The sequence below is a fragment of the Athene noctua genome, chromosome 2 (assembly GCF_965140245.1).
Source record: "Athene noctua chromosome 2, bAthNoc1.hap1.1, whole genome shotgun sequence".
Taxonomy (NCBI): domain Eukaryota; kingdom Metazoa; phylum Chordata; class Aves; order Strigiformes; family Strigidae; genus Athene; species Athene noctua.
In genome coordinates, this window is record NC_134038.1 from 112,867,309 (window position 1) to 112,979,448 (window position 112,140).

Sequence of the window (112,140 nt, forward strand, 5' to 3'; positions counted from 1 at the left end):
TAAGGACGGTGGCGTGCGCGGAGGCGGGGGCCGCGCCGCGCCGCTCCCCGGGGCTGCCTGACGAGGACGGCGGCCGGTCCCCGAGGCGCGAGGCGCCGCCCCCGCGGCAGGGCCGCCAGCCGCCGGCAGGGGGCAGGCTCCGCCCGCGCGGCTGGCGGGCGCGCGGCGGGCGGGGGGGCAGCACACGCCGTTCGAGAAACTTCCGGAAACAGCGGCGCGGAAGTGACGTCGGGCGCTGACGGCGCTTCCTGCTTGCGGCGGAGGTGAGCAGCCGCCGTTGCCGTTGTCCCGGGCTGCCGGCGGGGAGGGGAGGGGAGCGGAGCGGCCGCGCTGCGGAGGCACCGGGGCGGGTGAGTGCGGGGGGCGAGGCTGCCCCGAGACGGGCCTCGCTTCCTTCCGCCGTGTGAGGGGAAGGGGGGAGCGAGCGGGAGGGGGCGCCGGTTTCTGGGCCGGGCCGCGGATCTTAGCAACGGTGTTGCTGGTAACGGGGCCTGCCGGCGCGGCTTGGCGGAGGCCTGGGTCCGCGCCGCCATGCTGCGCGCTGGGGGGCCGGCGGTGGGGCGTCCCCGCAGGCAGCCGGCCTGCCGCTCTCCTCGGGGTTTTCTCCCCGGCCGTTGGGGAGGCGCGTGGCGGCGGCCCCGGGGCGGCCGGAGCGGGGTTTGCGTGGGGCGCGCAGGGAAGCGGAGCGGGCGGCGGGGATCTCCAGCACTCGGGGGGGGGGGTAGGGGGGGCGGGCGGGCGGTGAGGAGCCGCCCCGGGTGCAGTGGCTACTTCGGGCTTGTCCCGTAACTCGGGGCGGAGGAGATGCTTGGGATCCCCGGGCCGTGCCATCCCAGATGGGATTTGTCTTGTTTGCCGCAAGCAGAGAAGGCCTAGGTAGGAAGAAATCCGCATCTTCAATTTTGCTTGCCGTTACGGAAAGGTGAGGAGGAGCCTCAGTTCACCCCTCGCTCTTGAATGCGTTGAACAGATCTTTTAATTCAGTCCTTTTCTTCACAGCGTACTTTTTTGGCATGCTTGTAAACTAAAAGTGCTTTTTTTTTTTCCCCTGATAGAAGTGGTTTAGTTGAAATCTCTGTATTTATTAACTCAGAGTAGGGTCAGTAGTAAAAGTTTATTGTGGGTGAAGGTGGTAGCAGCCAGGTGTTTTAAAGTTGCTGTTGCCAAGTTCCAAGCTGAGTTGAAAATCGTCTCTGGTAGGTAAGGAACATAGTTTGTTGACAGTTTTTGCTGGATTTGGGAGAGGGCTGCAAGTTGGGAAGACATTTATGACCAGCCTTACTGTTTGTAGCAACACTTTATACTGTGTTACAGTTTTACTGTCAGCTCTCCTTGGCTGCTGAAAACCTGTGCTGCGGGATTAAGCCATTCTCATGAAGACATTAGAAAATATTCAAAATAATGAGCAAATTTGTTTTGAATTCTGATGATAATAATAAACTATTTGTTCAGTTCTTGTTTGGGCACAGTAACACCACAAAAGCTAAATTTATAACAATGCTAAGGAGCAAATGGTCAGGCTTGTGACATTGCATAGTCAATAAGTGATCAAGCCATGAGTTTTTAGGATATAAAGTGTCAAAACCTGATAAGAACAAGGTGTTGACATGGAGGGAACAGCTGGAATGAAACTGGGCTCTGCCTCTCTGGTCCTCTGAGGTGACAGTTACTGCTGCTGCCTGCTGACCTTAATTTTGTTTACTCTTTGGAGATCCTTGTACTCTAGTTAGGAGGGATTTTATGTTCAGCAGATGATCAAGAGCCTGGTGGTTAAAGTACCTTTTAGTTTGCTGGATTATGTTGTCAAAGAAGATTTGTTTGGACCAGTGAGTAAATGTATTTACAGATCTTGTCTCTGTGATTTACTTTTTTGTGGTTCTTTATTTTAAGCAACCAGAATGCTAACTAGCGCAGAATATTGGTCTAACTTTGTTTCCTCCTCTTGGCTCTTATGCTCCTTTTCAGTGGAGAACAAGAGGACGTTTGAAATGGATGATAATTTAGGATTAAATTTTCTTAAATAATCTCAGACATTGGAGGCGAAATTTAAATTGCTACTCTTACTGGCAGTACTGTTTAAACTGCAGTGTTACTAATAATTTCTTTTTCTGTAAACTGCAGTTCCCCCCCTCTTCCATCAGATTTGTCTTTTTATCATTTGTGCTTTTGAACTACAGCATGTTCTCACCAAAACAGCTTTTCTTTCTGGTATTTTCTTCTGTCTTTCCTTGATTGATACAGTTTGCTAATTTTTCTTGGCTGGACTTTGGGAGAAAGCATGCAAGGCTTCACTTTTGCGTAACTAAATTTTTAGTTGGAGAGATAATGTGTTTTTGCTATTTATTTTTTTTTTAGTAGATATATAAATTACCTACTGTATTCTTTCTTTCGTCTGCTAGTAGTTTTGAAATGTACATGGAGAGAGGAAACAACTTACGTTAAGTTCCTAATAGTATCTGGACTGTACTGAGAAAAGAAATACCCGCGTTTTGTTTTTTTTTAGCTGCGAAACTTTCAGGACCACTGCATTTGTACATCTGTGCTTAACACATTGGTGCAGTTAGGTCTTTGAGCTGAGGTCGTGTGGGATGAGAGTGGTGATTGTGATTGCAGTAAGTCCAGAGGCACTGAAGTTCTAGCCTGGAATTGACTGAAATGTCACACCAGGCTGAACAGTGAGTGCAGCCACCCGTGTTAGCCATCTTCTGCTCTTGTGCTGCTGTCTGTAGAGCACAATGCATCTCGATCATGTCAATACTTTGGACTTCCAGACTTAAGCAGACCATCTGTTTCTTACCAAATAAACTGATGTTTTCAAGGGAATGTATTGCCTTAATTTTCAGCTGGGTTGTGGGAGGTTTAATATTTTAGCATTTTGCTCCTTAAGTAGGAAGTGCTCCATTTCTCTGATAGCATTTATAAAGAACCTCCTCAGTTGTGTCCCAAAAACATTTCTGTCAACAGCTTTCCATTTGTCTTGATTTATTCAAGGAAGGGAAGGATTAGTGAGAAATTACTTAGCTTTGTCAAAACTTGTTGAATCTTATATATGATGATAGTGTATTTCAAGGTAACTTTAAATTAAAACTGTAGTTGATTATATTAGCAGGTTTAAATTATATTTTCTTTGGGTTTGGATGAAATACTACATTTGAATGGATGTTATAAGTTTAGACTTAATGAAAGCATTATTCTGCTCCTGTTTATTTGACTGCTAGGGAAGAAATAATTGATGCATATGAATTTCACTTCTGCAGTTCCTAGTTGTAGGTTTCATTTATGTTTTCTATTTGTTCTGAGTAGGTATTGAAATCCCCCTGTTATTAGCAAGGGCTTAGCACTTAACAAGGATGTTAAAGCTCATATAATAAGTCTGAAGCCATTCATAGCTACATTGCAGCCAGTTTTTGTTAAAACTTTGTTAATTCTTTTGATTAGAAGAAATTATTTTCTCTTAAAATGTCTGAATCTGACAGCTTGTCATCATTGTTCTGAAAAAGAAATTGGCATTTGTTTTAATGTAACTTTTTTTCTGGTTGGCTGAAGTAAAATTATCATGACTCAAAAACTACTTCAGAGGAAGTGCATAGAAACTTTAAACTATTTTCTTTTCCCCGAAGGATCATCTGGTTGCATGTGATTATTTGGCTGAAACTTTCTGGATATGATCTTCGCCAGTTGAGGCTTTCACTGTTTTTAATCGCTTAATCAAACACAGATCATACATTTTTTAAAATGAGTTAGGAATATTTTTACTTTGTGTAAAATAGCCTTTTATGGGTAGTTTTAGGAGGGTGCCAGTGTTCCAGATATTTGTATGACACAATTCCAAATTTGGACACCTGAGTTGTTGTGTTTTGGAAAAATGCCCCTTTTACTTTAAGGAGAGATGGTGAATAAGTGCCCTTTGATTTAAGGCATGCTCATAGATCAGATAAGTAAGTGGCAGAGTATCAGCTAAGGGTGCAGGGATAGCCTGTTCACTGATCTACTTCCTTCTCCAGTTTTTGTCAGGTAGTTTATGTTTCTTTCACATATGAAGTTTTTTTGATTTCTTCTGTTTCCATTTGTGATAGGTTAATTGTTTTTTAAAGGTTTCTTACTTTTTGTCCCCTACAGGCTCTCCATGTGCCAGGCAGAAATACAGACCAGAAAGTCCTGTAGTTCTTGCCACAGTTGCATCTTGCTCCCCTTGGGGAGGAGAGGAATGGACAGGGTTCTTTTTAACTTCTTACCTTGAGGGGTGAGGGAGCCTTGTACAGGTGGCTCTTTTTTGGTTGTGGTGGGTTTTTGTTATTCTTTTTTTTTTTTTTTTAATAGAACTTGAACTGCAAGGTAAAGTAGTCAGCCTAGCTACCTTTCTCCCTGTATGAACTGCATCTTCTCTTAATAATCACTGTATTCAAATCCATTCTGTTTTCTAACATAGAATCAGGATGTTTGGTGAAAACATGAGATTAAACTAAGCTTTTTGGCATGTTCATTTTATTAGATTCATCTCATGGGGATGCTGTGGTAGTATTAATGTAATGAGTATAAACATTGTTGTTTAAGTACATTTTATTAACTTTAATTATATGGTAAATTTACATTTTTCCATGAAGCAGTACATTTCAGGAACCTGTGAAGTTAAACTGTAACAGCTTTTCTAAGCTTAGGTAAGTAGAAGTTAAGAGTGCAGAGGTTTTTAATATACCTTAATCTATAACACACTGTGCATGTATCAGTGGGAAGAAAAATTTAATGTTGGTGCATTGTTTAAATGTATTTGTCAGGTTAATCACAAACTTCATACAGGTTTTATTGCTCTGCAGTATTGCACTCATCAAAATTGAAGTAACTTCCTTTTGGTTCCTTAGCATTCTTAAACTTCCTATTAGATTTTCTGATATACAGTGTGGGTGTTTGTACTAGCGCTGTACAAGTGCTCACAGCCAAGAGACTTGGTCAGGGTCTCAGCTCAGGTACGTATGGTGCATCCCAGATATTGTTGCTAGAACTGACAAAGATCTCCTATTTGGGAATTGGCCAGGGTTTTTTGAGCCTGGTGTGTCTTCCTGTGTTGCTGAGTTGTACTAGGTAAAATGCACCTGATTGTTGCCTGAGTGGTGTTCTATTCTGAAGAGTTGTGGTGTGAGGTTTGTCTTTTTTTGTTTCTATAACCAATATCTGTGAAAGCAGTGACGTCTTCAAGCCAGTGAGAACTCCTTGAGCCACTGGTACAAATGTGTCTTGGATGCCTTGGCAAATAGTGCTTTATGGTTGATCCTTATTTACCCTTCTTTTAGATGGCTAACTTGGAAAGGTATAGGCAAGTAATTCCAGTTCATGAATTGCGTTTGAAATCTGTAGCTTGTGAGCAAATGAAGTGACAACTTCATCTGAAGTATGTTACTTTAAGACTGGAAATATTTATATATGTCTCTGAATTTACTGTACTGTAAGTAATAAAAAGTTCAGTAAAGGTGTCTTAGCTATGTAAACATCAAATGAATAAATACTAGAAAACTCTGAAAGTGTGTGTGTGTTGCTTGGTGTTCTTTGTATGGCCCTGGACCCATACCAGTATTAATGCTACTGTAGTCTGTTCATACTTTGAAGCAATGTAAAATTTTATCAGGTCCAGCTGACGTACTGCTTTCTAATAAAGCTCCTGGAATGCGAAAAAGTGTATTTTCTTAGTCATAGGTTGCAATTTCCAAAGATCCTTGAAGTGTGTGTGCATCATCTATTAACATACCAGAGACATCTCTGAATTGCGCAGTTGCTGTTGAGTAGGTCGGGCGCAAGCTCAAGCTGAACTGGTATTTGTAAGAGGATATTCCTTCTTCCTGTGTTAGCAGCTGGACGCACTCCTTCAGGTACGTTCATAGAAAGCAGGCAGGTACTAGGAATTGGATGGCTGTGTGACTTGCACAGGATAGTGATGACTGGCTGCTTCTGTGAATTGTATGAATCAGGAATTTGGAACTCCCATGTCCTACCCAGGTGACTCCGCTAATCACTAAGCTTGAGCTATTCTGGCATCTTCCAGGACTCTCCATGCTGCCCCACTGCTTTATGGCCAGAAATAGAGAACTTTTTCTGACCAGGCTGACTGCAAAGGTTGCGTGCCCCTCACTGTCTGGTACAAGAATTTTTTGTTTGGATACCTTCCTCCCTTCTGTATTTAGTTGAGTGCTGCTTTGTCATCCCTGCAGGTTGTGCATCTCATTCCTTTTTTTTCTTTATCATCTGATCTTATAAAAGTTTGTAGCTCTTTACATATCTATCGTCTGTAATTCTTCTCATGACTTTTATGTAGCCGAGGACTTTGCTGTAAAGAGAGTTTATGAGCTGGGTTTCAAGATAACTCTTAGACTGGTCTAGCTTTGGGCTATGGTGTAGAGGGAGATCTCAAGCCTAGTGATGTACTTGTATCAGTTGCCTTGAGTGAGTATGAGCATTCCGGGCTCCTGCTCCATAAAACAGAGCAAAGCTGACTACTTCTGTGATGACTGAGAAATCTATAAGCTATGGAACCTTCTGGTTCATATAAGCATTTGGATGTTTGATTTATTCATGCTTCAAAGAAGGAATTAAGAGTAACTGATAACATCCTGTAAACACAGTGCAATTATGAATACTAGTAACTGTAGATTTTTGCAAGCAGACACAAAGGCCATCAAACAATTTACTTCATCTGGGGGTTTTTTTGCTTGTTTTTTCTTCTGAGACTTTGAAGATTTTTCAGTGGTTGGAGGCGGTAAATTAGCTCATGTGAGCTGGCTTCCTTGTGGCTTTGGAAAAAGCTCTTGAGTGCCTGGTTAATGAGCCTTGCTTGTGTATTTGGAGACAAATTGTTTGACAGATTTGGGGTTGTAAGAAGATTTTTGTCAGTGTCCTTTTGGTTAGGACAGTTGAGTATTGTTTTTCATTTTGCAGGAAGGTATATGGCATGCTTATTTGAGGCATGTAAGGCATTTTCACTATGCAGATTCCTACTAGCCTTAAAACTACTGATTTTTTTTTTTAGCTGTTTTCTCTTTTGTTGCAAGTTGGTGGTCATTGTTTTTTTAAGCGAATATTTTGATTACTTTTTTTCCTGGAAAGATTGGAGACAGGTCTTTTCTAGTTTGAGTGTTGGGGTGGGGCTGTTTTGGGTTTTTTTTGTGTGTGTGTTGTGTTGTTTTTTTGGGGTGGTTTTGAATTTTTTTCTTGTAAATATTGCTAAAACCTTTGTGCACACAAGAAAAAAGTTCCTATGATATCTAAAATTGTAGCAATGCAGTTTATCTTTTATGGTGACTAGCAGATAGAAATAGTGATTAATTAGAGATGAACCCTTACTGTCACCTGAATGTTTAAGGATAATATAAACAGTTTGTTTTCTTTAGAGATCTACTGGTTTGTCTTAATTCAGACTTTATATGGCAGGTAAAAACTGAGCAATAACACACTTGGAAAAGATATAGTATGAAAGCCGCAGACATTTCTTTGAAACAAATAATTCCTCTGTTCATGGAGTTGCTTCTTAGGGTCAGAGTAATCTATTAAGAGCTGGTCACGTTGCCTCAGCAGTCATTTTTGGTCCCAAATTCAGGCATTTGTTATTTAGGCTATATTGGTGTATGTATTGAGTCAGAACTTACAAGACTGCTTGCACTGCTTTTAAACAGCTAAAGTGTTTAAAGAAATACTTGTTGAAATCAATACCAGTGTGCGCAGAGTTCTCTAGGAAAAGTTGTGATTTTTTTTTTTTTACATTTAAGTTGCTTTTCCTACCTGCTTATTCTAGCTAGAAGCTAGAGTTTTGAATTTTCCCCTTAAGATATCTGCCTAAATTGAGGAGTGCTAAGGAGACTCTTGTGTTTAAGAAGGAAGAATATGGAAAAAAACACTTAGTATGTCTGTATGCTCTTACATGTTGTGGCTTCCTGCTGTTAGCTCACTGGTTTTAGGCTCTTGTTAGGAGGGGCTCTGACCTCTAGCTTTAAGCTTGACTCATACTAGATTTCCATCACACCCCCCCCCCCCCCCCCCAGTTTCTTTCGGTAAACTATATGTTCCGTATATGTTATTACTCATAAGGACTGGCTACAGGATTTGATGATATTCTTAACCCATCTTAATTTTGCTCCTCACTTGTGTATTCATAGAGCTGCTTGTTCTAACCATTGTTTGGGAAACAGCAAAATTAGTAAGGCCTAGTTGATAGCAAATATTCTGGGATATTTTTGGTAACCTCTACGTTTACATATTGAACTCTGCCATTGCTGTATTAGTATTGGCAGTTTTAATGTAAATTTTAATGCATGTCTTCTGGCTTCCCTCAGTGTTGGTCACAGTATTAACTATACCCTTAGTATTTTTTGCAGTGTGGAGGTTTCCTCAAAGGGCAAAGTCAATTAGAGGTCTGTTTACCTGCTACACTTTAATTTTGTAAGTGTTTGTGGGACTGTATGGTTAACTAGATTGCTGAAACCACCCAAGTTTTAAAAGCATGTAGCTCCTCCAATGCATTTGCTTCTGTAAGTAGTTTGGAGGGGGAGGTAGTGTGGCGGGGTATCTCTTAAACTGGTTTTGCCATTTGAGGAAATGTGTGTGTAACCATGTCCCTAATTAAAGTTAATTAAGCTTTAACCTAAACAGCAGTGTATTTTGAAGATGTATCAATTTATTTTAAAAGGCAGCTCTTTAATGTTTATATCCCAGGATGTTGAAAGAAACATGTAATACTAGCACCATAAATGAATTTCATAATATTTCACCAGGCTATATTATGCTTCATTCTTTCATTTATGTGAAAGAACATGAAAATGAGACTTTTCCTGGGCTGAAATGAAAAACACTGAATGATTTGAGGGGAGAAAAAAAAAGTGATTTCAATGAATTTTTGTTCTTGATACATGGGATAAGAAAATGTGACTAACAAATTGCTGTGTTGTTATGTTCTAAGTACATTTGGGTGACTTTGCCTGCAAGAGTTGATAACTCATTAGGAAGGTCAGTGTTGCCTTGTTCATAAAATGAAACGAACCAGCAGCAGCAGTAGGATGGAAAGGTGGTTGGAACTTTTGCCAAGAACTGACACTTCTTGGTGGGCAGAAGAAGCCTTTGCATGAAGAGATGAAATGTTCAGGAAATTTTTAGAAGGATTCTTTAATCTTAGTGGTCATTTAGTTGAACTAATGGTTAGTATAGCTGTTCCTTGTTAGTATTACTAATACTGACAAGAAACTGTCGGTATTTGAATTGAGTAGGGCAGGTGCTTTTCTTCTAACTTGTAGGTTTTTTAGGACTCTTGTGAAAACTTTATTATCTTATACTAAGAAACACGAGGTTCCTCTGTACTTGAGCTGGTTGGTTAACCTTGCAGTTTGAGCAGTCTTGCCTGGCTATGTACTTTTATGTTGATAAACATAAAGGAAGTAGATGGAATTCAGTAGCTTTGGAAATATGTGAATTTTCCGTCAAAGTTTGAGTACAAGAAAGGCTTATTGGACGCTATAGCTGTAATTTTACATTTCTAAGACCTGCATACATATTGCTTCTTTGAAGGGAGCATCTCAGTGGAAGTAATGTTCTAAACAGTAGATGTGAAAGATGTGGCCCTTTTGTTTAGGCTCATATGTGCTTAAGACATGATATAGGTGTCAGAGGTGAACGTGATACATGGTTTCTTTTTCATTCAGTTATTCATGTATATATCAAAATGGTCACATACTGTACATACTCTTCTTAATGAACTGATTAAATCTACCTTTTCAGTCTTTTGTTTCAGGAACCTGCTGTTTACCTATGTCTCTGCACTGTGTTTCAGTGGGATTAAAGAACACAAACAAAAATCAGAATCTTAAGTAATTGATCTGTCAACCTAAAATAAAGCATTTTTATTTGGAACATGCGAATTTCTAAAACCAAGCAGCTTTCTCTGATCGGGTTTCATACTGGAAGATACTAGGCTTCTGCCTGACTTTTATGAAGTAGCATTACTGGACAAGCTTCATTTACAACTTCTTCTTCTTACAGGACTTGAAAGACTCAGCTGTTGTTAACAAGACAACTACTGAAACATGGTGGATTACTATGAAGTTCTGGGAGTGCAAAAGCATGCCTCAGCAGAAGATATTAAAAAAGCGTAAGTTTCACTGGTGTATATATATATATATAAAAAAATATATATTTTAAGGAACAAATATAATCGCATGGTTTCTGATTTTTCACTTTGTTTTCAATGCTAGAATGAGTAGTAGCCATCTGAGGGGGTACCTTTGTTAACAGATAAATATTCTGAAGAATAGAATTTGCTCATTTTCATGAAATTCGGAAAAGAATCCTGAGTACTGCTGAAGTGAAAATGTCATTGGCCACTCTTTTTTGATCACTGTTAAATACATTTCTGTACAAGTGTGCCTCCAAACTTGATATGGTACAGGCAGTGATAGACCCTTCTTCTGTGGCTGAATTGCAGTACTTAGTCTTCCCCTCCTCTTGCAGAGGTGCTTTTTTGGATACTAGCTCTTTCTTAACATGAGGTCTGGTTTCTGTGCTCAGATTTTGATGGACTGAACATCTGTTACTATTAAAAAGACTCCCACTGTTTAAATTAGGAGTGTTCAAAGAAATTACATACAGTTCTTAGTTTAGATTTACTGTTTATTTACTAAGATGGTTGTTTGTAACATTTTCAGAAGATACAGTGTACTTTTTAACAAACAATTGGGAAGAAACATTTCTGTTAACGCAATCCTAGTATACCAAAACTGTTTGACAATAAATTGCAGTTTCAAGTGATCTGGAAATGCTGTGTTTCTCTCTTGCCTTCTCCTGGTGCCTGAGCTTAATTAATCAAATTGCACCGGTGATAGAAGTTTGATTTATGTTTTTTTCCTCCTTTGTTCTTTTGCAAATTCATGCACGTACTACTTTATCAACTCAAAAGTTTGAACAGTGATCTTGGATGACTGTAAAGTACTCTGAATCAAGCTAAGCACAATCTTAGCTTTGCCCCTCTAAGTAGTTATGAGCACCTTGCCTAAAGTATTTCATTTGAGGTTAGGAATTGTGTGCAGCTGTGGCAAAGAAGCCACTGATGTTAGGATGCTGCCAGTTTGGTATCAGGATACTCTTGAAGCTCTACTGTCTTTGCACCAGAATACTCTTGATGCTTCCCGTGGTTGGTTATAGTATTGAATAATTATGGAGCTCTAAGGAGAAGCCCATAGCAGAAGTGTATGGAATGTTTTGCTTAGACCTGCCAGATACTGATCATCAGAAATGAACAGGAATAACCTCAAAATAACTGAAGAACCCGAAACCTACTTTTTTAAAGCAAATCTGAGTAGATGGTTCTTTGTGTATGTGCAGAATCTGTTGATATTGGTCTAGATGCAAGATAAAAAGCACTTGGGAATTTCTAAATATTTTAATCCCTGACAACTTGTTTGAAACTTTTAGCATATTCCTTCCTTTCAGAGTAAAATATCCTTTGTTTTCCTTCCATTTAGGTACCGTAAATTGGCATTAAAATGGCATCCTGATAAAAATCCAGACAATAAAGAAGAAGCAGAACAGCAATTTAAACAAGTAGCTGAGGCTTATGAAGTTTTGTCAGACGGTAAGTGTATTTTAAAACAGCTTCTGAAATGCAGGGCTCTAGTCTGGGTATCAGACTGGAAATGCTGATGTGTATGCTTTAAAAGGATATTGTAACTTTGCTTTACCATCCAACTCAACTACTTCCCATTTTCAGAAGAAAGGAGAGAAAAAGAAGCTGCAGATAAGACAGAATGAGCAGAAATTTTGAAACAAAGTTCAGGATTTCTCTATATGAGTAATCAAACCAGTTTCCTTCTAAAAATTGAAATCCTGTGTTTGCCAGGCCCATTTCTCAAGATCTGTGAATACCAAGATTAATTTTATTTTAGGAGGTAAAGCCAATGTTACCTTCGGTATAGGGGAATTAGTATGTTTCTCCAATAAAAGTCAGGATAGACAAACTATGAACTATCTACTGCTGGGTCTGCTGCTTCTAGTTGTAACAGTAAGCTAGTCTTGATAAAGCCCAATCATACTGTAAACCTTCCTGAAAATTTGGATTGTGTTTGTGTGAATTCCATAAACTCAGTCAACTGTGATACTGAGGAGAGTGTTTATTTTGAATTGTTCTGAAACAGTTGCTTAGCCTGACATGTGGTGCAGGAATTCTGCTTATAGTTCTGCTTATAGGTATCTTTTTTGCTTGAAAATTATCATTAACTTGCTAGTGTTCTGGCAAAAGCAGTCTGAATCATAACAAAGTTTGATTATTTTCCCCTGTAATTGACTGCAGCTGTCTCTGCTATTTCTGAAGTGTCCTTGATTTCACCTGAGGCTAGTGAGCATGGGAAGGCTATATTTAAAGCACTAGCGGCATCTAGATTACCTTTCAGAATTTGGCCTGGTTTATGAAGCTGCAGTCTTGCACACCCTGTTTCATTGTTCGGTTTTGATACTTAATTGACATGGCAGAAGCAGAACATAATTTATGGGCAGTTCATTGTATACTTGTCTTTGAGAGTAAATTAACCTTCTTGGGCAAATTTTTTGAGCAAGATAAAAATAGGATACTAGTTTGGTTGTTATACAGATCTTTTAAATTCTTCAGAAACAGTATGCTGCTAGAATTTTAGAACATCTAAAAATGCTGCCTGGTTTTGGATCTAGACCAAATCCGAAGTTACTGGTGTCTTAACTCTGATGCACAAATGATTGTTATCTGAATCCTGAGCCTGTGGTTGAGAGGCAATCAGCTGTTCTGCAGACTTAATGAAATTTTCTGACACCATTACAGGCTTGAATGAAGATAGATTTTTGGCAGAAGAATAGTTTTGTAAGGGTTACATAAGCAAGGAATACTGAAATTGGGTGATCATAGAACACACTTCCCTTGTGGTTTCAAGAACGTTATATTTTTCAAGATGAACTTCAGGCTTTGTGAACCCTCAGGTCTTTCTCGCTGTTTCCTGCTCCTTCTGACAGTTTGTCTGCCTTACTGCTTCAATCTTTTTACATTGGTGGGTAGGTTAACCTCCTTTCTTTAAAAATTGCTTTCTAGAAAGGCAGCATGGGTAATGTTCCAAGCTTTGTGGGAATGTGTGTGTGGGAACCTATTGCAAGTTTCCATTATTTGGAGATGATGACCGGTATATAAAATTTTAATTCCTGTCAAAATTATTTTACTTGTCAGCAGCTGTTTGAGGTAACTGCATGTTCTTTCAGTGATCTATTTAAATTTCAAAAACATCATTCTCTGAAGAGATTCCACTGGGAATAGCATGTTAATATTAAAAGTCTAAAATGAGATGCCCTGGCTGGGTTTTGGCTTGATGCTTTCACACCAGTGCAAGCAAAATAAGCTATCTGCCTCTAGGTTCCCTTCCAGTAGCAAAAGTTCAGTCTGATCTTCTGTAGTAATGTAGAGTTTATTTCTTTTTTTCCCTTTCTCACAGATACTGGAAGGCTGGTCTGCAATGAAATTAAGAAATAGCCATTCCATGCCTTCTAAAATAATAGAGAGCAAGCAGTTTGAGTAAAATCCTTCCACAGCATTTTTTTAACATCACTTCATTCCCCTTTATTACACTAGAAGTGGCTGTAATTAAATTGAGAGGTTTTGCAGTCACTCATACAAACATTGTCCTTCCATTCTCATAACTGTCACAATGGGCTTGGTCTTGTGCAAGAAAAGGAAAAGAGGCAACGGTTGAGGTTTGCAACAAGGGAAATTCCAGATGGTTAGTAGGAAGAGAATGCTTACAATGAGAATGCTTGAGCACTGGGACTGTGTTCCGGAGAGACTGTGGAATCTTCTTTCCTTGGAGATTGATGAGGTCAGGGGTTTTCTTAACCAACTTTGAGGTTAGACTTGTTTGGAGGAGAAGGTTGAATTCTAGAGGACCTTTACAAGCTAAAGCTTTCCATGGTACCTGTGTAAAGATAAAGACTGCAGTGTTCTTCTCAAAGCCAAGCTTCCTTGTGAAGAATTTTTTTTCTGATGCAGCAGGGTCTGAGCTTCTACAACTAAATAATGAACTGAACTGTAAAAAGTCTGCAGTTCAGTACCTGTTCTTTCTGAACCTGAATTGCTTCGTCAATACTCAGCAAAAATTTTCATCAGTTACATGCCAGAACTTCCTTAAATAAACTAGCTTTGAGAAGATGTTAGGCTGGGAATACCAGTTAGTCTTTTTGGGTTTTTTTGTCAAATGCAATGTGCCTATTTACTGACATGATGTGCAACTTCTCCTTGTAGCTAAAAAACGTGACATCTATGACAGATATGGAAAAGAAGGTTTAATAAATGGAGGTGGAGGTATGTTGATAACTTAAAATTTCTTTGCTTTCTCTATTCTGGAATCTATTTTCTTAAGCTTTCTTTTTAAGATGGGAATCTGAAAATGCCTATACTAAGGCCTAAAATGTAATCTGAAAATTGAAATTACAATTGTTTTGACATTTTTTTCAGTTGTTGCAAAAGGTACTACTGATATCTGGAAACAGAGAAAAGAGAATTAATTATAAAAAGTATGATGTGTACTTAACGAGTCATAACTGAAAGAGAAATTGTAGAAATATTTTTATATTTTTAAATGACTCAAATACCACACAAGCGTGAACATTCTTGTGAGAAGGAATGTGTGACAGTAATGGAAATGTAACTTCTTTTTTCAGGTGGAAATCATCATGATAATCCGTTTGGATTTGGATTTACATTCCGTAACCCAGAAGATGTCTTTAGGGAGTTTTTTGATGGAAGGGACCCCTTTTCTTTTGACTTCTTTGGTAAGTAATCCACTGGTTTTAGTTATGTGTATCTAAAGTATGGCTAAAACTTTACACTTACAAAAGAAACATAGCTAATGCATCTTTGTTAGAAGTAGCTCTGAAGACTGGAAATAAACCTTGGTATTTTGTATTATATTTAAAATGCTTGTTTCCTACCTGTTTCTTCTTGGTTGATTTGATAGTACAGAACAGATACAGCTTGCCAGTTCATGTTTTGTTGGAAGACCCGGTTTAAAAAAAACCAACCCACTATTAAATCAAGGTTGCAGTGTCTCTGTAGTTTGGAAAGAACTAACATTCAACAGAAAAACTATACACTGGAATTCCCTCTTGAGAATCTGTCTAGGCAGACTTAGTCTTTTGAATTTGATCTCTTTTTGATCTGTAAATATTTAATGTAGCTTTGAGAGCTTCTGAATTGCACGGGTTAACTGTTACAACATAGCTCTCAGTGTGAACTGGTATCATAGCAGGAATAACTTTCTTGTATCAAAATAAGAACAGCTGCATACATAATCTAGACACTCTTCCAAATTCATGTCATGTTTGCTTGGGGGATAGAGCCCCTAAAGGCTCAGACAAATAGTTCTTGAAGCCTGGATGCTTCATTTAGTTAAAGGAATCAATTACGTGATGAAGTTGTCTGATCTTTTTACTGGAGTGCTGATAGTCTTTAGGCTTGTGATGTTGCTCTAGTGGATTGAAGGTCTTTTCAGAGGTGCTGGATTTCTTACTCTACTTCTCTGTTTATGTTGTACTGCATAAAATGGTGACCTATAAAGTGGAACACATCCTGTGACAGTATTTAGAGTCCCATAATGAAAACTGCAAGAGATGTACTTGAAAAACAAAGCTCTCTTCCTATTCAGTACCTTGATATTGATTAATCTCTACAATAATGTATGTAGATGTTTTAATATTTTTAGATATATTTTTTTATCTTTGACAGCATTAAGGGGCTAGTTCAGCTTGGATTTTAATTACATCTTTAGTTTGCTCTTCAGGGATCATCAGTTGTTGGATGACTGTAATAAAGGATTAGAAAGGGGGTTGAAGGGCTAGAGGTTGAATTCAGTAGAAAGTTAGTTGATGCATTAGATGAGTAGCTAGAGGAAGAATCTGGTAGAGGATAAGCAGCAGAACTTGAGCAATTACATCCAGTGGGAAATCAGCAGAAGTAGTGAAGGGCAGATTGGAGGGCGCATCTAGCAGAGTACTGATGAGTGAAGTGAGGACTGAACTGCCGGCAGTAGAAGAAGAAGAAGAATCTTAAGGAATACTAGTCGAGGATTTCAGTTTAGTGGAGATAAGTGATCTCAGCACTGGTTAGGCCACATTTGGAGTACTATGTCCCGTTCTAGGCTCCCCAGTACAAGAAACAGCTACTGGATAGAGTCCAGTGAAGGACCACTGAGACAAGGGACTGGAGCTTCTCTTACATGAGGAAAAGGCTGAGAGAATTGCTGGAATTTTTCGGTATAGAGAAAGCTCACGGTGAGGGTCTCATCAACATCCATGTGAAGGGAGGGTGTAAAAAAAGGTGGAGCTAGGCTGTTGTCAGTGGTGCCCAGTGGCCGGGCAAGAGACAGTGGGCACAAATGGAATCGCAGCAGGTTCTGCCTGAAGTTAGGGTAACACTTTTTCACTGTGAGCGTGACTGAGTATTGGAGCAGGTTGCCTGGAGAGATTCTGGAATCTCCATGTTTGGAGATACTCAGAAGCCATCTGGATGTGATCCTGGACAACCAGCTGTAGGTGGCCTTGCCTGAGCAGGGGATTGGACCAGATGACCTTCAGAGGTCTCTGCCAACCTCAACCATTTTGTGACTGAGTGGTAGAAAAACTAGGAAAATCTGAGCAAGACGTCGAGTAGGAAGCTAGTGAGGTGGAACTGGGAGAGAGTGTTTAGCGCTCTTCTTATTTTTAAAAAAATCTAAGATACTTGAAAATAGTTGGTTCTTAATCAAATATCTGTATAGTAAATTGTATAGGTAAGGCATGTTCTAGCTACTGGGAGACTGACATAAGGTCTGTTTGATTTTGATTGTATTTCATCAGCACTAGCAAAAGATTAACTTTTGCTGTCTATGAAAATGTCACTGTTCATGACTAACCTTAAAGCCATGAAGTTGTTCTGCATGTTAAATAGTCATGGGCTTAAAAAGGACCCGAGGACTTACCTTTTGGATTCCTTAAAGGGAAGGCTGTACAACATAATGCATAGAGCTATCTAGCTTATCAAATGGAGATGCCACTGCTGCCAAGTTTTCCTTGGGTATTGCCGCTACTTTAGCCCCTCCTGTAGAGGAATAGTGATACATCTTACCCTGTCGAAACAGTGGACTTATCTCTGCACCAGGGACATCGAGACATGCTTCCAAAAAACATTCTGCCCCTGTTTAATACCTGAATTTATTTATTCAAAATCAGGTTATCTACTTCATGTATTGATCACTGTCATTGTCAGCTTTAAGATAAGAGTAATGTTACACAGGCTTCACTTCTTGCAGAGTGAGGTTCTGGCACTGTCAGCAGTGTTACGTATATTCCAGTTGATGAAAACTAATTGTTTAAAGCTGCTTCCACTTTATATGGATAGTTGCAGTGTCAGTGACCAGAGTTCTAAAACCTGTGTTGAGCTTTGGATTTCGAGTAAAAGCCCTTGTAATATTTTTCTGTCAAAAGGCTTCGAAGTGAGCACTTTTTTGTTTTGTTTTTGCTTTAAAATGCCCAAGACATTCTCTGTTATGGGGAAGTGCAACTCAAAACCAATTTTTCCACAGCTTTCTATAAAAAGTGTATCCAACAATCTTTGCATTTATGTGAATGTTTAGGATAATACAACTTGAAAATATGGGTGCTTTCAGCTGAATATGGTGCATTTAATAATGCCAAAAGCAAGGAGTAGAATTGTGTATGTAACGTGAATATTTGTATTGGTGAACTAGGGCCTTTGTAGAATCCGCTGTGTTGAAACACTGGTGGGACAGCTTGTGTCCTGAAGAATAAGGGAATTTGTCTTCTAAAAATGAGGAATTTTCAACTTGTTGATGAATTTTCTGTGGAACTAGTGACTTTTTAAGGACCTATTCAGGTTATAATTGGTTTTATAAGCAACTGAATAAGGACTGAGGTCATGCTTTCTAAAAATGTACACTGGTGGAATCAAATATGAAAATTTAATAAATAGTTTGAAATGTTTGTACCTTTCATACAGTTTGAAGTGACATGTAGTGTAGCCCACAGAATGCAGGTGGGACTCCATATCCTGATTGCCACTGAATATGTAAAGCTCAGCATTCAGATGCATAGTCCTTGTAAATTTATGGATGTGAAGAATATCTAAAATTGTGCTATGAGTTCTGTTAAACTCCACTGAGCTATGTTGCACTGCTATTGCAGTTACAGAAGGTTTTCTTTATAAACAGAGGCATCTTTATTAATCTGTAGAAATGAGAATGTATGAAGACTTCTGTGGTGATTTTTAACTAAGTCACTTCAAACATTTAAAATGTAAATTTATAATACTGTTGAAGACAGCTCTGAAGCAAAGCTAGTGTTGTGTGTTGCACCTATTTCTCTTCGCTGAATTTCAGGCAAACACTTTGTAAAAATAAGAGTGCATGAAGGCTAGTTTTAAAACTCGATCTGATAACATGACAGGTGGTTAACTCTTTACTTTTGAGCCATGTGGGCTCATTTTCTGTGACGTCAGAAAAGCAGAATCAGCTTTTCCCTCGTGAGTTCTTTCAGTGAGTTTTCAGTCTCTTGGACATACAGGTAGATGGTAATCCATATAACAGCAAGAAAAGAAAAGGTAATGCTTCCTATGCAGTACTACTTTTTGTATTGCAGAGTACTGTCCTGGAATATCAGTGTCTAAGTGGTATTCAGCACTCTGTACCATATGTTTCTTCTAGTCTTTGACTGTCCTTTGACATTAGAACTGTTTATTGTTAAGATAGAGATTGATTTCTCTTTTCATTAAGTTTGTTTTATACTTGAAGTATATCCTACTCAATTTATATATGGTGCTTGCCTTGAGTTGATTTGTGTTCCATGCAGTGTTTTGTTCATATTTTACTTGTAAACTTTTCAAGGATGTTGTTCTGCTGTATTTTAACAGTCCATAGTGATGGAAGGATCACAGTGTTACCACTGGTAATGGAGATGTATTGATTAATTTAAGGACTGATGCTTGAAGCATTGCAAGGAACAAACTGATGTGTTTTGGTGTAGGCAAAAGTGCTTGATTGATTCTGGGTTGTTAAAGAATTGACTTAGTTTTAGGCTTTTCAGATTCTCACTTCACGCACGGGCTATATGTTGGAAGGAATTATCAGTGAGGAATTATATTGAAAGAGGGGGTAGATATTACAAGAGCGTAACGTTATCCAGCAGACAGTCTAGTAGTTCAAACAACTCCTTAAGTAGTTGTCATCTTTTATATACACTGAGTTTCATAAACACATCTGGTGAAACTTGAGATGGTTTAGTGTGTTTGAGATGCCTAATTTCTGTATGGGCTAGAAAAGACAACTCAGGGCCTACAGCAGACCACTGTCTGCTAGCAGCAGCATCTAGAAGCTTGATAGGATGTTTCAGGGCATTTCAAGCAACTTTAGATGCCTGTATGTCTATTTAACTGAATCCCAGAAAGAACCATGCTTTTCTCTGTGCTAGAATGAGTTAATAATGCAACATGATAAATTACTCCAGATGGATGCCCTCTCTAGACTTAGATGTCTGAGAGAAGTCTCGTTGTGTAGTCTCTTTCAATATAGATTATAATCTTGACAGTTTTGCTATAGTTCCTTAACACTTAATGTTCTCAGTGGGCCTTCTGAGATGGTATTTTATAAATCTCTTAAATGTTTTTGAGAAGTAGAATTCATGATGTATTTTAACCTAAATTTAATGCCAGATGGTACATACAAACCCATATCCATTCTGTGGAGTTTTCAGTTGAGAATTCTGGTTACCTGGTGTATGTGGTATTTAAAAATCTATGCTGTTGGAAACCGAAGGTAAAATTAAATTTAACACCTTTATATGTCTAGCTAGATATAAATATTTGTCACAGAGAATGTCAACTAGGCAGTTGTTTGGTTCCGTCAAACAACGGTATTAATGTAGATAGGCTACTGTGATACTGATTACATAAAATGAAGCATGAGCATTCTGGAAAAATATAGTGAGTTACTTGAGCATCCAGACTAAAAGAGTCTTCAGCTGACAAAGAGGAAAATCTATGTGCAATAATCATTGCAATCTCTATTTTACATGATCTGTGTTTAAGTATGTTGTTCAGGAATGGGATAGCTTTATCAACCTTTTTTGTCTCAAGGACAGAAAGTTGTCTTGCTTGGGCAAAAAATTTGCATAAGAGTCAGCTCATAGTTTTAATTCACATGTAATCCCATTTCTGATAATTATGATGTTTAAGTCTTCTAATGCAAAATTACGCAAACGCATTCTTAAAACTGAAAATGGAGGTGGCTTTAAATTAAAGCTGTCTTGTACAACATTGTCCTCTTTAATCTTTTTGCTGACATAAACTTGCAGCTTTTGGTGCAGTTTGTGAAAAGTGCTCAGAGGTTTCCGTGTACGTTCATTGTTTTGGTATGAATGTGTACAGTTGTATTTAGTAAGTACCAGTCTTACGTCATAATTATCCACTGTCCAAATGTCACTACTGTGAATTTTTCAGAAATACCTTGATAAGTTCAGAGGAGGTTTTTGAAAGAAACAAGAGTTGTCTCATCCAGACAGCAGTATCAAACACAAACAGGTAATGCTGTGGTTCCATGGGTAGCTAAGCTAATATATAGCTTCTGTTGCTGAAGGGGAGGAGGCCTTGCTGCAAATTCCCCTGTCTGTCTTAAAACTTCAGTCCTTGAGTGATGTCCGATTAGATACATTGAGAAGCTGTTTGATAGCACACTGGCCAAAGAGGAAGTTTGTCTGTGGCATTCCAAGGCAGTTCAGGTTGTTAGTTCCCAAGAATATGGTTTGGTTTGGTTTTCTTGGATGGCTAGTTGGTTAAATTGGTCAGAGGACAAACGCTGAACATAGCACAAGGAGAGCAGGTCATACTGGGTAATGTTACACTCTTGTGATATCCACTTCGTCTTTCAATGCGTTTCCTCACTGATAATCCCTTCTACTTCCATAGTGGATGATTCTCCATTTTTAAGGTGTGCCTGAACACTTGGGTGTTAATTTGATAAACATGACATACTGATTAGAGTTGGACTTAATGTACTCTAGGATCTTTGTAATTATGGTATAGATGTCTTTCAAAGGTAATGTTTTAAGTCTTTTTCTAGAAAGTTACTAATACCAGGGTCTCTGCTGTATATCATTAGAAAGGCTTTCAAATGCTTCTGATGGTAAACAGTGGGGCAAATGTGTTTGATGTCTGATTTGTGGAAGTGAGCAATTACAAAGGACTGTGCTGAAACACTAGGCAGGTGAATCAACAGTGCTTGCAACAGCATCTTAGTGTCTCTTCTGAGTAAGTGGTATCAACAGTATGCTTACTTTGCAGTTAAGGAAGAAAATAATTCCCATGCAGAAGTCCTTACAGGTTACTGTGGCCTGTTGAGTTCTGATGATACTTTTTGTGCCTGGGTACACTCCAGAGCTGTGGTTCTCTGTATTTACTGCAAAAGTGCATCTTTGAAACTTCTTTCAAGTAGGAGATAGTATAGAAACACCTACTCCAAGAATTGTATTTTATTTTATGTATCATATATTACTCTTTGTGTAAACACATTATTCGGACCCATGTTTCAGACTCTCTTGTAGCATGATCTATGAAGTCACTGACAGTACGCTTTTGATAAAAAAAAAAAAAAAATGGCAGGCAGCCTTTGCGTACAGAAACACTGCAGACTGCAGTACTCAATGCTGTTGAGTTTGACTGCCTCCTATGTGGATGTAAACATGGACCCACCATCAGTGAAGGGTTGGTATGTGAACTGTTACAGGAGCTTGACCCCTACAAATCAATGCACCCCGACATTATCCACATGAGGGTGTTAAGAGAGATGGCTGATGTTGTTGCAAGGCTGCTCTCCATAATCTTTGGGAAACTGTGGAGATTGCAGGACATCCCAGAAGACTGAAAGAAGTCTTAATGTCACTCCCATCTACAAGAAGGGCTTCAGTCCCTGGGGAAGTTCTGGAACAAATGCTTCTGGGTCTGTCACAAGTCAAATGAAGCACATGATTGGGGAAAGCCACACAGATTCACCAAGGGCAAATTGTGCTTGACAAACCTGCTTGTCAGGCCACACCTGGAATACTGTGTCTGGTTTTGGTCCCTGCTTTACAAAATTATGTGGAGAGGCTGGAGAAGGTCCACAGGAGGGACAGAAAGATGATCAAAGGACTGGGAAGCCTGGCATGTGAGGAAAGGCTGAGAGAACTGGGTTTGTTCAGCTCTGAGAAGAGAAGGCTTAGGGGAGACCTCATCACCGTGTTCCAGTATTTAAAGGGTGGCTACAAAGAAGATGGAGACTTCGTTTTTACAAGGAGCCACATGGAAAAGATGATTGGTATTGGGAACAAGTTACTCCTGGGGAGATTCTGATTGGACGCAGTTGAAAATTTTTCACAGTGAGAACAATCAGCCATTGGAATAATCTTCCAGGGATGTGGTGGATTCCCCAACACAGGACACATTTTAAGATTTTTCACATTTCACATTTTTCAGCTGATCAGTTCCTAATCTGGTTTCCCCAACAGCTGCCAGGGTACAATTGTCATGGTAGAAGTGACTGCGATAGAAGGTGTGGCACTTTTCGTTTAGAGTGTATTGTGATTTCAGCTAATGCCTTAGACTGATTTAATGAATTTCATTAAGTTTAACTGAACTTGAGAGGTGGGCCTGTGCGGACCTCATGAAGTTCAACAAGACCAAGTGCAAGGTCTGCACATGGGTTAGGGTAATCCCAAGAACAAATACAGGCTGGGTGATGAGTGGATTGAGAGCAGCCCTGTGGAGAAGGACTTGAGGGTATTAGTGGATGGAAAACTGACTATGGGCCAGCAATGTGTGCTCGCAGCCCAGAAAGCCAGCTGTGTCCTGGGCTGCATCAAGAGAAGTGTGGCCCGCAGGTCGAGGGAGGTGATTCTCCCCCTCTGCTCCACTCTTGTGAGACCCCACCTGGAGGACTGCATCTAGCTCTGGGGCCCCCAAGATACTAAGGACATGGACCTGCTCGAGTGAGTCCAGAGGAGGCCACAAAGATGATCAGGGGGCTGGAGCACCTCCCCTATGAAGAAAAACTGAGAGAGTTGGGGTTTTTCAGTCTGATAAAGAGAAGGCTCCAGGGAGACCTTTTAGTGGCCTTCCAGTACTTAAAGGGGCCCTAGAGGAAAGATGGGGAGAGACTTTTCATCAGGAAGTGTAGGGATAGGACGAGGGATGATGGGTTTAAACTAAAATAGGGTAGATTTAGATTAGATATAAGGAAGAAATTCTTTACTATGAGGATGGTGAGACACTGGCACAGGTTGCCCAGAGAGGCTGTGGCTGCCACTCCCTGGCAGTGTTCAAGGCCAGGTTGGACGGGGCTTTGAGCAACCTGGGCTAGTGGAAGGTGTCCTGGCCCATGGCAGGGGGTGTGGGACTAGATGGTCTTTAAGGTCCCTTCCAACCCAAACCAGTCTGTGATTCTATGAATCATGGACTGCTTCAAATGTAGATATTCTGGGTTTTGACTCCTTTCCTCCCTTCCCCTATCATATGGTGCTTTCCTGTCCAGTTTCTTTCAGACATGCCAGTCTTTGCTAATACGTCTTGAGTCAGATTAGCTCGCAGATACAACAGAAAGCTCACAGTACTAACATTCAGTGTTGTCTTTTGGATCAGTGAATTAAGGCAACTTGTCATTTGGTTCCATGATCACAAGGTAGGAAAGGGGAGCAATCACATCTTCTAAGTAGTATCCTGCAATTGGCTTATACTGCTGAAGGGAGAAAATCCTGTTTCTGTGTTACAGCTGAGGACTCCTGAAAGTGGGAGGGATCATGACCTACCTTATTTTGAACTGCAGTGAGATAACTATAATAAATATGACTTGTTTAGAGGTAATATTTTTTTGCTGTGACCATAGAAAAGCAAGGTAGGATTCTGTGGTTTGCAGTGAGCAGGTTTAATGTTTTACCCAGAGGAGCAAGACAGTTGCTGCATTTGAATTATCAAAGATTTTTCTAAATAAAGTTCTTTTGGAAACATTGCCTCTAATGTAATTATTTTCAGATGGGTTTGTTAGAGTACAGTCTTTAGTGTTGCTGGGCATTTTGTGTTCCAACTTTAACTTTTTGCTTTGTTAACTGCGGTCTTCCTACCAAGTAACAGCTAGTGTTCTGAAGTCCTTCATTTTGTCTCTCTTTGGTAACAGGCTACTATGAGTTCTTTCCTCACGCATTTTCTTTTTCCCCAAAAAACTTCATGTCCTTTGCTCTTGTTGATAGATTAGAAGTCTGTCTCCCTGACTTTGGTCTCTCTTCTCTTTGCTGTTTTGATAGCACCACAGGTTTTGTGTTAGACTTATACACCAACATTTTTATTGAAAGTGAATCTGATACTCCCATAATCTTCTGGTAATACCCAGATTAGAATAAACTGTAAATTTATCTCCAAGTAGTATTTAGTAATACTCTGAGGTGACAGTAATCTTGCATTTTAGTTTTCTGAAGCCTTTAAGTTGTATAGTATTTATAGAGTATTTTCCCTTTCTTAAAAAGGCCTTCACTTGTGGGGTGTTATACTGCTTAGTTTTGTTTATCTGATATGCCTCTTAACATTCAATAAGAAAATTACATGGATTGTAAGCACCAAAATAACTATCATAAAAATAAAAAACCCAATATGATCATATTGTGATATTCACTGCATTTGAACTGTTTGGAAAAAGCCATCTCTGTTAAAAAGTTATCGTTCATGGAAAGGTTCTACTAAATCACAAAAATAGACCTACCAGCCTGAAATGTTATTATTTTGCTGAGCAGTACTATTAATCATCCTGATTTAGGGACTAACAGCATAAACAGGATCTAAGTAGTTGTGAGGTTGCTATATTAATGTGTATTTGGTGGTAGAAACAACAAATGATAGTGCAGAAGCCTCCTGATGCCTTCCCTCCTCTGTGTTGTTGGTATTTGTTTTACCTGCGTGCTGTACCTTGATGACTGTCAGCATAGTAAGAAATACTCCCCCAGAGAAGTTCTACCCATTTTCCTGTCTCTGCATAATCCATCTTGCTGAGATTCCACAGTCTGAATGTCTTACTGGTTCGGGTGTCTTACTGGTTCGGGTGTCTTACTGGTTCGGGTGTCTTACTGGTTCGAATTACTGGAAGGGCTCTGGAGGATTATTAGCAGGGCTGCTAACAGAAATCACCTGAAGCTAGAACATTTGCTAATACGGAGTGCTGACCTCTTTCTTTGGTGTGTAGGGTTGCCAAAGGCTAATAAGTCAAGGCTTGGTTAGGCTTCTGTGTGGTTAGGAGTAGGCAATAATCCATTTAGAAGCTGGGTCGATAGCAGGAATCTATCTCTGGGAGACTTTGTGATCCTCCCGTAAAAACCTTTGCGTTTCTGCTTCTGTTGTGCTGAGGATGAGAGATTCATTTGAAGAACAGCCTGATATATTGTGGGGGCTTAAAAACTTAAAGCTTACATGTTAGGTTGCTTTGTTTTTATTTGAACTCCAGGTAACAAGAAAAATTGAACTATAAATAGAAAGCTTAACAGTGGGAGTAATATAATATAGATCGTTTGTACACGTGAGTGAATGACCTTCATAACTAACTTATGAGTCACTCTAGCGAGAATAAATTGGACTACAAAACAACTAATTGCAGTGGGGTTTTTTTGCTTTCTTTTACTTGCTATCTGATACACTAGTCTGACCAAAAAAATCGCCTTTTTTCAAAATGGACATAGGGCTTGTTTTGGAAATAGTAACTTTGGTAGTAGGTTCCCGTATTTCCATGCCTAAATGTTGGTTTAATTTCTGTTGTTTTAAAGGTAATAACAGGTCATCTTTATGTTAAAGAAAAACTTGTTCTACGTTAAAAAAAAGAGCACAAAACAAAAAAGCATCTGAGGTAGAAAAAAAAAATCTTAGCACTTGATTGTCTAGCGTATGTAAGATAAAAGTTTGGCACTGACTTGTTTTATTCAATAACTGTGGAAAGATAGGGTTATCTTTTTGTTCTTGGCATTTTATGTCTTTGCTTATGGGAGTATGTGCCTGAACCTCAGTGGCTGCCTTTGAGCATAAATACATTGTGACGTTTCACTTTTGTTAAGTAATTGCACATAAACCAGATGGTAATGAATTTTTTTTTCCAAGTACCATATTGATTGCTTTAATACTGTCACTATTATATTAACTTGGTGACTTATCATAAATCAGCTTGGATTTTTGTGGGGGTACAAAGGTGGAGTAAATACTGTGTTTCTGACCTTCTCTTTGTCAATTTGTAGTTCTGAACAGTCATGCAATTATAAGAGTCTTTCCTTGCTTTCATACTTCTACTGCTGCTATCACCAGCTTCTGCAATTCTCAGTAAGAGCTTATTCTGAGCAGTGTTTCAGACTTATCTTTCAATATTGAGTCCCCACTTGTAAAACTTGGTAAAGTAGTTGGTACTGTACAGCTCTCATTCTGGGAGAGTTGTGATTGATGAGTAGTTGAAGTTTCTAAACTTTTCTGATTTTAATGTGTATTGAGTATCCATTACAATGTTACATGATTGCAATCATATGTTGTTCTTTGCTGTAAGAGCACTAGTAAAAAGCAGTTTTCAGATAATGCTAGTAATAACTGTTTTTTAGGAAAATGTGATAAAGTAAATAAGGATTGTTTCTATGTGTGTCCAGTTCACATCCCCCCTGCCCCCCCCCCCCTTTTTTTTTTTTTTCTTTGAAAGAGACTATTGCCTTCCTGATGGGGATGGAACAATTGCTGTTCTGAGTGACATAACAGTTGGACTTGAATTTGAAATGTCTTTATCCATGACACTTTTTCTCTATCCCTCCCTCCTGCTTGGTAGGGACCAAGTGTCTCTTTGGGACACCATGTAAACTTTGCTGCCTAAATGTGCATCAGAATACATGTTTGAAGTACCTAATGTGGCAAGTGCTAAAATAAACACTTTGAGAACTTTAAGATTATGAGTCATCAATCCCTGGCTGCTGTTTTTCTATTTCAATAATTGATATAACATATCTGGAAGTTACTTTCCAGAGACCTTCTCACAGTGATCAACAATAAATCTTGAATAGAAATAAGCTAGAAAGTTCAGGTACCTGTGTGCAGTATTTTAAGATTTGTTGAATTCAAATTCTAAGAGTTTGTCTTTAGTGCTATTCTATTCTACACTTTGGAAGACCTTAGTCTGACAAAAAGGGAGTTCTGTAGAACTGAAGGGTTTGCCTTATGGTGACTTGGTGTATAGAGATCATGATTATGCATCTGAAGAGCATTAAATCTATCGAATGCTAACTGACTGGACACAGCTTCTAATAAATATTCTTTGCATTCTTTGTCATACCTCCAGTATCTTGTGCTGTATGAGCACATGGTGGAAATAACTATTTCTGTAGCTCTTGCCACTTCTGTTATATTGAAAAATGTAAGAGTGTTTACTTTTTATGAAGTAATCTTTATAATTATTTTTAGGCTCAAAAGTGAGACAGACTTTAGTCCAGAAGGATCATAGGAATTGCCTTTTTGGTGGACTATTCAGTTTAGGAGCATCAAATATTTCAAAGGAAGAATCTAACATGTAACAGGATTTATTTTTTTTTCCATGAAGAACTGCTAATGATTACATACAGAATCACTCGGTAATACTGACCTTTTAAATGTTGTGTTCTGTTTTGCAGAAGACCCTTTTGAGGACTTCTTCGGGGGCAGGCGGGGTCCAAGGGGAAGCAGAAGCAGAGGTGGTGGATCATTTTTCTCTGCCTTTGGTGGATTTCCTGCTTTTGGAAGTGGTTTTTCTTCATTTGACACAGGTAAATATCACAACATTTAACAAAGAATGTAGTTCTGGTTCACAAAAAATCTCAGTAAAAGAAGCAGATAAATATAAAAGTTGCCTTCTTTCAGGAAATTGAGATTGTTTTTTTAAAGTCAAGCTGCTCTCTGTAAAGTCTGAAAGTATGTTTGGTGTACCTAAAAGTTCATGAAAAGTAAATAGACCTCCAAGAGGTTGAACTTTTTATTTATTTATTTATTTTATTTATTTTATTAATTTTGGTTTCTTTATAGCTTTAGAATTGGTTTTGTTCTGTTTGATTTTAGGTGTTGGGGGAGTCTGATGGCTTTTATTTAAGGTCCTGAAAACACAGTGGAAAAGTGTGTGTCTAAAACCCATGGTACTGCTTAATGTCAGCTCTGGGGCAGTCAGTTTGAATGCTGATCTCTGTATCTCAGAGGTTGCTGAGGATTGCTGATACTCTGCATCCTTTCAAGTGTTAAGATTCTGCATATTAGTTGGGATGTTAGTGATACAAAACTTGATCTGTCTGTTAACTCAGGATATCCCAACATCTACATTAAAGCAAAAAATCAGATTCATTGCAGTTACTAGCTTTACCTTGAGTGGAAAGAATGATACAAGGTTGAGTTCAGCAGACAGGCTTGAATGCCTTTTCTTTGGGGGAGGAGGTGACAAATGGTTTCTGGGCAGTGCTGTGCATTTGGAATTTGAACTATGGGGGTGTCTACATGGGAGAAATTGATGGGGCTGGAGCCATGTTTTTATTCTCACACTGGTGTTTAATGCCATCTGATCACTGATGCTGTGTTGATGCAACCAACTAAGGGCATCCTGAAGCCAGGATGTAGATCGAGTGGATGATAAATTTGGATCCCACAGTCATGCAAAAAGAAATTTTCGGTCAAATACCTTCTTTCTCAATAGGCTTTACTTCATTTGGTTCTTTGGGACATGGAGGCCTTACTTCATTCTCCTCTACGTCATTTGGTGGCAGTGGGATGGGTAACTTCAAATCGGTATCAACCTCAACTAAAATAGTTAATGGCAGAAAAATTACTACAAAGAGGTAAGTGATATAAATATACTTTTATGAAACTATGCAGAGACATACATAGCTATAAATACATGCATATATATATACACACATAAATACAGTGATACATGTGCGTATATGTATTTTTTACTTTTGGTGTTGTGGTCATCACATTACTTGGATTTCTCTGCTTTAAAAAAAAATTGAAAAGATGAAAATCTGACACTTTTTGGCATTACTGAGTTACCTAAATCTGTAGCATGTGAAGGTGGTGTTTTTATCTAAATTCCTGATAGTTGAGGAGGGTTCAGTTGTTGTAAGATGCTTTCAGAACTGCCCTGATAAAAAATGAAGGTTGGAACTTGTTTGCTGCTTGGAAGGGACCTGGCAATGGAGCTCTTCCAGGCCTTCAGAACCTCCGGTGTAGTGAGATACATCTTGTATTACGGTCCTTGACTACTGTCTGACAAGTCAGCTTGAGCTTCTGGAAGGGAAAAGTTTGCTTGGTTCCTATTGATTGTGAAGCTTTTAACTTTGGGGATTGGGAGGACTTTTAATTTTGCAGACATTATGAAACATGAAACACTTTTCCCAAACATCTGCTCTCATTTGCTTTCCTAGGCAGTGTTTGAGTGAAGTTTTTATGTAAAAAGTAATTTTCTTGTATCTGTTAAGTGAAATAAGCAACTGAAACCTGCTTTGGAGAAAATTTCCTGTCTGTTGGAAAGTGAATTTTTAAGTACTATATGCAGTGTAACTTTTCACTGTTTCATTCTTGTGATGGGGAAATCACTGCATTTGGGAAACCCAAATATTAGTTAGCTATAGAGTACTCTCTAACATGGAACATTGTGATCAGTAGTAGTACCAAATAAGTACTTAAATCTAATTTCGGTACTTAATAAAAATCTATGGAAGAGCAAGGGAGAACAATTTTTTGTCTGGTAACTTGTGTTCCATATTACAAAATGCAAGGTTCTTCTGTGTCCTGTTGTGCTGGACAGATCCTGTCATCTTGACCACTTAAATGCAGCTTTTGTCATCACACTCTGGTGTGGTCATGATATTTTTCTGGGGGTGTATTCCAGAAAAAACTGAAAACTGCCCACTTTTGCGGGAATTGTACCAGGTGAGAGAGGTCAAAGGTGGTGTTTATGCAAAAGAAGATAAGGCACTATGTTTGTTGTAATACTTAAAAATAGACTAAATCAGGTATGCTGCTGTCATATCTTCCTAGAAAGAGGAGGGGAGAAGCAAGAAATGTGCTTAGCCACATCCTAGAGATAGCAAACTAGTTTTCCTAGAAGTTCTGCTACTTTGTAGAATGCTTGTTCACAGAGTAGCTAAGTCTAAAGAAGATTCATATCCCAGCATACCCAATGAAAATCTTCTCTGAGTAATATTTTGCTTCAGGCAGGAAGCTGTGCCCTCTGTTTTTAATATGGATATGTTCTCTTCAATAAGTCTGATCTCCAGAAAAATCTCTGTTCATCCACGTGGTTTCCTCATTTGAATCATGAGGGGAGAATTCCCAGACAGTTAAAATTTAGACATAAATTAAATGTTCTAAAAACAATTTAAACATTCCTTATCTTCCCATTTCGAAAACAAACAAAAAAGCCCAAACCCACAAAGCTTTTCAGTCTCCTTCCAGTCAGGGGTACTTAAATTTTGCAATGTATGTGGTGGTCATAAACTTGATATACAGTAGGTCTCCAAATGAATTGCTCTGATCAAATTAAAAGTGGATTAAAGACTGTCTTGCGTGCCTTACATCATGCAAAATTGTGATTGGGTCTAGAATGTTACGTGTTTAACAAATGGGTAGGTACTAAATGCAGTGTCAAGATTGTACAGTTGATCTGTCAAAAGACATTTAGTTCTAGATAATAGTGTGTTAGCGTCAGTACAGTGTATGAGGTGACAGCTGTAACTGTGAACTCTACAAACTGGGGGATTCAAAATCTGAAAGCAATTTTCCTGCTATAAATAAGCAATATCAGTGGGGGAATGCAGATGGTTACTAGTTACAGCTTCTGCGCTGTTAAATGCAAAAGCTTGCCAACTACAGTTGCATTAAACAGACAGTGCTCTGTTACGGTTCATTATCTAAAAGCCTGGGTCTGGTGTGTGTTTTCAAACTGCTTACAGAGCTTTAAAATGGCTGTGTTTTTGTCCTACAGAATTGTTGAGAATGGACAAGAGAGAGTAGAAGTTGAAGAAGATGGCCAGTTAAGGTCGCTAACAATAAATGGTAAGGAGCAGCTGCTACGCTTGGATAACAAGTAATTCAACGCACGCATTTAACAGAAATTTTAAGCTATAACAGCCACCATTTGAGGATTGACAGGAACATTTTTTGAAGATTTCAGATGAACTCAACTTTCTGTATATCCGTACTTAAGTAGTATAAATAGCTCACCGAAGCTCGTATTTGTCATAGACTTTTGAGTTAATTGTTGGGACCACATCAATTGGACCATTTTTTTGTCCTTAAAATTGTTGTAAATTTCTGTATGCACTTTTCTTTTTATTATATATGATCAAGGTGAACCATGATCCTTCAGTAGTGCTAGGGCAAGATGTACACTAACACTAGCATGAATCTTGCTTTTTCCAATTTGAAATGTGAGCCAATTAGTAGTTTAAGTCTGCTGTGAAGTTAACATTTCCAGGATAACCTTTTTAATAATTTCAACTTTTTTTAAATGTTTAGTAGTGAACAATGTTATTACATTTCTGGTAATGCATTTCTGGTTTAAATAAATTAAGGATGTTTTCTAGTTGTGCATGAATGCAGACAACTTAGTAAGTTTTGACAAATGTTTCAATGTGTAATGTAAGCAAAAGGTAAACAGAAGTGAAGCCAGTGAGCTGAGTCTTTTGTCATTTGCTAAAAAAAAAAAAAAAAATTCAAAATGAATAAATGCTGATGTTTGTGGTGCATTCTTTCATGAATGGCATTTGTAACCTTCTTGTGTCTGTGTGTGATTTGGGCAACTTGGGAAAACAGTGCTTTTTTTTTTCCTACCACCTCTTTCTTCAATCTTAAGGATGAGGGCCTTTTTTCTTTGCAGATGTTTTCTTCAGTGTGATTGAAAACATGATATTTAATTGCTTTTCTAAAGCTGTATTTGAAGCACCTATTTTTTAAGAAGCATTCAGAGGCTGACTCTTAACTCCATCTTTGCCTTAGTACATAATTTTTTTTGGTCTAGGCCTAAAGTAACACTCTAAAAATAAAAAAAAAAGTTTTCTAAAGTTTTAAGTTCTGAGATTGCTTTAAAAAATAACCTGTAGTGAACATAAATATACAGAAAAACATTTAATAATTTTAAAAATGCATTCTGAACAAGATTTTTTGCTTATTTTGAGAACAAATATAATTGCTTTCAAGATTTGAATAATTGGTGTTAAAATCTCTCAATTTTAGTCATCAACCAAAAACTGAAAGATGGATTAATGCCTTCTGTTAAATTGAGTGAAGTAAAGTTAATTTGTAGCTAAGACTGGATTTTCAAAGTTTAGTGAAAGATGACTTCATTTTTGTATGTCATGGCAAGAGCATGCAAGTAATGATTGGCATATGTTAACACCTGTCAGGCTCTGGGTAATTTCATGCGTAAGTCATGGATGTGCGTTTTTTTATCTGCACCAGTTTTGAACATCTGGCCTTCACAAAAGTCTTTAGGGTGGCTTAGTGTTTAAAAAAAAAAAAAAAGCATGGTGTTTTCAAATGATCACTTAATGCCTTCTTGCTGAACACCATCTGCTTTGTACTAACAAATGCATTGATTATTAAATAAATTGAGAACATTTGCTCTTGTTCAGCATGCAGGAAGACCGATTCAACTTAACCCAAGCCAACAATCTAACAAACTGCTACAACAGAATTCATATTTGCAGCAAAGTTAGTGTATCTTACATTTGTCCCTCTACCATTAATGATAATTTCATAGAACCAAACAAAATAACAGGTAGAAGAAGAAATAAATATGTACTTTGGTTTTGGGACTACAGAAATTATGTACCTTTTCAAGTTCTTTGCAGAGTTCTTGTTACTTCAGTGTTGTGTTTTTGGTGTAGAAGCACAAACTCAGTTTAGAACTAAACAGTGTTTTCTTGTTAATGCTGTTTCTTCCTTCCCCATGTATGTTCCTTCTTGATCCAGATAACTAAACAGACAATTTATTTTGAAGTCTGGCTTTGTTGTGATGTCTTGAGTTATTAAAAAATGTTGATTTATATTTATAGGACACAGTGTTCTCCTTTAAATTATGTAAACTGTAAAAAAGTGCTTCAAAATTGGTTAACCAAGTCAAATAAAATTAGGACAATCTGGAGTTGAGTTTGAATTCCTTCCTGTGGATACCCATAGGTTTTATGTTGATCTGCCAAACTTCACCTTCTATTTTAATCCCTGTTAATCTTCTTTAACATTTAAATTACCTAGCTCAAGTTAAGAATGCAGTTATGGTAGCATAGCTGCTAGTGGCAAATCTGTACCCACATGCTTGCCTTAGATGATCTTACTCAGAAAAGTGCGGTCCTTCTCATGGTGTTATACACAGACAAGTTCACTCCAGGGTTCTGTAATGAAGTATTTTACCACTGTAAATTTGCTGAAGATCCAGTGTTTTGGATAGTCTCTCTTCTGCCTTCACATCCTTGCAGCTGGATCTTGTCAGAGCTAGACAAAATGCAGCATTGAAGGGCAGCGCTGCACTTTCTTTGTAGAAAGAGAAACTCAGAACACAAAAACACACAAGATGAGTCAGCAGAAGGCAGAATTCATCAGTAAAGTTTTCTGTAGTTGTAAGCAGATAGCCAGACACCAGTGTTTGAATAGGCTGATGGCTGAACTGTATAGGTTCATGATCTTAGTCCAAGTATACAGCTGGATTGGCATTTCCAGTTCCAGATGTAAAAAATTGTCACCTCCTTACACTTGACCTAAGCCTGATAGTTTTTACCTGTTTCAATATGTAGAACATGGGGGGTTTTTTTGAAATAACACTACATCCAGCTTCTTTTTAAATGCAATTTCATGCATCCAACTTCATTTTTAATACACAAAATGGATCATTCTCTTTACTGTGGATCCAATTTAAGTTCTTCCTATTATGTATTGTATATTCAGAATTTCCTCTTATTTGTGCTGCTAAAGTGAGTTTCTTTTCTCTTGAAAACCCGCTTATTAGGTAGCTCTGAAAAATTTTACATCATTCTTTACTATGTAATTTGTATCGATGTACAAAACCTACTCACTAGAAGTAATGGATCATCGAGGGCAGCAAATTTCTTTAAACTTCCAATTTTGGCCAAAATAGCACAAACCACCTAACAACAGGAACGGTTATTAATTCTAGCAAATACTAGGCATCAAATGGGCAATGGAATGAGATGGCTTTCAAAAACAGGTGCTGTTTGATTAAAAGTACAATTTCTTCATACAGAAGGGATTAATTTTGACTGTTTAGGAACACCATCCAGTTTAAGTTTCCTCCAGTGGTTTGGAAAAACTAAGATGGAGTTCTTGAACCTTCTAAGTCACTTATTCTTTCATGCACTGCTTCAAAGTTAATTGGTAGAATACAATAACTTTGTAATGCTTTTTCTTGGTGCAGCCTCTTTGTGGTCTCTTGTGCATGGCAGCAATTTCAGTGCAGTATGCTGTAACACAAGTTTCTCCTTAGATTGCATGGCACCTACCCTTTTCACTTGGCTTTACTGAAGAAGTTTGGGATTTTGCCTTGGAATGCTTCACATTTCAAAATGGTTGCAGCTATTCCTTTCAGTTCTCTCAATACTTTCTCTGTTGAGAATCACAGGCATTGCTGCTCTGCAGAGTAAGTGTATGTAACAGTTGTGAGATGTATACGGTATCAGCTTGTGATTAATTGATGGACTGAGTCTTAGAATGCTGAAAACAAGATTGTGAAAGATTTAAACCCATCATCTCTGAGCTCAAGGGTTTTATGTCTCTATGTTAGTGTTTATGTTTGGCTGTCCTGTTCACTTGCTTCCTGTGGTGTATTGGTGTTAGGTGTAAGTGGAGGTTTGTCTTTTGCATTTAGCAGTGCTGTGTTTCAGACCATCCCTGGGATGGTCCAGTGGTAATGTTAGATTTTATTTTTTGGTTTTGGAAGCATGAGTTCTGTTCTTGAATCTGCTTTTATTCTGAAGTCAGCTCGTTTCCTGTTTTGTCTTAGTTCAATCTGTGTTTGTAACAGGATAGTACGTACTTGTAAAGATGGTTGCATTGTAAAATGAATGCTACAGCTGTATGATGCTTATGGGCACAGACCTTTTGAAAAGTGCTCGGTATTTGTGCAGTGCTTTAACTTAATATTAGAATATCATTAACCTGTTCGTGGAAGCATTTCTTAGTACTTTCGGAAAACCTGTCTCTTTGGTTGTGTTTTTTGGATGCCTTAGTATTTAGGCTTATGTTTAAGTCATGGTGTTGTCACAGGGTGCTTGCATTACAGACATCAGTAATCTGCCAGTCAGCGGTAACCTGAACTTCGAAATTTTAGGATTTTTAACATAAGAAAAGGAAGCTCGTTTGCACTGTCTGCTCCCTCTGGTCTAGTTTACTTTGGGACTGAATTGTGACCACAGATTTGCTTTATGTAGTACTCAAGGTAGACACTTTGGGTTTTCTTGTTATTGCTTGTCCTCAAGTGGTAAGTAAAAAGCTTTTTATTTTCCACCTGAAGTGGTCCCTTTTTTGCAATAGTGTTGGAGTGAAGCATATTAACTTTTGTTAGTCTTACAAACTATACCTTTTGAACTTGTAATTTTAGTGGGTTTACTGCTTATTCTGCTTTGGTTTTTGGAAAAAGTACCTTGACTAGAGTTGGTTTTGAAGTGCACTACTGAAAAGTTAGAGCAGAAGATGGCTGGTTTATACTCTGCTACGTAGGTCATGAATTGACAAAACAGTAAGCCTCACTTTTGAGATGCTGCTGTCAGATTTTTAAAAAATAATTAAAAAAAATGCTGTGACCACCTGAGCCTTAATCCTGAACCTGTGCAAGCTGACCGCTGATTCACTCATTGAAACTTCTCTAAAAACTATGTTCTGGCAGACTTAGCACTGGGTTAGGTGTTATCTTGCTTACAGCAGCTGGTAGAAAGTTAATTGAAAACCCATGTGAGTACTACATCCCCTGTCATGCTTACCATGTCTAAAATACATGCAGTAGTTTGGATGTGATAGTACCCAAATCTGAAAGCTATGAAGTCCTGGTGTGAGGTAGATTGCACTGGTGGCCTCAGTGCTAATTATCTTCCAGATAAAGGAAGCTGAAGACTTCTGCCTGAGAAGATGTCAGCTCTGAAATGTAATGGTGGGGATTAAAAGTATATTTAATTTGGAAGATAAGTAAAAAGTTTTATTAAAAAGATACTATTAAGTACAATTGTCTTTTTAGTTCTCTGACTTTTAAAATAATGCTAGCTTTTGCAGCATAGTGGGTTCAGTTTAAAATCACTAAAAATAGATAATTTTTGAGCTTGATTTAAAATTTACAATTAAGGAAATGGATTTTTAGAGGCTTATGATAATAACTCTTAAAATTCTGCTTTGTCCTCTAGCTTATCCATTATACTGAATCACAAATGAGAGCTCTTCTACCTATTCTTTTCAATGCAGCCAATTTCAAAGGAGCTTCATAAAAGCAGAGGAAAACCCCTGTAGCTTCTAGTTTACCAGCAGTCAAAATAAAACTGAATCATTTCATACAACTGAATGTTAATTCTGAGAGAGATTAAATATTAACACCTAGTTTGTAAAGACTACATTAAAGATGCTGGTCTTTTACGTGGTATAACAAACAACACGGTACGTTGAGAAGGCTTCACTTCCTCCTTTTTGACTCTTAAAAATAAAATACGAAACCTCCTGCATTGTTTCTTATTTGTTAGTTTATTTGAATGAGTTACTGGTATGGGAGAGGAATCCAGCCTGGGTGACTGGTCATAGAATTCAGATTGCAGAGAACACATTCCTGATGGCCGTAAGGGGGATTAGTTTGGTTATGTCTGTGATGGAGTAGATTGAAGCAGCTAAAGATGCAAAGCAGCACCTCTGGAGTAGGATTCTTCTATATCTGTTGCAGTCATGAGCTGGACTGAATTATGGTCCAGGAGGGGAGTCTACCTGCAAAACAAAACCATAAGCCTGCAGAGGCTTTGACACATCTGGTAGGGGAGCTGGGCAGATCCAGCAGTCTTTCAGTTTCTCTCCAGAAATACCATGAAACTGCAGAAAGTGCCATGTCTGTGTTAATCTTTGTAACTGATACACAGAGTAAGATTTACTTGCCTTTTTATCACACATTTGCATAACTGTCACCATAGCCACCTCTGGCAAACTTTTTCTAGGCATATAGTTGAAGGCTACTTTTTACTTCTTACAGAAACTAAATCTGAATTTGTGATTCTGTTGCAATATTTGTTTTAATTCAGCGACAGTGTCTTACTTTTGTGGAAGGGCATATTCTGTAGTATCAGTCTCTGTCATTTTTCTTCCAAAGGGAGCTAGACTATGGATGTTTTTAAATTGGTTCAGACTTCTCTATGAAAGTATTTCTGGAGGAAAACGGAGAAAACTCACAGGGCCAGGGCTCAGCCTTTCCAGTCTCTCTTAGCCAGAGTTGGAGGACTAAGACTTTTGTCTTCAGAGGACTTTGACCAGACTTGCTGTAATAATACTGTCTCTCATCAGAAGGCACTTTGGTACTTTGATTTATTTGGACATGCCCTATTAAGTAGTCACTCAGACACCTCCCAAAATTAGTCTGCTAATCTGGACGTATACATTTCTTACTACTGGGTCCTTACGGGAAATACGGTCAAGTCCTTATCAGCAAGTGTACTGCGCTTCAAAAACGAAAGGGCGTTATTCAGCTCCTCCATACAAACTGGGAGCTGGATGTTCAAGAGAGCAGTAGAGAGCTGGAAGTTCACTTAAAGCTGTTTTGGATGCTTTCGGTATTGCCTGCAAGCATGAGTAACGTTCATGAACCCTCTGCCCTCGGTCTTTGAGCTCCTGAATGACTGCAAAGAGATGGAAGATTTCTCTGTTGGGGAGATTCACTTTCCAAGTTAGGACGACCACCAAAGTGTTTCTTTCATTAAATACCTCTAGTGCTACTTCCATCTTTTCTGAGCTTGGATGCTTTAGCCCCAAGAAGAGAGACAAATCTTAACATCCCTCATAAGCATGATGCTGCTTCTCAGTGTAGCTTGCAAGGCATGAAGCCTGTAAGGGAGAAGCAGGAAACCAACGCAGCCTGGCTTTGTGCTGTTGGCATAAATTTCAAGGACTTTTTTCCTCATTTGGCCTTGCTTTTCTCATCAGGGAAACCTTTTCACCAGTTATTGCTGCAGCAAATGCAGAAGTGGTGGGGATTTGCCTCTGTCTCCTCTTTCACCATGCCCATTTTCTGCTGGTCCAAGATCTGTGCTGCTGTGGAGGCTTGTTTCCCTGCCAAGGGAGGTGCTTCTACAGCCCGAGGATGGTGTGCCAAATTCCAGTTTGATTCTAAAAAAATGTGTACACCGCTAAGATAAAACTGTTCATATTAAAGGTCACCTTGTTTGGAAGAAGGGTATAAACATTTGTATAAGGCTAGACAAATTCAAATGAGAATATAAACATACATTTTTAACACATGGGTGACTTAACTGCTGGAAGAACTTGCCAAGAGAAGTAGTTTCTCCAGCTGTCAGTGTCTTAAAGGAATAGCTTTCTGAAAAATAGTTTCAGTGAGAAGTGAGTGTTTGGGCTCTACAGAGAAGTAGCAGAATCTCAGGAGCCTTGGGGCACAGATTGAGATGCAACATAGGGTGAAGTGTTCCTTCCTTCAGAGTCTTCCCTCCCTCTCCCGATGTGTTAACATTAACACACATGACATATTCTCTTACTGTGGTTTTGAGGCTGGGGAGTGCTTTTGTGATGAAGGAATTGGAGGTGTGGCTGGGGCTGTGTGCAGGGGCTGCCTTGCTTCTCAGGAGATGCTGGGGAAGGAGGGTGGCTGGGAAGAGAGAAGACAACACGTGCATCTAGGGCACAGATAGTACTGCCCAATGACTATTGCCCTAAAGCATCCAGTTTGGGATGTGTAGGTGCTGAGAGTGGACTTCATGTGGGAGAACACATTCTGGATCTATTAAGGTAAGTAGTTGCCTTATTGTAGTGGATAAATCAGGTGTTTAGTGATGAGGAGGAACCAGGGCGAGGGCTGCGACAACTGTTCCAGGGAATTTGATTTGGAATTTGCATTACAGAGCACCCTTGTACATCTCCTGTCTTCTCACCAACAACAGACTGCAGAGTTTGAGAGCACCTAATTTCAGCTCCTGAGATGAAGATTAGGAGGTCTCTTGTTAAATGAATGTTATGACAAAGATTCATTTGGCAGAATGAACTATTCCTTTTCTTTGATGTGGGCAACAATTTAATGATATAAAGTTGTTATTTTTAGTGTGTGTCAAAACACACATATTGCTATCAATGTAAGAGTTAAATTTTGAGTGACTGCGATGAAAAAAACTGTCCTTTTGTTAATTGGCTCATCTTTGGTAGTGTGCTAATTGCCTGAGACTGCAATATGTCAGAAAAATATTTTTACAGGGAGCAGTCATAGAAGTGTCTTCTACAGGGCTTATGTGCTTAAAACCACTCTGTGGATGCTTATTTGGGTTTTGTATATACCTAGAGCTGCATTTGTTAATCAAGTTTGTTTGTAAGAGAAGCTGAAGGAAAGGCAAATTCCTACAATTATAACTCAGCAGCATTTGGGTCATATAACCATCAAACACAGTTTGGAACAAAACTAAGATGTGAACTCTTGTATGCCAAAGTCCTGGTGTCTCTCAGGTCCTTCCTAATTTTCTGGGGAAGGTATCCTGCTTGGAGAGTACTGGAACTCCAGAACTATGTCTTAGTTCCTCTATGCTCAAATTAACCTGATTCTGAGATCGCAATAGCTTAAAATAGCTTTTCTGCAGTCTCTTTTCTGTACAGATAATAAAAACTGTAAGGTATTCACCTTACAGCAGAGTCAAGGAGTACAGCTTCACCAGCACAGACGCAGCCAGCTGTAGCGACAAGGAAACTTGCTAATGGAAAAGCAAACAAGTGTATGTGCTGTACTGCTCTGCCCTTTCCTGGCTTAAAAGATGTCTTATACAGAAGTCTGTCAGTAGTTGGCGAAGTATATAGCCAGTGTACACCTTGTCTGTGTTGACTGTTCACTAACAGCAAACCACGCCAAAACTAGTTTTATATGTGTCAGAACTGTAACTTGTGAGAGCAAAAGAATTACATCCTTTTGTCCATATTTTCCAAGTAGCTTCAAAGTTTTTGAGTCACATCCTGCATGGAACCTATTTTAGAGTTAGGAAATGCAATTCTGTTCGCTTTACAACTCAAGCCCTCTGTTACATTGCTGGAAGAGACATTATCAGGTGTTCTTAGGCAAAACACAGCAATTTCTCTAGAGGATCAAGTAGAAAATGACAAAGCAGATGATTGTTTTACCACTATTAAGTAAAAATTATGTGTACTTTACTGTGCATATTCATCTTTTTGAGGTGTTCTATCAATGCCAGCTACTACTATACAGTATATAAATTGCAGTATCTATTGCAAGGGGGGATGTCTAAATAATTTCCAAAGTATTTCTGAAACACTGATATTGACTTACTTTTGATCCATCTTGAAAGCACGAGCCCAAAAGAACTGAAAGATAGTCCTGTTGGAAAGGTTAAAAGAAAATTGAGTAATTTGCTCTGAATCCTATCCATAGCAGTTCTGTAGGCATTATTTATTTATTAACAAATACACCTCTGTCTTGAAAAGTGTCTTAGAACAGAAGGTGAATTTTAAGTGTTTTCTAATGCAGTGAATAATCTTGTAATCACTCCTTAAAACAAGAAGCTCAACTCAGGGAAGTAAAACATTTTTCTGAGAAGATACAGGTGTTTAAGCCTCCCTGCTCTTCTTGATGAACAGAATCAAGAACAAAAGTTTAACTGATTACTCTCATGTGGTTTCCACTCTTCCCTCTCCTCTAGCACTTGCTCTGTGATCACGTGTGTGCTTTGCTCCCAAAATGTTTATAGAAGGAGATGACTACATCCCTGGTAACCCTTTTCATAGAATAAATCATGAAGCCGACTGCATGCCCGTGCTGTGTGCTCTGTTGCAGGGGAGGTGCTTGTTGCCCTGGACAGAATAGTTTCCAGCAGTGGAAAGCTGCCTTTTACGAGACCTGTTTGACGGGGAGATTTTGCCTTACGCCTCCCAGCTCCTCAGGAAACAAAAAGCCAACCCTTCGTTCATGCTGGGCTCCAAATTCAGCTAACTTGTGTTTTCTGGGTGTGGTGGCAAAATTTCCTAAATTATTGGTGTCTCTGGTGTTGAGTATGGACCTGTAAGTGGCCCAGAGCCAAGCTAGCAACTTGAAGTGCAGCGTTAATGCAAGTTAGATGATACATTGATAATAGAGGTCAAAGTCCAGTTTTCTGTTTTTGTGATAGATCTGTCTAGTCTTCCCTGAAAATATAGGCCCTCCCAAATTTTCAGTTGAAATGGACACTCTGAGGTTCTAGCTGAACTGTCATCAATGTCCAGTATATTAGTGTTACAATAGTTTTATTTATCAGTTTATCTTCTCAATAGAAATTCAGTGCTTTGAAGGCTTTTGCAAACAGATTCCACCTCCTGGTAGGTGAAATTACTGCCTTCCCTGCTGTAATTTTGTTTTCAGTCCACTATTCAGTCTTGAGTAAGCAACTTTTTCTTTAGAAAAACAACTGTTCTTTTATTTAGCGCTTTAAAAAAATACTGTAAAAGGAGATTGTTTCTGCAGAGATATCAGGCTGTATCCAATACCGGGAGTTCAGGCAAGGTCAGAATTTTAATTAGAAAGTGATGAAATGTTCTCAGAAGTACAAAGTCTGGGCCTTTTTATGTCAGTTGCTGACTTGCATGATAACAAATGTAGGTGAACATCGTTCTTATCTGTTGTGCATCTGTTGTAGATTTCCTTTCGATATCACAGTGCTGACTGCAAGACATTTTCAGCCCTGCAAAGGGAGCAATAATGGTATTACAAGGCTGAGGAGAAATGCTGTAGTGTAAATGAAGTTTGACACTTTCAGATTTAGTAAAACTTGTGGCAAGTGCTTCTGAGGAAATTTTGAGTTTGCTGGTGTTCAAGGGGGAGGTGAAGTAGCTTTGCTGGATCCTGCACTTTGAGCTGCTAGTAGTACAAAATTGTCTTTGTAGTTAAACAGTTCAAACCTCTGCAGTTTTGATGATTTGTTTTTAAAGTTTTTCAAATATTTATACCATGATATTATGAATCCACTGACAAATAGTCACTTAAATATTTGGAAAAGCTTTCACTGCCATTACAGAATTACAAGACATGTGGGTATGTGTGTACCTTGGGTGATTTTGAGCCGGAGCTTGTTACGGTGCCTCTAGGTGTTGAGTTGTCGGGTCACACGGTTTCAGTGGGTGCATCCTTTCCATGGGCACGTCCACCTCTCCACCAGGAGCCGGTGGGCATTCAGGTGCTCTTTGCTCCTTTATGGAATGTGTTGATCTCCAGTTCCTCTGCCTGTGTGGTAGTTTGTAAATACTGGTGTGCTCTGTTTTTGCTTTGGCCCAAGAGACTGTGGTTGGAAACAGTCCAACCTTGTCCTTGGTGCTTCATCCCATGGATCTCAGAGGTGTGTTAAAAGAGAAGGTGGGATGGTGCCGCTGCAGCAGCACAGGATGGGAACAGCCATCACATCTGCATGGGCAGCTCTGGGTTGGCCTTCCCAGGAGATGCGTGGCCATATTGCGTACACTGAGCAGGTACGAATGTTGCTGTTCAAACTCTTCTGTTTCTAAAACTGACAAAGCTCTCTTGATAAAACGTTCCCTGTTCCCACTGGATCTCTGCAGAAGGAGTGTATAAACTGACTGACGATACTGTTCTCATGCACAAAAGATAATTGTAAGTATTGTTATCGTTGGATGGTAGTCTTTTTTTTGGTTTGGTGTTTGGGTTTTTTAATTGAGAAAATCTTAATTTCTGTGCTCTCCATTTATTGGTTATTTTGGTCAGAACTTCAGTTTGAGCAGTATACATGAAGCAATTTCTTTTTGTGTGCATAAATATATGTATGTGTGTATATGTTTGTGTGTATGCATTTGCATGTATAAACAGTTATTGGTAGGTCTTGGATTTAGAAAATTTCTTGTTGTATTCCTAAACTATGGTGGGTTTTAAAGCATAGGCTGAAGAAGGATTGTTTAGAAACTCTGAGAGTTCCCTGATCGATTGGAGATGCCAAACAACAAAAAGTGGTGTAGCTTGGGTGTTATGGCCCCTATATGGTCACTCTACGGTGTTCCTAATTAAATACAGTTTTTAGTCAAAATTAGTATTGAATGTCATCTTGAAACACTATTTTTTAAAAAAATCAGACTTCTCATTAGTGTGTTAGTATTATCAAACTGAATACCAACTAATAGCTTAGTGCTCTTGTCAGGAAGATGTCAAAAATAGGATAGGGTTTCATGGTGAAGGTTCATAAACCACATTGAAACCTATTGAGTTGTCAGAAGAGACATCCTGTTACTATGAGCACGTGTTGTTTTCAGGGTCAATTAACAGATGATGGTCTTTGTATGTCAATTAAAAGATGATGGTCCTTGGAGCTGTGTAAATCAGGGATGTGTGCAGGCACTGGGAGCTGGCATTTACTCGTCCTAGTCCTAGTAGTACAGGGACAGATAAGGAATGAATTACATGTTGAGGGGTATAATCGGAGAGGGCGGGTATCTCTTCCTTTTTTTAATAATTAATATGTGAAACCCTTAGTGTCATATTTAAGGCTGAGGGTAGAAGGGAGAATATTTTTCAAATGATTAACCGAAAAAGATCAGAGCTTACAAACTGTCGTGTGTCTGTGAGATTTCAGCAGTGCTAATAGCCATTTGATGAAATATAAACTTGGTGATTTTGTGCTTTTGCCAAATTACTATGGAAGTGTTGACAAAACAGCTGGGGAAATAATTCGTTACATTTTTCTGAAGTCACTCATGAGATTCTTTTCTTTTTAAATTTAACTGCGTGGCTTTTGGCTTTATATATATATATTTTTTTTAATTTTTTTTTCTTTTATGGTAGTCTGGGTTTGCTGTATGTTAAGGTTTTGAAGACTGGTTTAAAGCTGATAATCAATGGGAAAATGTGTAACAAAACTATATAATTTTCAAGTTAGGGCTTGCTCAGAACTGCTCTGGAGATGTTCCTTGTAGTGAGGGGCACTAAATGGAAATATAAGACAACATCTTGATACTTAACTTGTTGGGTTTTAAGAGTTATAAAGAGCTGTTCATTGTGAGAGTAGAAAGGCATTTTTCCTCTGCTTGCTGTAGAGGCCAATTTTGCTTGACCTGGGGGTGGTAACTTAAGAGGGTTGAAGGCAACAAGCAGAGTTTTGTCTGGGGCAGCGAAGGGGCTGTTTTGTCTGGCACTGGGAGGTTCTGGAGCACGAGTGTGAGAGGCGCGAAGGTCTGTGGGTCTCTGCTCAGGCACAAGGAGAGAGGAAACACCAGTGGAAGGCACCTTGTGTCTGGGTACACTGCGGAGGACCTAGGTGGGCTGCATGTAGTTGCACTGTGGATTTTCTGTTTATTTGTTTTCCTCTTGTACTATTAGGTTGCATTGCAAGGGCCAGTTCTTTTCTGTTCTTTTTTTTTTTTTTTTTTTCTCAGTAGGATTTTTGTTTGCACTTCAAATCTAACTTCAAAGTGAAATGTGAGATGCAAGGCTGCTTCTTGGTAGAGATGAAACCTGCAGGGATTCTTGCCTGTGGCTGAAATGAAAAAAAACTCTGAATGTTGAACCCTATCAAGTATTTTATCAATGTTAGTGATACCAGTTCTGGAGGAAGAGGGGCTATGTAAGAGGGGGAGACAGTTACAGTGATCTGAGCCCCATCTCACCTGTGTGTTGTGTAGGGAGTGTGTTGGGGAGAAAAGCTCCAAGAGTAGAAGGCCCTGGTGCAACTTTTTAAGGGGGTCTGGCAGGCAGCACTGCAGCGTAGTGACATACAATGTGACTTGCAGAAGACTGTGGTAGAGATCTGCCATGACCCTGAAAAGTGTAGAAAGCATCATCTTTTAAGTAATCTCAATTGCTGTTAAAAAATCAGGTCCATTTGTTCAAACTCTAAGCTTGAAATCTTGCTAATTTGTATTTATGTATGTCAAGCTGTGAAGCTTATTCTTTGTTCTTTGCTTTCTTTCAAAATTCATGCAGAAATGAATAAAAGACCCCTGTGTGATAAAGTCTTTTAATGAAATTCATTTTGAGCAGCAGCATGCAAATGGGGTCACCTCTCTGCTTGCTGGAAACGTGGGGATTTGTGTTACCTCCTGCCATTTACATTTCCCACATCCCAAATCTTTAAAATGAGAGCAGCTGGCATAATCTGGTGTGCTTCAACAAAAGCAGAATAACTGCAAAAGCCTGGATGGGCTCAGCCTGCACTTCCCTCTGGCCTCAAATTTAATGTAGGAGGACCATTCACTGGGCTTTAAAAAATCTTCTGATGAATAAGTTCTGGCAGCAAGGAGGTAAATCCAGGCTCTCTCAGCAACCCCCCTATCTGTATGTCAGGCTTCAGAGCTCTGTACCACCCGATACGGTCAAAGAGGAGTGGCTTTAGCCATTGATCCCTATTAGCCACTCTGGGGCACAGCATCATGACATTTCCTTTCGAAGTACCCATTTGCAGCGCCACTATAGTTAGCGTATGGTGTATACTCATTTAATTTTCCCAGTTCATTGAAGATTGGGGTATCTTTGTGGTGAAACTGTCATCTTGAGTGTCTTGATGTTCTGGGAATGCAGGATTCGTGTCGGTACACGCTGGGCTGAATACAGGATATAATGGGGTTATGGGGCATGTACAGGGGTGGTAGGTAAAATCCAGATGGCTAAAAAAAAGAAAATCAAAAGGCTGAGCTTTCTAAGAGAGCTGTTGCGGGGGTGGGGGGAGGGTGAGTGGACATGGTGTAGGGCTTCTCCTGCCCCTGCCCTGTGCCAAAGGGGTACGGGCTGAGTAGGAACAGCGTGAGCTGGCACTGGAGCAGCTGGATAAGAGGGCAAAAATAAAAGGAGTATGTCCATTGCCAGCTTTTAAAGCCAGAAGGGCAGAGGATTGCTATGTGTGTTGAGCAAAAAGTATTGAGCCCTGCCCTTTCCCAGATACTGGACGTGCTGCAGCCATGGCTCTCTCGGGACAGAAATAGCACTGTGAGAGTCGCTCCATCAGTCTCTGTCCTTTTTCCCAAATCTCACCCCCGCTTTTTTTCCATCACTTCCCAGGTCTTTACCACCACCTCCCTTGCTGTCTCCTGCCACTTGTGGAGTTTTTTTCCTCCCTTGCAGGAAATGCCTGGCTCCCATGGCAGAGGAAAAAGTAGTGATGGTCCTGGCCTGGGAAAGCCTGACCTAAATTCTCCAAGTTATAAACTTAATATGAGGTTTTGAGTTGGAGCAGGGAGACCTAACGCATGTCTGAGCATGGTGACACTGGAGACGGCAGAGCTGTGCTGTCGGAACCAGCACAGGGTGTGAGATGGGGAGAGGATGGAGTGGGACATGGCAGCAGGTTTTTGCAGAGAGCATGGATTGAGAGCTGACAACATCTTTAGTTTCTAACCAGCTGAGCACTCCGGGCACCACTTAAGCTAAATATTTTCTAGCATTTTGCAGGAGGGATGTCTCAGACAGACATCAGTTTGCTGCACCAGAGGAAACTCTCAATTTCCTCGTGCTCTCAGTAGCACTGAGGAGTGTGCAATTGCTCTGGATGAAAAATGATTGTCGTTAATTGGTGAAAGCCACTGATTTGTGTGAGATGGTTCAAAATGTCATCCTTCATCCTGTGCTTTAGCTGATAAACTTCAGTGTTGAAATAAACTCCCTTTATGGCTTACAAAAGCTCTGCCCCTAGAAGCTATGGCGCAGTTGGGGCAGCTGCTCTGGCATTCCCCGGATAGTTTCTGAGTGATTTCAGGCTCTTTCGGCTTTCGAGACTACTTGTGGGTTTTTTGTCAGTAGATTTTAAAATGGCTGCTTTGTCTCATAAGCATCACATCAAATAGCAAGAGGGAGATTTTTAAAGGCTGTCACTGTCAAACTCAGCAATATTTTCCGAAGAGGACTTGATGCAAATTTTAGTTTCTGTCGAGTCTGACAAACCCGAGAGAGCACAGGCTGAAAGTGGGTTTTATAACTCCTGCTGTTAAGTGTCGCAGTATTAGTGTTTCCTGGCATTTAGAAACAAGTTTAAGAACAATTAATCAGAAGAACTTGCTCAACATAGCCTCCAGTGATGGTGAGGGAGTATTTTCTTGACTGAGCGTGTTGCCTACAATTTCAGGAGGGGTGGGTGGGGGTGTGTGTGCACATGTGGTTTTGGAAAATACCCTGGGCTTGGTATCTTACAATGATCATCCCTCACTCCCAACAGAGATTAAAAGAAACTGCAATGATTTGGCAGCTTTCTGAAAACAACTTTCAAGTTTGGTCCCCCAAATTAGACCACTTCTATGTTTTAGTAGAGTTACTTGGTCTCCTGATGTTTTCTCTGTTCTATAATGGATAGTATAATATATATCTATAAGGTATTCTTCTCTTTTAGAGAAGAAACAAAAGAACCAGTTAATCTCCAGGAATTTTTCAGACCAGGGTAATCCAGGTCTGTAGACAGGTCATTTCCATTAAGTTTTTGGCTCCAATGGACTCCTCCAAAGTATTAGATTTCACAGCAAATGTCGGACTTGAGTCTCAGAAGAACCCCGGTATCTTCTGCTAAGGTAAGTATTAATACTGGAGCTGCTGTAACAGCAGAAAAGTTTATCAGTACAAAAATCTTATGAACAGATTACAAAGATCATAGTGCTATTGACTTCAGATAAATGTATGTAAATAGAGATTTTTTTTCTTTGGGTTGTTCCTTCAGTTGCAGCTCAGCTCACCCCAGCAGCAGCGGATGTAGCCGAGTCATCAGAGACTGCAGGGCCCTCCGTAGGCACAGGGTAAATTCCAAGCCCTTGTAATAGGAAGGGAAAAAAATCAAGCAAAGCTTTTTGCTTTGCTCTCTTGTTTTGTTGTCAGTCAGCGTTGGTAGCAGCTCAGACTAACATGAGACTTCCAGCTGTGTCTTCTCTGGAAGCCGAAATACAGTGTCCTGCTTTGAGCTGCAGAAAATACACCACCTCTTAAAGTCTTAAAAGTATTAGACAGACACTTTGCTGGCCCTCGTTCAAGGAAGATTTGAATGGAGTAAGTTTCCTGCAAGCCATCCTTGCACAACAGCTCACTGGAGCTTTAGCTTTGAGCTGTCTTGTGTCATTAGATAAAGCCAGATGTCCCTCACCAGTTGCATCTTCTGATGCTGGTTACAGGAAGGGCTGTGTGGTGTTCACAGCCTTGGGGAAGTCTTCCTTTGGACTGAGCAAACTGGTGCACCTACTTCTTGTTTCTTAATGCAGGGGAAGATCCTGATTTTATATATATATATATATATATATTTTTTTTTTTTTTTCTTGGTTAGATGTGTAAGAAAATAACATGCAAGCAGTAGGGCTGCCATGCGGGAACCACGAAGGCTCCCCTTCCTGTTGCGAGGGAAGTGGCATGGTAAATGTAAATGAGTAGTTTGATATCCTCAGGATGTTTACCCCGGTTTGTTTGGCATGTTTCTGTTAATTACTATCTTGCCGCTAATTACTGCTGATTCCTGGTAGGATTTCAGTTCAATTCCAGGATGTACATGGATGCTACTTAAACATAACACAAAATAATAATGCTAGGTCGTGTAGGGCTGCTTTTGTGTGAAGTGCTCTTCGACTTACCTGTCCCACCTCACCTGGAATATTCCTGTGCTTTATCTCAATTTTCCAGGAGCACATGTGGACCCCTTGGTGTAGCTGGTGGCTCCCTAGATGTGCCCACCTAGTCCAAGAACTGTACTCAAAATTGATGCATAACCGAAAAAATACGAGTTGTCAGTGACTTTTCTGATGTTGCCCCTCACGATAGGCAATATTGCCCTCTACTGGTTAATTACAGCTTAAAGGATCCATATTTTCCCCTTTTGTACAGCAGCACTTTGCTATGAGAAATTATTTTTCAGCCCAAGGATCTTATAATATTGCTTGGAGCAGGAGGCAGGTTTTGGTCCTAATGCAGCTTTTTAGGATGCTACAGCTCGTGTTTGATTTATTTTTCTGCCGAAGCTGCTTTTCATTTGGGAGAACCTGGTGCACCAGGAAACAAAATTTAATTATTGTTTTTAAATGTTGCTAGTAATACTGAATCGTCATTTTAAGAATTAGCCCTTAGAAATGTAACTTCTCCAAACTGGTTTTGCAAGTGAAATAACTGCAAGGTTTTTAATTATTATTTGCATTAGTAGAATAAGACCTTTTGCTTAACACTGTAATCTGGATGCAGATTCCAGCAGCCCCCAGTAATTGCCCCCTTCCCTGTCCCAGCTAGGGCAGCTGCACGGTGAGCTGAATCTAGGCACTGAGCTGGGTTAAAAATAAGCTCGCAGGAAGTGTTATTTTTAACCTGGATCAGTCCTCTGCTTGGGTTCATGGCGTGGCTGCCCAGGCTCTCACGTGGGTGTGCTGGCTTGGAGGCGTGGGAGACAGCGAGAAGGAGCCATGGGGGGAACCAAGGGCTGTTTAAAGCCAGAGCACCCCTGAAAGTTACTTCTCAAGTGGATATTCCAGCACTGAACTTGCCTATGGACTTCCCCTCCATACAACTAATCTTCCTAAAAGCCTTTTCCAGGACAAACATCATCACTGACAAAGCTCCAGCAATGTTTAAGCACTTTTTTTTAGTGATGCCCTGTGTGTCTGACCTTTCTCAGAATAAATTTTTTTCAAGTCTGGTATTTGCAATTGGTACAGCTAGCTTTATTGAGTCTGGCTGGAATGTTTCAAATACATTTAAATATGTAGAACAAGAGAAAATAGTTGATGCAAATGACCCTTTAGTTTTGTTTTGCAAGGTGTATTAAAGATAGATGATCAGAAATTTAGAGGAGCATACCATGCATAACACCATAGATAACTCAATATTTGAATCACAGTCAATGTGATGTTATGGCATTATCTAATTTGTGGTGCCATCGTGCTCTCCTGCAACTCATAAAGGGGAAAAAGTTTAGACAATTATTTGCGGTCTACTTTTTGAACTAGAACTTGTCTTTACTTTGGGGGAGATGGAAAACTGAATGACTCTGTTGGGTGATCGAGATGGATTTAATCCTTTCAGTACTTAATAGGGGCTTATAAGAAAGATGGAGACAAACTTTTTAGTAGGGCCTGTAGCGATAGGACAAGGGGTAGTGATTTTAAACTAAAAGAGGGTAGATTCAGATTAGATATAAGGAGGAAATTTTTTAGGATGAGGGTGGTGAAACATGGGAACGGATTGCCCAGAGAGGTGGTAGATGCCCCTTCCCTGGAAACATTCAAGGTCAGGTTGGATGGGGCTCTGCGCAACCTGATCTCGTTGAAGATGTCCCTGCTCATTGCAGGGGAGTTGGACTAGATGACCTTGAGAGGTGCTTTCCAACTCAAACCATTCTATGATTTTATGATTTAGCTGCAAAATGTGCTGCCTGTGTAGTGGTGGGGGGCAGCTCTGCATCCCCCCAGGGCTCTGCCATGAGGTAAAGGACAGATGGGGAGCCCAGAAATAGGAAATACATTTATTTTCCTGGAGGAAAACCAGGTAATTTTGTAGTCTAATCAGAGTAAATAAAATATTTTACTTCAGTTGCCACTGTGTTATGTTTTGTGGCATGCAGATGCAGCCACTCTGGTGTGCTGATCCTTTCACCCCAAACAGCAGAGTAATGGTGATGGCGGCTTAAGAATTTTCTTGCAGTGTAACACAGGTCAGGTCAGCTTAGCAAAAATGCTAATTACAGATCCTTGATGACACGAAGTTAAGCAGCTTACAAGGAAAGACTGAAGACAAATTCCGAAGGGATGTGGGTTCCTTGAGTCCAATACCAAGGAATTGTGCTCTAGGTTTTAGCATAGATTGCCACTTCTTTTGGGGCAAGCAGTGGGTTTGAACAAGCTTGCAAAAGCCCTTTCACCATTTGTATCTCAGTGGACAGTCTCTAAGCGTTTCATACTGATTCCCACCCTCAGCCACATGCCCCTTCCTTGCGCTTCAGCCACTGCTGCGTTGCACGGGTAAATTCCAAGCAGGAGCAGCTTAGTCCTGCATCTCAGACTGGTGCTGTCAGAGCAGGCAGCAGGCAGGCAGTGTGCTGGCAGCACCAAGCAGAGACAGGGCTCTCTTGGGTTCATTGGCTGGTGCAGCAGCTTCAGCTTTGTGATGGTGCAGTGCAAGGTCCAGCTTTGGGGGTTAGTTTTGAAGGAAAGAGATATATGCATTACAGGAATTGTCTGTTTGTGTGGTGGGGTTTTTTTGTTGGGGTTTGTTTTTTTTTTTTGTGTTTTTCTTTGCAACTGAACAGTTCAACTATGAACCCTGCTAGATGAGGGGACAGTCCTTGCTCTGGGCCATTTGCAAAGAGCTGCAGGTGGAGGACAAACCAGGCAAAGCCTTGGAGAAGGTGTATTGCGACTTTTCACAGACAAAAAGTGGCATAGTTGTAAGGACTTGTCCCAAAACTCACAGGAGATGTGTAGCAGGCAGGTACAGTCGTCTTCCAGAGTCAGAGCCATGCTCATACTGTCAAAAGCTGAAAGCTAAAACCTGCTCTGGCGAGCAGCTCTCACAAGATATGACAAAGCAGGACAAGCTCTCCTGCCTCTTCTCTAGATTGCAGTTGGTTTAACTGGAAAGTTTGGAGTATGGAATGTCTTTCACATTTTTATATTTTAAGTTGGACGCAAGCAGCGAGTGCTTGCTGGAAGATCTTTCTGTGACTCCATTAGGTGCTCAGTGTTGTGGGGCTTGTGGTACATCTCAGCTCCCAGAGCAAGGGAGCTTTGCAGGAGTGTTCAGTGCAAGCAGCAGATCAAGGAAGCATCAGGGTGCAAGAGGGCCAGCATGCAATGATGCTGCAGGTACATCACCAGGGAGGAGCAGGATTATTTTGAATTCTTCCAGTGTTAAACTGTTCCTTTCACACCTGCTGAATTGGACTGAAGGTGTTGAGATTGATCTCTAGCGTAGTTAGAGTTATTTATTGAGGTGTATGTAGAGCAGCCGGTTGGTCTAATATTTAACTGCATTGTTAGTGTAGCTGGTCAGGGTGTCTCTGCAATGCACACACACACACACATCCCCACAGATCTTCGAGAATGGCCTCAGCACATTTCTAATTCCTGCATCTGCTTGCCAAAATAAAATATAAACATGCATCAAGTGAGACTTTGCACATCAAAAAGCCATGTAGTTAGTGTTACCATGAGAGGGATCTCCTATTTCTGGTGCACTATAATTTGTTAGGAAGCGAACTATCTTGACTGGTTTTTGTATGTGCAACTGGTGTTCGTGGGTTTCCCTATGTTTTTTTTTAACTGCTGGCATTTTATAGGCTACATCTTCATAGACCTGGTACCATCAGACAGATACATGCTTCAGTGCTGTTTGTACGGTGTGTAAAATCCTGTAGCATCTTATGGGAAATGCCAGCAATTCTGCCTCTGGCATTTTCTGAGCTTTTCCTTGCCCACAGCCTCTTGTAGCTGAAGCGCTGTGCCCCATATGAGGGGAAAAAAGCCATCCTGCCAGCCCTCTCCTACCGTAAGGAGAACGGCACATCCAGAGTTTTACATTGGTATGATGCAGACAAGCAGTGTCTAAATGCAGAAATCCATGGTGTTATCATCACTTGTGTTTTTGTCTTGTTTGCTTATGCCTTTGGAAGAGCTGGAGACTCAAGGGTAAAAAAGCGTGAGTGTTGAGGGGCGGGGAATGGGCATTTAATCGCCTGGGAAAAAGGGTCCTCTGCATAATTTCCATGCACATCAGGTGCTCAAATGCATGGTGAGGTGATGTGAGGCACGTCTTGGGGAGTTCCCTTCTCCTGTGAGACCTTGGGTGCTGCACTGTACTGTGAGATGACTTTTTAAACATACTTTGCCTCCTTTTCCTCATGCCCTCAGAAGCATCTCCCAATGTATGATTACAAGGTAAAGACGATGCGACCTGTTTTGTTTGAAAGTGTCGGTGGTTTGGTGCACACAATGAAGTGGGTATTACTGCTCTTGTTCCTTACTGCATACGTGGTGCTTTTTCCATCTTCAAAGCATTTTCCAGCCATGAACTAAGAGCACATGCATTAGCTGAGAGCACACACCCCTCCCTAAGCAGCTGGTGCTGGGCACATCCCAGGAAAAACTTCCAGAATGTGACACACCACTTTTGATGCAAATAAAATGACGCTGTATTTCATCAGGTCTATTAAAAGTACTTAAGTAATTGAATTAATGAAACTTTAAAAAGCCTTTAAGAGACAGATGTGGTACACACCTTTCTTCTCCCTCCCCTCCCCCCCCCCCCTCTTATTTTCCTTGTTGAATGTATTTGGCTTTTTTATTTGTTATCTTACTGTTTGGTTTTTGATGTGTGGTTTTGCTGTTTTCTTGTTTTTTTGTTATTTCTTTGTTACGGTAGCTGATTTCTCTACTTTGCAGCATTGGTACTATTACAATTTCTGCAGCAAAGGAAAGTGTTATCTGCAAAACAGCATGAGTATGACTGAAGTACCTCATCTTTCATATTAATTCTTGCAAACACTTCCACTGTGTTCATTTGCCTTTGCTGTGCTTGCGTGCTTTATCCTCCAGATTGTGCTTAACTCTTACATCTTCAACCCAATTTCCCTCCTTCATGTGGTCCTTCACATGTCTCTGCCATCCTTCTAGCTGTGGATGTCCAACATCCAGCCCCTCTGAACCCACGTTAGCTTTGTTTTTCTCCCACCATTCCTGTAGTCAGCTTGGGTATTTCTTCCTCCTTTCCCTATAGATTTTCCTTGAGCAGGGCCAAGCCTTCCCAGGCCAGGTGAGGTGGGATGAGATGACATGCCATCCAGGGCCATGTGCTCAGCTCGCTCGCACTGCCTTTTGGGAAAAAGGAAACAGTGGCCCCACAGCTGTCATATCTAGCTGACATTTTTGGGTGGCTTCAATGTGGTGAGAGGCCGTTGATGGAGCTTTCTGCTCCAGACACTCCCTATTTGGCAGATAGACAGGATTACGTGTGAGCTAACCACAGCCAAGGCAGTACTTTTGTGACACCCAATTTCCAGCCCAGTTTTGAGTTTTTTTCAGGCTAAGCTTAAACATTTTGGGTGCAGCTCACTTTTCTTTCACTCTTTGCTTTTTCAGGTGAGGCAGATGAAGAAGCCCTTGCCGAGGAGTGCAGACGGAGAGGACAACACGCCCTGCCTTTCCAGCCGACCAACCCTCGCCTGCTGAAGTCTCACAAGCCTGCCAGTTCCCCCAGATATACCTATCATTATAATAGTGATGAGGTGGAAGAACAAGATAGAAGCCGGGTTACAAGCAGCTTGGAGACCCCTTTTTATTTATCAGGTGTGCACAAGCATGTTGATGAGAAATGTGCAGAAAAGGATCCATCAGCTAGTAAAAATCCAAAACCAAAAAGCCGAGCAAGAGGTTGTTGCTGTGTGTTGACTTAATGTTAGCTCCCTGGTAGATAATAAATGGCAGCTTGTGTGCCTTCATCCTGTATTAGCTCTGCTCTTCAATTTAGTCTAGATTCATAAATGCCCTGGGATATTCAAGGATCCAGGGCAAATATTGTTATGCTGCTGAAGTGCCTATGCTCTTTGTTCTTAAAAGTGAAGGCCTCTTAGAGATTAACTAATCACAATACTTTGCACATTCATTTACTTAAATTATGCTTGGCTTCTTTGTCAAAGAAGAGGTTCGAGCAGCTTCATACTATTTCTGGAAACTGCAATTTTAGGCTCCTAAATCCTAAGAGAGAAGGCTGAGACTGTTCAGATGAACATGGAAGTGCATCAACTGTCCCAGTTATTTTTGGAAATAATTAGTCCTTTGATATATTTCCTGTCTGTAATGTTTTGGCAATATAGTCCAGAGGCTATCTTGGACAACAGAGTCCTCATAACTACTTGATTTAATTTGAACCTGTGGTCAAAGATTATCCAAGACTGCCAGGACAGGTTTTTCTAAAACGTGAAGATTCTTTCTACTTGGATGCCCAGACCAAGGGCCCTTTTCAGTAGTGCTGAATTAGGTGAAGTTCTGAGAAGTGTGAACATGCAAGGTTCCTCAGGGTAAACATAGTGTATGAAAAATATGTACTGTACCCCAAAACACTTACTCACGTCCTCCCAGTGCTATACCAACTTCTGCTGCGTTTATGAGCCTTTAAATCTAACACTGTTGTCTGCAGGGAAAACCTAAAAATATCACGTGGGATGACAGTTTGAAAAAATTGAAACATTCAGATAAATGTCTTCCTGATCAGTTGTTGGAAGTTTTGTGTCTTTAGGAATGGATAAGTTGAATCTTTTCTTAAAAAAAAAAAAAGTTTAAAATTTCTCTACAGAAGCCTGAATGTAACCTCTGGGCTGATGTCCTGAAATCACCCATGCAAGGGTTACAGGTTTTGTCTCCTATGTCTGTAACTGACAAAACAAAACCCTGTCTCTGCATTTGGAGACTTGAGGTTCTCTGCAATCATAAAAATACTTTGTAGTGGTTTCCAAAGAGCATATGAGTTTGACAGGCACCTTGCAATTTTTGGAGCAATTTTTAAGATTGTTTAGGACTTTTTGCTGTGAATCTACTTATGCTCCAAGACGCACAAGTTTTCAATTAAAATGAATTTCCAGAAGTATTTGTGCAATCACAAAATCCTCTCTTCTACCAGTAGATTGTGAGTTGCCATAAAAGATTCAGGGTGAAAACTTGATTGCAGGAACACTTAAGATTTTACTGTTGCTTTAAATATTTTTGCGTACTGTTCCTCTGATGGACAGGGCTGCTGAAGGACTGGTCGAGTCGGCCATAAAAACCTACGTGAGTGTCTTAATCCCTCCCTGGGAAGTGTGCACGAGCCCTGGCCAATAACGCCATTGTCCTTCATGGGTGTTCACCTCTGCCGACAGCCTGGCCCAGCAAGCAGGCTTCGCCAGCGCAGCTCTGTAATTATGTAGACCACTTACATGCTCCCACTTGGCTTCTCATTGATCACTGCAACAGCTGCCATGCTTACACGGGCCAGCGTTGGGAAAGAATAGCATCTTTTTCTGCCTTGGTCCAAAGCACACTTGATTTAGTGGAAAATAGTTAAGATCGCTGGCCTCAAACGGGGCACTGTTCCACCTTGAATCAGACACGTTTGCTACTGCTGGCGTGTGGCCCTTGGCAGTAAGACTGCACGGCAGTTTTAGACATTGTCCCAGTTAGAGCACCTCAAGCAAATCCTCAGGTGTTAATGATTCACCTGCAATGAAGTGGTTTTCTTTTCGTACTGCTAAGGGTGGGAATGTTTGAGTTTTAAAGTCTGTAGCAAACTTAAATGAAGGAAAAGGAGATAGGTTTCATCTTGACTACGTGGTGGGAATCCCTCTGGATGTGGCCATCTCTCTCTAGCACTCAAGGAGAAAGGCTGGCCAACTCATTTAGACTGGCAACCAGTATCAGAGGTGAGATGAATCCTCTCAGTAGTCAGGATTTCCAGGCATTACAGTGGGTATTTAATAAAAAATTTAGAGTTTAATTTGATTCTCCGTCAAACATTGACACTTTTAATTGCTCTGGGTTTCATACTATTCCTGGTTTTGTAATGGCCTTTTAGAATAAAACTTCACTTCTTGTGCTCTGAAGTGATTGCGCATCTCAAACAGTTCTCTAGCTCCAAACAAGTAACTTTTAAATAAGAATTCTGATACTGTAAGTAATGTGCTCTCCGATCATATGATGTATGGCTGACTGGTGGTATCCAAGCTGTGTCAAAGTGGTACTAATGCCAGCAGAGACCTGGGGGTTGCAGCCATTAATGGTAGAGGTAGTGGTAAATTACCCCTAAAAACCTACTTCTCTGGATTTGAGAGTGCTGACCTTTATCTAGCAAGAATGATTGAAATGTTTAATTGTTAAAATATTGGAAAGTACATGATACAAATGATTATTTTTTGGAAGATAATATTGCAAGGTTTGCTCTTCTTTTTGAATGAAATAGCTCGCATTAACCTAAATCTTACAACATTAATAATTCATTTTTGCTGCATTTTCACCCACTGGCATCCCTGAAGAGTAAGCCACTTTAAAAGAACTAGCTTAACTAATCTTGTCCTTCTGTGGCATGGACTCCTCTGCTGGAAAGTTAAGCTGTTTGTACTTTATTTCATCTTTAATGCAGTCTCTGTTCTTTTTACCAACAGATGATTTCCTGAATTACACTTTACTAACTAGTGAAATTGATATGCTTGGTTATCCGAACTAAGTAGTTTATAATTCCCTCACATACTTGTATTTGGGCATGTAATGGAATGAGAAAGGAAAGCAAAGCCACTGTTTTCTGTGGAAATCTAATACGCAAGGAATGCTTGGAGGTGCAAAGATGGGAGGGAGTTCACTCTCCCTTTGCTTCACATCCCCTGGCTGTAACTGTGTGTGAGTGGGATGGGGTAACAGACACACTCTTCTGCAGGCAGAGGGTGGGAAGATTGGCTGGTGGATTTGGAGGCTGGCTGGTTGTTCCCTGGCTTAGCCAGAGCTGCCTTCACGCATGGTTTTTTGGCTGCTAGTACGAGAGCATCCCGTTACCCGTTCGCTTCCTTTAGAAGGTGGCTGTGTTGCACGTGGAAGGGCCTCCAAGGCTGCACAGCCTTGCAGGCTTTTGCTTGCCATGTGGGAGTAGAACCTTGGACTCTCTTCAGTAATGGTGTTACCTTAATTAATAGCAGCAAGCAGGTTGTATCTGGCTTGGTATGTTCTTGTAGCGATTCTAGGCTGAATTGGTAATGAAAATAGTACGGTGAGCAAGCATGAAGGAGGGCCCCAGTAAGTTGCTAAAGCTTTTCAGTCCCCTAAAACATCAAAGTTGGAATTACATCACTGGGTTGGCCAGTGAAACTGGAAAACTCACCCCTTGGATTTAACAGTGCAGATAATTAAATAGTGGAGCAGCATACCTAGATGGGGTGGGATGTTTTGTCACCTCAGGTCTTTATGTAAAGGCAGGTTCTCTCTCTGCAGTGCTCGGTGGTATGGGCAGGAGTGTGGATGCAGTGAATGAGTAGGTCGAATCGTGGTGTGTGTTGGGCAGTGACTTGGGCTGAAAGGAGGGAATGTGAAAGTGGAGTGTAAAGCTGTAATTGCAGATTGAGTCACATGCATGAAATTATACCAAAGCTGTGATCTGGAGTGAATTTTTATAATGGTATAGGCAAGTGTGGTCAGTCTAAAATAACAGGTGGTGGCTGCAACTCAGAACTAAGCTAGCTACCTTTGAGGTAGCAATTTATTGTTTAGATTAGAGAGATACTTCTAAGAGCAGAAAATTAGAAAGCGCACTACAGAACGCAGCTTGCACATGCCCTGTTAAAGCTCTCCCTCCATGTTGGAGCCATGACTGCTTTCATGGTTTGAAGGAGGGCAAAAGAATGGCTGCAGTCTTAGCGAAAAGTTAGTAGATCTTGAAAACTATTTTCTCTGGGACTTCAGCAGAAAGGATGAATCCCTCTCACTCCCAACCTCAGTTCTTCAGATCCTTAAAGTGGAAGCAGGCCCCTCCAAAATCTTCACCTTTGTAGAAGATCTATAAAAATCAGGCCATGACCTTTATTACTGACTGATGTGGATCGAGAAGCAGCAATGCTGCACATTAATCATCAGTCATGACTGAACACCATGTTTCCTTCTGCTGACTCCTGTGCTCTTCTGTGCTGACAGAAGGAAGGTGAAGCAGACCTGTGGCTGCTCTCTGCATCCTGGTAGAACAGACAGATGTCAGGCAGGGCAGGAAGAAGTAGGATACCACAAATGGGCTGGGTAGGAGTGTTTTTCCCAGGACGCTTGTCCCTTTGGATCGATCACTCAATATGCACACCTCCCTTTCAGCTGCTGCCCAAGAATGTGATGAGTTTCATAGTCAGCGACTGAACAAACCCGTGACTTTGGGAGGTGCAGAAGGCAGAGAAGTAGAAAGCCAGAAGGAAAGTTAATCTGGGACACAGCAAAGAGGCTTCCCAATTTGTTTTGGTCCCTGCTGTCTGGTTGAGTGAGTTGCTCCTAAGTGTTGTTGGAAGTTAGTTTCAGCTTTCAGCAGCTTTATGAAAGCTGGAATAGCTTCTGTGCTCTTTATGTTTCTTTTGGAAGTAGAAGGGGATGAAATGGGAAGAACGGGTCAGCAGATGCTGCTTGTTTCAGACAAAAATTATCCAGGTTGTAAACCAGGTGTAATTCCAAATGGTGTGGATTCTTGCTTCGTCCATTTCTGCTTCTGGTAGCTGACAAAAGCAAGAACATACCAAGTTAGGGTGATAGCTATCTGCATTTGAGTGAATCTGTTTTTCAAATGTCAAAGCTTGGGGAAACTCTCAGCAACCTATTCTCCCTCCATCCTGTAAAGCATTTCTAGAGCTTAGGCGGCTAACAATTGCTTTTATGGGTGGAAATTTGCAAAGCCCTTCCAGAACTGTTTGGCTGCAGCCAGTTCAGCCAGGCACTAACTATGGAAAGTTTCTATGACTGCTTTGTGATGCTGCCGACACACCAGGACACAGGTTCCCTGCAAATTAATCAAATAGTAATGGGGTTGCTGCTTTCTAATTCAGATTTTGTACTCTTGTAACTTTGGGGCTAGTCTTGTAACCAAAGCAGCTAAAATATGTTTTTAATTAGTGCTGGTTGAAGTATTCGAGTGAAATCAGCACCAAAGAGTTACATCTTTAGTGTGCAATTTTAATTTTTGATTAGGAGCTGCTTCACTTGTTTGGATCAGGTTTTTGGCTGTTATCACCCAGCACAGCATCACTGGAGCTAACAGACTGGCAAAGTTTGACCTATCTTTTTTCTTAGCTGGGGGTAGAAAAGGAAATGGTCAAGAGTGAAATTATTTATCACAGCAGGCTTGAAACAGAAAAGACCTGGCAGTTTTCTCTTGAGGAATACTCTGTATTTGTGTGTTATCTCCTATTTTGGCCAATCTGTGTTTCTGTGTGTCAGTGATAACACTTGAAGGATTTCCACTTTTCTCCCTTATCATTCCAGAGGCTGATAGGAGACCATGTTGTCAAATGCCTAAATATCTTCATACCACATTATTTTAACATTTGAGTTGTTTCATTTATAAGACAATGAATTACATCACATTCATTCTAAGTAATAATTTACATTGATTCATAGTATTTTTAAGGAAGAGTTGCTAGAATTGCTTTCAAAATCTCAAACATTTGAAGAAAATGGACTGTCACCAAAAAAAAAAAAAGTATTATGATCTAAAATAGCAGTATCAAATGCACTCATGTCTGGATATTGAAGCCTTGCAGAAACACTGACAGTGTTTTGAGAATGAAAAATGAGAAAATTATGAAGCTAATAACCTGTTAGGGTTTAATGATCCTTTCCCAAATATCTGTGTTAATGATTCATAGTTATTACACAAACTGGTTCTGATGAGTTGATATGATGCTGCTTTTGCCTCCAGTAAAGGGAAGAATCCTTTGAATAACACCCCTCAAATGACTGATTCTCGAGAGTCAGCACGTCTCTTCTGCCTTCATTGGCCTCTGTGGGAAAGCAAAGAGATGCTCGAGCCCTTCTGGGATGTGTGCTTTACAGCAATAAATTAAATGCCAAGGGATCCAATTTTTGACAATGTATAGGTTACCGAGCAGCTGACATTGAAGTAAACTTCATGGATGGAGTTAGGAGATGTTCATGCAGTGTTCACAGGGTCAGCATAGCTCAGGAGGGTGGCAGGGTGCGGGGAAAACATAACGTCATCTCCAATTCTGCAAAGCACTGCCAGTTTTTCCTCTTTCTTGAACAATAAAACTGGTTTCCACTCTAACTTTGTGCAGGCTAATCACTTATGGCAGAATTTCTAAATAAATATCCTGCTTCTTGACTCAGATGATTGCAAAAGATGAAGTCATGCTGTTGATACAGCGTAGGAGCTAAAATGATAACCTAGGAACAGTTTCCCTTTGCTGCAAGGGAGTGTATTTCCTCTAATGCTCAAGCTTTTGATAATGTCTTGAGTGATTTTGGCCCACAGACTATCTCGTGGTTCTCCCTAGGTCTTAAACTTGAACCAAAGAACTGCAGTTCTGCTGTGGGCACAACCCTAATTGCGCTTGGGAGGAGCTCCAGTCAGGAGCAGACTTCAGCCACAGCGTGACTTCATGCTCCTCTGACCTCCCACTGCTTCCTTTCCCCATCTTAATTTTGCTATTGGTGCTAAATTGGTGGAGAATCAGGTGCAATGGTGACGTGGCTTCCTTAGGGTCATCTCTGCCTCCCTGCCACCAGAATGGGGGAAAGAAAGGCATTTCCACACAGGCAGAGCTGTGCCTTTCCTTGGCCATTCCTCTGGCTCCCAGCCCTGTCTCTCAGCTGGCTTGCAGGGGCTCCTGGGCTCCATGCTGGCCCCATTCACTGGACTGTGCTGATTCCCACTGGCAGAGCAGCACTGAACTAAAAGATCACTCCAGCTATCTCAAAGCATCACAGAATGATTATTTGAGGGAAATGTTTGCTAGCTTTGAGTGTAGATTTATAAATGCGCTTGGGTAGATGTGGTGTTGGTTTTGCACAGTTCACTGTCCATGCAAGTCTGCTAGCAAGCTGTGTTTTACTGCAAGTTTGGAGGAAAGGGTGTGAATGCCGAGCAAGAACTTTTTCATGTATCTTTGTGGGGGAAAAAAAAGCATTGGGATGATGATGACATGGCTGGAAGCTTGTGCCTACGGAATCTGTAGCAAATATTTCTTGCTTGAACTTAGTGCTTCCATGCACTATTGGAGCTGCAGTAGAATATAACCTATGGTGCATGGTTAAACATGAGCAGGCTGATGACCTGCATATAAAATGCATATTGGTAAATACTGAGCATCTTCTTATTCACTCAGGATTCTTGGCATTCCCTAGTCTTAAAATGGAAATACAAATATCGTGGTAACTGACTACTGTGAGAAGGAAATGCCAGTACTTAAATAGTTCCTGCTGTATAAGTCTTATTTATTGCTTCTGTTTTGAAAATTATTCTGGTTTTGCATGTGCTCTGATTTTGAAGCTTTTCCTGAATGGCTTTGAAGTCTTTTGAAAGTTCTCCAGATCTTTTCAAACTTCAAAGATTGTTAGTGTTTTCTTTCTATCCTATGTAAGGGATATAGTAGAACTGGGGATGTAGTAGAAATGACAATTTAAAAAAAAACACATTAGAACACCAGACTTTTTCTTTAAGATTCCTTAAACCATTCAGAGAACATGTGCTTTTGCTAGAGGGAAAAGTCCATGAATACTGTGACTAGTGTTTTACGAGCCGTGTTTCCTCAGGATACAAAGAAGGCAGCAAGAGGAGGAAGCAGAAGCAGAGAGAGGAACAGAAGAAGAAGAAGTCAACCAAAGGGAGTTACTAAAATGGACTTCTCTGCTTTGCCAATACCTTTATAATAATGACAACTTAATGTTACATTTGAGCACACCTCTTTTGTGTATATTTTTTTGATTGTTCACACTGCTAGCAAGGAAGTGACTCATGTTTAAAACTGTACTAAAATTGCACTATGTTATTCTATTTAGTTTCATGGAGTGGCTTTCTTGCCAGTCAGGTTAGGGAATTCAAACGTGGCTGATCTCGGTTAGAAGTGTGTTATTTTTGAAGAATGGAAAGCGTTACAGAATTTCTTACCTCTGCGTTCCCGGGGACTAAAATGACTCTAGTCTAGTGTTTTTTTATGTCTTGTACGATATAATGGGTTATGCAAATGCCTGTTTTGGTCACTCTGGCATAATCATCAGGCCTGTTGAAGGAAGAGTCCTATTCACTCATGTCACTGGGAATGGGATTGAGACATGAGCTCTTATAGGGTAATTTATGCAAGCTTAATAAGTGACTTTTATGGTGGTTTTGTTTTGTTGGGTTTTTGTTTTTTTTTTTTTTTTTTTAAATTTTGTTTTCCCCCAAGCTGGGCAGCAAAGGTTTGTCCTTGCTATAAAATGTTCCTTCATTTTAAATCGTATCATGAAGTTATATCCTCTGATTTTAAAGAAACTTAGTGTAATGATGGTCTCCTGTAAGCACTCCTACTGATTTCCTTAAGCATAGTCGACTCCCTATGAATCATTTAGTGAAATCATTCCTTATTTTAAAAGTTTATTTTCAGAACCTAGAGACAAATGATCTAAGTGCTACTTTAAAACCACTCTTTGTTTCTGCTGAGTAGGTTTTAGATAACAAACATTTTTTTTCAGCATCCGTGTAAGATTTTATCCAGTTGTTTCTGCAAAGAACTTACACCTTTATGTACGATAGCTTTTTGCATTGGTTTTACTGCAGGACTAATTTTTTTTTAGCTTGAAGAGATGTCTTCAATTTAAAAGAAATACATATTTTCTAGCTATATTACTTCCTTGCTTCCCATACTTGTCTCATGTGCATGACACATTGCTTCTTTTAACCTTTTAGTTTGTACAGAGCCCTTCTGTTGCCTTAAGCATTTACCTGCATGTTTCTTGTCAGTGTGTTGCCTCCTCTGTTTAACCTCCAGGTAGGAGTTAGCAGCTTATGGTTTTGTTTTGTTTCTTTTATCTTCCTCTTGCCAATATGTTGTTGATGTAACAGACTTAAACCTGGCAATATTGAAAGTCCACAGTTCCTGGAGAAGCTCACTCATCCTAACGTTTAAAAGATGTAGGAATGCACATAATGGTGTAAGGAAGAAGCTAAACAGAAAAATCAATTCTGCATTCTAGCATGGTTTGATATAACAAATTCTGGTGTCTCTGGTGTCTGAATGGTTTAGCTTCGAATGCTCATGTTACCCAGTATAACCCTATGCAAACATACAGCCATACATGAACTCTGTTAGGGTATTTTAATTATGTTTAATATGAAATAAGACTGAGTACTGGGTTTCTGTCACTTAAGTACCACTTTTTTTTTCGTTTTGTGCAGTGTTACTAATATTTAAAAATAAAGAAAATTCTCCTTTATACTTTGTCCTCTTGCACTGTACTGTAGACTACAGCTGATACCAGTTCATGTTTAGTTTCAATTAAAGTTTAGGCTGTAAGCATAATGGGGAGAATGAACACTTACAGAACACCCACAAGCATACCAAGTTATTCCTTTTTCTAAATCCATGAGCAAGTCGATACAGTCCCTGTGTCAAATGGCTGATACTGGAAAATGAAGGGTTTTTCTGGCTGGAAAGATCACTGGAAGGATCATCCTGGATAATACACAACACTTTGAATTGCATCCTATTTAGTACACTTTCCATAGTCTGGAACAAGCCCTCCCCCCAGTACATTTGCCAGTTTTAAGCTATTAGTGCTCCCTATTTGTTCGGAAAATGGTGCATGCTTTGGAAACACAGGAGAGGCGACACCAGCATAGGGCTTGTCTCCCCCGGGCTGTCCCTGTGCTGTGAGCAGCCTCACGTCATAGGACAGAGTGGGTCTGAATCAGGAATGTACCTTGAAGAGTTGGACCAAACCAGTATTTGGTACATATATATCTTCTTGACTCTGATCCCTGTGTTAGGCTTGAAGGAGGAGGACAGAGCATTAATTAGGAGACCGGGAGGTAGGCTCTCAGTCAGTTTGGAAGCCTGTCTCACCAAGGACATCTATCCACTGGGAAGGTGCTGGTGTGCTTGCAGCTGGACTCCTACACCCTGTGCCTCCTGCAGGGAGAAACTCCTGGGAAACACAGAGTCCCCAGAGGAGGGAACGATGGGCACAGTCTTTCCTATAACTACCTAGAATCTGTCCAAGCTTGCTCAGGAATTAAGAAATTCAGGCCCATGGCCACTGAGCTTAAGTTCTTCTTTCCCAGCCTGATTATTTCTGGATTTTAACTGAAGAGTAACTGCCTAACTGAGCACCATGAAGCAAGGTTGTCATCTTGGGTGTAGCACTGTGCTCACATGGCTGTGCCACTTGCAGGACAGCCTGGACACGGTGCCATGTCTGCCACGTATTTATGAGCAGGCACATATGTGAGGTCTCGTATCCCAGTGCATCCATCTGCCAGAGGTGAAGGCTGCATGATGATATGGTTACTTGAAGTATGTGTTGGGGCAGGAAAAATGCAGGTGGGTGTGAGACAGAACAGCTGGCTGTGGATAAACGTATTGTGAAAGTTGGGAAAGGATTTCTGACCATCCTACAGCACTTCTGTGGAAGAGCTGGGGACAGAAACAGAGCTAGTTTAAATACAGTCCTGATGTGATTTCAAAAATGTATTTTGAAATGATTCTTTACAGAGCAGATACCTGGGCTCAAAGACCCAACGTGTTTTCAATCCCCTTAGTATCCCGCGAGAAAATTAAATTATTAGGGTAGAGAACACACAGTGAGTTGAGTAACAACATAATTAAAAAGATACACTGAAACCAGAACAATTTTATCTCAAGATAGGGGACACAATCACAAACTAAATACCAACAGATAAGGGTTCTTGCTCCTCACTTGGAAGCTGCCACTATGAAAATGGTTTAAATTCAGTTGTTTTTCCACACCTCTTAGAGATGTGCACAGTCTGCTCTTTGAATTAAGGTTTGGCAAAACTTTGATCTTAAATAAATGATCTCAGAGTGTGTAGGTGTCAAAATGATAAAAATGTATTTTTCAAGTTTTTGCCCAGTCTCTCCTCTGTGCTGCTGCCCACCCCCGTGAGCAGCTTGCAGACCTGTAAATTCTACTTCCAGAGGTAACACAAAACTTGTTTTCTCTGTCAGCTTGGCTGCTTTTAAAGCAACTTGCTTTTCCCCCAAATTTCATAACTATCTCATGAGCCTTTGTACGTATTTATTGAAACAACACACTGAAAACATGCTTCTTTTGAGAAGAAGAGAGACGGGTACCCAGAAAATGTGCAATAGTCATGAGGAAAGCACTAAACTGACTGTTTTCCCAACCGCATCTGAAATGTGTGACTTGTACCCTCTTGTTCTTCAGGAATGTTCCTAGACATGTGCCACCAAACTGTTGCCTATCAAGTGGTGGGATTAAATGTCATTGTTTTATTCTCCCTTTACAGAAATGTATGAATTTCTATTTTTTTCCTTTGCTTTGTGTGCTAGTTGCACAGGACTGTTTATTCCTGGGATGCACAGGTTAGTCCTTCCTGCGTTTCAGATCTCAGTTATCTTTCTTCATGTGGAGTCCTGCTCCTTTATGTCCAAACTTAGATCATATTTTAGTGCTCTCTCACTTTACCTTGCCTGCGGAGCACCTTACTCCCCTGTAACTCACATTTTGATGGGGAGAGGGTGTGGTACAATCGCCCATGATTAGGTATATTTAATTTTCTTCTCAATGAGCAAGTTGGAATCTGGTCCTAAGAGACTTTTTATCACTATTTGCAAAACTTTGCTCATTGCTACCTGTAGCACTGAAAACTCTAGGCAAGGCAAAGCAATTTTCCTCTCCACTGATGAGAATTAGGGCACTTAAAGCCACATACAGATCTCAATTTTAATAAATGTTCATATCTGAAGCTATGATCAGTTCAGCTGCCTTGTGTTAGCACACTTCTCACAAGTTTTTCTAGTCAAATAGGATTAGGCAGGGTGTTGGGAAGTGTCAGGTTCGTTAAGTACTTTGTTGGTGCCCTCTTGGCCACTAGCTGTTAACTACTGACAGTGGGAGAAGCACTTCCAAAGTGGCTGAGCTGACCCAAGATGACATTTCATGTGGGGTAGTTACGTTGCTGCTCTCATCACAAGTGGAGACTGTTTATGTTATTTTGCACATCTTGAACTACAGAGTGAAGCATCCCAGACTTTCCTTCTGCCTCTTCCAGAAGGTCTCATGGCACTACAAAAACAGCCCCCAAACCAAGAAGTGAGTGTAAAGGGAAGATCAAAAGACATGCTCTCGTAACAAGTCTGAACGCTTTGATTTCAGGAGAATGCCATCATGCCGCCTGGAAGTGATCACAGATTTCCTAGGGTGTCTCCAAGGAGGGAACAGGACCTCACTGCACTGCCTGGATGTTTAACTGCATCTCTTCAATGCCTGCTTCCATTGGCATGCACACACACCTTTCTACTTAAACAGCATACATAATTTTTACCACACCTTGGTAAAAGGGGTGGTTGTCTTGGTCTGGGAAGTGCTCATCCTTTGGTCAATGCAGAGAAGCTTGCTTGTTCTTTAGGCTGCTTGGTGGTTACAATTTAATAAAGTCTTATGAATAGGCAGGTGTTATTTTTACATTATCAATATTAGAGAGTTGCAGTTGGGAAAATTTAACTTAAAAAGCGAAATTTACTTCTAGGTTTTTAAGATGAATGTTAACAGTACAAAATGGTAGATCATGCTAAAGCCGGTATGCAAATATACCTCTTAAATGTATTAGGTTAAAACTTATGAAATGTGTGTTTCTGCCTGATTTTTGGAGTCCCAATGTGTGATGTCTTTGGATGGTTTAATATGTTTAGCTGAGCAGCGCTTGTTGCATATTGCTACGTGAAACCAAGAAATAGTTTGAAGCTTCTTTAATAGACTGTATCCTCAGAGCTGAGGAAGGAGCTCTAAGCAAACACTTCCCACAGCACCTGGAAGGGACACTCACCAAAGGTGCATGACTTGATCCTGGCAGCAGATGCAAGTTAAAACCTGCCATACTGGTACTGTTGTGGCAACATGGGTTTTACTGCTTTGGGATTCAAGGCGAGGAGGTAACCAGCACTAGAGCCTTCCCGGTGCTGTGAGTCACGCTTTATACCCATAAAAATGATTTGTCAGCTACCTGGCCCACTGTCCTGTCTTTGATAGTGACTAATGGTGGATGCCTGAGGGAAAGCACAGAAACAGGCTAAGCGTGTAATTATACCTCATCAAAATGTTTTCTCAGCTGCAGATCTCTGTGGGTCAGAGGATCCTGGATTCGGAAATGGTTTTTCTTTTGCCCAGTGTTTTTTTCCATTGACTTGTTCAATTGCCTCTTAACCTAGAAAAGTGCTCAATACCCACTTTCCTATGGCAAGGGATTCCTCATCTGGTTCTGCTGGGTAAAGAGATAGCCCATGTGTTTTAAACCTCTCTCCTAGAGCTTCCTTTCATTTCCCCCCTCCTCCATCCTGATATTGGAAGAGACACTGAACACCACATCCTCCTTCACCATTTCCATATGCCACTCATGATTTTACACATTTTGGCCATGCCAGCCTTTGGTTAACTCTTTTATCATTCAAGAGGTCCAGCATATTGAACCATTCCTTGCAGGAAAGCTTTTTTCTACCTTTGATTGCCCTCTCAGTTAGGTTAGGAAAGCTTGTTAAACAGCGACTGTTGCTCAGCTCCATGAATTGTGATGACCACCTGGATGAGCATGACTAGCATTTTATCAACTTGCTAATACCCCGCTATCAGTCGGACAGAAAGAGCAAAAGGCCACACAAAGCCTGGGATGCAGGAAGAGCAGACCAACACCTGAAACACAACTCTGATGCCCTCAGTCTCACCAGGCTCTCACGGGCTCTGGAATGAGAACACATGAGCTCATGGCAGCGATGGTATCTCCAGAGTGTGGTCCCACACACCTTCACCCTCCTTCCCACCCCCTCAGCCAAAATCGCATCATGGGACATTCCTTGGCAGCTGACAGGACGTGCACCTCCTGACTCAGACACAGCTCCTGCCACCACTCATCGTTCTTCAGGCTGCAAACATTAACTGTCTGTAACTCTGCTTGGCTGGCAGACCTGGCAGCACATGGACTGTGGAGTAAGTGCTTTATTGTAAGAAGTGCCTGCCTACTGCCAGTTTGCCTGCTCCCGTGGAAAAATGGCATTGGCTGTATGATCCCTGTGAACCAGGGAGATGGGTCCAGTAACCTTGGGAAGACACCTTGCTCCTGGTGTGACACATCCCTGCAGGCAGCGCCTGGAGACATGGGCAGTGTAACGCCATGCCATGTGCAACAGCTTTTTCACTTCCAACCCCTTCTTGTCCAATATGCATATGATATTTCCCATCTGTACCATTCTGGTCTGTGATTTTCCCTATTCCCCTCGGAATCTTTTGTGCAGGGAAGTGTTCCCTTACTGGGTTTTAGGGTCACTGATGCCACTGGGAAAATCTTAAATGTCTGGGGAGTTGGTTAGGAGGAAACATCAGTGACTGTAGAAAGGATCCAGAGAGATGGGAGGATGCAGGACATCAAACACTGATTCTTAAAGTGCAAAGTCAAAACTGGCCCATTGATCCAACCCCTGAAAAAGTTGTGTCATGATCTGTCAAAGCTCAGAGTGTGTTTGGCTCTGCAGTTCTGGTTCAGATACAGCTCCACTTTAAATATGCTTTTGCCCAAATGGTTTTCGATCTAAGTGCAGACATAGGCTCGAGTGACGGGTCGCTGTGCCTCTGCCCCAGCAGATGGTCCTGCTGCGGTTTGCAGGAAGGGGTTTTTTGGGTGCACCTGACCTCATGGCTCTTTCTCAGCAGGATTCAGGTTTGGTGGTGGCGGTTTTTTAATCAACAGAATGACTTCCCTTGGAACCACAGATTCTTCTCTCAGGAATACTTTGGAAAATATTATTCAGCTCGTGTAATGCAAGTCTCAGGTTGCATTAGGAGATGGGATGTGATAGAACATGATGGTAATGAGTCACGTCATATCATGTTTTATTGTGATGTGTCAGCTGAGAAAGCTAGAGAGCTATAGGTGTTTCTACCAGCCCAATTATGAAACAACTGCTGGTTCATGCACAGATTACTAAGTTTTTCCTAAGCTAGTTAGCAGATAGGTTTAGATCTGTGGTTTAGCAATGTTTTGTTTAAGTTGCTAACAAAGAGCTGCTGCGGAATCTCTTTTCTACCCAGAAAAGTCATCAGTCTCTTGTTAGCAAGGGTTAACCTTGCTCAAAAACTCCAGCCATCAAGATGAGACTGTCTGTCTTGGCAGAGGGGAAAGTCTGTGAGATTGCCTTTATTTTAGGGCTACTTTCTGCTGACATTGACTAGAAGAGGGTGATGGTGCCATAACCCGTCACTGCTGTAGAACTGAGAATATGAAGGCATGATTTGGAAAACCAGGATGTTAGAGACTGGCCCTATACTTCTCAATTTAATCCAGAGAGTGACAGATGCCTAGACACAGGCAGAAAAACTCAAATGGTTTTCAAGGTAGGCTCTTCATTTCCGTTACTGCTGGCTGCATTGCTGGCAGTCATAAAGAAGCAGCACACAGGACCCTTCAGGACCTTGCAGCAGCCCTGGGTATGAAATTGTGTCTGTTGGATGTGGGTGATGGAACTGATGGAGACCAATGCATCTCAGTCCCTTTCCATCACTGGTCTGGTGAGACATTTTGCCAGTTACTTTGCCTCCTGTTGAAATGCCCATGGATTTGCCAAGGCTGCACAAGCAAACAGCCACTCAGCTGGGCAGTCTGGAAGTACCCGCTGTGCATCTGGAAGTGTCTACTGTGGTGATGGTGGATGAGGGTTTTTTTGTAAAAGTTTGGGTAAACTTTGAGAATAAGGATTTATGTGTCCAACTTTTCTTGCTGTGCTATTTGCTTTGACTATGAGTGGACTCAGTGGCGGGGGTGGGGTGGGGTGGGGTGGTGGTGGTGGTGCTGTAGTTTCCAGCCCCTCACACAGGGGACAGATTCGGGGCAGGTATAGGTGTCTCCTCTCTCACAGTTCTGTGGCTTCTGCTTACTGTGACTCTTGGACAGTCCCCATCCCTTCAGTCCTATGTCTCTGCAGCAGAAAAAGTCAATTCAGTGAAACGCTTTGGAGCTTTTGCCGTGTCAATAAACAGCGACCAGGTTAGGATCTTTTGCTTCACTTTTATACTATTGTTTGAATGCCCCTTCTCTAAGTGTCGGTCTTGCACCATTAACCCCTTGCAGCCCTGATTTGAGGAGGTTTCCTAGAGGCGTTGTAAATGCTTCAGAGGAAGCATCGGGGGAGGGAAGCTGAATAATGGAGATGTTAACAGACCTTTCATTACACACCCAATACATCATTACTTAATTTCTTTGCTTTTGTCTCCTGTTTTTATAGGGTCTTTTTTCCCCTGATCAATAGCATTCATCCTACTCAGTGAACAGGCTTGATACTGGTTTTATGGTGCGAAAATTACTGTTGCTTTGACTGGCTCCTATTACCAGGTGACACTGCTTGGCAGAAAACAATGAATCTTCCTATTATTTGGAAAATAAATGTGATTTATGGGAGCTGCAATCAAGTGGTCTGCATTTTGCTGTCAGAGTGCTTGCTTTCTTGAAATAAAGCTTTTACCTTTGGAGTGTGAAGGCTGTTTGTCTACTTCTGCAGAACAATTTATAATACATATATTCTAATCTCGGTTTTCATTAAGAATTTTTTTAAAGATTATGATAATGAAAACATCTACTGTCTTTTTAAGGGTTTGATGCCCATGTGGAAAGCAGTTGTGTAGGTGTGAAGTTAAGTATGCTGGCAGGGAAGGACATGTTGTGGATGCTGGAGATGATGGAGGGAGGAGGAGGAAGGGGAAGGCTGACCATTGAGCACCTGCTATCACTTCACTCACTGGAGAGATTATGGTCAGCACTGAGCATTTGTCGTTAAAATCCCACAATACTGACAGCAAAAAATTAACCAATTTAACTGCAGGGAAGCAGAACTGCTTCACCTAATTGCTGTGCAAGACATTACCTAGAGATGTCTGGGGAGGCCTACAAGGCTGTTCCTGTTTCTTCAGTTCATTCTTGCTCTTTTGCAGCAACGTCTCTGCTGACTACTAGTTGGCCTTAGCTATTGTGGGATAACTCTGCTCCCAGACAGTGCAGGTGTGGGCCCTCTTCCTCTGATGCCTGTGCTGAAAATGTCTTGTGCTTCTTGAAGAACTAGTAAATAAAGAGCTTACCTATTTGAGGACAGTTTTTGTGCCTCCCTTAGGGCAAAGGAACTAAGAGAGCTCCTAATTGCTTTGGATTTTTCTTTTTAAAATTAAAAATAGACAAGGTCTCCATGTCTCTTCAACTCTTTGGCTTATTCCAGGCTTAACAGTGATTTAAGCTACAGTTCTGGCATATTTACAAAGAGGGAGGACGTTTTCTGGCTAAGTGCATACATCAGCACCTCTGCAAGTAATTACAGTTGAAGTCAAACCCTGAGCTCTTCCTCATAATTGTGTCTCCCATGCCAAGGAAGAGCGGACACAGTCCCCAGGGCAGCAGAGCTGTGGGTCACCTCAGCTGGGCATGGGAACCCCACAGCTCCAAGGATGGATGCTTTGGGAGAACTGCAATGCCCCAAACCCCCAGATGCTGGAGAGCCACCCAAGTGCTTCCAGTCCAGGGTGGAAAGTTTGATTCCTCCTAGGAATCAAATTTAACCTCAGCAAACAATTCTGTCCTACAACATGCTGCATAAGGGGCCATGGCTTTTTGCAAAATTACTCACGAAAGAAGCCCTGTATCCAAAAAGGTACGTCTGCATGTTTGAACAGGAAAGGATGAACACTGAATATACATGTATTACTGCACAAAGGGCCAAAGACACAGGGTCCAAATTATTTCTCTGTATAGAACTGAGCTGCTCAGAAAAATAGTTAACCAAGAGATTTTCGTTAAGGTATTTTGTCAAAGATGAATGTTCCCTTAGTAAGCAGGTACATCAGATGGAAAGAGGCTGATCATTAATTTTAAGAAGTCAATTTTCTGCCAGGTAAAGTTTTATTCTAGAGATGTTTTACTATCCCTTCCTGCTAGCCTTCTTGCTCTGCTTTGGAGTTGATTTCTTGTCAAGATGAAGTGAACACCGGAAAGTTTTTTATTTCTCCACAGAAATAAATATGCATGCATGCATATACATATGTGGATGTACCTTAAGCACCCTTCTGGATATTTTCAACTACTTTTCTTAGTTGAAGAGGATGGATACTGTACTTAGCAGCTAGGAAGCTGAAGCAAACTGGAATTGCTTTTATCAGTCTTAAAACATTGGCATCAGCAGTTTTCTGAATATCTTTGTGTAGAGCCTTTATTTTTCAGGTCTCTGAGTTCATGTTCAGGTAGTGCCAAACACCAAGGCAATCTAAGTCTGATTTGGGTCTCGTCAGTGGAACGCCTTTGTTTTATGGTCAAGAGGAGAATATTATGAAAATCTGATCGGCTACATTACATGGGGCCATATAATTTCACTTAATGATGCCTGCATTGAAGTTATGATCTCATGGCAAACTCAGAGTGTATCCCATAGAGAAACACCCAGCCACAGCTGGAATAATTAGCTCTTTCAGACATCATCCCTTACAGAAGGTACTTCAGTTTACTCAGTGCCTCAAACAGCAGCTTCTTTCAAGCAACTACCTGTCTGGCTGCAATGTCTTTACGCAGGTAGGACCATTTCTGGCCAGGACTAAACATAGTCTTTGTGCTGAGTTAGCCACAAGGAATGGGTTTCGGTGGGTAAAATAGCATAAATACAGCTGCCAGGGTGGCTGTAATTGTATAGATTTTGATAAACATAATTACACTCTTGTTAAAGGGACTTTGGTGTCGTCTATTTCTTCAACTTGGAAGAGCTGGATAGAGAAAGAGCTGTCAAAAGGAGTCCACAGTTTTGTTTCCTTAGCTGAAATTAGAGCCCCAGGACACAGCTATACTCTTATACTTTGAAGATTAATTTAAAATAAATACCATACTTTTTATACCAGACTCTTTCCTTCTGGCTGGGATTTTTGTCACATGGATGTACATATTGCAGTGCAGCTTTTCCTGCTGTCTCACTTTGGAGAAGACACATCTGTGCATGTTTACCTGGCTACTGGCGCAGGATTCAGCCCTGTACATTTTAGCACTGTATTCCTAGTGAGAAGTACCTTTACTGGGATAATGACACATGAACTTGAAGAGGCGTTATACGTTAATTACACCAACACAGATAGTCTGAGGTAAAATTCTGGACTTATTTAAGGTTTCATATATGTAACATAAATAAACTATTGCTATTATTAGACTGATTCTTACTCTTAAAGGATATTTTATTTTGATCAGTAAACAGGCTAGCTGAGTAACAGAAGTACTATGTTGCTACCTCAGAATCTCGTCATAATCTGATGTTCTCTATAAAAGATCCTGCAAATGTCTTCCTATTTAAATTAAGCCTTGTGGAGTGCACAGTGCTTTTCTGAATGGAGCTAACCATTCTTTAATTTAGCCCTGGCAGTTGCTGTGCTATTTGCACTAATATATACTGATATTCAGTGAACTAAATCATGATGAATCCTTCCACGTGCAGTGGTAAAGAAATCCCATCAACCCACATTACCTTAAAGCAGCTTCGTCAACTAATTTGTATTGTTCAAAACGCGGAGCACTTTACTGTGATGAATTCACTGCAATACTTACATAGTAAACCCCAAATCCTGCTATCATTTATGAGCCTAGAAGGAGCTTTGATCCACAAAGCTTAATGTACTCCCGTCGGGTTCCTGACTTCATAAATAAAGCAGTGCTCTGCTTTCCCCCCCAGAAAGAGGTTACTGTGTTCCTGACTCTCATCAAATTGAAACTGTTACTAAAACAGCTTTTTGGCATGAGCCAAGAGCTTTCTACTGTGTAAGCTACCTCATCCTCATTTTTGATACAGCTGAATTTCCTAGCACGTTAGCTCAATTTATCAGCTTTGTAAAAAAAAATCTATTATGTTTTCTTCTTTGGAGTCCTTCTGGTTTTCTACAATTCCTGAGCATTTGGGGCTGCAAAGCGTATTAATCTGGAAGCACAATTTTTGCTGGAGGAATCAGCGCTTACAGATAAGCAGTTTGAAGTTGGAAATTTGCTGGAGTGAGGGTGAGCAGGAGGCAGAAAGTGGTTTGATGTACAATGTATGGCCACATTACAAACATAAGTCTGTACTCAAGAAGGTGGTTTTCATGCTTAAGGGAGTAGCGGGGGACCTAGAGCATCTGCATGCAATTCTTGATTCTGTTCCTGTCTTCTTGAGTCAATTTTAAAATGTTTACCAGTCAGCCTATCTCTCTGTTCCCCGTGCATAAAATAATTTAATCCCTTTCTCTTGCACTTCATTCAATCCATTTAGTTCATTAATTCTTCAGACCAGGAACTCAATCATGCTGTTTCACAAGGCAAGCACACAGAAAAATAATGTGGAGCAATACAGATTAAATAGTCCTGTAATTTATAAAAATAAAATTCAACACTACAGAGTACCCCCCCTTACTACCAATATCGAGACAACACACTTCTCCCTCTCTCTGAAATCTAGGCACACCAGGGATGGAGATGGGTGAGGTCTGCTAAGTGCCCTGCTTGACTCTTCTACCAGTGGTTCTTGGTGCATCCCCTCTCATTCTGCCTAATTGTATTTGCAGTGCAAGTATTTGTACAACCACAGCCATATCCGAGGGCTTTCCCTGAGATAAGGGGTTTTATTTCACTTCCACCCACATCTATGTGCAAAATAATGTCATTAGTTTGTCCTATGTTTGTCAAGAGAAAACAAAGCTAAACAGCTTAAACAGTATTTGGAGGAACAACAAATTCCTGCCCTTGGGCATAATTCAGCCTATAACTCTTTTTCCAGCTGTTCCTGTGCTATGATATCCATCACTGAGATGTGACACAGAGCAGGGCTATAGGAAGATACCTTCTTGATTTAAAGGAAAATTTCAGCATATCCATCACACAAAAAGTTATTAAAGTCCTTCAGTTACTTATCTTCTGCATTTGTAACCTGCTCTTTTGTAGGTACTCACATTTTCAGGGCATGGGTTAGTGCAGAAGCAATGTAGCCAGTTCTCTTCTGGCTTTCCGTCAGCTCTGCCCCCAGCATGCTGAATGTGATTCCTGCTGGAGTGGAACAGACCCTGTAACTGTCCTCTGTGAGAGGTTTAAATATATTTTCCCGCTTGTTAGACAAACCTAATGTAACCCTAACTGTCCAAGCTAACTAGTGTGGTAAAAAGATGACATAAGATCTCAAGAAGCAAAAGGAGGAATGTTTAAAAAGGCCCCCAAAACAGCCACATTTAATGGAATTACATAGCTTAGCTAAATAAATAAGAAGCTATTGCTTGTGTAAAAAAAATCTCAGTGATTTCCCCTGAGGTAAAATCAGTAGAGAAAAAAAAAAAAAAAAAGTCTAAGAAAAAAATCCCTCACCATAAACCCAAAGGGACTTGTCAGCTCTACGGCAGAAATTGGAGAGACCACTCAAGCAAGAAGAGGATTAGGCTATCTCCTATCAAAGCACACATGGACTGGATTTTTACAGCAACTTAAACAGAAAGTGGTGGGGTTTTGAGTTTGGTGTTTTTTTTTTTTTTTTTTCCATTTCCAGCTGTGGCAACAATTGGAAGAAGAAATATACACAATACAATCCCTAAGGTAATGCCTTTCCAGTGGGACCAGTGTCTACGTTCTCCTTCTAGGTCAATCAACTTTAACAATTCTAAAACTGCTCTGCTTTGCATAGTGATACCAAAGGCAGTGTGAAACACTTATACCTTTGGTTAAATCAATAAAGACTCATGTCCCATGGTGCTGGACATGAGAATAAGCTGGCCTGGCTGTGAGAAGGAGGAGACGTAGTTGGTGACAAAGGGTGCTACCTGATGCAGGAGAGCTGGAAGCAGCTACTCCACCACGAATCGTGCCTCTTAATCCCCTCTGATCTGGGCTCCTGATCCCAGACACATCAGCACTTGGGTATTTTGAATCTGCTCAGGCTTCCAAAAATACCAGGCATGCCCAGAGCATACTCACATTAGCACAGCCTCCACCGTGAGAATGTGGTGCAAGCTGCTTTGTTCCATGCTAGAGCACCATGCTCTCCCTGCTGCTGCAAGACAGTGTGACTGCATTTACAAATAGCAGAAATGGGGCAAATTACTACTGGAGTGTAAAGAAATCATTCCTTATTAAAACGCAAAAGTTTTTCACTGAGCCTTCAGCTTTTCAGACTGTGCCTTTGCTCCAGTGTGTAGCTGACTCTAAGCACTGAGGGGAGGGGACTGATTACGTTACTGCTGTATAGTCCTCAGCTCTGGCACAAGTCACCTTGTTGCTCTGGTCCTCTTCTTCTTTACAAGATCTTTGCAGGTACCATCTCCTCTAGGCTCAGTCCAGCTCCAGCCCTCTCTTCTTCATTCCTGCAGCTTCTCAGGCTGGGCTGGTGACAGCTTTCAGGGGGCCACCCTCATACAAGCTCACTTCCATTTGGTGCATCCCTTGCCTTTCTTATTATATGGCTCCTGCAGTCATTTTATAGTAAATTATGCCAGGGCAGCAAAACCGGGCATCTTCACTTGCCCATCTTCAGACCTGCTGGTGTACTGTATGTTCGGTCACTAGTCCTTCACTGTCACTGCTTCAACCTTGCTCCCACCATCTGCTTTGTGCCTTTAACCAGTTTTCCCCTAAAGAGAGAACAGATAATGTTTTTAATTTGGAGTCTACTTCTGGGTTTTCAACTCACTCTTCTAAAAGTTATTAATACCAGAACAGATATGATTTTCTCTCTTTTTCAGCCTCAGATTCTGGTGCTGTTGAGGTAATGTGTCTCTGTGTTTCTAGCTTCTAGTTATAAAGCCTCTGCCACTGTATAACTGTCTCCCTTTATTTTTCTATTTTTTTTTTTTTTTTAATTTCTCTTGCCACTCTATTACTGGAGAAAAAGTCTTATCTCCTTCCTACGGGCAGGGCACAAAGAGATAAAAAAGCAATTCCAATGCCAAAGCCCAGACTTCAGCCACCACCCTTCCTTGGCTAGACCTGGCAGTGTCCTAAGCCTGGAGCCTTCTCAGGTTCTCCTTGGAGATTTCCCTAAACATCCCCACATGTTCTGTATTCAGAGATGCACAACCACCAGGTCCATGCAACAACCTGCATTCCTGCTGGTAGTCACCAAGGGGGTGCTTTGTGCCCATTTTCACCTTCAGAGCCTACCCTGAAAAGGGCCGCGTGCCTACAGATGGTCTCAATTTAAGCTCAGCAGATGAAACTTTCTGCTGGGACAGAGTAGTTGCAGGCTAACATCCCTCAGCTGCCTGAAGGCTTCACAGCATTATTTTCTGCCCACAAGGCTCTTCTCTTGGAGGGAGGAGAATAACTGGGCATCTTTAAAACAGCTCTTCAAGGATTTTATACAGTGTGGGGACATTTCAGCACAAGAATATACCCCATGTCAGACCTGGTGAGCAAGACTCCTACAGCCCATGAGAAGCACTGTGAGCACCATGTAATGGGTGGGGCCCATAGGTCTGCAGCAGTAACCTTGCCTCTGAGATGTCACATTTTGTAAAAAACAGTAGACTTGACCTTAACGTCTACCATCAGTAGAGTCCTCTCCATAGGAAAGCTTCACATGGAAGTGGGTTTTCTTAGCCCCTTCCCCTACAACACTTTGTGAGGTCAGTTTACCTTATCTTGATGCAGTTTCCTAAGGTGTCTGACTTGCAACAGTGCTCTTTTTAGGTATTAGAGGGTCCAAGTTCTGCTTATAAATCTCACACAAATTAAAACAGATAATTTATTCTGAAGCTAAGATACCAATCCAGTTTGAATTTCCATCACCACTTTTTAACCTCAAGACTTCTAAATATGATTGCCTCAATATATGAATATTATGTTATCAAATAGTATTCAAGGATGCTGTTGATCTATATATGGCTGTATCGAGGCTACCTGTAGTACCATTGCTCAATATGTGATTAAAATGGATTCCATATCTTCACAAGCTTATACATTTAGCTTCAGGCATTCTTGTGACTGGCACTAATGATAAGCCTTCAAAATAAACATACATGTATTGTTCTATATTGTTAGTGAAGTGACCATAATCCCTATTCTGCCTAGTTTTCCTGTTTTAAAAGTTCTTCTAGCTGGGATTTTGTAGACTAGTACCGCTTTCCTTGAATTATTTCAGATTAATAATTCTGATGCCAAGGAAATATTTTATTGGTACCTCCCTAACCCCCCTAGAAAATCCATTCATATTTTTAAAACTTAGAAGAAAACCACAAATTTGCCAGTTCCCAACTGTCCTTATAGCTTACTTTTGGAGCATTTCCAGAAGCTCTCATCAGTCTGCTTGTGATATATACATGACTCTTTCAGCATAACGTATGGCTGTGGACAAGAAATAGGCACATGAAAATAATGGCTGCTGATTTTGTTATCAATATGCTCTTTGACCTTGACCCCTGGGTGGAAACCACTATATTAGTTATTCAAGTCTCATGTTGTCTCTTCTCTGTACCTGTAATATGTGTTCTGTGTAGGCTTTATTACTAAGTACAGGTTACAGATTTCACAAACTGGGAATAAAATCGCACCGTTAGCATGACACCCCCAAATATCAATCTGGCTGCTAGTTTTCTCATGGGAGCTAGTTACTATTTGCACAATCTCAGCACCTTCCTACCTACCTAGCACAGAAGCAGAACTAATATTAGAAAGTGCTAAACTCACCGTTAGTGTAGAATAATTTTATTTAAAACTGCTAGCCTAAATCCCAATTGCATTTATTTGTTGAAACATGAGCCCTTGGTGTAGCACAGACACCTTTTTTTTTTTTTTTTTTTTCTGTGGAAGCGCAGATTCTTGCTTAGAAAGATTTATCTGATATTAATGACATACCTGCATTTAGATTGCATGAATCAGTACATGCCATAAACTGCTTGAACACTCGTTAAACCTGATGAATTAAATAACCCTCCTGGGCTGGAAAGGGATGTTGCTGTTACAGTTTATGACATATCATATATCACATCTGTTTGTTATTGTTCTACCCATGTTATTTTATGTGCAAAAGGGATAACACCGCAGGAGTAAGTCCTGCTTATTTTGGAAGAAACAGATGCTTTGCAAACAGGAGACACTGCAAAAAAGCCTGGAAATGGAGAAATCTGCTGCCAATCTCTCTGATAGCCCAAGGAAGGACTGGAGGACTTGACTATATGAAGAAAGAGCCTGGAGAATATTATTAGGGAGTAGTTATTATACTGTGGGTGGGTTTTTTTTACAGTAAACCAACTTGTATTCTGATTTTAATTCCTTTCGTTTTGAGTCTCTTCCTTTGGAAGTGTTGCCAAGGGGGTGCTTATCCACTGCTTGCGTCTCTTAGGTTGGAGTCTGGTACTCAATGACAATGATATGTGTCTCTTCTTCTCCTCCCAGGGAGCACTGGACGGGGGCCCAGATCTGCATTTCAGTGGCTCTCTAAACCGTTTAAGGCTTGGGTGAAGGTAAATCCTCTTAAAATTGCGGGCCAAACTTAATTTGCTTTTTGTTATCTATATAAGGCTTTTTTTTTTTTTTTTTTTTAATCAGCTGGTATTACAATTCCTCCAGTTCTCGGGTTTACACTTTTGGTTGGTCATGTATGTGTTGGCTGGCTGAGAGCAGCTCCTATCAGCCTGAGCCAATTCCCGATGGAGTCAGTGGGTTCTGAGCCAGGCCAGCTGCCCTTGGCTGTGAACTGTAAAATAAATATTTCTCTTAAACACGGAGCATCTTGAGTATTTCAAGAATGTCTCAAAAGCCAGTCTAGGCTATGTCAGCTCTTCTTCATATGCAAAGGGGAAAAAATCCTTTCAGAACTGAGGCACGGGAAGTATGTAACACTGAGATGTGTCATTGTCTAAACTTTGGGCAGGGTGGGATGTTAGGGAGGTTTCCAGGGAACCAGAAAAACTTTCACAAACTTATTGGCTGACATCCATGGCAAATGTCATTCCAGATATGGCAGAGAATTAAGCAGCTCTATAGCAAAGTAAAACCACATCCAAAAATAAAGATCATAACACTTGTATTTTAATGTTTAATGCCAAAAATCCAAGTGGTCTAAAAGACAGTGATGCCGGGGAAGAGACTTATGATCTCTGGTAGTATTTGAGTAATTTTCTGTTGGTTCTGGTTAAAAACAAGAAGTTATGTATTTACATGCATTTAAGTGTGTGAATTATTTCCCGGCTTTAGGGTGACTAATTTTTAAACTACATACAATGTGTTTTGCTAAACTGTGGACACAATTTCTCTTACTTGGCCAGTGATGGTTTATGCTGTGATGAGAACATAGTGTCTCTGCTTAAAGTCTTTGTTTTAAATCCAATACATAGATAAAGAAAGAAAAAATCTACTTTTCAAAGAAGTCCACCTAGGACTCCAAAAATCCTCACTCAGGCTACAGATAATTATAAAAGTAAACAAATGTTCAATACCTCTGATAGCCAAAGCTCTGCTGACCTAGAACCAACTGTTTAAATATTGAATTGGTCCTACTCCATGCAAGACATTGTCTTTTACTGATTCTCCACTTACACATCCATTTGGTCCTTTCTCAGCTCTCTTTCCACCCCTCTCTGGGGCATCATTGGCCTTGATTCCCAGGTCCAGTATTCTCTCAATGCTGACAACTCTACAAATTACTGGATTCCTTGGATGGGAACACCCACAGGGAGCTGTCTCCACAGAGCCTGTTGTCTAAGCACTTACTGCAGACAGTTCAACCCACTGACTCTCAGGAACATTTGAGCTCATCCCAAAGTACTGACCCACCTTTGGCATGCTGACTTGTCCTCTGGGCTCCCATGGTCAGACTGACATTGACCGTAACAGGTCCCTACACACCAGCCACCCTGGCAGACACCTTGATTTCCATGTCCTAAGCAGAAGATGAATCCTGCTTTTTCTGTCCAGACTAAAATACTGGCAGGTCTCTGTTGAGTGGCCAGCTGGTTTGGGTTCAGTTTTGAATCTCCCTTCCTGATGTTTCCTCTTTCTCCATCCTTACCTGACTTTTCTCCTTGTCACTCAGACTCCCAACCCAGCCATCATATTGGCTGGGATTTAACTGAGCTGTGATTACCGAAATCTCAGTGGTTCTTGATTTCTGACTTCTCTAACAGCCAGTCCTTCCCAGCAATGCACACAGGTAAATCTCTCCTCCAGACACCCACTGTTTCATACCTAGATCCTTCCAGGTTCCTTTCCGTTGTCCTTGAGAAATTCAGTCCTGCCCTGCTCCTACCTACAATTAAATGTCATTCTCTAGCTTGGACTGCCTCTCACCTTTCTTTCTCCACATGGATACGTTTTTCTTAATACACTGAACATAAGCTTCTTGCTTTGGCTCTCCAGGTGCAGCTTGGCTGGTTCCCTGCCTTCTGCATCAGCTTTCATTGCCTGTCAAGGCAGTTACTCCCTGCTGGGGTGCCATCATCCCCTTGTTAAATTTTCCAACAAGAACCTGTATACTTTCTTCCATCAGGCCCTTGGGCTTGGAAGAGACTTCTTGCAAACAGCCACAAAGCTACATCATTACCTGCCTTCAGAGCTCTTATTTAAATTCTCCTTTGCCATAAGGCTTAAGAAAATAAACCCCTTTGACATTACACAGACTACAAGAGTATATTATACTAAATAATATATTTTTTCGTGTTTTCCTGTATTTCCTGTATACTTTTTCTTATACTTTGATTATAAGTTCTTTGGGGTAGGAATTACATTTAGGTGTTTGTTATTAGAGTAGACACAAATACATCATAAGGATAAATAATGGAGAGTAATAACTCTTTTTCATTCAAGAGAAGGACACGCCTATATTTGCTGTGAGTCAGATGTTGTGAACGCCGTTAGATAGAAGCCATGAGTGTTGACATCACTTTGCCTAATTCACTGCCACTTTTTCTAAGGTAAAAAGGCATGTTCAGCTTTGGAAGATGTAAGAGCACCTCATGTCAGTCAGCAGTATAAAACGCCAGCTTCTTCTTCAATGCTGCATTTTTTTGAGAAGCCACTGGAGGGACACCTCCACTACAAAACTAAAACCAGCCGCAACCTGCTCCCCCGCTTCCAGCCTCGTCGGCTCCTGCTCCTTGCTCGGGTGAAAGACTCCAAACACGAGCCTTATTTTGCTGGTTGTAAATTATGCCTCATTTAAAATCAAAGACCTAAAATGACCTAAACTTACTAGTTCTATGGACATAAGCACAAAAGAAAGGGAGGAAAAAAATGTTCATGTCACTTTGGACCCTTGTTACAGCCCCAAACTTCCCCGAACTTCATGGGGGGATGTCAGAAGGCCTGCTCCTGCAAAGCCCATCTTGCAGAGCGCCCCGTGCTGAAGTGAGGCCGGCTCACACAATCAAAGGCTGCAAGACCTGGCCAGGAACAGCCACAACACAAGTCTGCAGCCAATGGACACATTTAGACAACCCAAGTCATCTCTAAAGGCCAGGCTGTCCCACTCGCTGCTGTGGGTTTTTGGGAGTGATGGTCATAGCGAAGCTGAAATCATCTCATACTGTGTCCCCGGGAACTGCAGAATTTCCTTCCCTTCTCCACATCAAGTCCGCTCTTGTTATTGCAAGCTGATTCTTGCTGAAACACTATTTTTTTCTAAGCTAAATAAACTAATATTTATGGCTATCCACTACTTTTCTGTAAAAAATAATAGTCACTGAGAAAGTGGCAAACTGGGGAAGACATGCCAAATGTGTCTAAAACATATCTCTGTGCAAATAGGATTCTATTTTTGTCTGAAACAGAAGGCAGGAAACATTTATGTTTCTGAGTATCTAAATTTATCTTGAAAAGAGTATTTATTAAAGTCACCATAGAAACAGAAAATTAGAAGTATTAGACTTATTCTAGTTGTTACAATTACTATTTCTCCCACAGCACGATCTGTTATATAGCAAATAATGAACAGCTCAAGATCTGTAATAAACTTATTCTAGAGATTTTTGCTCTCTGATGGAAAAAACCCAACTTTCTGTGGCATGCAGTACTGCCCCTTCACACCCCTGCTTTAATTTACTGATCAAAAAGAGAAAAAAACTTGAAATATTTACTTGGAAGTAAAGATGGAAGGAAAAAGTTTGAACTTGCAGCTTGTAATCTAAGACCAGTATCCAGAAGTGTTTGTCAGATTAAAAAATGCTTTTTTATTCACTGATTAATAAGCAAGCTCCATGGCTAACTGTACACAGCTAAGAAAGAATCTGCTCTGCCTGGTGGTCCAGTGATGTCTCTAAATCATGTCAGTGGTTGTCACAGCTACTCCTTATAGAAACATTTAAAAAATTACCCCATCACCAATTTGCAGGAGACCATTTTTGCAGAGTGACTTCTTTAACCACAGCATCTCCTGGTCGACCCAGCAATGAGCTGCAGCCCATGCTCCATCCTTGCCTGCAATGGTTCCCTCTGATTTACAAAGGGGATTACACACGCCACCTTCCTGCCGGGCTGCCTCACACTGACCGCTGCTGTGAGGATGTCCTTGATATGGGAACTATTTTGGTTAGCAAACTTCTTATAAAAATGCGTTTTACAAATGCCAAACTCTGAAATAACTGGGTTTGTGTGTTAAAAAAACCTCTTTTACCATGAAAAATGTTCTGTAAAGCATTAAGCAGTCTATGCTCCCACCCTTACTTGGTGCAGCCTTTCATGCTAGCTATTTAGTGCAGTAATTGCTCCAGATTAACAATCTAATTAATTTCATCGTTTACAGTATGGTTGATATAAATGTCCTATCATGGAAGCTTCACCTTTTCTTATTGTATGTATTTTCTAAAAGCGACAATGTAATCCTGTACGCACAGGTTATATTTATCACAGCTGGCTTAGGCAGGGACACAATTAATTAGCAAGTACCTCAAATGTCAGATCATTAAATGAAATTGTAAAAAGGTAAATTGTAGTCTTCAGCAAGCAGATATGTCACAAAATGATCCTTGAAACAAATTGGAATTGTAAAACTGTAAAATGTTAATTTCTTCTTTACAATTGCTTATAGGGACAATGTATATGGTTCCACATAAACACTAAAACTTTCTAATTTGATGTGAAGGTCAGCATAGAGGTCGCAATGAAGAATTCCTTTTAGTCTCTGAAGAATGACTAAACACTGAACAAATATTTAATTTGCATTTTACATTACTATTGCATAGACTTTTCTTCTTCAGAAAGTCCCCCTAGAGTTTCCTTTTCTTGTAAAATTTTACAGAAATAAAATGGAAAAAACAAGATACACATAACAAACAGCTAACATTTAATAAATTCTTCCCTTTTTACTATTTTAATACAAAAAAAGTAGTAATACTGAAAAAATAAAAAATGCGGCACATTTCTCTCTTTCCATACTAAAGTGCCAACTCTTCTAGCCTGAAATCAATATTTAGACTCAGTAGTAGAAATGCATTTTAGGTGGAGAAACTCTTGTAATATAGCTTTAAAATCATTAATGTGAGGTCTGTTATTTTAATGCACTATTTGATTCCAGGGATTTGCAGGAGATTTCTGTATCAGGATGCTCTTACCCACATTGCAAGAGGTAACAAATTAATACAGAAAGCAGCATGTGGGGGATAGCGTATTATTTTTCTCCTTTCTCCCTCCTTCCTCCCCATATCAATGTTTAGACTGAATCAGTTTTAGCTGTGGCATCAAGGCAACATGTTAGGAAAACAGATGTTTTAAAGGGGCTCCCATCCATTTGCTGGGGTATTTTGCAGGACATTTTGGGCACATACGGACCTTTGTTGCAGTACTAACACAATGCAGAACGTGCCAGCATACATGTGAAAGCGCGGGCAGGTAAACAAGCCCTTCTTGCTGCAAGAGCTAGTGTTACTGAGCTGCAGTGAGGAGGAAAGTCTCATTAAAAACAAGTGCATTCTCTCCTCCCACTGCTTCCAGCGTACAGAGGATGTTTCAGATCCAGAGGCAAAGGACATGAGCGGATAGTAGTAGAGGCAGTTAGTATGTCAGCAGTGTTGAGGGTGTATTATATTAAACATAGCTCCTATAAAGAAGTGGTTCCAAACATGCCAGAATTTATTTAAGGGGCTTGTTTCTTCTTAGATTCCCCCTAAATCTGCAGCTTTTCTGTGGGCACTCGGCTGCCTGGCCTTAAAATCTGTGTCTCTTACACTCCCTACACCAGTAACTGATAAGAGGGACAGGGGGTTGGCTACTTCTGCAGGGATCCTTCCCTGGGATTTCTCCTCAGTTGTCTCTAACCCCTCTCCTCTGCAGAACAGGTTGGAGAACCCGTTCCTGAACTTAGAGAGTGCTTGGAAAGTGAAGCCAGCTATGTGGAAGGCCTCCAATATCTTTTCCCTATAAAACATTTTTCACAGTGCCATCGCTAGTCCCTCCTACAGTCCCAGTAGGCTTTGGAGGAACAAGTTTTCAGCAGAAAAGTGACCACAGATTCCTGTGCCGCTGTCTCTGTCTCCTTTGCACAGTGCTGGAGAGGGGGACTAGGCTCTGTCCCATCTGCTCTCACAGTCTTATATTCACTAAGCAAGAGGTGATCGTGGCTTGGAGCAAAGATGTGCTTCTGCACTTGGCACATCACTCCCTGGGACTGCACTGGAGATGGGAAGGGAAAAAAGCAGCCAGTGTACCGTAGGTGGCTCTGATGTTCAGGTGCCAGCACATATATATATGAAGCTGGATAGCTTTGAAATTTGGGTTTCAATGCTGCCCTTGTGACTCATCTGTGTTAGACTGTGTCAGCACTTATTGGTACCCACAGGCATATGTACGGTAGCTTCACCTGAGGTATGAGATGATACTCGCTGTGTTCATAACCTGCTGTAACAGAAAGTGTTTCTACCTAGAATTTGGCAATTCTCCATTACGCCTTCAGACTCACAGTGCTCAGTGAGACTGACAGTATATGCCACTAAAATGTCTGTGTGCTTAAAGGAATCCAAAAGGGACTGACCATCAGCCTCTAATCTTCTGCCAGTCTTGCTGAATTACTTTCATTCAGTCTTCCTTTGTGTTCTTACCTGCCATCACTTCATGCACGTTCCTCCTATTGAAAGCGCAAGACTTAGTCATCTGTTAAGAGGGTACAGTGAATGTTACATGACTGCATTCTAGGATTTTTTTTCTTTGTGAACTGTTAAAATTGCTTCTTGATGACATGAATGCTTTTTTTGGCGGTCTTCACTTCTTCGTCTTTGTCTCTGATGAAGAGGGCATTTGAGAAGTACAGGTCATGTTGCATGGGAGCATGGGATGGAGGAAGCTTAATGGATGATCCACAGATGTTCTATTTTATTCATAAAGAAGAAATAGTTGGGGATTTTTTTTCTCTTAAACAAATCTCCTGATTAAGAGGCTGATGCTGGGCAATGTTTTAAAAAGGAGGTGGGGTTTTTTTTGAGACTATTACTATTACAGTGGTAATAATGAAAAGGTCTGTCTGCTTTTTGTTTCATATTATACATTGATTAGCCTGAAAGAGATATCAATTATATTTGTATAAGAACATTTTTCCTCACTGTTTTTAGCCCTGTGCGTTGCACTGATTAGGGGGAATTGATCTTTACTGCCATACAAAAATGGGAAAACAAACAGAAGCTCAGTGATTGTAGAAGATGTACTTGAGGGCCATAATCTGAGCCAAGAAGCTTTGTGGCTTAGTCAGACCATGCAGACAAGTCTATCAAATGTACAACGTGTCATATACAGATTTCTGTTGAGTGGACCTTTCTGTCCCAGCCTCCACATTTATCACTGTCTTCCTGACAGGAGCTCTGCCCTGTTATCCTGACTTGTATGTCATTTATCAGTGTTAAGTACAACAAAAGAGTATCTCTTTAAACCCCCTTTACCCTTTCACATGCTTCTACCCTTGAATAATGATATCTGTCTCTGCAGCCACAAATATTCCATTTCATCCTTTCCTTTGTATTATGTTAGTTGCTCAATAAATGATTAGTGCACTTTAAAATGAAAATTATTATGTTACTGTTGAAGTAATGTGTAAGAGAAGAGATAAAGCATTTGGGTGCTTTTGCCCCTTTTTTAGGTCTGTCAAGTAAGAAGAATTTTGTATAAAAAAACCCCTCATCCACAAAGTTAAAACCTGGCAATGCCAACTCAGCCCAAATCACACAGCCCCAGGCCCAAATCTGAATTTTCAGCCATGGGTATAAATCACTGTCTCCAAAGCAGAAAGTGTGAATTATGACATAAACACAGAAATTAAAATAGCATTAATGGTCTTTGAACATACTTTCACATAGGACTATTGCATTTGTTTTACTCAAGAACAAAGGCTACAGTGGGGGAAATGGGCCACAGAAACCTCGAAAAGGTTACACAAAAAGTGAAAATGGTTGCTGGAAAAAGGTGTTTCCAAGCAGCATTTCATGGCTTTGTCTGCTGCCATGTTTTACAACAATGGACTGTCTTTATAGAAAGTTGGTAACATGCTGGAAATCATAAGCCTCACAGAATTTATGTCTAGCTACTGCCCTGCAAGACATTTTATAGAGATGTGTAAGCAACTCTGAATATCAGGTACCATCTAGGCTCAGATTAATTATAGCTTGGAGTTTCAATTTATAATCAATAAAAAACTCCAAAGTAATTGCCAGTTCAAAACTTTGCTTCTCATTCTCTCATGTGTACATACACATAAATCACTTGGTTCTCAACCCTCTCCTCTTACACCCCCCATTCTATTTTTTGGACCTATTTCTCTGTTCTCTTTCTGAAAACCAGAAAACACCTCATCCTTCATGTTTTGCACAGCCTCCTGATGTTCCTGCTCTCCTGAGCACTGCACTGGCTGGACTTGGTCCTTGGCACTCCTCACCACTGTGCTGTATCCTTTCAGGCAGCACTTAAAGGATGCTGAGACCTGCAGATATAGGCACAGCAGTAAAGGAGTATCTGCAGGGGGAGAGAGTGCTGCATGGCATGGCTACTGAAAAGTGATTACACGGGCAAGGATGAAAGGATCCCTCTCACTTCTCTGGATTTGGGTCTTGAAAGAGTCGTCAAGATTCTTTACATTTGTGTAACACCTGACAAAGCCCCTCTGACAAAGATGTGTAAGTGGCTGTATGGTGAAAGATCTTGATGCTGAAGGGATGCCCAGGAAGGGATTACTGGATGAAAACCAGGTCACTAGCTCCTGATGCTGGTACAACACCAGGAATATGAATAGAAATGGAAAAGGAGAAGGCAGGGTGTCTCCAGGAGCTCTTGATTCCCAGGTCTGGCAGCTGAAAAGGCTCTTGCAGAGTCTAGGTGCTGGAGGTTGGTTGTCATCCCTGAGTGGATTTGCCTTTTGTATTTGTTTCATCGTGACCATTTCCTTTCAATGTGGTAACTAAGAGCCTGGCCATATATCTTGCTAATTGTGTCCTCTCTTGTTTTGCCGTTGATCCCCTGTGTACTCTGGTCTTAAATACACTTAGCTGAAAATCAGTAAATTTTTACCAAGTAGAGCAATTGGGTTCTAGACCAGATTTTCCGTAGAGGGAAAAAAACCCTAATAGTTTACAAAAAGGACCATATAATGGTGTTTGCAGCACTTGCGTGCTGACATGCCAGACTCTGGGGAGTCTGAGACTTCCCTGGAGGTAGGGCGCTGTCTGCTCTTGTTGATGAGTTGCTATCACAGACTAGAGACCTAGGAATAAGTCTCTCACAGAGGCTGCCACCTGGTAGTATACCTTTTTCAACTGGCAAATCCCAACCTCTGTGATCTGAACACACTTTCTCTGGCTGCTCTGCAAAGATACCACCAAAAGATCCAACCCTGGGTGACCACCTCAGTGTACACAATGCTTCAGATGAGCTCTGACTCAGAAAAAGCCTTACTCAGACACCGTGGCAGTTTTCTCAAAATGGGATGCAATGACCTAACAGCCACTTCCCAGTAGAAGAAAGATCTACTCCTTTCCCTTTCCCCCATCTCTGCTCCCCGCTACACACTTTTGTCATTTACCATGTGGCAGGTCTGGGTCTCTATGGATCCCTCTGCAAATAGATGCAGCTCATATGGATGCAGCTCATTAACTCAGCAAATAACTTTTTTTTTTTTCTTGGTTACCAAAAATTACAGGATACTGTACTGACAGGCAGCAGAAGACCATGAGAAGGGTCTGAGGAAACTAGAGATGGTGCACATGAGACAGTGGGAGCATGAGGCTGAGTGTAGGGAAAGGACACAAGACTCGTGTCTCCATTTTTTAAGGCAGTAGCAAGCCATTAGATCAGCCCAACAGATCATGATACTTAGCTTAATACATCCTTAGCTCTCCTAGAAATACTACTCCTGGTATAACTGAAGACAGCCTTCTCACTCACAGTGCCCCAGGCTGGTGGCTCACAGCTGCCCTATGATCAACTCATAACCTTTCAGTCATTTTCCAATGATAAGCTCCCATTTTACAGGAAGCGTTTGGGGTATTAATTCCAGATGCATCCATTAGTATTTTGCTTCTTGAATTAATTTCACCCTGTTTCCATTATTTCAGTCCAAAGTGCCAGGCAATTCCTTCTGTACAACATACCAGTTCTTCTCTGTTTGGGAACACCTCCCAGCTTTGTGCCATCAACACACATCATCAACATGCTCCTGACATTTGTGCCAATTTAGCATTTGCATTTAGGCTACATTTTCAACAAACCACATGCTACTTCATATACCCTGACAGAGGATGACTTAACCCCACGTTGCCACTTAGTACAGCATTTGATGCTAAACACCCTCCTGGCAAGATTGTTATAACTCCTACTGAAATCAAAAGGGGTCTTTGCACTGATGTTAGTGTGCCAGGCCACCACACTGAATAGGCTGAAAAGTTCAAAATCAGTAAGTGTAAGTTGTGAAGAAAATGGTTTGAATATACCAGTGGGTTTTTTAGGGTAAATTTTGTAGCTTTATATTGATCAGTACAATGGGAAAAAAAACCACCCTGTGTTTAAACAAAATTACAGTGAATTGCTCAAAGGCAAAACAAAATTCTCTGCTCAGCTGTTTGGCTCACATTCATCTCCCTTTTCTCCTATAGAAGTGACATTTTAATTAACTGTGTCAGGTGGATATGTAACATCTCTGCTGAAAAGCCTGTATCTGCTCAGCTGTGTGTCATAGTTTCTATACTGCTAACATCTACAAGAGGTCACACTTTTGTGGCAGAAGGATCCAAATTCTGAACACATACTCTATAATACATAATCCGTCTAAGCTTTTCTTCTACTTGCACAAATCTATGGAAAGTAGTCATTTCTTGGATTATTTAAATACACATTTTTTTTTCTACAAGCAAGCAAAAAAAATTTCTATAGCAGGATCAAAAATCAGTTCTTTATGGATAATAAACAGTTTTGCATGGGTCTTGCTGGCTAAATGGTGGTGATTTTGTTCCTCGAGTGAATGCTTTTAGCTATGAATACCTAAGTGTGCAAATGTAAACCGCTGCTTCTGCAAATATATGTGCAGCTCTGAGGTTCACTTTCTGTGAATGTTAATGGACACAGAATTCAATCACATGAATATTCAAAGAAAGTGAACACAAAAGCAGCACAACTGTGGTTGAAGCAAACAGATTTAAAAATGTAAGCCCAGAATCATGGCTTCCCCCTGTCCCGCCAGTGTGAGTGTCTTAAACTTTGAGAGCTTTACAGTATTGTCCAAACTCTGAATTTTTCAGGTAAATATAATGTGATACAAGCCATGAGACTCCACAGAGTCTTATGAGGAAGGTATCAGTTATGTCACAAAGCCTAATTTGGATCTGAGGCTTTCCTAGTCAAATTAAGCTTAGACCTAGATGGGAACACTGTGGTGTGGGAAATACTCTACTGGGATGACAAGGAGAAGGTCAAAGAAGAGGATCACTAGCTTTATGAGAGTCCCTTGTCAAACCAGGAATGAGGGTGAGCAAGCAGGGAAACAATGTGTGAAATTCTGTCAAAGGTGAGGGATGAAGGTGAGCAATATTTTTTTTTTTTTTCAAAACAACAGTGTATATTGGGGTTTAAATTGCAAGTGTGTGATTTTAACATCAGTGAGTGGGAGGGAGAAACAAAGGAGGAATGGAAATCTATATATACACTTATACATGTACTTGAACATATATTCTCAATCTGTCACCTTAAGACGTGCCCACTTAGCTGCAGCTGTGAGTGGGAACCTCTGAAAGAGTCACTGAAGCAGGAGTGGGCACACAAATATAATTAAACTCCAGGAGGCTGGAATGCTGCATTTTGTTATTCAGGAACTTTCCTGGTTGATTTTAATTTTACTGATAAAGAAATCACACACAGATGCAATCTGCACGGAAAGAACTTTGGGAGGTTATGAACGAAACCAGTTAAAGTTAAAGAGAGGTGATTCAGACTTTTGGAAAAGCTAATGTCATTCTTCCAAGCACATCATAGCATACAGCCAGTGGGAGCTCACTGCACAACAGTAATGTGAGCAAATGGCATCTCCCCAGTAATAATGGGGAAACTGAGGCACGTAGCTGACTGGGGCTCTGATTCTGCACTTATATATATGTTTCAGACATTGACCATTCTCACTGATGGCAAATGCTGCTTTCCTGAACTTAGTAACTGTCTCAAATCCCTCCTCCTTAAAACAGGGATAATATGATGGCTACACTTAGAATTACTCTATGGTTAGAAATACATATATGTTTACTCTGATGAGACAAACACTATGCATATGGCTAAAGACCACAACAGGAGATGGTTGGAAATGGGCTTGGGATAGGAGCACCGTTGAGAGTATCAGGCACAACTACCACTGGTTTGATGGCAGTAGGAAGTGAGGAAGAGCAAGGACTGAGCCTGATAGGTGGTGGAGAAGATACGAAGGTACGTAGGAAGCCTCAGACATATACACTGTTGTATCTGTGTTGCTTCAACGGAAATTAGATGCAGCATGCTTACTTACCATGCAGCATGTGCAATAACAAGCTTGGGGCTTCCTAGATAACCTTATACTGCATCAACATAAGCAGGGGATGCTGGGAAAAGGCTCATTTTCTCCCCTCATTCACTTTGCAAGATGGGCAAGACATGGTGGGGCAGAAATCGGCCCATTTCTTTTCAGTATATTCCTTTCTAATCCTCTTCTTAAAAACTGAGGCAAAACTGCAGTGGTAAGTGCAAGGCTCTATGGTCAGAATCTTCATTTCTTCATGCCACCTTCATTTCTGCCACACAGCAACTTGCCTCTTCAGTAGCTTCCATGGAATATGGATTATATTTATTTATTTATCTACTAGGAAGGGTTCAGATAATGCAGTCATTCTATTAGGTCTTGATGCCTGTTCTAGCAGCTTAACAGCTGACGACAGACCCTCAATAATCAAATCTAAATGCATTTTCAAGGAAATTAAACACTACCTTTCATTATACTATCTTATTGGCACTATGTCAACTGCTGTTTTACTGATACTCCTCCAGAAAAATGAGATCTGATAAAAATTTGCATTTCAGTTTACATTATTTATCAGATTTTTAATTTTAGTATTCTGTGTCTAACTTTATAAATGTCTCATAACGATAATAACTGCAACTCTATGAACAGTTGCATTTAGACTTACCAAAACTCTAGCATACAAGGTCACTTACTCTCTGTGTGGTTCCGACATGGAACAACTCTCTTCTCTATTCCACTGAGTGCCAGCACCTCCTGCCTCTTCTGGAAATGCCACCCAATGACTTGGAGAGGCTATAAACACATCACTGACATCAATTTGCTTAAAAGGATTGTGAACCTTGATATATGGGGATATTTGCTTTGATAATTTATGGAAAATTGCTGGAGAGGCTAGTACTGCCTGGCTGCTTTTCCATTTTTCTTCAATGAGAGGATCTGGTGAAAAAGCAGAATTTGAGTAGGTTTTGTCTCCCCGAACTTGAGCCATCTAGGAAGCAGGCACATAGTCTACACCAGCCACATGGGGTCCCTCTACATTCAGTGGAGAGACACCTTCATCCCTCTTATTGTGGGGTCTCAGAGCTTATGCTGAGGGGCCACTGTGATTTTGGACAGCCCCTCCTCAGGAAGACTTCCTTTTCCTAGGCTGTGGTTTGCCAAAGATGTTGCCTTAAAAAAAAACAAACAACCAAACACCACAAAAACCTAACAAAAAGAATCTCTTTAAGTGTCTTTCTCACAAAAAAACCTGTTCTTCGACAATTTTCTGATCCTTCACTTTGAACGGTATCCAAACACTGAAATAAAACCTAAACAATGTCTTGTTGCTAATTTTCTTTTTCCATATTCCAATGCTCCCTGCTTTCTCTCAATTTTTCTCTTTATTTTCCTTTGCTTTTCCAACAGAGGGAAAACAGAACAGAAAATACAGAGAGGGGAAGATTAAGCCTATTTAACTACACTGTTAAAGGCTCTCTGAACGCAGCCAGGGACCCACTCAGGACTCTCGGGGAAAGTATGGCTTTCACCCATGGGATATTCTCTGCAGAGTTGTATGGGATTAGGTGAGCAGGTTTACCTCTTCACTTTCTACTCAGCCATTAACCCCTAGCAATCTGCTCTTCATACTCCTGGGCTTCTCTGAGTTGAAGGGATAAGAGAGAATTTATGGTAATGGCTCATTTCTGCCAGATCTGGACCCTGGTAGCGGATAGTCTGGTCCTTTCATCAACCTGGTGACTCAAAGCAGGCAGGATGCTGCAAGTCAGACAGAGCAGGCTCGTTGATTATTCTGCAAATATTTTGCTTTTCCAAATTTGCTTACATATCAAAATATGGGTTTAGCTGATAAAAGCCAACAGCTTCATCAGAGTCCATTACAATCTACCAGGCAAATACTCAGTATTTTCCAAATTAGTCCATGGACTACAATACATTCAAGTGATCTTTATAATCGCTCTTGTAAAAAAAAAATCCACCGTTATAAGAATTACCTAAACATGGGTTTACCAGGCAGATAGCTTGCAATGTAAATGACTTGTGTTTGGATAGGTAGAATGCATATCAAAATGCATGCTCAAATGAGAGACTGTATTGACTCTTTCTGAGCTGTTATGGTCTATTAGATAAATATTATCTCAGTTCAGGATTGTGGTAGTTTTCTATATGCACAGTTTCCTGATAAGCCATATGGACTCTCAGATAAAATTGTGTCTTCAGATTTAGAAAGTGATATGGCTGAATAGCTGTAATGAGTATGAGGAAGCTCCTGTTAACCAATTAATCAGAATGTGTCACTGAATGCCCCCTCTCCTTTTTGTGTTAGTATGTGCTACAATATATACCCAGCAAACATGCATTGCTCAGTGGTATTTTGACAAAAAAACACATGCCAAGGGCACGGCAATCAGTCCTTGTACCACGGTTGTGGCTGTATTTGTATCCTATACTACTGTGATTCCAGTCCTCTTTTTGATTATTTTCCATCTTGTTCACACAAATGCATATATACATACAACCACAGCTCACCAATAATAACTGAAAGAACACTGATTTCAAAGGCAAGGATTTTTGTCACGCATTGCCTTTCCTCACTTAGTAATAATGTACTAAACACATTTTTCGATTGTCAGTGGCAAAAACTCAGTGGATTTACATTTCATCTACATGGAATCTGAGTTCACTCAAACTGACCTTGGGACACAAACCAAGAGAAGAACCATCAGCTGAAGCCAGGTCTTATTTTTGTAGCTGACACACTAAGTAACCTCCATCTTTAATAAACATCTTTGTACACTGCCACTGATGTGGGAAATTAGGTGGTGAATTCCAGTTCGTTTAAAGTGACTGTGTATCTTAGAGCTCAGTATTTTTTTCCTTCTTTGTACACCTTTCAAAAGAGGTCTCTTGCTACTACCTGAACAGCTGCCTAACGAGGACAAAAAAAGACATGATTTCTGGATAAATCGAATTTTGTCCAGCTTCTCCTCACAGTTAAAGGAGTAGATTTTCTCCTGAAGAGCAACACAAAGATGTACCTACATAGCATGGTTCAGCACTAGGCAGAGATAACCAAGGTACCACAGGCCTTATAAATGACCCCTGGGGTGCTCTCATGTAACTGTCACTCAGAAGGGGCAGCATATCAGTGCATAAGTATCTTGTAAAAAGTTCTTGAAAGTATCTAAAATTTTCTCCCAGCATAAAAAGTGCCACATGGCTGCTGGGTAGAATGGTCCTACATAGCTAAGGAGGGAAAGTCTCACTTTGGGAAAGGGATGGTCCAGATACAGGCAAGGCCATGAGTGCCATTACATTAGACCATTGTGTATTTTACCTCCAGACCTTAGAAGCTGAGGCAACAGATGGCATATTAAGAAAGTAAGTTTAGCAGGTGAGGAATGTAATTTCATGTGGTCCTCTGTTCCATGACTGTTGTTATCTTAGTTATTTAAAAGTAGCTCTGCTTTGAATGGTTTATTCTCTGAAGCATGCTGCTGAAATGTAAACATCATACAACTTTGATTTCCTGTGAATAGAGAACACATGCTGTTACTGAAAAGAACATACAAGATTGCCCCTTTTTGAAATTAAATGTTAATGATGAGTCGGGATTGAAGAACACAATAAGCTTTTGCTCATTCATTGTGGCCAAAGATCATTCCCAAGCTTCTACAAAAATTGTACTTTGCAGGTCTGTTTGCATTTTTGTATTTTATCGGGAGAGCAGTATTTCCAGATCCTAGTCCCTGAAGAAGAAGCTGTGGCTGCAGGTATTGTCCTGATGCTGCCGCCTACCTTTGCAAAGACGACATCAGCATCTTGCCTGTGCTCATGGTCACAGCCATTCTCCATGAATCAGTGTGAAGATGTTCACCTTTAAAACACTCTGCCATGTTGTAAATGTGCTGCTGCTGCTTTCACAGGCCAAATTACACAATGGTTTGGTGGTTTTTTTGTTTTTTTGTTTTTTTTTTTTATGAAAACATATCTTTCTCTGTGTATATTAGTCTGTATGTCAGGCTTGGAAAGTGAAAATAACGCAGTCATGAACCTGAAACTTCAAGAGGTGTCCAAATAAAACCAACTGCAAACAGCTGCTTTATCCTCCTAAAAGTCTGACCAGAGGCAAGTGAAGATGAGGCCTAGTTTTCAGCAGTGACATGTAACTTACCAAAGCAAAGCTGCACACTTAGTAGAAGTTTTGGCTTCCCTCTGCTTTTCCAGGCTCTAATATTTTGTGCAGCTTATTTTAAATAATAAAAAAAAAAGAAAAAAGGAAAGAGCTGAGCATTAATAATACTGTTTCAAAGGTTCTCCTAAAAACCACTGTGACTAAAAATGTTGACCTGTAAAACCCTAGATAAGGGCACAGCCTCCCCCATTGCCAAGATGTAAGTCATCTGGGAGGAACTCTCAGTGCTGGGCAGAGCATAACTGGCAGGGAATAATGCACACTTTATTCTTTCTGCTGCAACACAGGTTATTACAAGAACTCAGCTCCCTTTATTCAAATAACTGTTTTAGAAATAGGCTACATTCCTGCACCTTGTATTTCAGTGCACCTTTGGCACTGTCAGACTCTAAAACCAGCAGAGCACCCTGTGGCCGGCTGTTCTGAAGAGAGCTATCCCTTCCATTCTCCAGGAAACGCTGTTCTCATGAGACTTCCAGCACAGCCCATGCTCTGTTCAAAAGGCTTGGATAGGCTTGAATAAACATCTGACCTTCTTGTGGAAGAGAATGTAAACCTCCCTCCCCTCCCACCCCAGCTGTGATTCTTTTGAGGTTCTTTTCTACTATTTGTCTTTATTTATCAAGCAAAGACAATATGTTTGACCCTATATAAGAGCAGAAGACTTTCAGACTTAAGAGAAGCTTTGAGCTATAATGGAAACAAGGGAAAATGTTCAGAATTGTGAATAAATATGAAGTTTGTAGGAAGTTTTTATTTTGAGTTTTTTACACTGTGAAGAATACACAGCTTAAATAAAACCACTCATGCTTCTAGGTACACAGCATATGACGAGCTCCATCCCCAGCTCTGTGTGACAACTGCTCCTATAACCACATTGCAGGTTTTGTGGAAGAAGTGCAGAACTGTGTGGCTTGATCAGCCAGGATTTGGAAGGTCTTTCTGGTTTTATTTTACTAAAGCATTGCTATTTTCAGCCAATTTTAATGTGTACCATCAAAACCCAAAAGTAACTTAAATAGATGCGGGTTTTCTTTTTTTATGAAATGCATGCCTTTTCACTTGCCTTTTTTCCACTGAGCATTTCATGTCCTCCTTCAAGTTGTTCTAGGTTCAGCTTCCAAGAGAGTAGTGAGGGAAAATCAGGCCATTTAAAAATAAAATAGATTACCTCTGCACAGCTTTCTTTAATCAAAACCATTATAACTGATGGCTCAGAGCCTTGATTACACCTCTTCAGAGGGCACCCCTTGATTTTGCACTACATCCCTGATTATTTTATTTACTTATTTATTTATTTATTAGCTTTTACTTTCTGCCTTGATTTCTAGGTCACCGAGTTGAGGCTCTTTCTTGCTTTAAATGGACTTGCTTGTTTCTCAGTGGCAGGTTATTTTTCTTACAGGGGCTATGAAGTAAACATGCCCCTTTTTCAGAAGAAGACAAAAATTCCTGTGATCACATATTCCTGGAGTTAATTCTCTACCCCCCGCCCCAGCCCCTGTGGAGAGCAAGATTGGACCAAGAGTCATTCCTCCCGACCTCTCCCGAGCCCCTGTGGAGCTGAGGGCCAAAAGGTCATTTTCTCAGGTTCCCTCTGCAGGGAGAATCCAAAGGTCATTCCCTCCCTCCCCAACTCACCCCAAGTGCATCTGAGAGACATTTAAAACTCCTTTGAAGTGGGAGGGGAGAAACTGAGTCCATGTGCTTTACCTGCTCCCCATCAACAGCCAAGAGATGTGAACCCGGACTGTGCATGAAATGTTTGCCTTGATGCTCAAACCTACTCAGGCTTGGCCTTGGGTTCCAGGTTTGGCACTTTGTGAACTTCAGCGGAAATGGGCAGAGATTGCTCACACAGCTGTGAAGTGGGCCCAACCATTTCTGCTTCCTTTTCTATTCCCCAAATCAGCTTTCTTCCCACAGTCCCCAGGATCCTCCTTCTCCTCTCAGATCTGGGTTTCACTAGGAATTAATCAGATGCTATTGGGGAGTGGTGTTCAACAGCTCTGAACCTCCCAATGTTCCTGATTCTTGGGAATGAAGCTGCAGGGATCATTTTATGAGTCCCCTTAGAAAACAAACCCAGATAAGACTCACACAGCCTCACCTGGAGCTCCTGCTGCTGCCCGCTGCCTGTCATCCATGAACCTTGTGGACGGTTTTGGAACGACTCTGCATTTCCCAAGACAGAAGCAAATAGTTAAGGTTAGCACCTCTACACTTCCTCCTCTTCCCTTTCAAGGGAAAAGTCTCTTTTTTTTTTTTTTTTTCTCTCCAAATTACAAAGTAAAAAAGAGAGATTTCTCATCGTTAATTTCTTTGACCTGCCTGAGGAAGGAAGGAAGGAAGAGAAGAGCAACAGTTATTTCACAAGGTCCCCTGCAGAAGGGGGGCACCAAGGGTCACTTCCTCTCAATCTGTCCCCTCTGAAGGAGGGCAGTTAGGCTGTGTCAATGCCACGGCCCCTTTGTGGTGGTGAGGCAGCCGGAGGTCATCCCCTGCCCCAGCCCTGCTCTCACTGTGGACCCACATGCTCTCCTGCGCGCTTGCTTTCTCTCACGCACGGAGTGGGGGTAGGGGGGGCAGGGGAGATTAATTCTTTTTTCCTCTCTCTGCTTTGTACAGAGGGAACTCACAAGTCACTACCTGGGCCCCTTTTGGAAAGAGACAATAACAAAAGGGCAGTTCCTAGGTTTTTTTTCCAAGCATTTTTCAAGCTGCTGGGGCATAGTAGAAAGCAAAGCTGAGCAAAGCTTTAAAATCCAGATAAAAGTGAAATGCTGAAGTATATGTTTTAAGCCACTTGGAGGTTTTGGTGACACTGCCCAGTGCAGCTGCAAATCCACGACAAAATTTCTAGACCTTTGGTACAAGGCCTAAATTTGGGGAAAACACTAATCTCCTGTGAAGCACTGTGAGAAAGCACGGACCTTGTGAAATACTCTGGAAAATTCAGGTTCTGTGTTATCAGATGGGAAATAATAAATAAAAACACCTATCCTGCTTGTTATTTGGGGTTTGAACTGCTGCAGGTGAGTCCTTTAGGGCTTAATCTGAATCCTTTGAAATAATGAAAGTGTTCTTGCTGAAATTCATGGTCAGGCCAGGCTTCCACCTTTACATTAGTCTCTGGGAAGATCTTTAAGGAGCTAATGTGAGATCAAGAGTTCTTGTCAAGAGCTACCTTTTCAGATAATCTGCTGATTCTTTCAAGTTTTGTGGCCAACTGTGGTTGAGATAGGGGTTTGCAGTTCCCACTGAAGTCAATGAGCTAGTCTTTGCCACCTACAAAGCAGAGCCAATGGAAATAAGCATTGTGTAGCTGCTTACCTCGGAACAAGAATTTGGCCCTAAGATTAAAGTAGAAACCACACTTTTACATTGTTAAAGCATCCTTCAATTTCAGCCTTCACTATTTTATATGTCAGGAAGAGCAAGCTGCTCAAAAAAGATGGGCAGACTTGGTATGTCCTCATAAGACCGGCTGAGTAGAGAAACTAATTTGGTAGCATAAATTAACGTGTACCCAGAACCTCCAAGTGAACTCCTTAGCAAGATTCAAAGCTCCTTTTGACACAATCCAAGACCATTTACAGGAGAACAAACTGTAGTCAAGACTTCTTTCTTTTCTCCTCCTCCCCACTTCCTCTGCAAAGTGAGAATAACTTCTTTTAAGGCAGAGGTTCACCCCTAGTATTGTGATTGCAGTCTGCACGTTTCAGCACACTGAAATAATTCAGGACTTTCCCATCCAGCTTTTGAGATAACATATTGTTTCTATAGAAGCAGCAGCACTTAAATGTGGGACAACATAATTTTTATGCCCTAGGTGAAACGTATCTCTATGACGCTGTGAGGCTTGGGCGGTAAATCGCTACAAAATGCTCTGAGACCCCTGTGTCAGTGTGCAATATTGTTATTCTACAGCACCTCACCACTGTGGAGTTCAGGACTGATGCCATTCATCAGTGCTTCGGATGACCCCCTCTTACAAATGAAGGATTTAGCCTCTGCAGTAGAAGTGACATATTATTCTATGCCCTGGGTTGCACGTAGGTGGGACGCTGGTCCTCTGCACAGCACTGAGCCTTTCTGCCCACACCCAGAGTCATTCCACGATGTGAGGGGGAAGAGGATCCGCTTTCCTGCACAGACTCGCTTGACTCATTCAAGCGTGAGCTCCTATTTCCACTCATGCCCGTGGATCCATGGCTCTGCCTTGGAGTATTCCACACTTCAGACTGAGCATGCGATGATTCTTTATTACTTGTGATGATTTTGCTATTGCCACACAGTGCTGCTTGTTAAGAAGGACACAATGAATTTCATTCATTGTAGTATCCCTTCCTGCCCTCCCTCCCCAAATGCAAAGTACAAATCCACTTAAAAAGCAGAGATCTTTTGACTTCTAACAGAAACTTTTATCCGCATAAGAGGATAAGAAATTCATTAGCTTAAGTTGTGTGATTGTAACAGCTCATTAGAGAGCACTGTGCCTTTCAGAGTGAGCGTGCCTCCAGCCCTACGTGGAATCTGTCAAAGTTAAGGATAAAGGTATGGGACAACTTAACCATCTTGGAAGGCAATTTTTTATTTTTAACTATGCAGACCACAGTGTTCATTAAATGATTTTAATGAACAGTCATCACATTCAAATCTTCATTCGCATCTAATTGCAAGCAAAATATGAAATAGCTAAATTGATCTTTCTTGCTCAGAAAAAAACCCACAAATTTTAATTTACGGTCAGCAGTTATGTTTTCAGATTAATTTTTGTTGTTGCTTTTGTTGTTGTTGTTGGCTATTTGTTGTGTTTTTTTTTAAGGTAAAAGAATAATTTCGATTTCAGGTTTAACTGCTACAAAATACTGCTGTAAAAATCTGAACATGGCTTCTCTTCAAACAAGGGAAAAACTGCCACTTATAAAGAGAAAACATAGTAATTAGTCCTACTAATTTGTTGAAAGCAATGAATGATAAAGCAGAGTTCTCAGGCACTTGTCAGATCAAGAAAGTTAGTGATACAGTATTTTTTCATTTGTGGAATCTCGGAAGGCATGGCCTTGACAAAGCAGGTCGTTTGCAACATTTCATGAAATATATGAAAGGAGATTGGAATGTATTTTTCAATCTTCCCTTGGCAGCCTTCACGGCTTTAGTCAATTTATGCATCATCTGCTAAAGTTCAATACGGGGCACTGGGTCCCAAAATGTACTTTGAAGCATCCATAGCAAATCTTCTAATCTCTGCTTTCACTATCTGAGCAACATATGCGTTAGAGTGGAATTTGGGATCAGCTCTTAGGCTGAGGGGTGAAACGCTTACTTAGATAACCTACAGTATCTCGGCTTCAAGTGTAATGTTTAGGTTTGGATAAATGATTGCTTTTCATTTTCCCCAGAGATAAATGATAAAAGATATAGTTTTATACTAGGATTTATAGACCTCTGTACCGCATATCCATGGACATCAAGCATTTCTTTTGAAATGTACATTAAATACAAATATTGCAAAAGCAAGTATTTCCTTATGCCATTCTGAGAAAAATGGTACTATTTTACAGAACGTGAGGGTTGCAGTAAGCCTTCATAGAGGGCCTTTAGTGATCAACAAGCTTTACTGGCTTCACTATTCTTATTTAATCTAAACAAAGCTCAGTACCTCTCCTCCCCCTCAAAGAAAGGAAACTACACATTTTTGTGCGTGTATCAGTACTATGACTTTACAAGAGTTAACAAAACTTTACAAACGAATTGCATGCGGGAAGGCTCAGTGCTTTCTGCACTTTTATTTCCAAGTACAGATTCTACTACAGCAGATTTTTGGTTGGTTTTGCAACTATTCTGCTTCCACAGTTCCTGCATCTTTGCTTTGTTCTCCCGTATGTCATCTCAGAACAATGACTGTGTCGTGTGAGGCAAAACAAGCTATTGGCATGGAAGGGCAAAGTCACAAAACTGTAATTACTGTTGCAAGGTGCAACTGAGGAAAAAAAAGGATCTGATTTTTTAAGTTTGTTTGTTTTGTTGTGGTTTTTTTTTTTTTTTTTTTTTTTTTTTTTTTCCAGAGTAATCGCTGTTACAGAGTATGGCAGCGAGTTGTAGCAGTTTCTGCTTTATAAAGCCAAAATGGAATACAAAATTACGGGTTTCGAATTATGCAGCTACTTGCAGTTAAGAATCTTTATTAGGAAGAAAAAAAAAAAAAAAAAGACGCAGGTTTGGCCCTAAGCAGGTTTTGTCTCAGAAAAGTCCCCTTCAAGGTACAAGCGTTTTAAAATATATACGCTTGTCTGCCGCAAAAAAACCACAAATAAATAAATAAATCAATCATGATCTCACTTCCTACTGATCAAAACCCACCGCGTCTTTTCGCCTGAACACACACTGTTAGGGTCTAGCTGGACAGACTTCCCGAAAACCCCATTCCCGCAAAACAATTTGGTCCGCCCGCCCCGCCCCGCCGCGCGCAGCCCCGCCCCGCCCCGCCCCGCCGCGCGCAGCCCGCGCAGCCCGCGCCCGCCGCCCCAACAGCCCTTAACGGCGCCGCCGCGCGCAAGCTCGCGACCAGCCGCGCGCCGGGTAACGCCGCCGGCGCCCCCGTCTCTGCCGCCCCGCCGGATTGGCTAAGCGGCGCCAGAAAGGCGGCCGCCGATTGGCTGGGGCCGGCTGCTGTTGCTATGACTCTGTTGCTAGGGCCTCGGCCGTCTCCAGGCCCTGCAGGAAACATGTAATGAATTATGGATGGTTGATTTTCTCAAAGAAGCCTGATCTGTAATGCAGATGAGCTGCAAGGCCCCCCTTTTCTTCTGGGTTCTTTAAAAAAAAAAAAAAAAAAAAATTAAAAATAAAGAATTAAAAAAATCTGAGTTTTAAATCAAAATCTGGCATTTGCGTCTCGTCCCCAGTCACAGCAGTGACTCCTGAATACTGATGTTAATTCTTATGCAAAGACAGGACCAGAGGTCACTATCTGTTATTTGTTCAAGAAAAGCTTGTAGAATTTTCACTGAACTCTGTGACCCATTGGGGTATTATTTTTTCCCCCATCTTTGGTTCAGAGATAAAATAGGAGACAAACACCAGAAGTGGCATTTTCTAACAGTTGGAGAGGAAATTGTCCCCTTGGAGGACGATGGAGCAGGAGGAATCCAGCAGCCAGGCTGGCCAGCACACTGTCTTTTCTTGCCTGGTAAAAGATGTCTTTGCCCAAATATGACCTAAGACCTTCTGTCAGCATAGTTCATACAGCTCAGGCCTTCATTAATGGTTTCAATAGCCTCTGGCTGAAGAGGGGGTCCCTGTGAGTGCCACATCTATAACATGCCTGCTTCACACAAGTGCAAAACTGGATGTTGTTACCCAGAGATAACTCCCCAGCTGGAACCCCTCACATGAACAAAGCGTCTGATGCTTCATACCTGAATAAACAAGTCGCTACAATTCATTTAATTTCCCTAATCTTCATCTAGTAAGAAGTATGGTGGATGCTATGATACAGAAATTAAAATATTTTCCTATACCTAGTGAATACTGATGTCAGAAGAGACATTTCTCCTGTGCTCATGTAGAGTTTAGTTTTGGTTTTTTTCATACTGGTGACAAATTATTTCAATCCTTTCTGTGTCAAACCTCTATGGACACATTTGAATTGAAAATGTATTAATTTTAAATAAAGTAATGAAGCTGATGCTTATTTTGAGTCAGATTATATCATTTTGGCCAGACTCAGCCAAGTGTGGGCATCCCCAACTGTACAAATACTGACCGCAGCGGAGGTCTCTTGGTACCTTGAAGGTTCATGACTGATGTGAGGGACAAGGCAGCCCCGCTCCTCCTCAAAGCCCTGTTTTTAAGGCAACTGCACACTATGAAATTTGCTCAGCAAGAAAATGACTGAGTAATTAGATGATTTTCTACAGATTCTGTATCATAGAATTTATGCCTTTTACACCTCAAATCCTGACCGGTTCATGGTTCTTCCTCAGGGAGAAGTAAATGACTTAAGCAAGAGCTCTGAGATGAAGATGAAATATATCCGACCCTCTTGTGATTCAGAGTAGAACGATACCTTATTTCTAGGATTATTAAACAAAATGTTCTGTTGTGTAAAAGCCAATGAGCACTGAAAAAAAAAAAAAAAAAAGAAAAGAAGAAAGTCTGTGAAACACTGCATTCAAGAGTAGAAAACACTTAACACTCAGCTCTGGCCATCAGGCAGTCCCTAAGAGCTTCAGCTGCAATGGCCCTTATGTTTTATTATTTTCTAATATTAAAATGTTTTCTATTGAAGAAAATGGTTAAGGCGAAACTGTATTACCTATCCCACCCATTCCTGACAGAGCATTCATCAAACTCCATTAAAAAAAAAAAAAATCCAGGCTATAGATATGTCATTAGAGACCCAATGATGCTTAAAGCTCATAAATGTCTGAAATGCAGTTTGCTGAAAACACAGTATTAACATTTGTGTATATGGATGTGATACATTTTTTTTTGGTGATAGTGGTTCTATGCAACATACATTAAAATGAGAAATACGTTAATAGTTTGTACTTGCAGGAAATGTAGGTCATGTTTTTGTGAACCAAATGATTGTGTTTTAAACTTTTCATTTAGTGATCTTTATTTTTGTATATAATGCTTCATGCCTAACACATTGGAAGATGATTATTCCCACACCTGTATAAATACAGCACGCACCATGAAATTTGGAATAGTTTAAATAGTTGCAAAAGAGATAGCAAATGACTTCTTAAACAAATAAGACAATTTAAACAAATTTAAACAACTTGCAATTTAAACAAATACGTATTTCCAGTGCTATAAATGGTCTTAGTATGTCCCCATGTTTTCTACTGAGGAAGCACAAGAAATTCAACCACCAGCAGCCAAGCTCTTCCTATAGGTATGCTGTTTGTTTGTGGAAAAGTCTTAGTAGAGCTGAACGTTGTAACAATGTCTGCAGCATTTGTTTCATGCTTCTGCCTTCATGCGTTGGTCCTAACTTTACTAAAAGAGTGCTTGAACCTACAGGGCAGAGAGACCGCGACTCCAGCAAGCCTTGTGTCTCCCCCAGGACATTTTGTAGGCAGCTCCTCAGGAGGAACCTTGCTGACTTTTCCTGATTAAGATTTTATAATTCCCTTTGCTGTGTTTGTGTGCTGAGGGGAGAAGGAGGGGCTGGAGGCCTTTATGGTATGGACCTAACAACCTGACTCAGACGGATACAATACATACTGGACAATAGTTCAAGTGTGAGAAGGTCTGGAGTCATCAACAGGGAGAAAAATGATGCAGGAAGCTTTGACAAAAGAAGCAGTTCTTAAGAAAAGAGCTGAATGAGGAAAGGGAACTTTTTGGTGCATGAGTGGGAGGTTGGTGTGTGGCCAGGGTGGAGCAGGAGGCAATCTTCAGAAAGCAAGAGTGGTTATGAGAAAGGAAGGAGAGGAAGTAAATTGATTTGTATTTTTTTTGTTTTGGTTTAGTTTTTTTGCTTTATATCTGTAGCATCTGATTGAAAAAAAAAATCAAATCTATTTCCACAGAAAATATCAAAGTTATATTTCCTCTCAAATTTTCAGTGTTATTGTTTCAGTAGAAGTTTCTTTCTTTTAGAAACAAAGAGCTTCTTTCAATTTACTTATAAAGAATAAAAACTTTCGAAGGCTCCTTTTCTATTAAGGACTCTATAAACAAAAAAGCTTTGCATTTTTAATAACAATAGTTTTAAAATAGTGCTTTAGCACAAACATATTCTTCACAAATATCCTTCTATAACTTAAAACATTTTCTGCTGAAGTAATTTCAACTGATTTATGCCATCAGTAATCTTCATAGAGTTTACATTAATCCACAAACATTGTATAGTGTGATGAAGCTGATGAGAATCAACAAAGGATAAAGTAGAGTATCGCAGCCCAGATAAAGAAACCCACTGTTTAATGCCAGCTGCTCAGGAAATGTCAAAAGTAAAGTGAGTTTCAGGTCAAGGGCACTGGGAACACTCTGTTAGCAAACCCTAAGATGGGCAGCTCTTGTTATTAGTATGAACAAGGATACGGTGAGTCCTTTTTAATCTGTCTCTGGGCCTCCTTCTAGCTTCTCAGACATGAATCTGTCCCATTTGGGCTCACCTCTGTGGAATTGCTGGGAGTTTTTCAAAACATACCCTCTTTGGTCTTTCTAATGTGCCCCATCAGGTTTGCTAAAGGCCAGGATTTTGGTGAAAATCCCGCTCCTGGGAGACATGTGGGCTCAGTGCCAGGCCTTGAAATTGCAGAAAATAGTGGGCAACTGCTTTTTTTTTTAACTTTCCATGACAGCAACGGTCTTTCTTCACCCCTTGTTTTTCTGCCATGGCACTTCATAGTGTATGTGTCAAGCCCATTTCCATCTTGCATACCTTTGTCTTTGAGCACTTTGGTGTGCTATTCTGGAGCATTTAGATGGTGGATGGTGAGTGTACCTTATTTATCACCAGTTAAGAGAGTTTTACCTCTTGCTACAATGCTAAATTGGCAGGTGAAACTTCTGAAGAAATAGGACCGGAGTGTGGGCAGGTTAATAGCTTGATGGACCTTTCTATAGGTAGCCCTTTCATGGAGGATGGGACACTATTTTATGTAACTAGGAAGTAGAGGATCTGATTTGGGAGAACTAACTATGTGCTATACTGCTTGACACAATGTTCCAAGCAAGGTGATGTAAATTAGAAGTGTTGACACCCATTCTGGAACCAACAGCAAAGCAGCTTGGCCCTGTAACTTCAGAGTTACAATAGGCACTTTTTGTACCTAAATCTCCTGTAGATGTCCCATAGATGTGCACCAAGTCTGCTGTGAAATATACGGAGTTTTGCAATGCTTGGTCAGAACTTTGCAGGTTAACAGCATGGTTTGTCTGTTTCCTTACTGATGTTTTTACCATCTCTTTGAATTTTCAGAGATCCGCTAAATGCATATTTAGTCCTTGAATGCTATGTTTTGTACCAGAGGAAAAATTCTGATATAACACTGTGCAATATGTTTCCTAACATGTGAGGTGTGTTGTTAACATGCTGTGGGATATGGCTTATACGTTTTTATGATAGAGCACTAGGAAACCAACATCTTCAATACAAAGTCTGTAAGCTCAGGCAGGGCATTGGTCAAACTGATGAGGCCTACTCATTTAAAAGTTGTCATAATATACAAGTGTGATGTCACATTTGTGTTGTTTGAATAGTGGATATTGGAAGATAGAGATTAGGAAGAGACAGCTGACTGACTCAGACCATGCTGGTGCCACAGAGCTTTTTTGGTTATTAGAGCAAGGCAGTGTTTCAGATTTGGTCTCATTTGCAGAGTAATTTCCTGTGTGTTGGCAACAAAATGAAAAAAGAACAGCCAATATGATGTCATCTACTATGGATCCAAACCTTTCTCTTCATGGTGATGGAATTTATCGTACGTTAGACATTTACAGAAGAAACATCTATAGCAGATCTAGTGAACCAGGCCCCTGTAGATAAACACGCCCTTTGGAAGATAATTTATTTGATCTATTTAGTTCTGTCTTCCTTAGGTTGAGACAAAACCATGTCCTGGAAGTATGTGTGTTGGGATCACAGAGCCCAAAACAATATGCTGTCATGATGAGTTGTAGTGACCCAGGCTCTTAGGAAACTCTCTTTATGTCTCCTTCAGAAGAGCTCTGTATAGCCTAAACAAGTCATCAGGCCCAGTCAACATGGGTTTATGAAAGGAAGGCTCTGTTTGACCAACGTGATATCCTTCTATGGCAAGGTGACCTACTTAGCGGATGAGGGAAGGCTGCGGATGTTTTCTACCTAGACTTTAGTAAAGCCTTTGACACTGTTTCCCACAGCATCCTACTGGAGAAGCTGGCTGTTCATGGCTTGGATAGGTGTACTCTTCACTGGGTAAAAAACTGGCTGGATGGCCAATCCCAAAGAGTGGTGATGAATGGGGTTAAATCTAGTTGGTGGCCAGTCACAAGTGGTATTCCCCGGGGCTCAGTATTGGGGACAGTTCTGTGTAATATCTTTATCAATGATTTGGACGAAGCGATTGAGTGCACCCTTAGTAAATTTGCTGATGACACCAAGTAGGGCAAGGAGTATTGATCTGCTTGAGAGTAGGACGACTCTACAGAGGGATCTGGACAGGCTGGATTGATGGGCTGAGGTGAATTGTATGAGGTCAGTTGTATGAGGTTTAACAAGGCTCAGTGCTGGGTCCTGCACTTGGGTCAACACAACCCCATGAAACGCTACAGGCTTGGGGAAAAGTGGCTGGAGAGCTGCCTGGTGGGAAAGGACCTGGGGGTGTTGATTAACAGCCAGATGAGTATGAGCTGACAGTGTTTCCTGGTGGCCAGGAAGGCCAATAGCATCCTGGCTTGTATCAGAAATAGTGTGGCCAGCAGGGACAGGGAAGTGATTGTCCCCCTCTACTTTTGGCACTAGTGAAGCCGCACCTTGAATACTGTGTTCAGTTTTGGGTCACTTTCTACAAGAAAGACATTGAGGGGCTGGAGCATGTCCAGAGAAGGGTAACGAAGCTGGTGAAAGGTCTAGAGCAGAAGTCTTATGAGGGGTGGCTTAGGGAACTGGGGTGTTTTAGTCTGGAGAAAAGGAGGCTCAGGGGAAACCTTATCCCTCTCTACCACCACCTGAAAGGAGGTTGTAGCGATGTGGGTGTTGGTCTCTTCTTCCAAGAAACAAGTGATAGGATGAAAGAAAATGGCCTCATGTTGCACCAGGGGAGGTTTAGATTGGATATTAGGAAAAATTTCTTCACTGAAAGGGTTGTCCCATTGGAACAGGCTGCCCAGGGAAGTGGTGGAGTCACCATCCCTGGAGGTATTTAAAAGACTTGTAGATGTGGCACTTAGGGACATGATTTAGGTGTGGACTTGGCAGTGTTAGGTTAATGGTTGGACTTGATGATTTTAAAGGTCCTTTTCGACCTAAATGATTCTATAATTCTATGAAATGTCTCAGCCATGCTGGTCTTTTCTGTCTGCTGCACAATCCTCTTCCACCCAAAACTTATTTCTGAGCCTGAAAGGAGCCTTTTCCTGAATGAGCCAAGAACACTTACTTTAAACCAACTGGTTACTGTCCTTCCCTTCCCACTCATGCATCATCTGTTGGTAGCATCACTGCAAGTGTACTACAGAAACTGCTTTAAAAGCAGCTTGGTACCTACTTCAGCTTTCCAAGTCAGCTGGCAGCTGACTTGGAAATATGAAGCCAGCCGGCAGTGAGATGTCTAATACATGTCTAGAAACCACTGTGTGTTTGCAGCTATTACTGTAGTGACACACCACCCTTTTTTATCCATGTGTTGTGGTCAAATAGAATTGGTCAAAATGTTGCTATTAAAACTGAAATAAACCATTAACATAAGAAGAATAGTGGGACTTTTGATGTGGATCCCATATGCCATAATTCTCCTGGATTACAAATAGGTTTATTACGTACTTCTGGAAAGAAAAGGTAGCATGATATATCAGTAGGATCTTTCTGGAGAAAGATCCATGATAGCAGAATTACGGGTGTTTCATAAGGAGTAAGTGCCCATGTTGCAGAAACGTTGATTTGGTAGCTGGTTGTGTGAATAAAACTAGCATAGATAATTAGTGTGTAATATTTAACATTACTCAGTTTATTTGCAAGCAAAAGCTCCAGTTCCCCTTCAGCAAACCCTGTGCAACTCAGTGGGCTGCTGTGTTGTGTACTGTTTGAACTTTTCAAGGAGGTTTTGAAGTCACAGCTATTAGCAAAGTTGGTATGTTTGAATCTGCCTATGCTAGCTTTGAATTTATAGGAATTTTGTTAACATTGGTATGAAAACTCATATTGTGATCAATGGAAACAACATTGAGCCTTGATTTCTTAAAAGTAATTTCCTTCCGTAAGACCATTTAGTTTGATCTTCTGTATAACACAATCTATTTGATTTCACATGATTCACGTCTATTTTCAGCATGATGATTTCAGTGAGATTAAAGAATTTATGTCTTCAGGGGTAACAGTTACATGCCACAGACATACAACAAAAAGAACAAGCTATAGTGCCAAGTATGTGTGAGGCCCCAGTGCTGATCGAGAGTTTATTAAATGGGACATGCCTAATTGATCACAATTATTGAAAGTAATACCTTCTCCCATCTTCTAACTAATTTCTTTCCAATTTGACTTGAGAAATTCTTTCCAATCTTAAATCTGCCAATCAATATGATTCTGTGTATGTAAGCCAGAAATACAAACGTAGTATCTAGGAACACTTGTCTCTACCTGTTCAGAACACAGATCTAGTTTGTTTGGTGCCTTCTTGTCAGATATGGCAAGTCTGTAATTTTGAAAAAAACACCCTCAAACAGACAAATAAACAAAAAATCCCATTCTCCAGACCCCCAGTCATCTCCGCTTTGCCAGTTGTGCATGAGAGGGAGAGGGAATCCTCTCTATCCTGCCTTGCTCTGAGGTTGTATTAAACCACATTTTTTAGGAAGGTATGTGGTATCGCCTGAAACCTTCAACCAACAGAGAGACCCTCACCTTCACTGATCATCTTTTAGTGTTTAATTACCCTGCCTGCAAAAACATTACATCTTGTTTCAAGGCTGAATTTGTCTAACTTCAACTTTCAGCTATTCAATCTTGTTCAAGCTTTGTCAACAAGACAAAGCCCTTTCTTAGGGCTTATCTTTCCCACCAGGAAATACCTATAGAAACTGATAAGAGTCATTCTATAACTTACTTGAAGTTCTGTCTCTAAAAAGCACTTCCCAACCCTTGCTTTCCCCCCATCTCCCTGACAGAGCTTCCTTTCTTCTATATGCTGCATGGTCAGAAATGTCTTCTCGTAAGTGATGAGGAAAGAGGAAGAAATAATCTAAGAAAGAAAGAGGAGAGGTTCAAAAGGATGATTGATCACTGTTTGTGTATTTGGAAGAGGCATTTTCTCTTGAAAAGCAAATCTCTGCTAAACATTCCCAGCTTACCCCTGAACAGGCTGTCAGCTCGTGTCTACAATACTGATACTAAATATTTGCAGATCAATGTCCTGTCCTGGACCATACCTGAC

At 40.6% G+C, this 112,140-nt stretch overlaps 1 protein-coding gene across 5 annotated transcripts; it reads left to right on the forward strand.

The window, feature by feature from the left end:
* Positions 1-224: 224 nt before the first annotated feature.
* On the forward strand, positions 225-64,138 carry DNAJB6 (DnaJ heat shock protein family (Hsp40) member B6). 5 transcript variants are annotated; one of them, XM_074899929.1, is made up of 10 exons: positions 240-350; positions 10,012-10,120; positions 11,490-11,599; positions 14,276-14,335; positions 14,695-14,805; positions 27,718-27,849; positions 28,761-28,902; positions 31,053-31,123; positions 54,305-54,511; positions 62,480-64,138. In XM_074899929.1, the coding sequence occupies exons 2-10, from the start codon at positions 10,056-10,058 to the stop codon at positions 62,560-62,562; spliced, it is 981 nt and encodes a 326-aa protein (XP_074756030.1). In that variant the 5' UTR covers positions 240-350; positions 10,012-10,055; the 3' UTR covers positions 62,563-64,138. The 5 variants fall into 5 exon arrangements, with proteins under 5 accessions (XP_074756028.1, XP_074756030.1, XP_074756027.1 ...); XM_074899927.1 differs by lacking the exon at positions 62,480-64,138 and having other exon boundaries at positions 225-263; positions 54,305-54,633; XM_074899926.1 differs by lacking the exon at positions 62,480-64,138 and having other exon boundaries at positions 54,305-54,633.
* The last annotated feature ends 48,002 nt before the right edge of the window (positions 64,139-112,140 follow it).

Excerpts from the sequence above, each read along its gene's own strand:
- DNAJB6 (XM_074899927.1), top strand. The coding sequence starts at position 10,056 with ATGGTGGATTACTATGAAGTTCTGGGAGTGCAAAAGCATGCCTCAGCA. Across the intron at positions 14,806-27,717 it reads CTTTTCTTTTGACTTCTTTG|AAGACCCTTTTGAGGACTTC; the intron begins GTAAGTAATCCA and ends TCTGTTTTGCAG. Across the intron at positions 28,903-31,052 it reads AGAAAAATTACTACAAAGAG|AATTGTTGAGAATGGACAAG; the intron begins GTAAGTGATATA and ends TTTGTCCTACAG.